The 140119-nt window shown below is 50.0% G+C and overlaps 6 protein-coding genes and 2 non-coding genes across 8 annotated transcripts; 4 read left to right on the forward strand and 4 right to left on the reverse strand.

Moving 5' to 3' along the window:
- The first annotated feature begins 916 nt into the window (after positions 1-916).
- LOC132588524 (testis-expressed protein 2-like) lies at positions 917-26004 on the forward strand. Its single transcript, XM_060260937.1, has 11 exons — positions 917-2251; positions 3204-3404; positions 4873-5173; positions 7004-7236; positions 8272-8418; positions 12645-12744; positions 14298-14430; positions 20361-20498; positions 22257-22469; positions 23902-24022; positions 25740-26004. Exons 1-11 carry the CDS (start codon positions 938-940, stop codon positions 25863-25865), a joined length of 3027 nt encoding a protein of 1008 aa, XP_060116920.1. The 5' UTR covers positions 917-937; the 3' UTR covers positions 25866-26004.
- Positions 26005-28074: 2070 nt separating this feature from the next.
- Positions 28075-47075, reverse strand: RPL3L (ribosomal protein L3 like). Its single transcript, XM_060260621.1, is given in 11 exon segments — positions 28075-28137; positions 29389-29508; positions 31674-31769; positions 36943-37044; positions 38640-38800; positions 39709-39756; positions 39759-39894; positions 40820-40955; positions 43167-43335; positions 44247-44439; positions 46932-47075. Coding segments are annotated over 11 exon segments (1221 nt in total). The 5' UTR covers positions 46935-47075; the 3' UTR covers positions 28075-28080.
- A 3062-nt stretch (positions 47076-50137) lies between these two features.
- On the forward strand, positions 50138-54784 carry NDUFB10 (NADH:ubiquinone oxidoreductase subunit B10). The gene is made up of 4 exons (XM_060260622.1): positions 50138-50413; positions 53234-53372; positions 53635-53774; positions 54513-54784. Exons 1-4 carry the CDS (start codon positions 50263-50265, stop codon positions 54617-54619), a joined length of 537 nt encoding a protein of 178 aa, XP_060116605.1. The 5' UTR covers positions 50138-50262; the 3' UTR covers positions 54620-54784.
- Positions 54785-56684: 1900 nt separating this feature from the next.
- On the reverse strand, positions 56685-64334 carry RPS2 (ribosomal protein S2). Its single transcript, XM_060260504.1, has 8 exons — positions 64162-64334; positions 62594-62770; positions 61443-61532; positions 61201-61308; positions 59445-59618; positions 59180-59339; positions 57406-57497; positions 56685-56809 (listed from the first exon to the last, which is right to left on the reverse strand). The coding sequence occupies exons 2-8, from the start codon at positions 62765-62767 to the stop codon at positions 56726-56728; spliced, it is 882 nt and encodes a 293-aa protein (XP_060116487.1). The 5' UTR covers positions 62768-62770; positions 64162-64334; the 3' UTR covers positions 56685-56725.
- On the reverse strand, positions 57580-57719 carry LOC132588626 (small nucleolar RNA SNORA64/SNORA10 family). The gene has a single exon (XR_009556516.1). It is a non-coding gene; the product is annotated as a small nucleolar RNA SNORA64/SNORA10 family (small nucleolar RNA).
- Positions 64335-65103: 769 nt separating the features above from the next.
- On the forward strand, positions 65104-65232 carry LOC132588631 (small nucleolar RNA ACA64). The gene has a single exon (XR_009556521.1). It is a non-coding gene; the product is annotated as a small nucleolar RNA ACA64 (small nucleolar RNA).
- Positions 65233-68498: 3266 nt separating this feature from the next.
- Positions 68499-105267, forward strand: TBL3 (transducin beta like 3). Its single transcript, XM_060260743.1, has 22 exons — positions 68499-68624; positions 71565-71616; positions 71718-71813; positions 72272-72319; positions 72564-72705; positions 73842-73926; positions 76035-76205; positions 77592-77667; positions 78383-78479; positions 79475-79680; positions 79981-80122; positions 83762-83820; positions 86423-86526; positions 88307-88448; positions 91098-91328; positions 94347-94417; positions 96598-96754; positions 98585-98643; positions 100057-100160; positions 101520-101591; positions 104012-104170; positions 104973-105267. The coding sequence occupies exons 1-22, from the start codon at positions 68587-68589 to the stop codon at positions 105086-105088; spliced, it is 2427 nt and encodes an 808-aa protein (XP_060116726.1). The 5' UTR covers positions 68499-68586; the 3' UTR covers positions 105089-105267.
- Positions 105268-109635: 4368 nt separating this feature from the next.
- On the reverse strand, positions 109636-125075 carry NOXO1 (NADPH oxidase organizer 1). Its single transcript, XM_060260994.1, has 8 exons — positions 124961-125075; positions 118440-118520; positions 118240-118315; positions 116214-116394; positions 115205-115398; positions 113541-113645; positions 112572-112689; positions 109636-110281 (listed from the first exon to the last, which is right to left on the reverse strand). Exons 1-8 carry the CDS (start codon positions 125024-125026, stop codon positions 109636-109638), a joined length of 1467 nt encoding a protein of 488 aa, XP_060116977.1. The 5' UTR covers positions 125027-125075.
- Between the last annotated feature and the right edge of the window lie 15044 nt (positions 125076-140119).

Here is a 140119-nt window from a genome sequence, read left to right on the forward strand (position 1 = left end):
AAAATTGGTTGAAAACAAATATAAATATATACTGTAGGTCGGGGCACCAAGGATTCCTTTTGTAGCAGGAACTCCTTTGCATATTAGGCCACAGCCCCTGATGTAGCCACTTTTCCAGGAGCTTACAGGAGGCTCCATCAGATGAGCCCTGTAAGCTCCAGGAAGATTGGCATAACCTAATATGCAAAGGAGTCCCTGCTACAAAAAAAAAACAAACCCTGGGGTCACCCAGCCTTTTGACCTGGCAGGCACTTTTATAATTCTCACTCATGAAAGAACCCCAAAATGGCTGCCGCAGGGGGCGGATTCAAACAGAGGGAATTTAAGTGCAGCGGAGAAGAGGGGTTATTTATAAATATATCCTGGGAAAGATGAGTGAGAGAGAATAAAACAAACACTGCAGTGGCATCTGCTGCTGAAACAACATTATTTTATCCTGCATAGCATCTTCATTGACCAACTAGAAGCCATATTGGGGCATGATACCCACACAGTCCTTCCCATCTTTTAGGTACCAAGAAGGGTGTTTGCAGGTATCACGTGTAGGTATAGCCATGTACAGCTATTATGGTCTTGTGCAGGGTTTTTTTTTTTTTGTAGCAGGAACTGCTTTGCGTATTAGGCCACACGACCCTGCTGTAGCCAATCCTTCAAGAGCTTACAGTAGGGCCCTGTAAGAAGAACCTTCTAAGCTCTTGGAGGATTGGCTACATCAGGGGTGTGTGGCCTAATATGCAAAGCAGTTCCTGCTACAAAAAGCCCGGGTCTTGTGGATTTAACAGAAAACTCAAAGGAGCATAATCGCTTATGCCATGAGGTTCTACAGAGCTGGAGGTATCTGTCCATTCCATAGGCTTCTGTCTGGTGGTGGGTTCCTCTCTGAACATCTACCTGTTTCCTTACTTTGTAGGTCCAGCATTGGTGAGGATGTGAAACAATGGCTGACAGTTCTCAAACAGCATCGAGTCCTTCTGCAACAAAACCTTCCTCCCAAGTGGGCTCCCAACTTATGACTGTTCCTCTTGGTTCCCAAGAGCTGGCTTTTGCACAAAAAGAAGACTGGGAAGGTGTGGATGGGAACGAACTGATCTTTGCCTTGGATAACGATGAAGAAGCCATCGACGATCCCCCGGAAAGCTTCTCTCTGTGTGAAGACTCCAGTCAAGAGAAATCCCATCATGCAGGGTCCCTCCTCCACGTGCCACTTCCTCTCCCGTCTTCTCCTGACTCGGATTTCTTGCCCGCCGCTCCCCTTTCCAGCTCTCCTAGTTTCCCACCTCAGCGATCGACCGGGTTCATCAACCCGCAAGGCCCCAAACCGCTCATCAACCTCGTGAAGTCCCTTTCGACCGAGATCGAGTCCCGCGACACTTCCTCCCTCAAGCCCCAGCCTCTGCTGAGCCTGGTCAAGTCCATTTCCACCGAGATTTCTCGCCTGGAGCCGGAGGTGACTCAATCGAAATCGGACTCCAAGCTCAACGTCCACCGGTGGCGGCAGATCACCCAACCCAAGAGCAAAAATGGGGACTCCAGGACTGCTCCGTCTTCACCCAGCACGTCCCCTTCAGAGAGCAAAGGCAGCTTCTTCAAGGCCCAGGAAGCCAAGTTCGAAGACACCAAAAGGCGGTTTTCAGAGGCCATGCAAGAACCGCTCAGCAGGCTCAGTAAAATCATAGGAGACGAGAATAACATTTCTCCAAAACAAAAGTCCACCCTTTCTGGCAACGTCCTTGAATCTTCTTCCGGCCTTCGTAGAGATTCCTCCTCCTCTTCGGAGACCAAGAGCGAGGGCCAAAGCAATCCAGGCCAGCCCTGCCGAAGGAACCAAGGAGAGGAACATTCGCCCTCAGAACAGAAATGGGGGCCTTCCTCAAACTGCCGGTACGAGATCTGCTCCTACGGCGACGTCATCGAAGTGGTTGAAGTGGCTCAAGAGGAACGGCCTGGCGAGGGCGACGTGCGGACAATCCGGCCCCTGGAGGTCTTGTGCCCCACCCAGCCGCGTAGCCCCGTGCCCTGCAAAGCCCTCGCCTGCATTGCCCTGCTGGCCTACAATTACTTTGTCCTGCCTCTGCCCCCCTACGTCTCCGGCCTTCTCCTTGGCTTGGCCTGCGGGTTCATGTTGGGCTTCCTGATCATCCTCCTCTTGGTGCCAAAACGCTCCCTGTCTCGGCGGAAAACGCGGCCGCCTTGGGACAAGATCCCGGCAGAGGCGCTGAGTCGGCAGCCCCGAGAACCCAACATGCTTAAGGTAAGCAATGCAGCGCATCTCCCTCTATGAAGGCCAAAGTCTAAAGCAGAGAGCCAGTTTGGTGCAGTGGTTAAGTGTGTGGACTCTTATCTGGGAGAACCAGGTTTGATTCCCCGCTCCTCCGCTTGCACCTGCTGGAATGGCCTTGGGTCAGCCATAGTGGTTAAGTGCACAGACTCTTATCTGAGAGAACCAGGTTTGATTCCCTGCTCCTCCACTTGCACCTGCTGGAATGGCCTTGGGTCAGCCATAGCTCTGGCAGAGGTTGTCCTTGAAAGGGCAGCTGCTGTGAGAGCCTTCTCCAGCCCCACCCACCTCACAGGGTGTCTGTTGTGGGTGAGGAAGGGAAAGGAGATTGTGAGCCCCTCTGAGACTCTTGGGAGTGGAGGGCGGGATATAAATCCAGTATCTTCATCTACCTCATAGGGTGCCTGTTGTGGGGGGGTGGGGAAGGTAAAGGAGATTGTTAGCCGCTCTGAGACTCTTTGGAGTGGAGGGCGGGATATAAATCCAATATCTTCATCTACTTCACAGGGTGGCTGTTGTGGGGGAGGAAGGTAAAGGAGATTGTGAGCCACTCTTAGACTCTTTGGAGTGGAGGGCGGGATATAAATCCAATATCTTCATCTACCTCACGGGGTGTCTGTTGTGGGGGAGGAAGATAAAGGAGATTGTGAGCCACTCTTAGACTCTTTGGAGTGGAGGGCGGGATATAAATCCAATATCTTCATCTACCTCACGGGGTGTCTGTTGTGGGGGAGGAAGGTAAAGGAGATTGTGAGCCTCTCTGAGACTCTTCGGAGTGGAAGGCGGATATAAATCCAATATCTTCTTCTATCTTCTTCTCTCTCCTTCAAATTGCTAAGCATTCTACATGGGCATTCTTATGCCGGCTATGATGAAATGGAGCGGGTAAATCTCCCACTCCTAAGCACAGATTTTTCTTTCCCAGGGATGGATGAACGAGATGTACTTCTACGATCCTGAGATCTATCACCCATCGCTGACCCATTCTGTGTTTGTGACCTTGGAAAACTCCTCCTTGAAGCTCTCCTACCCCAAAAGCAACGTTCCCCGGAGAGCCACCTTTGAAGAAGAGATCCCGGAGGTAGCTTTTGTGAATCACCACAATTACGACTTGAACGGCGCTAAGGTGAGGCTCATGCGAACAACCAATAAAACAGTAACATGTTAAAATGTGAGAATGTCTGCTAATCGCTCTATTGTTTATAAGGTTGGGTCAAAATGAGGGCATTTCTTTCTCAGAAGTTTTTCCCATCCAACTAATCTACTTCTTAACATGTAACATACATATAGTTTGTCATTAGGAGAAAAATACAATATAGTGGAAGATGGGTTTAGTATATGGAATGAGATAAACAGCCAATATTTGAGTATGTTGATACAGCTAAAAGAGAGATACATTGGACAGCGATGTTCTTGTTCAACTAATTTACTTTTTAACATCTAAACATCATTCTAGTGTGTCGTTAGAAAAAAAATACAATAAAATATAGTGAAGATGGGTTAATTATATGTAATTTTATCCAAGAGGGGATTGGATAAAAATATGGAGCAGAGGTCCATCAGTGGCTATTAGCCACTGTGTGTGTGTGTGTGTGTGTATTTTGGCCACTGTGTGCCACAGAGTGTTGGACTGGATGGGACATTGGCCTGATCCAACATGGCTTCTCTGATGTTCTTATGTGACACAGAGCGTTGGACTGGATGGGCCATTGGCCTGATCCAACATGGCTTCTCTTATGTTCTTATGTGACACAGAGCATTGGACTGGAGGGGCCATTGGCCTGATCCAACATGGCTTCTCTTATGTTCTTATGTGACACAGAGTGTTGGACTGGAGGGGCCATTGGCCTGATCCAACATGGCTTCTCTTATGTCCTTATGTGACACAGAGTGTTGGACTGGATGGGCCATTGGCCTGATCCAACAGGGCTTCTCTTATGTTCTTATGTGACACAGAGTGTTGGACTGGATGGGCCATTGGCCTGATCCAACAGGGCTTCTCTTATGTTCTTATGTGACACAGAGTGTTCAACTGGATGGGCCATTGGCCTGATTCAGCATGGCTTCTCTTATGTTCTTATGATGGTGTTTGGGGGGGGGGGCAACAGTGGGAGAGCTTCTGACCCCACTGATGGACCTCCTGATGGCACCTGGGGGTTTTTTTGGCCAGTGTGTGACACAGAGTGTTGGACTGGATGGGCCATTGGCCTGATCCAACATGGTTTCTCTTATGTTCTTATGTAATGAGATAAAAAGCCAATATCCCTTATTTGAGTATGTTAATACAAAAAATTATTCTGATACGCTATTCTAAAAGCCGCATTTGCTCCAATCCTATTGACAGGGATTCTCACCTGAGGGCTCTACAACAAACCTTTTTGGAACCAGCTCTATGTCGCTCTGCTCACTGTACCTGATTCCTCGTCAGAAGAAGTGTGCTTAGAGCACACGAAAGCTTACTTTCTGAATAAAACTTTGTTGGTCTTAAAGGTGCAACTTGACTCCTACTTTGTTCTACTGCTTCAGACCAACACGGCTGCCCATTTGGATCTCTCTACAGACAAGGGGTCTGACATCTCCTGTTTGTATTCCAGGTCTTCCTCTTTCCACCCGGGCTGGCTCGAAAGAGGATGTGGAACAAGAAATACCCCATTTGTGTTCTCTTGCCGGAGCTGGACGACCCGGGGAGCAAGCTTGTGCCAGACCCCCCAAAAGAGAAGAGTGCCAAGAAGAGGCAGCCCCCCGGCCAGGAGACTCCCCCAAAGCCCCCAGACGACCCCCGGGAAAGGACTCTTTACCTCTTTGGCAGAACGGGAAGGGAGAAGGAGGAATGGTTTCAGCATCTCACGACGGTCTCCCAAGCAAAAGACTCCGAGCTGCACAATGCCAGTCAATGTGAAACCTGGGCAGGTAAAGAAGAGCCCCACTTTAAGGGAGGTAGTATTATTCTGTTTAAGAGGCTAAATGTTTTTTAAATGTGCGGTACAGTGGATTCTGGAGGCTGGACTAAACCAGGTGTCCCGAACCTCTTTGAGCCTGTGGGCGAGTTTGGAATTCTGACATAGAACGGCTGCCGCAGGAGGTGGAACCAAACGACGAAATGTCAGAGAGCAAGGTTTTCTATAACTCTTAATAGCAGGGCTTTTTTTGTAGCAGGAACCCCTTTGTATATTAGGCTACACCCCCCTGATGTAGCCAATCTTCCAAGAGCTTCCAGGGCTCTTCTTACAGGGCCTACTGTAAGCTCCAGGGCGGTTGGCTACATCGGGGCAGGGGGTGTAGCCTAATATGCAAAGGAGTTCCTGGAACAAAAAAGTCTAATAGCAAAGAGTGATTAATATGTAGAATTCACTACCAAAGAAAGTGATGGCGGCTACAGGCAAAGACAGTTTCAAGAGGGGGTTGGATAAATATATGGAGCAGAGGTCCATCAGCGGCTATTAGCCACAAGGTATAGATCAGGGGTGGGGAACAGTGGCTCTCCAGATGTTTTTTGCCTACAACTCCCATCAGCCCCAGCCATTGTATAGATGGAACAGTCTGTCTGGGGCAGTGATGCTCTCTTCTTGGTGCTTGGGGGGAACAGTGGGAGGGCTTCTGGAGTTGGCTCCACTGGTGGACCTCCTGATGGTACCAGGATTTTGGCCGCTATGTGACCCTGAGCGTTGGACTGGATGAACCATTGGCCTAATCCAACAAGGCTTCTCTTAGATTCTTATGTCTAGGGCAATGATGCTCTGTCTTCATGGTGTTTGGGGGGGCAAGAGTGGGAGGGCTTCTGGAGTTCTGGCTCCACTGGTGGACCTCCTGATGGTACCCGGATTTTGGCCACAGTGTGACCCAGAGCATTGGACTGGATGGACCATTGGCCTGGTCCAACATGGCTTCTGTTATGTTCTTATGTCTGGGGCAGTGATGCTCTGTATTCTTGGTGCTTGGGGTGTAGCAGTGGGAGGGCTTCTGGAGTTCTGGCTTTGCTGGTGGACCTCCTGATGATACCTGGATTTTGGCCACAGTGTGACCCAGAATGTTGGACTGGATGGGCCATTGGCCTAATCCAACAAGGCTTCTCTTAGATTCTTATGTCTAGGGCAATGATGCTCTGTCTTCATGGTGTTTGGGGGGGCAAGAGTGGGAGGGCTTCTGGAGTTCTGGCTCCACTGGTGGACCTCCTGATGGTATCTGAATTTTGGCCACAGTGTGACCCAGAGCATTGGACTGGATGGACCATTGGCCTGGTCCAACATGGCTTCTGTTATGTTCTTATGTCTGGGGCAGTGATGCTCTGTATTCTTGGTGCTTGGGGTGTAGCAGTGGGAGGGCTTCTGGAGTTCTGGCTTTGCTGGTGGACCTCCTGATGATACCTGGATTTTGGCCACAGTGTGACCCAGAATGTTGGACTGGATGGGCCATTGGCCTGATCCAACATGGCTTCTGTTATGTTCTTATGTCTAGGGCAGAGATGCTCTCTCTTCTTGGTGCTTGGGGGGGGCAGCAGTGGGAGGGCTTCTGGAGTTCTGGCCCTGCTGGTGGCACTCTCTCAAAAAACAAACCCAGTGAGTGGATGCAGCTGAACAGAACGTGCTGGTCTTGTTTTTAAATGAAAGTTTAGATTTTCAGGCAGCCAGAACCGACAGGCGGCCATACTTTCTGCGCTTGTAGAAGACCCAGAGCCCCATGGACTTCAGTCCCTCTCACTGATGGTTCCCCTTCTCTCCGCTGCAGGCACCAACCAGCTGAGCCCATCTGGGAAAGGGTCGCGTAGCAACTGCAGCAGCCCGGGGAGTATGGAAGACCTCCCTTCTTTGGTCAAGCCCAGGGATCTGGTGGGAAACATGCAGGAGAAACTGCTGCTGGATTACAACACCTACATATCCCGCGTCGTCCCAACAGCAAACAGCTCCACCTCCCCCGAGAGCCCCTGCCCCAGCGCGACTGGCAGCCTGACTCCCAAAAAGGTAAGAAACCAGCCAGGCGGCCACAGGGTTGCCAAGTCCAATTGAAGAAATATCTGGAGACTTTGGGGGTGGAGCCAGGAGACACTGGGGGTGGAGCCAGAAGCAAGGTTGTGACAAGCATAATTGAACTCCAAAGGGAGTGCCGGCCATCACATTGAAAGGAACTGTGCACCTTTTAACAGCCTTCCCTCCATTTGGAATGATGAAGGATAGGGGCACCTTCTTTGGGGGCTCATAGAATTGGACCCCCTGGTCCAATCTTTCTGAAACTTGGAGGGTGTTTTGAGGAGAGGCACCAGATGCTACACTGAAAATTTGGTGCCTCTAACTTAAAAAAACACACATACACTGAGCCCCAGATTCCTGCAGATCAATTCACCATTATACCCTATGGCAGGGGTGGCCAACGGTAGCTCTCCAGGTGTTTTTTTGCCTACAACTCCCATCAGGCTCAGCCATCAGCCATGCTGGCTGGGGGTGATGGGAGTTGTAGGCAAAAAACATCTGGAGAGCTACCGTTGGCCACCCCTGCTCTATGGGAATTTAATATTGTTCTTCAACAGTTTGGTGTAGTGGTTAAGTGTGCGGACTCTTATCTGGGAGAACCGGGCTGGATTCCCCACTCCTCCACTTGCAGCTGCTGGAATGGCCTTGGGTCAGCCATAGCTCTGGCAGAGGTTGTCTTTGAAAGGGCAGCTGCTGTGAGAGCCCTCTCCAGCCCCACCCACCTCACAGGGTGTCTGTTGTGGGGGAGGAAGATAAAGGAGATTGTGAGCCGCTCTGAGACTCTTGAGTGGAGGGCGGAATATAAATCCAATGTCGTCTTCTTCTTCTTCTTCTTCTTCTTCTTCTTCTTCTTCTTCTTCTTCTTCTTCTTCTACATCAGACCAACGTGACTACTCTCCTGAAAAAACTGGAGAATTTGTGAGCAGCTGGCAGCTCACCTCTCTGCCCGTGGGTCGTTGTCGTCCTCACACTTTGAGACTTAGCAACGCAGGGCGTGACGAATGATTCTCTCTCGTTTGTTCGGTCCAGGGTCTTGGGGATGAGAATTTCACCAGCGAATCACAGACGGCGTGGGTCAATGCAGTGCTCGGACGGATGTTTTGGGACTTCCTAAGGGAAAAATATTGGGCAGACCAGGTCTCAGACAAGATTCAGAAGAAACTGGGCCGAATCAAGGTGAGGAAGAGGGGCGGCCTCCATTTCTCCTCGAGCATCCTTTCACGCTGAGTCAGGCGAACTCTGTCTCCTAGGGTCAGGGCTGATGGAGATAGCCCCAGCTGAGGTTGCCAGCTCCAAGGGTGGAAATACCTGGAGGTTTGGGGTGCAGCCTGAGGAAGGCGGGGCTTCAGGAGGGGAGGGGCTTCAGTGGGGCATTATAACATACAGTCCAACTTCCAAAACGGCCATTTTCTCCAGCAAAACTGATTTCTGTCACCTGGAGATCCGTTGTAATGGGAGAGCTCCAGCCACCACCTGGAAGTCATGACGAAAGGAAAAAAACTGTACAGAAGGGACGGTGGCTCAGTGGTAGAGCATCTGCTTGGTAAGCAGAAGGTCCCAGGTTCAATCCCCGGCATCTCCAACTCAAAAGGGTCCAAGCAAGTAGGTGTGAAAAACCTCAGCTTGAGACCCTGGAGAGCCATGAATGGGGCTGTGGCTCAGTGGTAGAGCATCTGCATGGTAAGCAGAAGGTCCCAGGTTCAATCCCCAGCATCTCCAACTCAAAAGGGTCCAGGCAAGTAGGCGTGAAAAGCCTCAGCTTGAGACCCTGGAGAGCCATGAATGGGGCTGTGGCTCAGTGGTAGAGCATCTGCTTGGTAAGCAGAAGGTCCCAGGTTCAATCCCCGGCATCTCCAACTCAAAAGGGTCCAAGCAAGTAGCCGTGAAAAACCTCCGCTTGAGACCCTGGAGAACCATGAATGGGGCTGTGGCTCAGTGGTAGAGCATCTGCTTGGTAAGCAGAAGGTCCCAGGTTCAATCCCCGGCATCTCCAACTCAAAAGGGTCCAAGCAAGTAGCCGTGAAAAACCTCTGCTTGAGACCCTGGAGAGGTGCTGCCAGTCTGAGTAGACCAGACTGACTTGGATGGTCCCAGGGGGGTCTGATTCAGCCGAAAGCAGCTTCATAGGTTCATATAAGTAACAATTGTTAATACAAGTCTTGGCTTGCCATTCTATATTTTGAAACAAACAATTTGATCTCAGTATTATTGACAAAAAACTCTCGATGCCAGAATTCAACAACGATTGGCAGAATTATGATAGAAGTTTGATATTAGAGCCACAGCAGCAATGGAGTGCCTGGGTTGGTAACTATCCATTTCATTTGTCTTCTTCAGTCTGCAGTATACTAGGCAAAGCCTTGAATTCGATGATGGAATACCCAGAATTTCTTTCAGATTTGTGCTTAGGGCAAAAGCTGGAGGCAAATGAAATGGATAGTTACCACCCTAGGCAATCCATTGCTGCTGTGGCTGTGATATCAACCTTCTATTGTAATTCTGCCAATTGTTGTTAAATTCTGGCATCGAGTGTTTTTTATTAATAATTTTGTTGTTCAGTCGCACCGCCGAGTCCGACTCTTTGCGACCCCGTGGACAAAGTCACACCAGGCCCTCCCGTCTTCCACCATCCTCCGAAGTCTGCTCAAATTCGTGTTTGTTACATCAGTAACGCTGCCCAGCCGTCTCATCTTTTGCTGTCCCCTTCTTCTTTTGCCTTCTGTCTTTCTCAGCATCAGGGTCTTCTCCAGTGAGGGCTCCCTTCTCATTTGGAGGCCGAAGTATTTGAGTATTTGTTAATACTGCCCCGTGGCGCAGAGGGTTAAAGCTGCAGTACTGCAGTCCTAAACTCTGCTCATGACCTGAGTACAATCCTCGGTGGAAGTTGGGTTTTCAGGTAGCCGGTTTGAGGTTGACTCAGCCTTCCACCCTTCCGAGGTCGGTCAAATGAGTACCCGGCTTGCTGGGGGGAAAGTGTAGATGACTGCGGAAGGCAATGGCAAACCACCCCGTAAAAAGTCTGCCGTGAAAACGTTGTGAAAGCAACGTCACCCCAGAGTCGGAAACTACTGGTGCTTGCGCAGGGGACCTTTCCTTTCCTTCTCCTTCCTAATAATACTGAGATCAAATTGTTTGTTTCCAAATATAGAATAGCAAGCCAAGACTTATATTAACAATTGTTGCTGCTATACAGTTTTTCCCTTTTGTCACAATGCCATTTTTCTATATAGCCATATTGGTGTTTTTTTTATAACCACCTGGAAATTGGTGACCCTCGCCTCAGGCTCCCAGCCCGCTCTTCCTCCTCCAGGATAAGTTATACCTTTTTTTAAAAGGCTGTGACTGAGGATGGGGAGAGGGGAAGAAGGCTTATGGGGTGGGCTTGGTCTTCATCCAAAGTGGAGCGGTCCGAGAAAGAAAGAGAGGGAATGTGGACCACGCTCCCAGCTCCTCCTGGAGAGAAGCTGCTGAGAAGCTGCGCAGAGAAGGGCATTCGCGGTGCTTTCTGGATTGTGGCTACTGCACAGAAAGCAGCAAGCAGAAGGCTGACCGAGCCAGCATGGAAGTCTATTTCTCCCAGTCCTGGCTGGTCCAGAGGCCTCATCCTACCTGCTGACTGCTGGTGTCTCTCATCCTTTTCCTTGCCTTACGTTGGCGCTGAGAGCACACCTGGGGAGCTCTGTCCCTCTTCAAGCCCCAGATTTCCGGGCAGCTAGTTTGCTGCAGAGGCAGTGGAAACAACAGCGGCTGCCAGATTGCTGCTGGGGCTCCCAAAGTGGGAGCACATACAGCCGGGGCTGCGTGAACTGCACTGGCTGCCAGTTATATACCAGATTCGTTACAAAGTGCTGGTCATTACCTTTAAAGCCCTATATGGCCGAGGACCTGCCTACCTTAGGGACCGTCTCTCCCCGTACGAACCCCAGAGAGCACTGAGGTCAGCAGGGAAGAACCTGCTGACTATTCTCGGGCCAAAAGACGTAAAACTCCAGAGCACCCGTACTTGGGCTTTCTCTGCTATGGCCCCACAGCTGTGGAATCAGCTTCCAGAAGAAATGCGGGCCCTGTGGGACTTTGAACAGTTCCGCAGGGCCTGCAAGACCGTTCTCTTTCGAATGGCTTTCACTGAGTAAATTGCTAAGTAAATTCACCATCTGAATAGCACCAACATATCAACATACTAACATTAACTTATTGTTTTTAGAATTTTAATAGTTTTTAATTACCTGTTGGTTTATATCGTTAGTTATAACTTAATGTATTTTAACTCAATGTATAACTCAATGAATTTTGTTGTGAGCCGCCCTGAGCCTGCTCTGGAGGGGAGGGCGGGATATAAATAAAATGTGTTGTTGTTGTTGCTGTTGTAGCACCCTAAATGCTTGCTGACCTTTGCAGAGCCAGTGTGATGTAGTGGTTAAGTGTGCGGACTCTTATCTGGGAGAACCGGGTTTGATTGCCCACTCCTCCACTTGCACCTGCTGGCATGGCCTTGGGTCAGCCAGAGCTCTGGCAGAGGTTGTCCTTGAAAGGACAACTTCTGGGAGAGCTCTCTCAGCCCCACCTACCTCACAGGGTGTCTGTTGTGGGGGAGGAAGGGAAAGGAGATTGTGAGCTGCTCTGAGACTCTTCGGAGTGGAGGGCGGGATATAAATCCAATATCTTCATCTACCTCACAGGGTGTCTGTTGTGGGGGAGGAAGGGAAAGGAGATTGTGAGCTGCTCTGAGACTCTTCGGAGTGGAGGGCGGGATAGAAATCCAATATCTTCATCTACCTCACAGGGTGTCTGTCGTGGGGGAGGAAGGGAAAGGAGATTGTGAGCCGCTCTGAGACTCTTCGGAGTGGAGGGCGGGATATAGATCCAATATCTTCATCTACCTCACAGGGTGTCTGTTGTGGGGGAGGAAGGGAAAGGAGATTGTGAGCCGCTCTGAGACTCTTTAGAGTGGAGGGCAGGATATAAATCCAATATCTTCATCTACCTCACAGGGTGTCTGTTGTGGGGGAGGAAGGGAAAGGAGATTGGGAGCCGCTCTGAGACTCTTCGGAGTGGAGGGCGGGATATAAATCCAATATCTTCATCTACCTCACAGGGGGTCTGTTGTGGGGGAGGAAGGTAAAGGAGATTGCGAGCCACTGTGAGACTCTTCGGAGTGGAGGGCGGGATATAAATCCAATATCTTCATCTACCTCACAGGGTGTCTGTTGTGGGGGAGGAAGGGAAAGGAGATTGTGAGCCGCTCTGAGACTCTTCGGAGTGGAGGGCGGGATATAAATCCAATATCTTCTTCTTCTTGTCTTCCAAGGGACAGGCCTCAGATCCCGCTACTTCTTTTTTGTTTCTAGTGACAGCTTTTGTCTTCTTCCTTCCCCCACCCCCCCTTTTTTGCTCCAATCCAGCTGCCCTATTTTATGAACGAACTCACACTCACTGAGCTGGACATGGGCGCCTCCATCCCGCATATCATCGGTGTTTCCAGTCCAACCGTTGACCATCGTGGTAAGCCCCAAGAGTCCACGCTTCCCCTTTTGAGGCCTGGGATGTCTGTTGAACATGGATGAAATGGCCTTACACCCAAACAGATCATCATTTTGGGGAGGGATGGTGGCTCAGCGGTAGAGCATCTGCTTGGTAAGCAGAAGGTCCCAGGTTCAGTTTCCGGCATCTCCGCTAAAAAAGGGTCCAGGAAAATAGGTGTGAAAAACCTTAGCTTGAGACCCTAGAGAGCCACTGCCAGTCTGAGTAGACAATACTGACTTTGATGGACCAAGGGTCTGATTCAGTATAAGGCAGCTTCATATGATCAATTTGTTTCTCTTTCGGGAAGGGAGGGTGGCTCAGTAGTAGAGCATCTGTGTGGTAAGCAGAAGGTCCCAGGTTCAATCCCCGGCATCTCCAACTCAAAAGGGTCCAGGCAAGTCGGCGTGAAAAACTTCGGCTTGAGACTCTGGAGAGCCGCTGCCAGTCTGAGTAGACAATACTGACTTTGATGGATCGAGGGTCTGTTTCAGTAGAAGGCAGCTTCAGATGTTCATATATATTCATTGTCTGCGTAGCCCACCATGGACTGCTCTGTTCAGTAGCAATGGTCCATCTCTTCCCCAGCTCTGAAACCTGAGAATGTTATGAACCTGGGACTTTATCCACAACAGCCCAAGATGGACATTTCGCCCCTTTCTCTCCTTCCTTCCCCAGTCCCTATGGAATATCATGGCTGAGACACAATCCATTCCTCACGCCAGATCCAGGGGAGAATGTGGGCAAAGGAATTCCATTAATTTGGGAGCGCTGAACTCATTCGTTATGAGGGACGGATCTGACATAAATGCGACCTTGTCGGGCTGGGCCATGTTGGGCCAGGCCATGTGTGTATCTATTTAAGATTAGGTAGCAGAGAAGAGCCCCGTGGCGCAGAGTGGTAAAGCTGCAGTACTGCGGTCCTAAGCTCTGCTCACGACCTGAGTTCGATCCCAGCGGAAGCTGGTTCAGGTAGCCGGCTCCAGGTTGACTCAGCCTTCCATCTTTCCGAGGTCGGTAAAATGAGTCCCCAGCTTGCTGGAGGGAAAGCGTAGATGACTGGGGAAGGCAATGGCAAACCACCCTGTAAAGGTTCTGCCATGAAAACGTTGTGAAAGCAACGTCACCCCAGAGTCGGAAACGACTGGTGCTTGCACAGGGGACTACCTTTTTTTTTTAAAGCAGAGATATAAACTTTATAAAGGACACAGACAAACACAATTAAATATCTTTTAAAAAAAAACATTCTTAAAAGATTAGCACTCATTGGTCTTAAAGGTGCTATCTTTGTATCTCTCCCATGGGATCCAGGGAGCTGGGCAAAGGAAGCTCTGGCTCTTTCCAGCCTTCCCCAGGGGACCAGGAGAGGGAGGAGCCTCAGCCAATAGAAGGAAGAGAGGCTTGGCTCAGTAGCTCTGCTGTGAGATTGAGAGAGCCTGGCAAAGCCAGCTCTGCCCCCACCCTTCCTCCCCAAGGGAGGAGCTTCAGCCAATGGAGAAAACAGAGGTTTAATGCTGGCTCCCTTTGCTCTGCAGGGCTTTGGGTTGACATGGAAGTGACCTACAGTGGTTCCCTGCAGATGACCCTGGAGACAAAGATGAACCTGTGTAAGCTGGGAAAAGAAGCCCTGGCCGAGGAGAGCGGGAAGGCAGACACCAGTGGAGAAGGGTAAGGCTGTTCTGCCCTTCAAGGATCATAGAGTTGGAAGGGACCCCTGGGCCGGGGACCAGTACTGGCCTGCGGCCTGTCTGAAACGGGCCGCGAAGCCTCGCCACTCCCCTCACCCCTGTGGCACCTCCTCTTCCCCCAGTTTTCACCATTTTTAAGGCCGGGGAAGGGAAGGAGGCAAGGGCAGCTCGCTCACTGCTGCTGTGGTGGTTTTCCCGCCCATCAACTGATTGGCGGCGGGGAGGGTGGTTGGCCTGGGAGGCGCTTCATGGCCACTTCCCCGACCTTAAAGTGGTGAAAGCAGGAGGAGGCAGCAAGGCTGCGCGGGGCGGTGGCGAAGGAAGGTGGAGGAAACGGGGGGAGGAGGTGGTGAGGCTACGGGAGGGTGGCAGCAAAGGAGGGAGGAGGAAAACAGGAGGCTGCGGCGAGGCTGCACAGGGGGTGAAGGAGGGAGGAGGAAATGCCGCAGGGGATTATGCTCAGCTTAATGCAACAACTCGGGGGGAGGCCAAATTGGGCGCCCTCATCTTCCCAGCCCTGGGGCTGTGGTCGGCAGGCTGGCCCTGGGGCTGGTCCCCGGGGCCAAAAAGGTTGGGGACCACTGATCTAGTCCAACCCCCTGCACAATGCAGGAGATGCACAAATACCTCATCCTCCATCCCAGCAGCCTCTGCTGCACACCCAGAAGATGGCAAAAAGCAACAAACACCTAACCAACATCCAGGATCTCTGGCCAAAAGGCCTGGAGAAAAATCGCTGCTTGACCCCAAAGTGGTTAACAGAATTTCTCTGGGCATGAAAGAAAGCGCCATGAAAATTAAGCACTGATGCGACCCTTCCTGCCCTCCTTCTCATGATCTGCCTAATTCACAGGATCCTCATTGCTGTCAGATGGCCATCTAGCCTCTAAAAACCTCCCAGGAAGGAGAGCCCACCACCTCCCCAGGAGGAAGCCTGTTCCACTGAGGAACCGCTCTAACGGTCAGGAAGTTCTTCCTAATGTTGAGCCGGAAACTCTTTTGATTTGATTTCAACCCACTGGTTCTGGTCCTACCTTCGGGGGCCACAGAAAACAATTCCACACCATTCCCTATATGACAGCCCTTCAGGGACTTGAAGATGGTGATCCTATCACCTCTCAGCTGCCTCCTCTCCAGGCTAAACATCCCCAGCTCCTTCAACCTTTCAGGAGCTTGGTTTTTTTTGGGGGGGGCTTTGGTGGTGGTGGGGAAGTGTGTGTGTGTTTGCACCTGGAAGTCATGGTGACTTTTGGTTGGCTCAGAACATTAAGCAGGGTCAGCCCTGTTTAGCACTTGGATGGGAGACCACTGAGAAAGCCCAGGGTTGCTACGCGGAGGCAAGCAATGGCCAGCCACCTCTCTTCATTTCTTGCCTTGACTTGGATGGCCCAGGCTAATGTGATGTCATCAGATCTCAGAAGCTCAACAGGGTCAGCCCTGGTTAGTCCTTGGTTGAGACCACCAAGGAAGTCTCGGGTTGCTATGCAGAGGCAGGCAATGGCCACCCACCTCTGAACATCACTTGCATTGACCTAGATGGCCCGTGCTAGTCCGACCTCATCAGATCTCAGAAGCTCAGCAGAGTCAGCTCTGGGAGAGCACCCAGGAAGTCCAGAGATGCAATGCACTGAACATCTCTTGCCTTGCAAAACCCTGCCAGGTCACCACAAGTTGGCAATTTGCACCACCGTTAATGTTACGCTGAGAGCCTCGTGGCGCAGAGTGGTAAAGCTGCAGTCCTTCAGTCCTAAACTCTGCACACGACCTGAGTTCGATCCCCGGCGGAAGCTGGGTTTTCAGGTATTATTATTTATGAATTATTTATTAATTTAATTTATATCCCGCCTTCCTCACCAGAGTCAGCCTCAGGGCGGCTCAGGTAGCCGGCTCCAGGTAGCCGGTAGGTCGACTCCGCCTTCCATCCTTCCGAGGTCAGTCAAATGAGTCCCCAGCTTGCTGCGGGGAAAGTGTAGAGGACTGGGGAAGGCAAGGGCAAACCACCTCGTAAAAAGTCTGCCGTGAAAACGTTGTGAAAGCAGCGTCAGCCCAGAGTCAGAAATGGCTGGTGCTTGCACAGGGGCCTACCTTTATCTTTCTTTTTTTAACTGAACTGTAGAATTCACTGCGAGTGGAGGTAGAGATGCCCACAAGCATAGATGGTTTTAAAAGGGGGCTAGTCAGGTGGCTCCAAGTTGACTCCGGCTTCCATCCTTCCGAGGTCAGACGAAGGAGTCCCCAGCTTGCTGGGGGGAAAGTGTAGATGACTGGGGAAGGCAATGGCAAACCACCCCGTAAAAAGTCTGCCATGAAAACATTGTGAAAGCAGTGTTTCCCCAGAGTCGAAAATGACTGGTGCTTGCACAGGGGACCTTTCCTTTCCTTCCTTTTCCAGAAGAGCCCCGTAACGCAGAGTGGGAAAGCTGCAGTACTGCAGTCCTAAGCTCTGCTCACGACCTGAGTTCAATCCTCAGCAGAAGCGGAGTTCAGGTAGCCAGCTCCAGGTTGACTCAGCCTTCCATCCTCCCGAGGTCGGTAAAATGAGACCCCAGCTCGCTGGGGGGAAAGCGTAGATGACTGGGGAAGGCAATGGCTAAACCACCCCGTAAAAAGTCTGCCATGAAAACGTTGTGAAAGCAACGTCAGCCCAGAGTCGGAAACGACTGGTGCTTGCACAGGGGACTACTTTTACCTTTGCTAATATTACCCTAGCACCACTGCAATCACAAACAATTTTAAAAATTCTGAGCGGTGACTTTAGCTGATTGCAGCTTCAGACGCAATACTTCACGCCTTCTCTTCCTCTCAAACGCACACGCAGGAACAAGATCTGGCAACCGTTGATTCATGAAAGCCGCAGGAGAGCAAGACACAATTAATTAGCAGGAAGAGAAAGGAACATGTGGCATATTGCAGGGGGGAAGTGTGCTTCCAAGGGAGATTTTCCCCACGGGAGCAGATTTCTACGGGGAATAAAGGTCTAGTTTCAATGCCTGTAGAACCACCGTTCCAACTACGCTTGCAATGAAATAAGGGGGGAAAGACATTTCACCTAGCAATACAGAACTCAGAATTCGATATCACAAGTGCCAACCAAAGAAGCTAGGGTTGCCAGGTCAGTGTCGGAAAATACCTGGAGACTTTGGGAATGGATCCAGGAGAGGGCGGGGTTTGGAGAGGGGAGGGGCCTCAGCATGGTCCAATGCCCTTCAAAGGAGCCATTTTCTCCAGGGGAGCTGATCTCTGCCAGTTGGAGATCAGTTGCAAAAGTGGGAGGTCCCACCGGAAGGCTGGCAACCCCAAAAGAAGCACTGGGAGAACTCTTTCAACCACACGTCATGAGCTTGGCGTTACTAGCTTTTCTGAGCAAGGAGGAGGAAGAGCGGAAAAAGCTCTTCACTGCGGCAGACGCACATTTCTTGTCATCTTTAATTCTAGCCTAAGCAGGGATTTCCTTAAGCCTCAAACAAAACTCACAGTCTTGGGTCTAGGGTTACCGGTTCTGGGTTGGAGTCTGCGGAGGGCAGAGTTTGAGGAGGGGAGGGGGTGCACAGAGTCCAATTTCCCAAGCTGCCATTTTGTCCAGATGAATGGATTGCTACAGCCTGGAGAGCATCTGTATTAGCAAGAGATCTCCAGCCACCACCTGGAGACTGGCAACCTGACTTGGGACAGTCCACTGAATCAACCAACCTCTGCTTCGAGTCTCCACCAGAAATGTTTCAAATGTGGGTGGAAATTAGCTAGAAATGTTTTCTGATTGAGCACTTTTTATGTAAAGTACGCAAGCAATATGCCTCCATGATAGGGTTGCCAATCCCCGGGGGGGGGGCAGGGGATCCCCCGGTTTGGAGGCCCTCCCCCCTCTTCAGGGTCATCAGAAAGCGGGGGGAGGGGAGGGAAATGTCTGCTGAGAACTCTGTTATTCCCTATGGAGATTTATTCCCATAGCAAATCATGGAGAATTGATCCGTGGGTATCTGGGGCTCTGGGGGGGCTGTTTTTTGGGGTAGAGGCACCAAATTTTCAGTATAGCATCTAGTGCCTCTCTCCAAAATACCCCCCAATTCTCAACAGGATTGCACCAGGGGGTCCAATTCTATGAGCCCCAAAAGAAGGTGCCCCTATCCTTCATTATTTGCTATGGAAGGAAGGAATTGAAAAGGTTTGCCTTCCCTTTAAATGTGATGGCCAGAACTCCCTTTGGAGTTCAATCATGCTTGTCACAGCCTTGATCTTGGCTCCACCCCTAATGTCTCCTGGCTCCACCCCCAAAGTCTCCTGCCCCTGCCCCCAAAGTCTCCTGGCTCCACCCCCAAAGTCCCCAGATATTTCTTGAATTGGACTGGGCAACCCTACTCCGTGATGTTTTCTTTGAGGGTTTTCTTTTTTTTTGCATTGAATTTGGATGATGGGGGGGGCGTTTGGGGAGGGTGACAACCAAGCCCAAAGGGCCACTGATGACAGCCCTTTAAAACGTCTGCAACGCCTCCCAATTTTGCATCCCTGGCTTCGTTGGCTGGCCCAGCCGTCAGAGAACGCTCTGAGCATCTCTTTCGGCAGCCTACCCACCTGCAGCTTGGAAACGCTTGCCAGTCAGAGCCGTGTCAGTCCCACGTTTTTTTTTAATAAGCGACACCTTTTAATGACAACAGCCTGGGGGTGGGGAATCACGATTTGCTGGAGCAGTCCAGATTAGACTAGTCAGCTAACGGGGCCTGCAGGAGAGCTGGCTCCAGTTGAATTTCAGCCAGATAAGGCAGATCGAGGCATGAGCAGAACAGCCCCCTCCCCATTCCCCCACGCCCCAGTTGCCCTGAGCCATCTGTCGGAGATCATTCCTATTTGTCGGAACAGAAGATGCGACAGCTGGAGTGTTATTCATTCTAGGAAAGAGGCCATAACAGCCCCGCAAAGAGGATCAGGTTCTGTAGGCTGTAGGTTCTTCCTTCGCAGTCTCTGGTTTCCGAGGGGAGCCGTCTTGGTCCGTAGTACAAGAGCTGGGTTCGAGTCCTTAGAGACCAATGACATTTTGGGGGCATGGGCTTTTGAGAGTCAATGATACATATTTGGGAAAGGCAGCTTTGGCTCTCAGAAGCTCACATCCCGAAAGTCTTGGTTTCTAAGGCGTGGCTGGTCTTGAGTTGAGCAAATATCGGGCTTCTGTCTTCAGGAAGGGTTGGAGGGGTTAGAGGGAATACAGTGTTTGTAATGTCATTTTAGGATTTTAAAGGGGGGGGGTTGCATTTTTAATGTGTGTGTGTGTCATGGCGACCTCTGGCAACCTCTACTGGGATATGGAGGGTGTTCAGAGAAGGGGCTTGACAAACCTGCCTCTGTCTCCCGAACCTGGTATTCCTTGGAAGTCTCTCATTCAAGTACTTCCCTCCCATTCAAGCACTTCCATGTTTAGCTCCACCTTCAACAGCAGCCATTTTATGGATGGCTCCACCTTCAACAGCAGCCGTTTTATGGCTGGCTCCACCTTCTACAGCAGCCATTTTGTGGTGGGCTCCACTTTCAACAGCAGCCATTTTGTAACTGGCTCCACCTTCAACAGCAAATGTTTTATGGCTGGCTCCACCTTCAACAGCAGCCGTTTTATGGCTGGCTCCACCTTCAACAGCAGCCATTTTGTGGCAGGCTCCACCTTCGACAGCAGCCATTTTGCAACTGGCTCCACCTTCTACAGCAGCCATTTTGTGGCAGCCAGCTCCTCCCTAAGGAATCGTTCTCACCCTCACCCTGTATACAGGTGACAATCACCCTCCTTAATCCCAGGTTTAAGGACTCCAATAAAGAAGAAAGTTCTTCCCTCAGGAGATGACAATCTGCAGTGGCAAATCTCAGCCTTTGCAGAAGGCTGGCTTGCTGGGGCAGGGCTTTACCTCCCTTTCCTCTCTTTCCTTGCAGCATCAAGCCCCGGTTAGTCCTTCTGGCCGACAGTGACGCCGAATCCTCCAGCGCTGGATCCTCCGACGAGGAAGATCTTCCTACCGTGGAGCCTTCAGGAGCCCCCGGAGATAGAAACATCCCTCCTGGAGCTGAAGGGTACAGAATGGAGTCTCTTCTGGCAACTGCTCAGAGTGTACCTGTAACCCCAACCACAATACCTTCTCTACAGATGCCCCTCAGAGATACAGATCTGTAGGGATTGTCCTGAGGATCTCTAATGGAGAAAGCCAGCGTGGCATAGTGGTTGAGTAGGGTTGCCAGGTTTAATTCAAGAAATATCTGGGGACTTTGGGGGTGGAGTCAGGTGACATTGGGGGCAGGGGCAGGAGACATTGGGGTGAAGCCAGGAGGCTTTGGGGGCGGAGTCAGGAGACGTTGGGGGTGGAGCCAGGAGCAAGGTTGTGACAAGCATCGCTGAACTCCAAAGGGAGTTCTGGCCATTACATTTAAAGGGACCGCACTGTCAAGCATGAGATTTCAAAATGACCAGTCCTTGAATTTTGAAACAAAGTTTGGTTTATTGATAATCCATGTGGCTCAGCCGAGCTAGGTATTGGAACTGATACTTTGTAACTTAAGAGTACATGTTTTAAAATGGCACATCAAAGGTTCTATAAACAATTCTACATTCACATGTGAAATTCACACTCTAAACTTCCTTATCTCTATTGTGGTTGGTGCTTCCCGGCTTCAGGCCTGGCTAGGCCTGGGAACAAGTCCCAGGAGGTCTTATCTTCAAGGAGGACATTCCTGCATCTGTTAGTAAAAGCGAAAAGAGGCATAGGAGAAGGGAGGGGGTTTGCTACTTTGATGGGCCTGAGCTGAATTCATGGTTAGTAACGATTCTATGATCAGACAGTTACAATAAAGAAAGAATATCCAACGCTTGACACGCACACCTTTTCAATGCCTTCCCCTCCATTGGAGATAATGAAGGATAGGGGCACTTAATTTGGGGGCTCATAGAATTGGACCCCCTGGTTCAATCTTTTTGAAACTTGGAGGGTGTTTGGAGGAGAGTCACTGGATGTCATGCTGAAAATTTGGTGCCTCTACCTCAAAAAACCAAAAACACAGTGGCCCCCAGATACCCATAGATCAATTCTCCATTATACCCTATGGGGATTGGTCTCCATTGGGAATAATGAAGTGCCCAGCAGACATTTCTTCCTTTCTGAAGACCTTGGAGCGGGGGGAGGGCCTCCAAACCGGGGGATCCCCTGACCCACCTGGGGATTGAGCAACCAAAGAAGAACACTGTGGATACTAGAGCAGGGAATAAAGGTTACCACGAACCTCCACATAAACCAGCCTCAAAAATAATACACCTTAAACATTGCTCACAGCACTCAGTAATTATGTCAATTATCAAAATTTCATTGAATAAATCAAAAAGTTATAGAAGATAGAACAAGAGTCCACACCCACAGTCTTTTTAAAAAACAAATGAATGTCCGAGTAGTGTGAATCATGGGGTCCAGACAGGAATGCAAGAGGTAGAGCAGTGCTCCGTGTTTGAAGACTCTACCTCTTGAATTCCTGCCTGCACCCCGTGATTCACATTACTTGGACATTAATTTGTTTTTTAAAAAAAGACTGTTGGGGTGGACTTTTGTTTCTTAATATCTTCTATAACTTTTTAATTTATTCAATGAAACGTTGATAATTTACATAATTACTGAGTGCTACGAGTGATGTTTATTGTTTTTGAGGCTGGTTTATGTGGAGGTTCGTGGTAACCTTTATTCCCTGCCCACCTGGAGATTGGCAACCCTACTTAGTGCTCCTGTAGCTTCTTCCCCATTTCTGTTGACTGGACTCACCCCTTCCCCACCTTCATCCCCTCTCTCTCAGCCATGTGGTCGGCAACAGCACGAGCCGGAAAATCCTGCGGCTGGTGGACAAGATCGCCAAGTCCAAGTACTTCCAGAAGGCCACCGAGAATGAATTCATCAAGAAGAAGATCGAGGAAGTCTCCAACACGCCCCTGCTGCTCACCGTGGAGGTCCAGGAGCTGACGGGCACCTTGACGGTGAACATCCCTCCACCCCCAACAGACCGGGTCTGGTAAGAGACAGAGGGGAGAAGGGGAGGCAGAGCCGGCGTGTTTGGGCAGGGCTAGTGAGGCCTCTGATGGGCACGAGGCTAAAGGGAGGCACAACAGCTTGGTCCAGTGATCACACTGCTCCAAAAGCAGCCAGGGACATATTCGTTTATATATTTACTTCATTGATACCCTCCCTTTCTTCCCAAGGGACTCCCTGCAGTTTCCCTTTTCTCCATTAAGACTTTAACAATGGCTGCTAGCCATGGTGGCTGAGGAGAACCTCCACATTCAGAGGCACTAAACCTCTGAATCTCAGAGCCAGGAGGCAACATCAGGGGGAGGCCTCAGCCTCTGTACCCCGTTGGTGGCCCTCCAGAAGAACTGGTTGGCCACTTTGTGTGACAGGAGGCTGGACTGGATGGACCCTCCCTGGTCTGACCCAGCAGGGCTCTTCTGATGTTCTTCTCAGGGGAAGGCTTCAGCCTCTCTGCCCTGTTGTTGGCCCTCCAGAGGAACTGGTTGGCCAATTTGTGTGACAGGAGGTTGGACTGGATGGACCCTCCCTGGTCTGACCCAGCAGGGCTCTTCTGATGTTCTTCTCAGGGGAAGGCCTCAGCCTCTCTGCCCTGTTGTTGGCCCTCCAGAGGAACTGGTTGGCCAATTTGTGTGACAGGAGGCTGGACTGGATGGACCCTCCCTGGTCTGACCCAGCAGGGCTCTTCTGATGTTCTTCTCAGGGGAAGGCCTCAGCCTCTCTGCCCTGTTGTTGGCCCTCCAGAGGAACTGGTTGGCCAATTTGTGTGACAGGAGGTTGGACTGGATGGACCCTCCCTGGTCTGACCCAGCAGGGCTCTTCTGATGTTCTTCTCAGGGGAAGGCCTCAGCCTCTCTGCCCTGTTGTTGGCCCTCCAGAGGAACTGGTTGGCCAATTTGTGTGACAGGAGGTTGGACTGGATGGACCCTCCCTGGTCTGACCCAGCAGGGCTCTTCTGATGTTCTTCTCAGGGGAAGGCTTCAGCCTCTCTGCCCTGTTGTTGGCCCTCCAGAGGAACTGGCTGGTCTCTGTGTGAGGCAGGAGGCTGAAATAGATGGACCCTCACTGGTCTGAACCAGCAGGGCTCTTCTGATGTTCTTCTTAGGGGAAGGCCTCGGCCTCTCTGCCCTGTTGTTGGCCCTCCAGAGGAACTGGTTGGTCCCTGTGTGAGGCAGGAGGCTGGACTAGAGGGACCCTCACTGGTCTGATCCAGCAGGGCTCTTCTGATGTTCTTTTCAAGGGAAGACCTCAGACTCTCTGCCCTGTTGTTGGCCCTCCAGAGGAACTGGTTGGCCTCTGTGTGAGGCAAGATGCTGGACTAGAGGGACCCTATTATAGATGTGGGCCTATTTCAGAAATGTGAGTCATGTTGCACAAAGGGGGAGTCAGCATGGGTTTCTCTTGCCTCCCCTCTGTAGGTACAGCTTTAAGATCCCCCCACAGCTAGATCTGAAGGTCCGCCCAAAGCTCGGAGAACGGGAAGTCACCTTCATCCACGTGACCGAATGGATCGAGAAGAAACTGCAGCACGAGTTCCAGGTACCCGCCCGTTAATCTCGCTTAGAGCGATGTGATGGAACCCAAACCCAGAGCCTGATTGTGAGCAGAACAGTCCTAGCATAATCCGTGTTGGTCAAAGCACAGTCAGTCTTGAGAATTTATCAGTGCAGTTGGGCGGTATTTATTGATTTAAAATATTTATAGATCCATCTTTCTCCTGGAAAACTGAGACCCAAGGCAGGCGATGACGGTAAAACCAGCGTGTTATAAAACTATCGAAAAATAAGCATTAACAGAGCCAAAACAATCTAATTTAAAATTTAGTTTTGGCAAGATGCCATGCGCAGGGTGAAAAATGCAGGAAAGGTGACGAGCTGTTTCCCTTCAGCCTTCCCCAATGTGGCTGCCAACAGGTTCAGAAACTCGGTACAAGTTAGCTGCTTTACTGTTTTTAGCTCTTTTACATTAAATAGAAGTGATGGTATCACTTTGCTCTGCTCTGGTAAGACCTCACCTGGAGTCTTGTGTTCAGTTTTGGGCACCACATTTTAAGAAGGATATAGACAAGCTAGAACGAGTCCAGAGGAGGGCGACGAAGATGGTGAGGGGTCTGGAGACCAAGTCTTATGAGGAAAGGTTGAAGGAGCGAGGCATGTTTAGCCTAGAGAGGAGATGGCTGAGAGGTGATATGATTACTATCTTCAAGTACTTGAAAGGCTGTCCTAGAGAGGATGCTGTGGAATTGTTTTCTGTGGCCCCGAAAGGTAGGACCAGAGCCAGTGGGTTGAAATTAAATCAAAAAAGTTTTCGACTCAACATCAGGAAGAACTTCCCGACCGTTAGAGCGATTCCTCAGCGGAACAGGCTTCCTCGGGAGGTGGTGGGCTCTCCTTCCTTGTTTTTAAACAGAGGCTAGATGGCTATCTGACAGCAATGAAGATCCTGTGAATTTAGGGGGGAGGTGTTTGTGAGCTTCCTGCATTGTGCCGGGGGTTGGACTAGATGACCCTAGAGGTCCCTTCCAGTTCTATGAGTCTACCCTCAATAACCCCTTCCTCAATAGCCCAGTTCTCAATAGCCCCATCTTCAATAGTTCAATCCTCAATAGCCCCGTCCTCAATAGCTCCATCCTCAGTAGCCCTTTCCTCAGTAGTCCCATCCTCAGTAGTCCCATTCTCAATAGCCCTGTCCTCAGAAGCCCAATCCTCAATAGTCCTGTCTTCAATAGCCCAATCCTCAATAGCCCCATCTTCAATAGCCCAATCCTCAATAGCCCCGTCTTCAATAGCCCTGTCCTTAATAGCTCCATCCTCAATAGCCCTTTCCTCAATAGTCCCATCCTCAGTAGTCCAATTCTCAATAGCCCCATCCTCAATAGCCCTGTCTTCAGAAGCCCAGTCCTCAATAGCCCCGTCCTCAATAGCCCTTTCCTCAATAGTCCCATCCTCAGTAGTCCAATTCTCAATAGCCCCATCCTCAATAGCCCTGTCTTCAGAAGCCCAGTCCTCAATAGCCCCGTCCTCAATAGCCCTTTCTTCAATAGTCCCCTCCTCAATAGCCCAATTCTCAATAGCCTCGTCCTCAATAGTCCAATACTCAATAGCCGCGATGTCAATAGCTCCCTTATGCGATCCATCTCTTGCACAGAGATCTCTTTTTGGCACTCAGCTGCAGGAATGGGCACAAACTGCTAGTTTTGAGTCCTACTGGCTTCTAAACTCCATTCTCTCATCTGCCTCTCTTCTTTCCCCACTAGAAAATTTTAGTGATGCCAAATATGGATGACCTCATCTTACCTCTAATGCATTCTGGGTTGGAATCCCCAATGCCTGCGGAGGAACCCCCGAAGGACTGCCTGGGAGAATGCGAGAAGAAATGTTGAGGAGGGGCTTAGCCTGCCCGAAACCCTCGATGGGGTTGGCTGAGATAATCCAGCAGCCAGATAATCGGGACCTGGGACGGCGCATCATCCTAGAGTCAGTCGTGATGCTGGTCTTGGACTTATCGATCCATTTCTTCCACTTTTTCCTCCCACCCTCCCCGAGAGAAAAAAAAGGCTCTTCCTTTGAGATATTCCAGCCCAGGACATATGTCAAAGGCAGCAGATATGTGAGGCAGACAGAAGTCAGCCTTCGAAACAACCAGCCTCAGTGCCACGTTGTTTGACAGCATCACTTTTGCCGAGAGGCTGGTAAGAGAGACTCCAGCTCCGTGGGTCTTGCGGAGTTCTGTCCAGGTCACACTTCAACCTGCACTTTGCAATCCACATCCGACAGAGACAGACGGACGCCAGCTTCTGCCAGCCTGCATCTGGGCAAGAGTCCCTGGTCTGCTGGGAAAGTCAGTTTGGAGACCTGAACACAGAGCCTTCAAGTACCTCCCTTCCTTACCCCAGCCCCAGGGAGGAAAGTGGCCCAAGCTACTACAGGGGTAACATCTCCAACAATACACTGTTCTGCAGCCTCTAAGAACGGTGTCTCCTACTGGGCCTAGCAGAGTAGCAGAAAGTACATTGGGCCAAGGAATAAGAGGGAGCTCAGAGATCTGGAATCTAGGCCGTCTTGACTTGCAGGGACTGCCACGGAAGGCCAAGCTGGGTGTGCCCCAGTCTGACAACAGAGAGAGTCCTCTGAAAACACTGCTTTCCCCTGAGATTGGATGCCATACAAGGAGGAGGAAGAAAACCGTAGATTTATACCCCACCCTTCTCTCTGAATCAGAGTCTCAAAGCGGCTTACAATCACCTTTACTTTCCTCCCCCGCAACACACACCCTGTGAGGTGGGTGGGGCTGAGAGAGCCCTCACAGCAGCTGCCCTTTCAAGGACAGCTCTGCGAGAGCTATGCCTGACCCAAGGCCATACCAGCAGCTGCAAGCGGAGGAGTGGGGAATCAAACTGGGTTCTCCCAGATAAGAGTCTATGCACTTAACCGCTACAACAAATTGGCTCTCACTACGGGGTTTGGGGGCAAAAAGCAGGAGTGGGCAGCGCAAACCAGAACCGTCCATCTGAGGAAGAGCTGGACTGGACATTACATTTAGGGGGGACGGTGGCTCAGTGGTAGAGTATCTGCTTGGTAAGCAGAAGGTCCCAGGTTCAATCCCTGGCATCTCCAACTGAAAAGGGTCCAGGCAAGTAGGCGTGAAAAACCTCAGCTGGAGACCCTGGAGAGCTGCTGCCAGTCTGAGTAGACAATACTGACTTTGATGGACCAAGGGTCTGATTCAGTAGAAGGCAGCTTCATGTGTTCATTACACAAAAAGGGCCTGATTTGAGGTGACCGAGGTATGCTTCTGTGCACATTTCCTGCCCGGCAACCTGTGAGATGGTGCCAGCCCGCTTCCACGTATTGTATCTCTCCTCTGCCTCCCCCCTCTGTTCGCTAAACCCGAGGGGTGGCGTTTCCCGGCTGCCGGCGACGCCAACAGCATCTCGACGCGCAGGGAGCTGAGCCGGCCATTCCGAGAGACAGCTTGCGCTGCAGCATGACGGGCGACTGTTTTAATCTTCCGTGCAATAATTTAAAAAAAGAAACAAGCAATAGCTTTGGGCGAGTTAACGACGGGTCGCGACTAATCAAAGGGCTTTGCAAACCTTGGAGAAATGATTGGCGAGAGGCAGCGAGGCGAGGCGCGGGTAAAATAAAGGAATAAAGGTTTGCATCCATTCCTTGAGGCGTGCTTGCTTTTGTTGTTTTTTTAAACCTGGTCCAGTTTTAAGAGCACTGGCTTGTCCAGGTGGTTGACTGGGGAACTGAGAAGCGGCCGATTTTCTCCTGAGCCACATTGAAACCTGTTTTAATTAGGGCAGCTTTTGCCGAAGAGCTGTGCAGTCTCCTCTAAGGGCCCGTTATGGGAGATCTCCAGCCCAGGTGAAAGAGATCTCTCAGAATCCCCTTGGTGGGAGCACGAACAGGACTGGATCGGTTGCACGCACTAACACTTCAGATCACTTGGGGACGGTCTCAAGTTTCCGAAGGGTCTTTCTACAGATGGTAGAGCCAGCAGCTTCGTGTGCACAAAACTCATCTCAATTCTCAGCCAGGGTGGGGAGCCAATGTTACGGTTGCCAGCCTCCAGGTGGGGCCTGGAGCCTCTTACAACTCCTCCTGGGTTTCTGGCTTCCCTTTCAGCAGGTGTTTCTTCTGGGGGCCCTGGAACAGAAGGGGGAAAGAAACACCTTAGCATGAGAAAAGACCATTCGCAGTCTTTACCTGGGCTGGGGAGGAGAGTTGAAGGAGTCTCAGAGCTGCTTACAATCCCCTTCCCTTCTCCCCACAACGGACACCCAGTGAGGTAGGTGGGGCTGAGAGAGCTCTGAGAGAACTGGGACTGGGCCAAGATCACCCGGCTGGCTGCCAGGGGGAGAAGGAGTGGGGAATCAAACCTGGCTCTTGAGATTATAGTCTTCCGCTCTTCACCACTGCACCAGGCTGGCTCCCGCCTTTAAGTGGCACCGTTAAGACCAGGGGTGGCCAACCTGCATCTCGGGAGTCACAGGTGGCTCTTTCACATATTCTGTGGCTCTCAAAGCCTCCACTGTCCCATTGGCCAGCTTGGAGAAGGCATTTGTCTCTTTAAATCGGGGGTAGCCAATGGTAGCTCTCCAGATGTTTTTTCCTACAACTCCCATCAGCCCCAGCCAGCATGGCCGATGGCTGGGGTTGATGGGAGCTGTAGGCAAAAAACATCTGGAGAGCTACCGTTGGCCACCCCTGCTTTAAATTATTCTCCAAGCCAAGTCAGCCAGCAGCCTGGAGAATGCATTTAGAGTTGCTTTCTTTCCATTTCTCCCTCCCTATTTATTTGCCTTCCTTCCCTCTCCCCCTCCTTCTTTCCTTCCCTCCTTCCCTCCTTCCCTCCTTCCTTCCTTCCTTCCTTCCTTCCTTCCTTCCTTCCTTCCTTCCTTCCTTCCTTCCTTCCTTCCTTCCTTCCTTCCTTCCTCCCTCCCTCCCTCCCTCCCTTCCTTCCTTCCTTCCTTCCTTCCTCCCTCCCTTCCTTCCTTCCTTCCTTCCTTCCTTCCTTCCTTCCTTCCTTCCTTCCTTCCTTCCTTCCTTCCTTCCTTCCTTCCCTCCCTCAGACATCTGACATTTATTCTGTGTGGCTGTTATGTTAAGCAAGTCTGGCCACCCCTGTTTAAGACCACTGAAGAAACCACCTCCTTCTAGAACTCAAGCAACTGAAGCACTTCAGGTTCAGTCAAGTAGTTAATACGCCACTGATCCGGGAAGATACGCTGGCCTCGGGGGGTGGGGAAGACTGAGCGGAAACTGAATCGCCTTGATGACTGTTAGCTCCATTCCGAGCATCAGCTCCATAACCCCAGAGATGGGGGTCGTGGAAGAAGAGAAACCCTTCTCTGAGTGGCTGCTGGGGGGTGGGGTGGGGGGAGCGCCACAACTCACCATGAAAGCCCTCTTCTCTTCGGCTGTCTGGAAGTGGCCGTGGCCAAACTTGGAGGTCGTGTCGATGAATTTCAGCTCAATGGGTTCCAGGGCTTTCCGGCTTGTGTGGACCAAGAGCGACTGGAAGGAGAAAAGGGGGGAAGGAAAGAGGGCGAGAGGCAACGTATTGTGACTGAGCACTTATGAAGCCCTAAGGTTGCCAATGCTGGGTTTAAAAATACCCAGAGTTCTGAGGATAGAGCACAGGAGGGTGAAGTTTAGGGAAAAACGGGATCTCGGTAGCGCATAATGCCATAAAATCCACCTTCCAAAGCAGCCGTCTCCAGGAAGAGCGGAATAAATAATAATCTGTAAATAAATAATAATCCAGTACATAGAACATAAGAGAAGCCATGTTGGATCAGGCCAATGGCCCATCTAGTCCAACACTCTGGTGTCACATAAGATCATAAGGGAAGCCATGTTGGATCAGGCCAATGGCCCCTCCTGTCCAACACTCTGTGTCACATAAGAACATAAGAGAAGCCATGTTGGATCAGGCCAGTGGCCCATCCAGTCCAACACTCTGTGTCACATAAGAACATAAGAGAAGCCATGTTGGATCAGGCCAATGGCCCATCTAGTCCAACACTCTGGTGTCACATAAGAACATAAGAGAAGCCATGTTGGATCAGGCCAATGGCCCATCTAGTCCAACACTCTGGTGTCACACAGTGGCCAAAAACCCAGGTGCCCTCAGGAGGTTCACCAGTGGGGCTAGAAGCCCTCCCACTGTGTCCCCCAAGCACCAAGAAGACAGATATCGCTGTCCCAGACATAAGAACATAAGAGAAGCCATGTTGGATCAGGCCAATGGCCCATCCAGTCCAACACTCTGTGTCACACAGTGGCCAATATATGTGTGTGTGTGTATACACACACACAAACACACACACACATATATATATATATACTGTGGCTAATAGCCACTGATGGACCTCTGCTCCATATTTTTATCCAATCCCCTCTTGAAGCTGGCTATGCTTGTAGCTGCCACCACCTCCTGGGGCAGTGAATTCCACATGTTAATCACCCTTTGGGTGAAGAAGTACTTCCTTTTATCCATTTTAACCTGACTGCTCAGCAATTTCATTGAATGCCCACGAGTTCTTGTATTGTGAGAAAGGGAGAAAAGGACTTCTTTCTCTACTTTCTCCATCCCATGCATAATCTTGTAAACCTCTATCATCACCCCGCAGTCGACGTTTCTCCAAGCTAAAGAGCCCCAAGCATTTTAACCTTTCTTCATAGGGAATGTGTTCCAAACTTTTAATCATTTTAGTTGCCCTTTTCTGGACTTTTTCCAATGCTATAATATCCTTTTTGAGGTGCGGTGACCAGAACTGCACACAGTACTCCAAATGAGACCGCACCATAGATTTATACAGGGGCATTATGATACTGGCTGATTTGTTTTCAATTCCCTTCCTAATAATTCCCAGCATGGCGTTGGCCTTTTTTATTGCAATCGCACACTGTCTTAACATTTTCAGTGAGTTATCTACCACGACCCCAAGATCTCTCTCTTGGTCAGTCTCTGCCAATTCACATCCCATCAACTTGTATTTGCAACTGGGATTCTTGGCCCCAATGTGCATTACTTTGCACTTGGCCACACTGAACTTCATCTGCCACGTTGATGCCCACTCACCCAGCCTCAACAGATCCCTTTGGAGTGCCTCACAATCCTCTCTGGTAAGGATTGGTACAATCGATGTGATTCAGAACAAAGTCTGAGTCCAGTGGCACCTTTAAGACCAACAAAGTTTAATTCTGGGCCGAAGCTTTTGTGTGCACGCAACAGTCTTCAGATACACGAAGTTTGACCACTACACCAAACCAGCAAATTCGGAAAGTAGTTGTGTTGGATTGCAATAGAACAGGTAGAATTCGAATCTAGGACCACCTTAGAGATCAACAAGGTTTTCGGGGTATGAAATCAAAGCTCCCTTTGCCAGACCGACAACAAATGTATGTTTATTTGTGGGAAATAGTTATATCCTGTCCTTCCCCCCGCCTCCACCGATTTACAGGGCTCAACCTGGATTAAGAATTTAAAAACATAATCTGACGTCCAAATTCAGTAATACTCAAAGGGATGTTATCTCATTGCAGTTTCACAGCGCAAACTAGTCTGGCCTGCCAGGACTTTGTGACAAAGGCCAAACATGGGGTCTTCCCAATTCATAGCCTCCCTGCAGCCCCGCAACACTAAACGGTGGAGGTGCCCCAGCCTCCCCTCTCACCTTGCGCAGGGTCAGCACCCGCTTCTTGGTGCCAACCACGCAGCCCTTCAGCATCAAGAAATCGTTTTTGACTTCTCCGTAACGAGGAAACCCGCCCTGCGGGGAAGGAAGGCAAACTTTTATTTTTAGGACAATGTGTTTTAAGCAAAAAAAAAAAATAACAATGGGGGAAGGAAGTAGAGAACATGAAAAGGCACGTGGAAGAACCAAAAAGAGATGTTACATTTGGAGACCCTAATGGTAACAGCAGCCACAGAGGTGGACAGGGGAGGGTTCGTATCAGGTGGTGTTTAAACCTCATAAGTACATAAGAGAAGGCATTTTTGGATCAGGGCAGTGGCCCCTCCAGTCCCACACGCTGTGTCACACAGTGGCCAAAACCCAGGAGCCATCAGGAGGTCCACCGGCAGGACCAGAATTCCAGAAGCCCTCCCACTGTTGGCCCCCAAGCACCAAGGAGACAGAACATCACTGCTCCAAACATAACAGAAGGCATGTTGGATCAGGCCAATGGCCATCCAGTCCAACCCTGTGTCATACAGTGGCCAAAAAACTCAGGTGCCATCAGGAGGTCCACCAGTGGGGCCAGGACACCAGAAGCCCTCCCACCGTGGCTTCCCCTCAGCACCAAGAAGAGATAACATCACTGCCCCAAATATAAGAACATAAGAGTAGCCATGTTGGATCCGGCCAATGGCCCATCCAGTCCAATACTTTGCATCACCCAGTGGCCAAAAAACCAGGTGCCATCAGGAGGTCCACCAGCAGGGCCAGAACTCCAGAAGCCCTCTCACTCTTGCCCCCCAAGCACCAAGAATACAGAGCATCATTGCCCCAGACAGTCTTCCCTCTATACCTTGTGACTAAGAGCCACTCATGGACCCCTCTTGAAGCTGTCTGTGCTTGTAGCTGCCACCACTCCCCCTATGTGATTCACTTCCTCCTCCTCCTCAAAGGTGATGTGTAACTTCTCTATATGTCCCCCCCTCCATGCACAAAAGGCAAACAGCAGCAAGGGAGATCAGGAAAATGGTCCATGGGGCAGAAAGGGTTAACCTCCAGGGCTTTTTTTGTAGCAGGAGCTCCTTTGAGCCAGTTTGGTGTAGTGGTTAAGTGTGTGGACTCTTATCTGGGAGAACCGGGTTTGATTCCCCACTCCTCCACTTGCACCTGCTGGAATGGCCTTGGGTTAGCCATAGCCCTGGCAGAGGTTGTCCTTGAAAGGGCAGCTGCTGTAAGAGCTCTCTTAGCCCCACCCACCTCGCAGGGTGTCTGTTGTGGGGGAGGAAGGGAAAGGAGATTGTGAGCCGCTCTGAGACTCTTCTGAGTGGAGGGCGGGATATAAATCCAATATCTTCTTCTTCATCATCATCATCTTCTTCTTCATCATCTTCTTCTTCTTCTTCTTCTTCTTCTTCTTCTTCTTCTTCTTCTTCCTTTGCATATTAGGCCACACCCCTCTTTTGTAGCCAATGCTCCAAGAGCTTACAGGGCTCTTTTTACAGTGCCTCCTATAAGCTTCACGAGGATTGGCTACATCAGGGGTGTGTGGCCTAATATGCAAAGGAGTTTCCTGCTACAAAAAAAACCCTGATTCCTTCTCTCTCCCTTGGTCTCAGTCTGAATTTAGGGGCTGCTGTCTAGGGATCTCCCAGCAGCAACCGGCCTGCACTGCAGGGAACTTTACGGCTCGGTCTCAAAGAGTGGCAACGAGCACCCTCTAGTGGCCATGCCCTTGGATCATCTGCAGAGACTGAACCCCACATCTGATCTCCTGCAGCCTTGGAGAGCAGCCATAACAAAACAAAATGTCACTGGATGTCGTTTGGAACTTTGATACACACACAAGGCTCCTCTCTTTAAATGCTGTTTGCTGAAAACACTCGTCAGGTCTGGAACGGGAGGGACGGTGGCTCAGTGGTAGAGCATCTGCTTGGTAAGCAGAAGGTCCCAGGTTCAATCCCCAACTAAAAAAGGTCCAGGCAAGTAGGCGTGAAAAACCTCAGCTTGAGACCTTGGAGAGCCGCTGCCAGTCTGAGTAGACAATAGAAGAAGAATTGCAGATTTATACCCCACCCTTCTCTCTGAATCAGAGACTCAGAGCGGCTTACAATCTCCTATGTCTTCTCCCCCCACAACAGACACCCTGTGAGGTGGGGGCGGATTTATACCCCACCCTTCTCCCTGAATCAGAGACTCCAAGCGGCTTACAATCTCCTATATCGTCTCCCCCCACAACTGACACCCTGTGAGGTGGGTGGGGCTGAGAGGGCTCTCACAGCAGCTGCCCTTTCAAGGACAACCTCTGTGACAGCTATGGCTAACCCAAGGCCATTCCTGATTTTGATGGACCGAGGAGGGTCTGATTCAGTAGAAGGCAGCTTCATATATATTCATATATGTTCAACGCCGCTGTGCGTATTTAGTGTCAGAGCTCGGGAGGGCCTGCAGTGTGAAGCCAGGGACTTGAGTGAGAGAAACTGAAGCTCTGGAGACAGAAGACACTGCTCTGGGAACACCCAGCCCAGCCCAACCCATCCAGAGGCTTCCAAGCACGCTCTGGGATCATGGGCTGGTGTCACATAAGAACATAAGAGAAGCCCTGTTGGATCAGGCCAATGGCCCATCCAGTCCAACGCTCTGTGTCACATAAGAGAAGCCATGTTGGATCAGACCAATGGCCCCTCTAGTCCAACACTCTGTGTCACATAAGAACATAAGAGAAGCCCTGTTGGATCAGGCCAATGGCCCCTCCAGTCCAACACTCTGTGTCACATAAGAACATAAGAGAAGCCATGTTGGATCAGGCCAATGACCCCTCCAGTCCAACACTCTGTGTCACATAAGAACATAAGAGAAGCCATGTTGGATCAGTCCCACACTCTGTGTCACATAAGAACATAAGAGAAGCCATGTTGGATCAGACCAATGGCCCATCCAGTCCAACACTCTGTGTCACATAAGAGAAGCCATATTGGATCAGACCAATGGCCCCTCCAGTCCAACACTCTGTGTCACATAAGAACATAAGAGAAGCCATGTTGGATCAGGCCAATGGCCCATCCAGTCCCACACTCTGTGTCACATAAGAACATAAGAGAAGCCATGTTGGATCAGACCAATGGCCCCTCCAGTCCAACACTCTGTATCACATAAGAACATAAGAGAAGCCATGTTGGATCAGGCCAATGGCCCCTGCAGTCCAACACTCTGTGTCACACAGTGGCCAATATATATTTATATATCTATATATATATACATACACACACACACACACACACACACACACATATATACACTGTGGCGAATAGCCACTGATGCACCTCTACTCCATATTTTTATCCAATCTCCTCTTGAAGCTGGCTATGCTTGCAGCCGTCACCACCTCCTGTGGCAGTGAATTCCACATGTTAATCATCCATTGGGTGAAGAAATACTTCCTTTTATCTGTTTTAACCTGACTGCTCAGCAATTTCATTGAATGCCCACGAGTTTTTGTATTGTGAGAAAGGGAGAAAAATACTTCTTTCTCTACTTTCTCCATCCCATGCATAATTTTGTAAACCTCTATCATGTCACCCCGCAGTCAACGTTTCTCCAAGCTAAAAAGCCCCAAGTGTTTTAACCTTTCTTCATAGGGAAAGTGTTCCAAACCTTTAATCATTCTAGTTGCCCTTTTCTGGACTTTTTCCAATGCTATAATGTCCTTTTTGAGGTGCAGTAACCAGAATTGTACACAGTATTCCAAATGAGACCGCACCATCGATTTATACAGGGGCATTATGATACTGGCTGGTTTGCTTTCAGTTCCCTTCCTAATAATTCCCAGCATGGCGTTGGCCTTTTTTATTGCAATCACACACTGTCTTGACATTTTCAGTGAGTTATCTACCACGACCCCCATCTCTCCATCCTCTTCTATGCCTGGGCAGACCGCCCCCAGATCCCGCCCCACTGAACTCCCTGGCAGCTGGCCCCAAACCTCAGTCTGACAGTGACTGTGGGGAGGTGTTACTGCCTCTTCTCGCTGAGGTTTGCTAATGTGCCGATTTAGGAACCGCTTTTGAATTCTGTGAGCCAATATCACTGCCTGTACCTTTTAGCCTTTGGGCCATACTGTATGCGTGCATTTTTATCTCCACCAGTTAGGCTTGCCAATCCCCAGGTCCCAGCGGGGGTTCTTCCACTTTCCCAGTCTCCTTCCCACCCCAATCAGCTGGCCGACGGGGGGAAGCCCCGCCCCCAAAGCCGCCATGTTATTTTTTTCCCCTCCGGAGTCTCCAGTCTCTGATTGGAAAGGCTTCCTCTTGGGATGCGGTGTCTGTGTTACTTGGAAGAAGTTGGCAGCAACTCGTGAGTAGAGAGGCCAATCCCTCACTTCAGAGTCGCCAGAAAACGGCGGGGGGGGGGGGAGGGGAGGAACGTCTGCTGAGCACTTCATTATTCCCTATGTGGGGATCGATTCTCATAGCATATAATGGGGAATTGATCTGGAGGTTTCAGGGGCTCTGGGGGAGCTGTTTTTTGAGGTAGAGGCACCAAATTTTCAGTATAGTGTCAAGTGCCTCTCCCCAAAGTACCCCCCAAGTTTCAAAATTATTGGACCAGGGGGTCCAACCCTATGAGTCCCAAAAGAAAGTGCCCCTATCCTTCATTATTTCCTACGGAAGGAAGACATTTTAAAAGGTGTGCTGTCCCTTTAAATGTGATGGGCAGAACTCCCTTGGAGTTCTATTATGCTTGTCACACCCTTGTTCCTGGCTCCACCCCAATGTCTCCTGGCTCCACCCCCAAAGTCCGCAGATATTTCTTGAATTGGACTTGGCAACCCTACCACCAGGATTTCATGCGCCTAATGGAGTGAGGCTGAAATGCCACCATAAAGCTGTTAGCCTTCAAGGTGCCCCGATAGTAGGGTTGCTAACCTCCAGCGGGTGGCTGGGTATCTCTTGCTATTATACCTGATCTCCAGGCGACAGAGATCGGCTCACCTGGAGACAATGGCCGCTTTGGGAGGTGAGCTCTGTGGCATTAGACCCCACTGAAGTTTCCTCCCTCCGCAAACCCGGCCCCACTCAGGCTCTGCCCCCAAATCTCCAGGTGTTTCCCAACTTGAAGCTGGCAACCCTACCCGATCATCAGTTTCTCTGCAGGGGAGGGCCATGGGAAACCACCTCTGCCTCTCGCTGGCCTTGCGGAGAGTCACCATCAGTGCGTCGTGACTTAAGTGGGGCCCACACCTGAGAGTCCATTCTGTTGCGTTTCTTACCAAGGGAGTGATGGTTTTCTCTGTTGTGTCATAATTGGTGGATGCGTTGTTCTTCACCACTTTGCCATCTTCTACGTGGATCCCACGACCCATGCGATAAATCTAGGAGGCAAGCATGAGACGTCGCTATGCATTTATCACCAGGCAGCCGGCCTTCGTGGTCTGAAGCAACAGGAAAAAGTTTGAGTCCAGGGACATCTTTAAGACCAACAAAGTTGAATCCTGGGTACAAGCTCTTTGGTGCATGCACACGAAAGTTTATACCCGTAATGGAACTTTGTTGGGCTTAAAGGTACCACTAGTCTCAAAAGTCATAAGAAGATGATATTGGATTTATATCCCGCTTTCCACTCTGAATCTCAGAGCGGCTCACAATCTCTTTTTACCTCCCCCCTCCCAACAGATACCCTGTGAGGTGGGTGGGGCTGAGAGAGCTCTTACAGCAGCTGCCCTTTTAAGGACAACTCTTGCAAGAGCTATGGCTGACCCAAGGCTATTCCAGCAGGTGCAAGTGGAGGAGTGGGGAATCCAACCCGGTTCTCCCAGATAAGAGACCGTGCGCTTCACCACTACACCAAACTGGCTCTCAGGAGACAGACACCCTGTGAGGTGGGTGGGGCTGAGAGAGCTCTTACAGCAGCTGCCCTTTCAAGGACAACTCCCCCAAGAGCTATGGTTAACCCAACACAATTCCAGCAGGTGCAAGTGGAGGAGTGGGGAGTCAAACCCAGTTCTCCCAGATAAGAGTCCGCGCGCTTCACCACGACACCAAACTGGCTCAGGAGCACCTGAAAGACTCACAACATCTATGGTAGAGGAGGAGCTGTCGTGAGTCAGGCACTGAGCTGTGACCCGTGAAAGCTCTTACCCTGCCACAAGTGTTGTTAGTTTTTAAGGTGCTCCTGGACCCTTGCCCCCTTCTCTCCACTCCACTTTGGGCACTGGATCTAATGCAGCATCTGTGTGAATATGTGTGTCTCCTTCTTTACTGGGTGGCCCCGTGGTGCAGAGCGGTAAAACAGAAGTACAGTACTGCAGTACTGTGATCTGAATTCTCTGCTCACGACCTGAATTCTATCCCAGCGAAAGCTGGTTCAGGTAGCCGGCCCGAGGTTGACTTAGCCTTTCATCCTTCCGAGGTCGGTCAAATGAGTCCCCAGCTTGCAGTGGGGAAAGCATAGAGGACTGGGGAAGGCAATGGCAAAACACCCCGCAAAAAGTCTGCCATGAAAACGTTGTGAAAGCAGCGTCACTCCAGAGTCGAAAATGACTGGTGCTTGCACAGGGGACCTTTCCTTTCCTTCCTTTTCCAGAAGAGCCCCGTGGCGCAGAGTGAGAAAGCTGCAGTACTGCAGTCCTAAGCTCTGCTCACGACCTGAGTTTGATCCCCGGAGGAAGCTGGGTTTTCAGGTAGCCAGCTCGAGGTTGACCCAGCCCCCCATCCTTCCGAAGTTGGTCAAATGAGTCCCCAGCTTGCTGGGGGGGAAAGTGTAGATGACTGGGGAAGGCAATGGCAAACCACCCTGTAAAAAGCCTGCTGTGAAAACCTTGTGAAAGCAACGTCACCCCAGAGTCGGAAATGACTGGTGCTTGCACAGGACCTTTCCTTTCTTTACTGGGGACGGTGGCGTGCAGGGTTACTGCTCTGGTTCGCCGGGACAGAAGGTGAAGGCGTCCTCATTGGGTGGGCTCCGTACCTTCTTGTTGAGCTCTGTGCGGTGATGATACCCCTTCTGGCCGGCTCGAGCGATGGAGTAGCCCACCCGGGCAGGGTGCCAGGCTCCAATGCACGCCACTTTGCGCAGCCCCTTGTGGGTCTTCCTGGGCAGCTTCTTGGTGTGCCAGCGGCTCGTCACCCCTGTGTGAAGAAGGGCCAAGTGGCCGTGGGGAAGGAGCTCAGCAGAAAATCCATCTCGCGCCTCAGATACGAGCAACTCTCTAAACCAGGGGTGTCAAACTCATTTGTTATGAGGGCCGGATCTGACATAAACGAGACCTTGTCAGGCCGGCCCATGCGTGTACCTATTTCAGATTAGGCCGCAGAGATATAAACTTTATAAAGGACACAGGCAAACACAATTAAAGGGTTTTTTTTTTTTTTAAAAACCCTCTAAAATAAAAACATGCTTAAAATATTAGCACTCGTTGGTCTTAAAGGTGCTGTCTTTGTATTTCTCCCATGGGATTCCAGGGAACTAGCTCTTTCCTTCCTTTCCCAGGGGGCCAGGACGGGGAGGAGCCTCATCCAATAGAAAGAAGAAAGACTCGGCTCGGTAGCTCTGCTGTGGGATTGAGAGAGCCTGGCAAAGCAAGCTCTGCTTCCCCGCATTCCTCCCCAAAGGAGAAGACTCGGCCAGTGGAGAAAAAGGCTTTGCTCTGTAGCTCCTGTGTGATTGAGCAAGCCTCACAAAGCAAGCTGTGATGCAGAGGGAAGTAAAGGAGAGGGAGAAGGAAGCAGATGACAGCCAGTTGTTCAGAGGCCTGATTTGGCCCCCAAGCCACGTGTTTGACACCCCTGCTCTAAACCTTTAAAAGCACAGACCGCCTAGAGGGGCTCACGCACAGTGAGGAGGAAAGCAGCAACTGGCTTTAATTTAATTTAATTTATCGATTTATACCCCGCCCTATCCTGCAAGCTCTTGGTCTTTCTGGAAGCTCTGGGGTCAATGAGACAGCTGCCCAATCCTGCCCCGACGTGGGCCCCCCTCCCCCATCAGTGGCGAGCCTGAAACAGCAGCCTGGAGCCAACCCAGCCTCGATTCCCACCTTTCATCCCGTGCCCTTTGGTGACACCGATAACATCGATCATCTCATCTGGCCGAAGACAGAATGCACGGAGACCTGCTTCTCCAGCTTCTCGTGGGCCCAGTCCACTTTGTCGGCCACCGTCCCTCCGTTCAGCTGGATCTCCATCACGTGGGCCTTCTTCTGACGCAGCGGCAGGAGCCTCATCTGCAACCAGGGGAGGTCAAAATTCGGTGACAGAAACAAGGGGGATTTTTAAAAATGGCAAAATGCCCCGTACTAAGCAGGTCGCCTGGGAAGAGCGGGGTGGGGAGAGGCTCAAAGGCATCAAAAGCTCCACCTCCTGGCCCCAAGAGAAAGGAACCTGGTCGCAGCAAGTGCTAGAACTCTGTATGCGCTCAGGGACTCTAGTGCAGGGGTGCCAAACATGCAGCCCAGGGACCGAATCGGGCTCCGATCAGGCCCTTGAACAACTGGCTGTCATCTGCTCCCTTCTTCCTCTCTCTTGCCTCCTTCCTCTCTCTTGCTTCCTTCTTCCTCTCTCTTGCCTCCTTCCTCTCTCTTGCTTCCTTTCCTCTCTCTTGCCTCCTTCCTCTCTCTTGCTTCCTTCTGCATCACAGCTTGTTTTGCCAGGCTGACTCAATCGCACAGAAGCTACAGAGCAAAGCCTCTATTTTCTCCATTGGCTGAGGCGCCTCTCTTGGGAAGGAAGGGGGGGAGGCAGGGCTTGCTTTGCCAAGCTCTCTCAGCAGAGCTACTGAGCCAAGCCTCTCTTCCTTCTATTGGCTGCGACTCCTCCCCCTCTTGGTCCCCCTGGGGAAGGCAGGAAAGAGCCAGAGCTTCCTTTGCCCAGTTCCCTGGATCCCACGAGAGAAATACAAAGAAAGCCCCTTTAAGAGCAATGAGTGCTAATGTTTTAAGCATGTTTTATTTTTAAGGGTTTTTTTTTCCCTTTAAATCTTTAATTATGTTTGCCTGTGTCTTTTATAAAGTTTATATCTCTGCTAGCTAATCTTAAATAGGAACATGGCCCGGCCTGGCAAGGTCTCATTTATGTCAGCTCCAGTCCCCCTCACAAATAAATTTGGCGTCCCTGCTCTAGCGCTTCCAGCCGACATGGAGAAGGGCCCACCTGAGTGTGCACAATGACGCGGATGACCTTGCAGTATTTCTTCATGGCTGCAAAGTCCTTCTCCAGCTGCTTCTTCCCTGCCTCGTCCTGCCACTTTTTGCAGTACTTGGTAAAGGCCTTCTTCTTGCTCTTGTGCCTGGAGAGGAGAAATGACGACGGGTGTGTGTGTGTGTGACATGATAGAGGTTGAGAAGATGATGCATGGGACAGAGAAGCAGAGAGAGAAGTACTTTCCTCCCTTTCTCACAATGCAAGAAACTCGTGGGGAGGGACGGTGCTCAGTGGTAGAGCATCTGCTTGGTAAGCAGAAGGTCCCAGGTTCAATCCCCGGCATCTCCAACTAAGAAGGGTCCAGGTAAGTAGGCGTGAAAAACCTCAGCTTGAGACTCTGGAGAGCCACTGCCATTCTGAGCAGACAATACTGACTTTGATGGACCCAGGGTCTGATTCAGTATAAGGCAGCTTCATATGTTCATATGTGGGCACTCCATGAAATTACTGAGCAATCGGGTCAGAAGAGATAAAAAGAAGTACTTCTTCACCCAAAGGGTGATGAACACATGGAATTCACTGCCACGGGAGGTGGCGGAGGCTACAAGCATAGACAGCTTCAAGAGGGGGTTGGATGTATATGTGGAGCAGAGGTCCATCACTGGCTATTAGCCACAAGGTATAGATGGAACTCTCTTTCTGGGGCAAGTGATGCTCTCTGTTCTTGGTGCTTGGGCGGGCACAGTGGGAGGGCTTTCTGGCCCCACTGATGGACCTCCTGATGGCATCTGGGCTTTTTGGCCACTGTGTGACACAGAGTTTTGGCCTGGATGGACCATTGGCCTGATCCAACATGGCTTCTCTTATGTTCTTATGTGACACAGAGTTTTGGCCTGGATAGACCATTGGCTTGATCCAACATAACTTCTCTTATGTTTCTTATGTGACACAGAGCGTTGGACTGGATGGGCCATTGGCCTGATCCAACATGGCTTCTCTTATGTTCTTCTGTGACACAGAGTGCTGGACTGGATGAGCCACTGGCCTGATCCAACATGGCTTCTCTTATGTTCTTCTGTGACACAGAGTGCTGGACTGGATGAGCCATTGGCCTGATCCAACATGGCTTCTCTTATGTTTTTTTGTGACACAGAATGTTGGACTGGAGGGGCCATTGACCTGATCCAACATGGCTTCTCTTATGTTCTTATGTGACACAAAGTTTTGGCCTGGATGGACCATTGGCCTGATCCAACATGGCATCATGTTCTTATGGAAGCGCATCCGCTGAGATCTGGTGGCACAAAGTCCTGACATGGAAGTTGCAAGCAAGCCATTGTGCGAGCAACTAAATTTTATTTTTTTTAATTTTGTCTATTTGTATTCCGCCCTTTCCCAAGAACGGGCTCAGGGCCGATAACATCATTTTTAAAATAACAATTTCAATTATACAGTTAAAACAAATAAAATAGCAGCATGTCAAGCAAGACACAAGTTATAAACCAAATTGTATATGGTGGCATCTGCTAATGGCCCCTGAAAACCACCCCCCCTCTGTCTCTGTGGACTCTCTCAGCCCCACCCACCTCACAAGGTGACTGTTGTGGGGGAAGGAGATAATGGAGATTGTGAGCCACTCTGAGTCTCTGATTCGGAGAGGAGGATGGGGTATACATCTGCAGTCTTCTTCCTCACAGCACTTGGCCTTTTCCTAGTCCCCAGTCCTCTCCATGCCTTGGCCCCTTGATTTGCCTCGGAATCTCTAGCTATCAGACTCCTCTCACAGAAGGGCTCCTTAGACCACAAAACCACCAAAGCTGTTGCAAACCTAGCTGCCATCAGGAGGTTCACCAGCGGGGTCGGAAAGCTCTCCCACCGAAAGCTCTCCAGAAGCTCCCCCACTGATACTCCCCAAGCACCAAGAAGACAGAGCATCACTTGCCCAGACAGAGTGTTCCATCCATACCTTATGGCTAATAGCCACTGATGGACTTCTGCTCCATATGTTTATCCAGGGCTATTTTTGTAGGGAAAAGCCCAGCAGGAACTCATTTGTATATTAAGCCACACCCTCTGGCATCACCATTGTTTCCGCGCAGGCTTTACTGTAGAAAAGGCCCAGCAGGAACTCATTTGCATATTAGGCCACACCTCCTGGTGCCAAGCCAGCCGGAACTGTGTTCCTGTGCGTCCCTGCTCAAAAAAAGCCCCGTGTTCATCCAATCCCTTCTTGAAGCCGTCTGTGCTTGTAGCCACCACCACCCCTTGCTGCAGCAGTGAATTCCATAAGCTCGTAACATTCCTAAAGCAACAGCTACAGATAGCTTTTCCTCCAGCACCCTTAGAAAACACTCACCAGTTCTTGTAGAAACGCCTCCTGCATTCGTCGCTAATGTGCTCGGCAAAGATGGTCTTCAAATTCCGCAGTCCCCGGGGCGTCTCGATGTAGCCCACCACTCCGACCACCACCAGAGGTGGGGTCTCTATTATGGTCACTGCTTCCACCTCCTCCCTTTTAGACACCTCTGAAAATTAGAGAACGGGAAAAGGCACCAAATGAACACCAAATTCATGGTGCAACGCTTATTTAGTGGTGTGAGACACTGCTGCATTTCAAAAATTCCAGGACATAATGCTTCTTAGACCAGCCTAATAAATCAGAAGATGTCCTGACCTACTGCCCAAGCTAGTGCGATTCCATCAGATTCCAGAAGCTTCAGAGGCCATGGTTATTATTTAGAAGGGAGACCACCAAGGAGGACCAGAGTCCTTACGCAGAGGTAGAAGAAGATATTGGATTTAAATCCTGCCCTATTCTCTGAATCTCAGAGTCTCAGAGCTGTCACAATCTTCTTTACCTTCCCCACCCCCCAACAGACACCCTGTGAGGCTCTCACAGCAGCTGCCCTTTCAAGGACAACTCCTGTGAAAGCTACGGCTGACCCAAGGCCATTCTAGCAGCTGCAAGTGGAGGAGTGGGGAATCAAACCCGGTTCTCCCATATAAGAGTCCGCACACTTAACCACTACACCAAACTGGCTCTCAGAAGCTCAGCTTTTTAGACCAGCCTAATCAGAAGATATCCAGGCTAGCTTGATCAGATCCCAGAAGCTTTGGAGGGTCATCCGTGGTTATTATTTGGAAGGGAGGCCACCAAGGAAGACCAGAGTCCCTACACAGAGGTAGGCAATGGCCAACCACCTCTGAACTTCTCTCGATCTGAAAACCCTACAAGGTCACCATATGTTGGCTGCGCGTATGACAGCATTTTCCTCCACAACCCGAAGATAACAGAACAAGAAACCGGAGTGTTGCCCGACTACAGTAAAGAAAGTTAAACTATTTTGCCCTAAGCTGGGATAGCCCAGGCGAGCCTGATCTTGTCATATCTCAGAAGCTAAGGAGGGTTGACTCTGGCAAGGATCAAGCAACTTACTCAGCCCCGGCCGGTGAATCTCCCGCAAGATGTGAGTCATGCCGGCCTTATAGCCCAGGAAGGCAGTCAGGTGGACGGGCTTGCTAGGGTCATCTTTGGGCCAGGTCTTCACCTTCCCACGGTGACGCCGGCTCCTCTTGTGAGGGAGGAAGCCCAGGTGTCCATGTCTGGGAGCCGAAAACTTCCTGTGGGACTAGAGAGGGGAGGCAAAAGACAGGCCCTCTGAACCTTCTGAGCTTCCCAAGCCAGTGAGGCTATCAAAAACCGTTCTCAGTGGGACCCGCTTGGCATCTAGAAGGGTCAGTCCTCCTGTAAGAAAACATCTCACAGAATGGCAGAGAGCCTTTGCCTATGTCCAGCACGATATTCATGAGACAAAAGCCCTGACAGTATAAGACAAGGGTGGCCAAACGTGCTTGATGTAAGAGCCACATAGAATAAATGTCAGAAGTTTGAGAGCTGCAAGACATGAGCATGAGCTGTTTGAGAGCAACAAGACAAAGGAAGGAAGGGTGGAAAGAAAGCAAATAGATGGGGGAGGGGGAGGGGGATAGAAAGCAGCTTTAACTTTAAATGCATTCTCCAAGCTGCTGGCTGGCTTGACTTGGAGAACTGATTTAAAGACACGAATGCCTTCTCCATGTCGGCCGATGGGGACTTTGAGAGCCACACAATACGTGTGAAAGAGCCACATGTGGCTCCCGAGCCACAATTCGGCCACCCCTGGTCTAACACAACTGAATATATTCATATTGCAGAGAGGACTCACAGTTTAATGGTGAAGTATGAGCTTTGGATGCAAACGGTCCCAAGTTCCTTTCTTCAGTAAAAAGGATCTCAGTACTAAGAAAACCGTGTTCCCTTGTCATCTTGGACTAGGCTTGCGAGATTCCCAGTGGGGGCGGTGTGTGTGTGTGTGCCAGATCCAGGCTGGGAAACTCCTAAAGATTTGGGAATCAAGCTAGATAGGGCAGGGACCTCAGTGGCATACACTAACACAGAGCCTATATTGGACAGCCCCAACATTTCCTACATGAAATCCTTTAAGGGGAGCTGTCAGGACTCCAGAAGCAAATGTGTGAAGGGGGAAGAAAGAGAGGATTCTTTTCTCCAATTGACAAGCAGGCAAATGGTCAGGTTCCTGAGTTTGCCCTGAGCAACCGGTATGGCTCGCTCTGCTCGTTTATGGTCACGTTTTCCCTGGGATTTCTAATTTGGCAAAAGAACAAACCCTCTCTTGGTTTCTAAATCAGGGCAAATCACAAGAGCAGAGCATCAGAGTAGTGCTCAGACAGCCACTTGTGGCTTGCAGCTAATCTGTAGATAAAACTGGATTCACACGTTAGAAAGGTAAAAGTAGTCCCCTGTGCAAGCACCAGTCGTTTCCGACTCTTAATTATCTTGTTAGTTTTGTGCTTTTTGATTCCTGACAAGTTTATAACTTTCATTGGTTGCTGGACTGGTAAAATCTGTTTCTACATTCTTCTGTTTAAAAATGTAATGCGGTATTATGGAATTTGAAAGTCGCTGTTAGAACTTTGATGGTCAGGGGCTTGTAGATTTTAGAATCCCATGCTAATGAACAGACTGCCTATGCGCAAACATTTGTTGGGAGGGGAAGATATTTAGAAAAGAAGTTTGCACACCAATGGCAGCCCATTTTTATAAGCTAGCTTATGCGGACTGCTGAATAGGGTTGTTAATTAAGGGATCCGCCAATATGGTCCTGTCTAAGGACCTGTGTCATCATGTAAATTATGTAATCTGACAGGAATTAGCGTCAAAATACCATCGTCACTGTCAGACTACGTTATAAATTTTAATTATATACCGACTGGTTTTTAAATAATGTTAATTCTAAAGTTTTTTATTCACTATATTGTATGTTTATGAAATGTTGTTAGCCGCCCTGAGCCTGCCTAGGCGGGGAGGGCGGGATATAAATAAAATTTTATTATTATTATTATTATTATTAATTATTTTTGTATTGATTTACATGGTGTAATCTGCCTTCAGTCTTGTAAGAATGGTGGTCCACAATGCAAACGTTAAATTTTTTTTTAAATGCCGGAACAAAGTTAGAAATTAGAGAATGCCAAATCGGGTTACCACTTTTTTGAAACTTCCTTGTAACATTGTGACCTTTTTGTATATTATTTTAATAATCTGTAGGGTTATAATTGCTATCGAGTGCATGTATTTGATGAACGGGAGACTCAAGAGATATTTATCAATTTTCCTAATTCTTATTACTACTTATGTAGGTTTCTTGCATTGGGTAAACTTTTGACTCTATTGGAAAAGGGGTAAAGTTGCCAACCTCAAGATGGGGGCTGGAGATTTCCCAGGATTACATCTGATCTCCCCTGGAGAAAATGGGTGCATTGGAAGGTGGAAAATAATCTGTAGCAATATGTTCCAAACTCCTCCCTTCATAGGCTCCACCCCTCAAAATCTCCAGGTAGTCCCCAACTGGAACTTGGCAACCTGAGGGAGGGAAGGGAAGTCAATCAGGGTGCTTCAGTTCTGATTTGTAAAAGGCTTGCACAGTAAATTGCCAGCCCAGAAATGAGTAGCTGAGACTGTCCCCAGTTAGAGAGCTTCTTTGCCATTCCTAAACTACTGCCCCCCACCTCCAGCTATCCCCCCAAATACCCACGCGGCCCATGGCCATGCAGTACAGACCATGATTAGGCGTCTTCTTCAACCCGGGCGAAGGCAGAGAAAGAGGCCACCAGCGAGGGCTTCCCTTCTCTAATACCGAAGATGTTTCTCGGCCCCCAAGACATAAATTTAGCAGCTGGCTTCATGCTGATGCTATATTCATTTCATACTCGGGCAAGCTGACAGTGGTCAGATACCACCAGCCGTTGGGTGGAAAGGTCATTTGAGAAGTGGAGGGGTGGGGTGGGGTGGGAAAAGAGGTGTCACTTTACCACCTAGGGTTGCCAACTCCAGCCTAGAAATTTGGGGGCTGTGCCTACAAAGGGGGGAATTTGGGGAGGTAGGCCACCACCGAGAATAGAATTTGAATTCTGAAGTTGCTGCCATTTTATCCAAGGGGAGTGATCTCCGTAGTCTGGAAACGAGTTCTAATTCCAGGAGAACTCCAGGTCTTGCCTGGAGGATGGCAAACGAACCCCTCTAGGGCCCCCGACCACGCACAGATGATGGAGACAGGGCGAAACTTTGCCCAGATTGCCCACCGATCCAATGAATCACTCAGGGACATGCAAAGTCAGCATAAAGGATGTCTCTGGGCATACGCAGAGTGGAGCTTGGGCCACTGGCTCCCTCTTGCTCTCTCAGCCTCGCGTAGGGTTGCCAAGTCCAATTCAAAAAATATCTGGGGACTTTGGGGGTGGAGCCAGGAGACTTTGGGGGTGGAGCCAGGAGACATTAGGGGTGGAGCCAAGATCAAGGCTGTGATGAGCATAATTGAACTCCAAAGGGAGTTCTGGCCATCACATTTAAAGGGACAGCACACCTTTTCAATTCCTTCCTTCCATATGAAATAATGAAGGATAGGGGCACCTTCTTTTGGGGCTCATAGAAGTGGACCCCCTGGTCCAAACTTTTTGAAACTTGGGGGGTATTTTGGGGAGAGTCATTAGATGCTATACTAAAAATTTGGTGCCTCTACCCAAAAAACAGCCCCCCCAGAGCCCCAGATACCTGCGGATCAATTCTCCATGATTTTCTATGGGAATAAATCTCCATAGGGAATAACAGAGTTCCCAGCAGACATTTCCCTCCCCTCCCCCCACTTTCTGACGACCCTGAAGCGGGGGGAGGGTCTCCAAACCGGGGGATCCCCTGCCCCCACCTGGGGATTGGCAACCCTAACCTCGCGTGCCCTGCAGGGTGGTTGTGAGACTGACTCAAGGGAGGGAGAACTGCTCTGAGCCCTGGAGAAGGAATATAAACGTAACAGATTATAATTCAGATGGTAACAGAACAAACTCCAATTCAAGAAATATCTGGGGACTCTGGGGATGAAGCCTGGAGACATTGGGGGTGGAGCCAGGAGCAAGGGTGTGACAAGCATAATTGAACTCCAAAGGGAGTTCTGGCCATCACATTTAGTGGGACCGCACACTTTTTAAATGCCTTCCCTCCATTGGAAATAATGAAGGATAGGAGCACCTTCTTTTGGGGCTCCTAGAACTGGACCCCCTGGAGGAAACTTGGAGGGTCTTTTGAGGAGAGGCATTGGATGCTCTGCTGAAAATTTGGTGCCTCTACCTTAAAAAACAGCCCCCCCCTTCAGATAACCGCGGAGCAATTCTCCATTCTGCCGAATGGGAATCAATCTCCATAGGGAATAATGGAGTGCCCAGTAGACATTTCCCTCCCTCCCTCCCCCGATTTCTGATGACCCTGAAGCGGAGGGGGGAGGGAGAGCCTCCAAACAGGGGGATACCCTGCCCCCACCTGGGGATTAGTAATAGGGTTGCCAATCCCCAGGTGGGGGCAGGGGATCCCCCGGTTTGGAGACCCTCCCCCCGCTTCAGGGTCGTCAGAAAGCGGGGGGGGAGGGGAAGGAAATGTCTGCTGGGAACTCTGTTATTCCCTATGAAGATTTATTCCCATAGAAAATCATGGAGAATTGATCCGCGGGTATCTGGGGCTCTGGGGGGGCTGTTTTTTTAGGTAGAGGCACTAAATTTTCAGTACAGCATCTAGTGCCTCTCCCCAAAATATCCCCCAAGTTTCAAAACGATTGGACCAGGGGGTCCAATTCTATGAGCCCCAAAAGAAGGTGCCCCTATCCTTCATTATTTCCTATGGAAGGAAGGCATTGAAGAGGTGTCCCTTTAAATGTGATGGCCAGAACTCCCTTTGGAGTTAAATGATGCTTGTCACAGCCTTGATCTTGGCTCCGCCCCTGTCTCCTGGCTCCACCCCCAAAGTCCCCAGCTATTTCTTAAATTGGACTTGGCAACCCTAATTAGTAACCTATCTGGCACTGTAAAAAAACAAGCTATGAGAAGTGCCTTGTCATGATCGGAGCTTAGAGAAAGCTTGGAAGGCGAAAACGGGTTCTGAATTCCGGATTCCTCACTTAGCTCGTATGCAGTAAAAATAGAAATTTTCTGCACGTCTAAGAATCTACATTGACCAGCTGACGTTCATGCGTTCTTAAGGCGGCCCTTCGTTCTCTTTGCTTCCCAGGAGACCGAACCTGCACCTTCTATGAAATTGACTTAAGAAAAAAGGAAATTGCCTCTGTGGACTTATATACACACATCCTTAGGCATTTGGCTCTTCTCCTGCTGATGTTTTGTTTGCCATGAATATATTTTGATAATGCCAGTTATATTTTTGTGTTAGAGTCCCTTTATTTGTGTTAGCTTTCAGAAGCACATTTGAGACTAATTTATACACGGAAGCGTTGCTTTGTATCTCTGCCCACCTGTGGATTGGGAACCCTACTATACGGTGAAAAACAGTTAAGTGCAGGCTAGCACATAAAAATGCACAAGTGGAACAGAGATGTTCCACTTGTCCCTCGGCGCAGCATATTTTTAGTCCACCCTTCCTCTGCCTCTGCCCCTCCCTGCCTCCATTTTGTCCTTAAACACAACAACCCTGCAAGGTAAGCAAGGCGCAGAAAATTAGGACTGGCCCCCAAACACCGAGTGAACCCAATTCTTCCATATCCTAGGCCAGATCTCAAGCCACGACATTGCATTGGTGGGAGTGGGAGCCAAAATAGTCCCCTCATGTTTCACCGAGACTACTCAAAGGGGTCCAAGACAACAATAGCGCCATGACAGCAGGCAAGAACTACAACCCCCAGAATTCCAAGCGCCGGCCCTATCCTTTTTGCGCACGCGCATTTGCCCTCCCGGGAAGATAGGAAACTCGGCCTCCGCTTCCCATCATGCAGCGCGACAGCCCATCTGCTCTTCCGCCGCCGGGAGCTGCGCATGCGCACTTGCATTGTGCATCCTCTCGTTGAGGGCGGAGGCCGCCATTTTGTTCACCTGGCCGAGCAGGACGTGCCGCCGAGATGCCGCCGGAGCCGCCGGACCGGGACGTGTACCGAGAGCCGCCGCGCCGCACGCCGGCCGCCAACCCTCAGTCGGCCATCCCCAACCCCATCGACCTGATCGAGAAGATATTCACCTACACGGTTGACGCGCCCGTCACGGCATGGAGGAGTGAGCGGAGGGGCGGGGCCTGAGGCCGGGGGCGGGGCCAAAGGTGCAGGGCACTGAATGGGCGAGCTTAGCCTTGCCAGGTCCAATCCAAGAAATCTCTGGGGACTTTGGGGGTGGAGCCGGGAGACTTTGTGGGTGGAGCCGGGAGCAAGTTTGTGACAAGCATCGTTGAACTGCAAAAGGGAGTTCTGGCCATCACACTTAAAGGGACCGCACACCTTTTAAACGCCTTCCCTCTATTTGGAAAGAATGAAGGATAGGGGATCCTTCTTTGGGGGCTGATAGAATTCGACCCGCCTGGTCCAATCTTTTTGAAACTTGGAGGGTCTTTTGAGGAGAGGCACCGGATGCTATGCTGAAAATGTGGTGCCTCTATCTCAAAAACAGACACGCACACACACGAGCTTCAGGTACCAACAGATCAATTTCCATTATACCCCTTGGGAATTGGTTTCCATAGGGAATAATGGAGTGCCCAGAGGACATTTCCCTCCCTCCCCCCCTTTCTGATGACCCTAAAGCGGGGAGAGGAACCTCCAAACCGGGGATCACCTGTCCCCAACTGGGGATTGGCAACCCTAGGTGAGCTAGAAACCTTTTTTGCAAAGCATGGGCATGTGTGCAGCTTTATATTATTTATCCTCTCCTTTTTTATCCACACGACAGCCCTATGAGGTAGGCTAGTTAAGCTGAGAGCATGCAACTGGGGTAGGACTGTGGTTGACATGCAGAAGTGTGTGTGTATATATACACACGCACACATATATTGGCCATTGTGTGACACAGAGTGTTGGACTGGATGGGCCATTGGCCTGATCCAACAGGGCTTCTCTTATGTGACACAGAGTGTTGGACTGGATGGGCCATTGGCCTGATCCAACAGGGCTTCTCTTATGTGACACAGAGTGTTGGACTGGAGGGGCCATTGGCCTGATCCAACAGGGCTTCTCTTATGTGACACAGAGTGTTGGACTGGAGGGGCCAGTGGCCTGAGCCAACAGCGCTTCTCTTATGTGACACAGAGTGTTGGACTGGATGGGCCATTGGCCTGATCCAAAAGGGCTTCTCTTATGTTCTGATGTTCTTAAGGTCCCAGGTTCAATCCCTGATATCTCCCAATGAAAAGGATCAGGTCGGAGGTGATGGGAAGGACCTCTGCCTGAGATCCTACAGAGTTGCTGCCAGCCTGAGTAGACAAGACTGACCTGGATGGGCCAAGGGTCTGGTTCAGTAGAATCATAGCGTTGGAAGGGATCTCCAAGGTGATGTAGTCCAGCCCCTTGCACAAGGCAAGAAATTCACAAATACCTCCCCTACACACCCCCAGTGACCCCCCCTACTCCATTCCCAGAAGATGGCAAAAACCCCTCCAGGATCCCTGGTCAAACTGGCCTGGAGAAAAATTGTTGCTTGACCCCAGAGAGGCGATCAGCATTTCCCTGGGCGTGGAAGAAGGGGCCAGGAGAACAGAGCACTGATGCAGCCCTTCCTGCCCTCCTTCTCAGGATCTGCCCAAGTTCACAGAATCAGCATTGCTGTCAGATGGCCATCTAGCCTCTGTTACAAAAAAAACACCAAAGAAAGAGAGCCCAAGGAAGGCTGTTCCACTGAGGAACCACTGTCAGGAAGTTCTTCCTAATGTTAAGCCAGAAACTCTTGATTTAAAGCCACCTTAAATCCAAGCCAGTAGAAGCCAGCTTCATATGTGACTGGCCTGTCCCTCAGCAAGAATCCGCAGTACAGTTTGAGGATTCGAACCTGGGCCTCTCATATCCTAGTCCGACGTTCTAACTGCACTGCCTCTGTATTATATTGGGCTTGTTTCTTTGCGGGATAGGCGGGGGAATCCAATTGAAGGCTAAAACTTTTTTCAAGCTCGGAACATGCTATTTTAGCACTTAATGCAGGGGTGTCAAAACTCATTTGTTATGAGGGCAGATCTGAAATAAATGAGACCTTGTCGGGCTGGGCCAGGTGTGTCACAAAAAGTAATGCCAGGTAGCAGAGGTGTAAACTTTATCAAGGATGCTGACAAACGCAAATATTTTTAAAAAACTTAAAATGGAAAGGTCCCCTGTGCAAGCACCAGTCATTTCCGACTCTGAGGTGACGTTGCTTTCACAACGTTTTCATGGCAGACTTTTTACAGGGTGGTTTGCCCTTGCCTTCCCCAGTCATTTACGCTTTTCCCCCCCAGCAAGCTGGAGACTCATTTGACCGACCTCAGAAGGATGGAAGGCTGAGCGAGCCTCGAACTGGCTACCTGAAAACCCAGCTTCCACCAGCGATCGAACTCAGGTCATGAGCGGAGCTTAGGACTGCAGTACTGCAGCTTTAACACTCTGTGCCATGGGGCTCAACTAAAAAAACCTTAAAACAGAACATGATTAATACATTGGCACTTGTTGGTCTTAATGGTGCTCTCTTTGTATTCTCCCACGGGATCCAGGGAACTGGGCAAAAGAAGCTGGCTCTTTCCGGTAGGAAGGGGCGGATCATCAGCCAATGGAAGGAAGAGGGGCTTGGCTCAGTATGTGAAAGAACAGAAGGAAGCAAGAGAGGGGGAGAACGAAGTAAATGACAGCCAGTTACTGGGGCGCTCGATTCGGCCCCCGGGGCACGTTTGACACCCCTGACTTAATGTGTAGTGCTTCCCCCCCCCCTCCAGAATACTTCCTACAATTGTAGTAGAATGTCACACCAACTCTGTAAGGTAGGCCAGGGTAATTAATACTCTCTACTCACCCTTTCTCCCTGAGGCAGGATTCCGAAACTCGGGCATGTTTCTGAATGCCACCTGAATGTTTGTTTCACTTCTAGATTTTATGGAGCGCCAGCATGCAAAACGCAAGTTCTACTATTACCACCGGGAGTTCCGCCGTGTCCCGGACCTTACGGAGTGCCTGGAGGACGACTACGTGTGCTTCTTTGAAGCGGAAATGCAGTGGGACAGAGACAAGTGTGTATTTTGGCAATTCTGTTCTCTTGACAAATTATATTTGGAGGGGCGGGGCAGGGAGAACGATTTGTTAAAGCTGGAATGTTCTGCCAAGAATATTTTTGCCATTTTTGTTACCGTGGGAAGAGCTGTTTTATCAAACCAATTTGTATTTTTTGCAGCCTATTTTCTTGGCACAGGGGTTGTTTCCTCCACGTATAGATGTTAATTGTATTTCTTGTGGCTTTATTCCCCCCCCCCCCCAAAAAAAAACAACAACCAGGAAAGTTGATGAAGAAATTGTGAAAATTGTTCAGGAAAGATTAGGAGCTTGTACGATGCAGGAAGGATCAAGCCACATCCAGAAATGTGCACGGGAGATGCAGCAACTCAAAGATGTAACCAAGGCCTACCAGACTAAATGTGAGTAATTTTTTTTGGGGGGGGGCGGGGTTTCTCCTTCCAAGTGCAGAGGAATTGTAACATAGGAAGCTGCCTTATACTGAATCAGACCCTTGATCCATCAAAGTCAGTATTGTCTACTCAGACTGGCAGCGGCTCTCCAGGGTCCGATGCTGAGGTTTTTCACACCTATTTGCCTGGACCCTTTTTTGGAGATGCCAGGGATTGAACCTGGGAGCTCCTGCTTACCAAGCAGATGCTCTACCACTGAGCCACTGTCCCTCCCTCCAGAACTGTCTCCTCAGACTGGCAGCGGCTCTCCAGGGTCTCAAGCTGAGGTTTTTCACACCTACTTGCCTGGACCCTTTTGAGTTGGAGATGCCGGGGATTGAACCTGGGACCTTCTGCTTCCCAAGCAGATGCTCTACCACTGAGCCACCGTCCCTCCCTCCAGAACTGTCTCCTCAGACTGGCAGCGGCTCTCCAGGGTCTCAAGCTGAGGTTTTTCACGCCTACTTGCCTGGACCCTTTTGAGTTGGAGATGCCGGGGATTGAAACTGGGACCTTCTGCTTCCCAAGCAGATGCTCTATCACTGAGCCACCGTCCCTCCCCAACTTAGACCATGATGGCTTACTAGCTCTAACGGGTCTCTGAAGATCCTCAAAGATTCTGGGATATTATGGAGATTTTTCAGAGAGCCTTGAGAAGGAGAAATCCGTGGAGTGCTCTCCAGCTGCCCGTAACTCTCTTCTTCATAGATGGAGATATAGGTTACCATGGAAATGCTCGGACATGCTTAATGAAGCAAAAGCATCGCATGATCGCAGAAAGGAAAGTTCAGGCAGCTGCCCAGGCGGACCACTAAAAGACCCTCACGTGTGGGGGGGCAAGATCGATACTCAGCGTGCACGCTCAGTATAACCACAGTACCATACTGAGCTCTTGAACACGTTTTCAAACTTACTGAAGAATCTGCAAAGCAGACTGAAGTGTGACAGTTGCTGGAAAGGAAATAAATTATGTAACAAGATCAAGGCTTTTGCTTTTGCTCCACATAGGGGAATGAAGTGGGAAAAGACAAAAAACCCTGCATCTTTTAAGAGCGAAGAGTGTGGCATGATACAAGCTTTCATGCAAACTCAACACCCTGCCACAAATTTCGTTAAGACTTTCGGGTGCTCTTGGCCTCCTGCTACCGGCAGAGTAACACAGCTGTCAGGATTTATCTACATAACTGTAGCAACGGGGTAGCACTTGTTGTCAGGGTAACATATATGCAAGTGGTACTTAAAAGCTCTAACTAGCCCCTCAGCAGATCTCCGATGAGGTTTCTACCTCGCACCCATCAGTTTCAGAGCAGCTTACAATCTTCTTTCGCTGCCCCTCCTTACAACAGACATCCTGTGGGACAGGTGGTACACACGGAGGAGTGGAGAATCAAACCTGGATTGCCCAGATTGGAGGTCGCACACTAATCTGGTACCACATTGGTTAGTTCTTGGATGGGAGACGACCAAGAAAGTCCAGGGTTGCCACGCAGGGGCAGGCAATGGCCAGCCACCTCTGAACAATCTTGCCTCCCAAACCCCGAGTTGGCTGCAACATGCCAGCAAAAACAAAAAAACTAAACTTTAAAGGATTTGAGAAAAGAATGCGTGTCTTGAGAAAAGTATACCCCCTGCAGAATCCGTTTCCCTGTTTAACTTTTATACCCATCAAATATTTAGTAGGGATAATACAGCGACTGCAGTCTACTGTTCTCTGCATATCATCTTTGCAGGGTGTCATACGGCCCAGGGGCCGGAACCACGGACTGTCAGCCAGCCAGCAAGCCACTAGTGAAAGGGAGGGCGCATGAGCAGGGGCAAGCAGTCATACCACTGCCTTCCCCCTCGGCCCCATGGCTTCTGTGGGAAATGCAGGAAGGATAAGAACTGGAGGTGGGGGTGAGTCAGACTCAGGACCCTGCCCTCTGAAGCCACCTCGCAGAGTTGTTCGGGGAGCTCCTCAGAGGAAAGAAATGCAGAGGGGAGATGAAGTGAGAGATTATAGGTAGCCCTGCCTGGCTGCAGAGGATTGGTGTATGGGGAGTGGTGCTGCTGATAAACTACCTTTACTTGCTGAAAAGATAGCGCTATGTCTATAGAAATATTCGACACCCCCCCTCCCTTGATGGTACCCCTTAAAAAACCTGCTTATTAAATACATTTGGGGGCTCGTGTGTGCTCCCCAGTAGAACAATTGCTTTCATAGCTTTATATTTTGAGTAAAAAAACCCAGTATTGGTAATTCAGTTTGCCCGTGTCATTTATACAGTTTGTGTCTCTAGCAGTGCTCCCTCTAGCTGTGGAGTCTTGCAAAAATTCTACTTCATGAGCTACCGGCATTAAAATTGTGAGCGAACCATCTGGCTACTGCATGAATTCGTTTGCTCTGAGGCTGTCCTCCCCTGAGCCAAGACAAAAAGGTGTGAGCCAGAGGCTAAGAAACTGTGAGCTAAGCTCACACTTAACTCGGCACAGAGGGAACGCTGATACCTGGCGTTACGTTTTACGGCACATATGACCCAGCCCACCAAAGTGTCATTTAGGTCAGATCCAGCCCTTCCAAAAAAAAAAACGTGTCTGAAAGCCGTAAGGGGTACAATCCAGGTGGGCAGCTGTGTTGGTTTGAAGCAGAACCAAGTTTGAGTCCAGTGGCACCTCCAAGACCAACAAAGTTTTACTCAAGGTATAAACTTTCAAAAGCTCGCACCTTGAATAAAACTTGGTAGGCTTGAAAGGGGCCCCTGGACTAAAAAAATCTGCTCTGGGGATGTTTGCCCCACATGGATTTCAAATGACTGTGTAGACAGATGCATTGATTTTATTAGCCACTCCCTCTGTCGGCAACCAACCATGTACTCAACTGTTTCAGGAATCACACTGACGGTCATTCATCAGTTTTTTTATTTCTTGTACAAAAAAGGCCGTTAGGTGGTTGCCACGGCAGCCGCCTGGGTCCTCTGCACGGAGACTCTGGTGGTGTGGGTCTTGGCCAGGTGGTCGGTGAACTCCTGTGGATGCAGCGGAAAAAACTGTGAGCGCTCTCTGCTATTGGCTCCGTGTTCTCACAGGCACACAACCTGAAAGCTCGAGCTAGACTGTGTACACAACGGTGTAACTATGAGCCGAGAAAAGCATCAAATCAGCACAAAAAGGAGGTTTAAGATGAAGATGATGCTCCAAATAAGCCCTCTACCCTTCCTTCTAAGCCCAAGGTGACAGCTGCGCTTCTTTCTTCTAACTTATAATTAGTGAGTAGCTCTCCCGATTGCCAGCCTCCAGGTGCTGGCTGGAAATCTGGGATTAAAAACTGATCTCTAAACCACAAGGGTTCCGTTCCCCTGGAGAAAATGGCTGCTTTTGAAAGGTGGCCTCTTAACACACTGAGGTCCCTTCTCCTCCCCAGGCCCCACCCCCAAAATCTCCAGATATTTCCCAAACTGGAGTGGGCAACCCTATCTAGTGAGCTTCACATCTGGTGCTCCCTAGCTCCGCACTCAACAACACACCCTAAAGCCTTGAGAGGTAAGCTCAAAATGAAAAAGCTACCTCCCTACCCCAGGTATATGCCCCCCCTCCCTCATAGGTATTTCTTTAGGTTCTGTACCTGGTAAGGAGACTTGGTGAACACGGTCTCCTTCCAAAGGTCAGGGGTCAGGTAACTGTAGGTCTTGGAGATGGCATCAAAGGTGGCCTTGGCTACGGAAAGGGTAAGTAAAAATTACTGCAACCACCCACACGCTTCCTTCACTCACGTGTCCTGATAAAGACATGCATATCGAAATGTCGGCTCTCAAAAGGAACAGGGAGGCCACTTGCGAAGCCTCCCTGCCGTGCATTCAGCAAGCCGGTTTGCTTTCCCTCTCGAAAACGACGGTCGCCCCACCGAGGTCAGGAGCAACCGGGCAGAGCTGAGAGAGTTTCAACAGAACGCGTCTGCTCGGGCAGCATTATGGGTCAGGATGCAGCCGCAATCACAGCAAGCTTTGTTAACTGCCTGACAAAACTATTTTGTCGCTCTACGTTTTTGCCAGGCTGGATCGCATAACCCGCAGCCCGCTTGCTCAACAAAGTTACAGGGAAAACAAATGTAACAGAAAGGAAACAGAAAGTCAAATGGTTGTGGAGACAGGTGCCCCTAAATTAAAAAAACAAATCTAAGGGTGCTGCTAGAACACTTGATTTTGGAACCGGCAGAAACCGAAGCCCAATCAGTGCTCAGGAACTTCCAGTTCTTCACTGCAAGCATCAATTTTCCCACTTTCTAGCTCAAAGATCTAAACTTTGTCCCTCGCCCAGAACAGCATCCAAGTAGAAGAGATTGGATTTATATCCTGCCTCCACTCCGAAGTGTCTCAGAGTGGCTCACAATCTCCTTTCCCTTCCTCCCACCCAACAGACACCCTGTGAGGTAGATGAAGATATTGGATTTATATCCCGCCCTTCACTCCGAAGAGTCTCAGAGCGGCTCACAATCTCCTTTCCCTTCCTCCCCCACAACAGACACCCTGTGAGGTGGGTGGAGCTGAGAGGGCTCTCACAGCAGCTGCCCTTTCAAGGACAACCTCTGCCAGAGCTATGGCTGACTCAAGGCCATCCCAGCAGGTGCAAAGTGGAGGAATGGGGAATCAAACCTAGTTCTCCCAGATAAAAAGTTTGCACACTTAAGCACTATGGCTGACCCAAGGCCATTCCAGCAGCTGCAGGTGGAGGAGTGGGGAATCAAACCCGGTTCTCCCAGATAAGAGAGCTCTGGCTGACCCAAGGCCATTCCAGCAGCTGCAAGTGGAGGAGTGGGGAATCAAACCCGGTTCTCCCAGATAAGAGAGCTCTGGCTGACCCAAGGCCATTCCAGCAGCTGCAAGTGGAGGAGTGGGGAATCAAACCCGGTTCTCCCAGATAAGAGAGCTCTGGCTGACCCAAGGCCATTCCAGCAGCTGCAAGTGGAAGAGTGGGGAATCAAACCCGGTTCTCCCAGATAAGAGTCTGCACACTTCACCACTTCACCAAACTGGCTCTCCAAGAAGCAAGTACCCCAAGATCATTTGATGGTTTCACAAGCCAACATTAAAGAATCCAGACAACCCTTTTATGATACAATAATGCCATGCACACCTCTGGCTTTAGTCCCCCTCCTAATACTGCAGGAATGCTGGCTTGAAGACTAGGGAAAAAGCTGGTGCTTTCACAGGTTATGGCCACAGAAACCGCACCTGGGGTTCTTCTCTAAGCTTGCTTAATCGACCTCTACTGTCTCTATTTGGGCAGGCTCCCCCAGGGTGTGACAGGCAAGAAAGGAATTATTTGATACTGCAGTTCCTGGCATTCTAGTCCCTCGGATCCAACTAAGTCCCACTCCAGCTCCAAGAGGGGTAACTTACCGAAGTTGCCCAAGGTGGCAGTACAGCCTCTGGCCGAGGTGTAGCAGTCGTCAATTCCGGCCATCATCAGCAGTTTCTTGGGAACCGGGGCAGACACGATGCCAGTACCACGTGGCGCAGGGATGAGGCGCACCAGGACAGACCCACACCGGCCCGTCACCTAAACAGAAACCCGTCCTCAGATGCCAGGCAACTCACACCAGAACCCCATTCTGCATCTACTTGAGAGACCCCGAGCGCTGCTTTCCCTGAACAGTGGCGTTACCTTGCAGGGCACGGTGTGGGGCTTGCCGATCTTGTTACCCCAATAGCCACGCCTCACCGGCACGATGGACAGCTTAGCCAAGATGATGGCCCCACGAATCGCTGTGGCGACTTCCTTGGAGCATTTGACTCCAAGGCCAACGTGGCCGTTGTAGTCGCCGATAGCAACGAAGGCCTGAAAGGAAGAAGCAAGGAAAGAAGCGTTTGGCTCCGCGCTAACATGGCAAAGGTCCCCTTGCCCCAATGTATAAGCAATCCTGAGTATGCTTTACTGGCGTTGCAGGCAGCATTCAAGCCCAAACCTATACTGCCCCCAGAACAAAAAAGACATCATGTAAGAGCAGAGAGTAACAGATTCTGTAAGCCTAGAATTTAGAGGAGTAATGCACTAGAGCAGGGGTGTCTGACAGTAGCTCTCCAGATGTTTTTTTTTGCCTACAACTCTCATCAGCCCCAGCCATTGGTCATGCTGGCTGGGGCTGATGGGAGTTGTAGGCAAAAGAAACATCTAGAGAGCTACCGTATCCAGGAGGTCTCAGGAGAAATCACCAGTTCAAGGTGATTCAAGATGGGCAGCCGTGTTAGTCTGTTTGTAGCAGGAGTCCCGAAGCACCTTGAAGGCTAACAAAATTTGTGGCAGGGGGAGGAGCTTCCGTGAGCCACCGCTCGCCTCTTCAGATACCCCAGATTCTTCACAACTGCAGATGGACTTCAGTGCGGTGCCTTTCCTCTTGGTTCAAGACCAAAGACGGGCAGCTGTGCGAGTCTGTGTACTTATGGAAAGCGTTCGAGCTTTTGAGTCACTGCTCGCTTCTCAGTGGCTCACAAAAGCTCACGGCCTGCCACAAATTCTGTCAGTCTTTAAGGTGCTACTGGTCTTTTATATTTTTTTTCTATTGCAAGGTGATTCACGTTAGCCAAGTTCTTGGGAAGAGACCTTGGTTAAGACCCCGCCAGACAGATACGTCAACACAGGCTAGAAAAGACCAACTCGGTATGAAGTAGTTTCATATTCAGACCCATTCGTAGTTGTATGCGTACGTATTTGTACTCATGCAAAATATAAGCTTGTTGGATCTTACGGGACCTAACTGCCCTGGGAAAGGAGAAACTCCGGATAAAGCTTTTCCAAAGTTGTGAACTCCCCACGCATATGCTAACAGCAAGCCATTTTGGGATTGCACCTCTTCCAATACAAGAGAACATCTCACAGACCTGGAGAAGCAGGCTACAAAACAGGGGTGTCAAACATGCGGCCTGAGGGCTGGATCAGGCCCCCAGAGGGGTCCAATCAGGCCCGTGAGCAACTGGCTGTTATCTACTTCCTTCTGCATTGCCACCTTTGCCAGGCTTGCTCAATCACACAGGAGCTATGGAGCCAAGCCTCCATTTTTCTCCATTGGCTGAGGCTCCCCCCCCAGGGGAGGAAGAGCTTGCTTTGTCAGGCTCTCTCAATTGCACAGCAGAGCTACTGAGCCAAGCCTCTCTTCCTTCTATTGGCCGAGGCGCCTCAGAGCAAGAGTTGTCAGTTACCAGAAACTGTTAAATAAGCAAAATATTGCAAGAGTGGTAATGTTTTAAGCATGTTGGCATTTTTAAAAAAAATTAATTGTGTTTGTCTATGTCCTTTATAAAGTTTATATCTCCACTATCCGGCATTACATTCTTTGACCCACATGGCCTGGCCCCACGAAGTCCCATTTATGTCAGATCTGGCCCTCGTAGCAAATGAGCTTGACACCCCAGCCAGGAAGTACCTTGAACCTGGTGCGCTGCCCAGCCCGGGTTTGCTTCTGGACGGGCATGATCTTCAGAACTTCATCCTTCAGTGAAGGGCCCAAGAAGAAGTCAATGATTTCGGACTCCTGCAAGGCCAAGGTGAGGTGGTCAGCTACGGCAGATCTCCAGCTCAAACCCCACTTGAGTTCTTAAGAGTCGATTGGTATTATCACATTAACAGGAGGCAGCGCAAAGCCCCACGGAGGTCCTACAGCAGTACCTTGATTGGAAGGGAAAAGAGGTAGATCTCTTCTAGAGACTTGATTTTCATGTCCTTGACCAGGCGGCCGAGCTTGGTGACTGGAACCCACTGCGGAAAGGAAACCAACCAGTTAAAGCCGTTCTCAACGGCACAGTACCTCCTACCCACAGGCAAAAAGCATTACTGGCTAATCTGCACTGTCAGAAGGGCACGGAATGGTGCATGTTGAGGTGCAGTTTCTGAACTGTTCAGCCAGATAAAGCGACAGTTGCAGCCTATGCATGCTCTGCCTTTTTTAAGCCACAAGAAGCATTTGAACACAACATCCTTCTACCCAAGACAGCCTCGACGTCTGCAGTTGGTGTGGATTTTTGCAGCCTTTACGTCTTACATAATCCAACCCTTATGTCTTGGATTACACATCTCCTGTTATAGAATAGCATATGGTAATCCACAGCTGCTGCAGAATCCCAGAGTGGCGTTACATCACTCCCAGATTCACGCCAGAAATGATGTCACACTGTCAATGCAACGGCACCCACCATGTGTTACCACAGAAAGGCGGGAGCAGCGGTGGGTAGGAAGGATTTCTTTGAAATAACATATTACAAAAGGGAACAACAGCAAATGGGAAGCCTTCTCTGGCTGAAACGGCTTCTTTGGAGAAGACTTCTCTGGCTGAAATGTAGCATTTGCCTGCCAGAAGATTGATATGGTGGGGGGGAGAAGATACTGGATTTATATCCCACCCTTTACTCCGAAGAGTCTCAGAGCAGCTCACAATCTCCTTTCCCTTCCTCCCCCACAAGACACCCCGTGAGGTGGGTGGGGCTGAGAGGGCTCTCACAGCAGCTGCCCTTTCAAGGACAATCTCTGCCAAAGCTCTGGCTGACCCAAGGCCATTCCAGCAGGTGCAAGTGGAGGAGTGGGGAATCCAGCCCGGTTCTCCCAGATAAGAGAGCTATGGCTGACCCAAGGCCATTCCAGCAGGTGCAAGTGGAGGAGTGGGGAATCAAACCCGGTTCTCCCAGATAAGAGTCCACGAACTTAACCACTACACCAAACTGGCTCTCCATTTTACAGGACCCCTTTTGCTGCTTCCACAATAAACTCAGGTTGGGAACACAATAAAACCTGAAGGAGGCAAAGACCACAAGCGTTCAACTTACTTCCTTGTCTTCAGCTTTTCCACCACGGGCCCCACGGCCCCGTCCACGACCTCTCCCACGGCCCCGTCCACGGCCTCTTCCACCGCTGCCAAAGCCTCCTCGGAAACCCCCCCTGGCAGGTCCGCCAGCACCGGCTCCTGCCGCCCCTCCTGATGCACCGGCGTCATCCGCCATTTGCTGTGGGGAGGGAAAGCAACTGGTGAGTAACTCTGTAGGACTGTTAAAATCTGCTAAGTCACCAGCCAAAAGTGGTGTCCTACACATGAAACTCAATTCAGATGACAGCTATGGAGAAAAAAGGGTTTTGAAATCATTTCGGTATTCAAAATCCTATTTAAGGAACAAGAATTGAAATGTCAGAGACATCCAGCTTGGACGAAAAAAATGATTTGAATTTCTGAGGTATAAGCACCGAATACTTAAGGGAGTTTGATTCCTCTTCTGCTATTTGCTAGTGACCAGATTGCCTGGTTTATGCAATTTGTGCCCCAATTTTCTGCCCTTGCAAGAGCTGTGCAAAAGTGCCCTTAAAAATGTTGTGTACGAAAGGTTATTGGTCATAACTGCAACTTGCATGCAAACATAAAACAGCCCCCCTCTTCTTTTGAAAGCACACTATTAAGGAAAAAAACCCAGATTGAGCAAATACTTTATAAATCCATCCCATTTTATCTCACATTCCCTGAGAAGCAATCCAGGTGCTATACACATTATTCTGTTTTTGTTTAATTCCCACAGTAAATGGGGGGAAGGATTTGAATTCAGGGACGCCCCATATCTACGGAGTGCCTTTCTCCCCAAAGCAATGAGAAAAATAAACTCATCTCCAAAACCTCTCATCAATCCCACCCCCGAGACATGATCTCTGTTCCTCCAAGATCTGCCAGTTTCCCCTAAAATAGCTAGGGTTGCCAATCTTCCAGCTTGTGGCTGGAGATATCCCAGGACTACACGTGATCAAAATCATTTCCCGAGAAGAAAAAAGCCACTTATAAAGGTGGGCTCTATGGCATTATACCACACTGGCATCCTTTTCTCCAAACCCCACCCTTTCCAGACTCTCCCCTCTCTAGGAATATCCTACCCCAGAGTTGGCAACCCTTTAAATAGCCCTAGAGGCAAGGCAACTAATAGAGACAAAAGAACCGGGAGACACCATTTGAGGTTGCGGGGGGGGGGGGTTGCTGCACTCAAGTGATAGACAGAAAGCACCTTAACTGACACAAAGAGACAGCTAAGCAAGTCTTCCTCCCCTGATAGACTACCTTTCTAGATGCAGGGAATTTAAGCGGCTGCATTGGCGAGGGGAGTCCCCTAACACGCTAACCTCCCCCATTCCAAAATGGAACAGCCCGGAAGAAGCCTCTTCCATGGCCGCCTGTCTTAAAAATCAGGCCTGCAACCGGTCCCCGCGCTCCACCAAACTCAGGCGCGGACCCCACGGGAAATAGCCCGCTCTCTAGAAGCCCAGAGCCGGCCGCAACCCTCCGAGGCCGGCCTCAGCCGTCAGAACGCCCCGCCGCCCCCCGGATGGCGACCGATTCCATCCCCACGATCCCCTCACTTACGTGTTCGATAGACTAGAAGGCCGCGATTTCGCGGCGAGGCCTATTTATGCGCCGCGGGAAATCTCGCGAGATACAGCTCGCGAGACGGTGAGCGCGAGGCATGGGCGTTCCACCCGCGAACCAGGCTTTGCGAATGCGCGAGCGCAGAAAGGCTGCTTATGCAATATGCTTGTGCCGGGGAACCCCGGAGCGAGCATGCGTCAAAACCAGCCCTATAAAATATGGTGCGCGTGCGCGTGCAGTATTTTGTCTTCCGGAAGAAACGTGGTAGGTGGAGGGGTCGATGTAGGGAGGGCGAAAGCCGCGTGCAGCGTGGGTGCAAGGGATGCATGCTGGAAAGCCCGGGGGGGGGGGCCGGGGAGAAATTAAGTATTACTGTTTTGCAAAAATCTAATTCCAGTGCACATGTCTTTTGAATGCGCACGTTAGTGTTTCTTTTTATAAGCAATGCACATCTCAGAATGTGCCTTTCACTGGCGGCTTTTAGGTGGCGGCTGGACGAACACTAAATAGGGATGCTCTAAGTCAGCGCCGGCCAGACTTTCTTAACGTAAGAGCCCCCACAGAATAAACGTCAGATGTTTGAGAGCTGGAAGGAAGGAAAACATATAGATGGGGGAGGGAGAGATGGAAAGAAAGCAACTTTAAATGCCTTCTTCCCAGCTGGCCTATGGAATGGGGGGAGCTTTAACAGCCACAATATAAAATATGGAGCAGAGGTCCATCAGTGGCTATTAGCCACAGTGTGTATATATATGTATATATATGTGTGTGTATATATATATATATATATATATATATATATATATATATATATATATATTGGCCACTGTGTGTGACACAATAAACGAAGTGAAGTGGATGCAGTTTTACTTTGGGATGCTGGGAAGATGTGTCGTGCATTACACACTGCAATTGTGTGCTCCTGAACAATTTGAAGGCACTGTCTGAAAATCGCCTCTGGCCTCTTCAGTGGTCTTGGGTGAGATAATGGTGCCCACAGTAAAGGCAGCATTAAGCTTATTGTCTTGAGAACAATCTCGGGGCAATAAAACCCATGCTTCTATATATCCCATTTGGGAAAGGACTAGGTCAACCTGTAATGTTGCCTGCACTTGGTGTTAAGAAATGAGACTTGGGCCTCTGGGAGCTTGGAGTCCCTGTGAGAAAGGCATGCTGTCAATAACAGGCAGTCCAATCCAGAGAACCACCATGTAGCTGCACTCGAGTACAGAGCTAGCTTTGGCGGCCGCAGTCAGCTTCCAAAGGGGAGACGTTACGCCACTCTTGGAGGGGGAAGAGCAGCCCGACCATCATGATACCGCCTAGGTGCATGCCATTGGCCCGCTGCCGGGGTGGGGGAGGCGCAGGCTCACGTGGGACCACAGGATTGGCCAGCCCGTTGCACGTGACCGGGCGAGAGGGCGGACAGCCCGCGCCTGAGAGGCCGTCAATCCCCCCACTCCCTCCCGCTGTCAGAGACTCTGCCAATGGCAGGCAGGCGAGCAGAGGCATGCACGGACAAGCAGGAAGTGCCAAGTGCAGGAGAATGTGTCTGGGAGCAGCCAGACCAAGTTTGAAAGACACCCTCTGGGGGCTGCAGAACTCAAGAGTGCAAGCTGCTGGGCATTCATCCACTTCAGCAGCCCCCCCTCCAAGTGCCCAGCACACAACAGCCCTGTGTGGTTGGGTAGGCTGTCAGCACTGGCAGGCCTAACGCGGGGAGGGTGGGCATGTCATGGCCCAAACTGCTCAGAACGCCGCCTAAGCCTACACACGCCCCCAACTCCTCCACCCTCTCCGCCTGAATGCCGCGCTCCGCCTCACTTCCACCCACACTCGGGCGCAGCCCTCAGGCGCCACTGCCTTCAGGTGGAGCAGCGCTCGGGCGGCCCCCCGCCCACGTAGCTCCCCTCCACTGTGGCAACGCCAGTCGTAGGTCAGCACAAACCCTTCCTGCACCCATATAGCGGCTTGTCGGCTCCCAAAAGACTCAAAAACACCCCCCCACACACACCTTCCCCTGTATTGTGCTGTTAAGTTGCTGGACTTAGGTTGCTGATGTTTCTGTTTCAGTATCACCCAATGAAAAAGCACCTTGAAGACCCCGCAGACAGAAGTGGAAAAGTTGATGCACCTCGTGCTGTGAAAGAGGAGTGCGCCAAACAGGCAGCGATCCCAGTGTTTGTCCGCAAACTGAAGACAATCTCACCTCTTGTTGCTTTTGCATGTTATCTTTCGTTTGTTTCTTCTGTATCCCAGTTGGGACCCAAAGTGGCTTGTATTGTTCTCCATTCCTCCACTTTATCCTCACAACAACCCTCTGAAGTAGGCTAGACTTGAGAGAGTGTGACTGACCCAAAGTCACCCAGGAAGTTTTCACAGCTGAATGGGCAATTGAATCTGGGTCTCCCAGATCCTAGTTTAATCACTCCGTCACACTGGCTTTCCCTCATAGATCCAGCTGAGATGAATGTAGGAATACATGTGATTTTGTATTCCCCACCCTGACCTGGAAAGCCCAGGCAAGGCCAAAGATCTCATCAGATCTTGGAAGCCTAGCATGGTTGACTATGGCAAGAACTGCATGGGAGACCTCCTTAGAATACCAGCAGTTGGGAGCACAAGGACAGGCTCTCCACTCAACCACTTCTCTGAATATCCTCCAGGCTCCCAGTACAGGTCAGTCACCAGAGGTTGCCATGGTTTCCAGGTGCAGACACACTAACAAAGAATGATTTTAGAGCAAAGCAGTAGACAAGTAGTACCTTTAAGACCAACTAAGTTTTATTCAGAATGTAAGCTCTAGTATGCTCTAAGCAGACTTCATCAGACAAAAATGGAATGGCAAGCAGTCCTTAATACAGAGAAAGTGGGTGTTTCCCACTTTTGCACTTTTTAATTGCTTTTGCATTTCCCAAAGTTCTCAAATGGAGAACATGAATGAACCACTGCTTGGAGAGCACAGTTAAGTAGCTTTAAGTCATAAGGCTTTGTAAGGTACTTATTTAATTAGCTGGCATATGTGGGTGTTAAGGAACGATAGCACATTATTTTTGCAAATAAAAGGAAACTGATAACTTGACTATGCTTCTTGAGTTTGTATGATGGTAATTATGATGGTAGAGTGTAGGCTTATGGCCTGAAGGGTGTGTGGGAGATGCGGTTGGCTCTTGTGGTCCAGGATGAGGTGGTCACTACTGTGTCAAGTGCAGTCAACTACACATTGTTATACCAAAATAGGAGTTGATTGCACCTTTAAGACCAGCTTAGTTTTATTCAGAACGTAAGCTTTCGTGTGCATGCACACATCTGTGTGCTCAGGAGAACAAGCTCCTGCTGGGGTTTTCTTGTTTTTGGTGTCCTCTGTTGGGTTCTTTTGGGGTTGAGAGGTTAGGAATATACCTAGTTAGCTGCAATGGTCACAGTTTAGATAGTTTTTTGTTGTTCAGTCGCACAGTCGAGTCCGACTCTTTGCGACCCCATTGACCGAGTCACGCCAGGCCCTCCTGTCTTCCACCATCCGTCGAAGTCTGCTCAAATTCGTGTTTGTTACATCAGTAACGCTGTCCCGCCATCTCATCTTTTGCTGTCCCCTTCTTCTTTGGCCTTCTGTCTTTCCCAGCATCAGGGTCTTCTGCAGTGAGGGCTCCCTTCTCATTTGGGGGCCAAAGTATTTGAGCTTCAGCATCTGACCTTCCAGGGAACAGTCAGGGTTGATTTCCCATAGGACTGACTGATTGGATCTTGCACCACATCTCCAGCACCACATCTCAAAAGCATCTATTGTTCTGCGCTCGGCCTTCCTTATGGTCCAGCTCTCACAGCCATACATTACTACTGGGTATATCATCGCTTTGACTATACAACTTTTGTTGGCAGGGTGGTGTCTCTACTTTTTATTCTACTGCCCAGGTTCACCAAAGCTGTCCTCCCAAGGAGCAAATGTCTTTTTAATTTCATGGCTACAGTCAGTAGGGATATTTAAAATGAGATTTGTCAGGGTGATCAGTTGGGAGAATTTGGGAAACATCCTCTTTTTTTTGCTTTTTCAAAATACGGCCCCCTAGCTATGTCATGGTAGGTTTGTGCCATTAAATCTCGCTCTGATAAAGTGGACGTGAGCCCACAGCGGATCATAAGGGAATAAATAACTTTTAACTTGGGCTCTATCCTCTGGGGCGTTCTTCCGCTCCCTTTTGCGCGGGCGCTGTATCTTTAAGGGACTGCAGCGGAAACAGGAAGTCCCGCCTCCCGGGACGAAGTACCCAGCCTATGTGTGGTCTCTGTTTACGCCTTGTGGCCTCTGACGTCATCTTGATGTGCCCGATGACGTCAATCTTGCGCGTCGGAAGTCAAGCGTTGTGACCGGAAGCATGCTTTTCGTCGCTAGGATAGCGAGCGGAACCGGCGAGGGGTAGCAATATGGCGGCGCCGAGCCCCCCGGTGCGCTTCAAAACCAAGTGAGGAAAAAGCGGCGGGAATACAGATGGGGGTGGTGGTTGCTATGGGAACCGGTTCTTGTTGCTGGGGGGGGGGAGGAGGTGCGCGTTTGTCATGGCGACGGGCTCATCGGGAGGGGAAGCTGCTGCTGCTGGCCGGTGCTTTGGAAGCCGGACGAGGAGAGGCCGCCTCTGAGCATGCGCAGAGTGCTTCTCTCCCCCTCACCTGTCAAGTGCTTTTACAGGACGCGCCTGCCAAGGCTTTTCTGTGGACGGGCTATACCAGGGGTGGCCCAGCTTGCTTAACAAAATGTCAGATGTTTTGAGAGCTGCAAGAGGTGAACATCAGATGTTTGAGGAAGAGAAGGAAGGGAGGAATGAAATAAATAGATGGGTGATAGAGAGGTGGGAAGGAAGCAACTTTCAATGATTTCAAGAGACAAATGCCTCCTTCAAGCTGGCCAGAGGCTCCGAGAGCCGCACAATATGTGTGAAAGGGCCACGTGTGTCTCCCGAGCCACAGTTTGGCCACTTCTGGTCTATACTATGTATCCTAGAGAGTCATTGGGGAGGGACGGTGGCTCAGAGGTAGAGCACCTGCTTGGTAAGCAGCAGGTCCCAGGTTCAATCCCCGGCATCTCCAACTAAAAAGGGTCCAGGCAAGTAGATGTGCAAAACCTCAGCTGGAGACCATGGAGAGCCACTGCCAGTCTGAGTAGACAATACTGACTTTGATGGACCCAGGGGGGTCTGATTCAGTAGAAGGCAGCTTCACAGGTTCATATATGTTGAGGAGGGATGGTGGCTCAGTGGTAGAGCATCTGCTTGGTAAGCAGAAGGTCCCAGGTTCAATCCCCGGCATCTCCAACTCAAAAGGGTCCAGGCAAGGAAAAACTCAGCTTGAGACCCTGGAGAGCCACTGCCAGTCTGAGTGGACAGTTCTGGAGGGAGGGACGGTGGCTCAGGGGTAGAGCATCTGCTTGGTAAGCAGAAGGTCCTAGGTTCAATCCCCGGCATCTCCAACTAAAAAGGGTCCAGGCAAGTAGGCGTGAAAAACCTCAGCTTGAGACCCTGGAGAGCAGGGAGGGACGGTGGCTCAGTGATAGAGCATCTGCTTCGTAAGCAGAAGGTCCCAGGTTCAATCCCTGACATCTCCAACTAAAAAGGATCCAGGCAAGTAGGCGTGAAAATCCTCAGCTTGAGACCCTGGAAAGCCGCTGCCAGGCTGAGAAGACAATACTGACTTTGATGGACCCAGGGGGGTCTGATTCAGTAGAAGGCAGCTTCAGATGTTCATATGTCACATCTGAAAGCTTACTTTTGCTGTTGTTTGTGGTGCTGTCTGTTCCACCAAGGATGTCGCTGAGGGCAGCAATGTTTTTTTAACAGCCGTAGGTGTCATTGCTTCCCCCTCCCCGTTAATGGGGATAAAAATTTACATATTGCAGAGCTGTATTGGTCTTATGACGTAACGTTATTTCTGTATTTTAGTAGGTTGTACTTGAATATATCCCTTGTTTTTAAACTGTTTTACACTGATCTGAACCTCCCTTGTGTGGAGGGCTGTATAGAAGACAAAGAAATAAATAAGTGCATTGTTATTCTCCATGAGGCTCAGGCCAATGGACCTTTCTATGTTTTTATCCTCACAACAGCTCTGAGAGGTAGGCTAGGCTGGGCTGAGAAAACAGAGGCACTGATTGAGCCAGTGCTATGGTGTGAGTTTCAGGGCTGAATAAAGATTTTCTTCATATCCCAGCAGGAACTCTTTTGGGGCTGTAAGGGGACAGAGAATACCACATAATGCTGTCCAAATGCACTAAAGAAATGGTTTAAGTTAAAAGTAACACATAGGAAAAAGCAGAGAGGGGCTCAAGGTAGCCCAGGATGCTACATGATGAAGCTGAGGATTTGAATGTCACATTTTCCAAGTCCTGATTTGATGCTATCAATTTACCTGAAGAAAAATGAGGGAATGGGAGGAAGAATATCTGAGAATGTGTGCATACTGGAAAAATTATGCAGGGCTTGTTTATTTGGGGCCAAGTCCTATAAGGAAAGGCTGAGGGATCTGGAAATTTGGTCTGGAAAAGAGGTTGGGGGGGGGGACAGGATTGCTCTCTTGAAATATTTGAAGGGCTGTCCCTTAGAGGAGGGCAGGGAGCTGTTCCTGTTAGCAGCAGAGGAGAGGACTTGCAAGAATAGTTTTAAATTAAGGGCAGGAAGGTACCGGCTGGATATTAGGAAGAACTTCTTTACCATAAGAGTTGTTTGACAGTGTAATCAGCTATCTAGGGAGGCGGGGTGCTCCACCTCACTGGCAGTCTTTAAGCAACAGCTGGAAAAATACTTGTCAGGGATGCTTTAGGCTGACCCTACATTGAAGAGGGGGCTGGACAAGACAGCCTGCATGGCCCCTTCTGATTCTAGGATTATATTTATTTCAATTTGTATCCTGCCTTACCCCGCAAGCCAGCTCAGAGCAGCTCGTGACATATGGTAAGGCAAAATAAATAAGAGGGAGAGCAAAATAAAAATCAAATACATAAATACAACAGCCTGTTCCTCTAAACAGATAAGTTAAAATATCCAGCAGTTTAATTATTCTAACTGCAGTGCTTGCTGCAACAATGTCAGGGAGGGCACATCTCTCTCAAAAGAGAGCAGAGTCAGCTGGATTCTGGTGACAGGTTGATATAGGCCGTGCCCTGAGGCAGATGCCCTTCTGGATTGGTAGCTGTGGATCCCAGGCAGGCTTAAGTTCTGTGCATCTCCCTTTAGCGTTTAAGATTTGAGATGAAACCTCAGAGGGGGAGGGAGAAGGAGATGACCTAACGCTGCTATCGTGTCTGAGGTTTTTGCTGTTGTAGAACGCCTTTGGAAGCCCTTGATGTAGCAGAGCCGGAGCCAATGACATCTCTGGGCTCTCACTGAGTCGGTGTTTCTTTTATGCTCTTTCAGCTACACCGTGTCCAGGAAAATCGAGCCTTTCTACAAAGGAGGGCGAGTTCAGGTAAGGCCAAAGTGAAGTCTCTTTTATTACCAGCTGTTTTTGCCAGACAGAAGTGCAATGACTTGAAGCTTACAAAGGTGACTCATCTGCTTCTTTTCTAGATAAGCCAAAATGGAGAATATATGTTTTGTTCTTGTGGGATCAAAGTCCACGTGCTGTGCATAGCAACGGGGGCTCTCGTTCACAGTATCGAACAGGTAATGTAGTACAGATTCCTTAATTTCCCGATCGAGGTCTTAGCTTTTGCTAAAAGTCTTAGTTGTGGCACAGGAAGCTCCTGTCTCTGCCTTAAACTCTTCGGGCACTCATAAGTGAGTTGCTATCAGCAGTACATTTGTAATAACAATGGTGTGCTTTACAGGCTTGCTGCGGTAGTTGTTGGGCAAATATTTGTGAAGTGCTTTGGATGATGAAAGTCATCCTATGAGCTTTTACTGTTATTCATACTACGCCTTTGAAAAGTGCTCGAGTTCATTATTGGCAAGGGAGGGAGATCAACTGAGGAATACTATTGAACAAGTATTGGGTCAGAGATGGAAAACTGCCATTCAAGGAAATTCTCAGTGTTTCTTCTGTGATCTGGGAAGTCGTGTTAAACCAAGATACTCACCTGTTTAAGGGCAACAAGAAACTGAAGGGCTCTCCTGTTTTCTAGGACGATCAAGAAGACATCACAACGTTTGTTCTCAGCGACGACGATGAGGTGGGTGAACATAAGGGTGGCAGAAGGTAAATTCTGCGGTGGGGACGGTGGGAGAGGAGGGTCATGCTAAGGCCAAGCAAATAACGAATATCATGTGATCAGTCTGTCAGCTGCAGATATCAAGCCTAGCTCTCCATTAGTATTTCTTGTAATAAACTGAAAAAAAAATTAACATGTCGCTTGGACAGTAGTGCTATCCTAAGTGCCACACATGTGACCTTTTCTTAACTTTTCCTTGTGTTAGATCCTTATGACAGCCAGTCGGGCGTTGCTGCTGAAGCAGTGGGAATGGCGAGAGAACAAGTGCACCCGCACATGGAAGGCGGTCCACGTCGCTCCCGTGGCCAGCATGGCATTCGACCCAACGTCCACTTTGTTAGCCACAGGTGCAGCCTCGTTCCTTCTTCCTGGGCCCTCGGAGGGAGTCTCTGAAGTGGCTTAGATCCAAGCATGCTGCTGTCACGGGCACCATCTCTGCAGTGGGTGTAGGAAACCTCATGTGGTCTGGCTAGGCTTCCCAATCCCCAGGTCCCAGCGGGGGATGCTCTGGTTTTACAGGCTTCCCCCCTCCCCCAGCCAGCTGGCCGGCGGGGGAAGCCCCACCCCCACAGCCATTATGCACCTCCATGAACAATTCCCATAGGGAATGATGGGGAATTGATCCGCGGGTATCGGGGGCTCTGGGGGGGGGCTGTTTTTTGAGGTAGAGGTGCCAAATTTTCAGTATAGCATCTAGTGCATCTCCCCAAAATACCCCCCAAGTTTCAAAAGTATTGGACCAGGGGGTCCAATTCTACGAGCCCCAAAAGAAGGTGCCCTTATCCTTCGTTATTTCCTATGGAAGGAAGGCATTTTAAAAGGTGTGCCGTCCCTTTAAATGTGATGGCCAGAACTCCCTTTGGAGTTCAATTCTGCTTGTCACACCCTTGCTCCTGGCTCCGCCCCAATATCTCCTGGCTCCACCCCCAAAGTCTCCTGGCCCCACCCCCAAAGTCCAGAGATATTTCTTAAATTAAACTTGGCAACCCTAGGTCTGGCCCACCAGAAATGCACAAACTTCTTTAAATGTGCTCCCAAACACTTAAAAGCCCCAGAGAGCACGAAGATCAAGTTTCCAAAATTTCCTTGTGATTCCCGGGCCAAAAGACGCTCGGCTGGCTACCATCAGAGCTAGAGCTTTATAGGTAGCAGCCCCTGCCCTGCGGAATGCTCTCCCCGAAAATATCAGGGCCCTGTGGGACTCGCCACAGTTCTGCAGGGCCTGTAAAACAGAATTGTTTAAACTGACCTTTAATAACTAATGGAGAAGCGACCACTAGACCACAGCATGGGTATCTAAACCCACCCCAGTATGAACACAGAGTGCCTAACAATATTTAACGATAGGGGAGGTGGGATATAAATATAATAAATAAATAAATGAGGGCCTGTAGGCTTGGGATTCTTAGAACTCAAATAGTATTGCAAACTTCCTTTTCATGATGCAGCTTGTTTCCTTCCTCTTATTTTTCCCTCTGTCCAGGTGGCTGTGATAGCACCATTAAGGTCTGGGATGTTATCAAGCACTACTGTACCCACAACCTGAAAGGCTCGTCAGGAGTGGTCCAGTAAGTCCCTTCACATTTGCTCTTTTACAAGAAATTGAGTCTAGAAGGGTATATCACAGGATGACCTTTCTACACTGCTTGTTGGTTTCAGAGCTCTGACCCAGAAGGGGTTGCGAGGTGATTTGGAGCATAAGCCTCTCTCCTTGCGCTTTTAAAAGAAACTGAATGGTCTGGAATTCCTGCCCCTCAACCCCATGGGATCATTTCAAATAGACCTCTGCTTTGTCATGCACTTACGAGACCAGAAAAAACAGCCTCAGTATTTAGATCTGTACCTGAGAAAGAATCTGTTTGTTTAGGGCTGCAGAAGGATAGCGCTGGGTTACTTTTATTTGTGCTCCGCCCTGAAAGAACAGCCTGTTTTGCAGAACTGCATAGTCAAAGATCAAGATGGGTAGCTGTGTTAGTCCATATGCAGCAGTGGGGGGGGGGGAGAACAAGAGTCCAGTAGTGGACTTAAAGACTCACACAATTTGTGGCTGGGGACAAGAAGAAAAAGGGATTGGATTTATACCCAGTAGAGCAGCTTACAATCTTCTTTCCCATCCTCTCCCCACAAAAGACATCCTGTGAGCTCTACGCTCTCTAAGCTGTGGAGTCTTATGAGCAAAAATTCTACTTGGTGAGCGACTGGCATTAAAGTTGTGAGGTCCTGCATCGATTAGTTTGCTCTGGGGCCATTTTTCCTGAGCTAAGATAAAAATGTATGCACCAGAGGGTGAAAAACAGTGAACACTGCCTGCATGGTCTGTGGGCCTGAGAGAGCCACTTTTGAGAGAACAGCTCTGCAAGAACTGTGGCTGACCCAAGGTCACCCAGCAGGTGTATGAGGAGGAGCGGGGAATCGATCTCAGTTCTCCCTCTTAACCACTACACCAAACTGAGCTATCATGAGAAGAAGAAGATGATGATATTGGATTTATATCCCGCCCTCCACTCCGAAGAATCTCAGAGCGGCTCACAATCTCCTTTACCTTCCTTCCCCACAACAGACACCCTGTGAGGTAGATGAAGATACTGGATTTATATCCCGCCCTCCACTCCGAAGAGTCTCAGAGCGGCTCACAATCTCCTCTACCTTCCTCCCCCACAACAGACACCCTGTGAGGTAGATGAAGATATTGGATTTATATCCCGCCCTCCACTCCGAAGAGTCTCAGAGCGGCTCACAATCTCCTTTACCTTCCTCCCCCACAACAGACACCCTGTGAGGTGGGTGGGACTGAGAGGGCTCTCACAGCAGCTGCCCTTTCAAGGACAACCTCTGCCAGAACTATGGCTGACCCAAGGCCATTCCAGCAGGTGCAGGTGGAGGAGTGGGGAATCAAACCCGGTTCTCCCAGATAAGAGAGCTCTGGCTGACCCAAGGCCATTCCAGCAGGTGTAAGTGGAGGAGTGGGGAATCAAACCCGGTTCTCCCAGATAAGAGTCTACACACTTAACCACTACACCAAACTGGCTCTCCCAGAAGCTGCCCTTTCAAGGACAATGTGAGGGCTATGGCTGACCCAAGGCCATTCCAGCAGCTGCGAGTGGAGTGTGGAATCGAACCCGGTTCTCCCAGATAAGAGTCCACGCACTTAACCACTACACCAAACTGGCTCTCATGAGTCACTGATTACTTCTTCAGATACTGCTAGAATGTGAATCCAGTCTGTCCTGTAAATTCGGAATCCTTCATGAATCTCTCTCATCCTCTTTTCAAGCTATTTATTCCTGCGGGACATCGTTCCATCCTCTAGCAGTGAATCCTGCATTTTAATCGCTCTCTGTGTAAAGTAGTATTTCCTTCTGTCCATCCTGAGCCTCCTGCCCGTCAGCTTTGTTGGATGCTCCCTTTGTCAGATACATCATTTTTCACTGAAAGCTGCTTCAACTCCAGAAAGCTCATGCCCCCAAAGAACTTCTGGGTCTCTTAAGGCGCTGCCAACCGGGATACCTTCTACCTCCACTTCATGTACCTCCCTCTCCCTTCAGAAATGGCCCAAGAGTGAAATGGCACAAGAGTTCCTTTCTAGGTGTAACTGCAGCAAGGCTTCCCAGTGTGGGATGCTGGGAGGTTTGTGTTGCCTTTTAACATACCTCCCGTGTGTGCTCCTTTTCCTCAGCCTGGTCAAGTTCCATCCCGACGCTTCTCAGCTGCAGCTCTTCTCCTCTTCTATGGACTACAAAATCCGCCTTTGGGACTTGAAGTCCAGCAAATGCGTCGCCCTCCTTGAGAGCCATTACAGTGCCGTCACCTGCCTGGCCTTCTCTGCAGACAGGGAGACACTCGTCAGGTAAGACCTTGCAAGAGATTCCCCACACGTTCTCTCTGATCCCTGCTGGTTCTGCATGATCTTTTTATGCATGCCTAAATGCGAAGGTATTGGGATGTTGGGTTAGTAGCAGAGTTTTGCCCAGTCATAGGCTGTAGTGATGACCACAGGAATAAACAGCTTTAAAAGGGGATTAGATAAATTCATGGAGGATAAGTCTATCAGTGGCTACTTGCCATGGTGCCTGAGGGAAACCTCCACATTCAGAGGCAGTCAACCTCTGAATCCCAGAGACAGGAAGCAGCAGCAGGGGAAGGCCTCGGCCTCTCTGCCCTGTTGATGGCCCTCCAGAGGAACTGGTTGGCCCCTGTGTGAGACAGGAGGCTGGACTAGATGGACCCTCCCTGGTCTGATCCAGCAGGGCTCTCCTGATGTTCTTCTCAGGGGAAGGCCTCGGCCTCTCTGCCCTGTTGATGGTCCTCCAGAGGAACTGGTTGGCCACTGTGTGAGACAGGAGGCTGGACTAGGTGGACCCTCCCTGGTCTGACCCAGCAGGGCTCTTCTGACGTTCTTGTCAGGAGAAGTCCTCAGCCTCTCTGCCCTGTTGTTGGCCCTCCAGAGGAACTGGCTGGCCACTGTGTGAGACAGGAGGTTGGACTGGATGGACCCTCACTGGTCTGACCCAGCAGGGCTCTTCTGATGCTCTTCTCAGGGGAAGGCCTCAGCCTCTCTGCCCTGTTGTTGGCCCTCCAGAGGAACTGGCTGGCCACTGTGTGAGACAGGAGGCTGGACTGGATGGACCCTCACTGGTCTGACCCAGCAGGGCTCTTCTGATGCTCTTCTCAGGGGAAGGCCTCGGCCTCTCTGCCCTGTTGTTGGCCCTCCAGAGGAACTGGCTGGCCACTGTGTGAGACAGGAGGCTGGGCTAGATGGACCCTCACTGGTCTGATCCAGCAGGGCTCTTCTGATGTTCTTCTCAGGGGAAGGCCTCGGCCTCTGCCCTGTTGTTGGCCCTCAAGAGGAACTGGTTGACTACTGTGTGAGACAGGAGGCTGGACTAGATGGACCATCCCTGGTCTGACCCAGCAGGGCTCTTCTGATGTTCTCCTCAGGGGAAGGCCTCGGCCTCTGCCCTGTTGTTGGCCCTCCAGAGGAACTGGTTGGCCACTGTGTGAGACAGGAGGCTGGACTAGGTGGACCCTCCCTGGTCTGACCCAGCAGGGCTCTTCTGATGTTCTTCTCAGGGGAAGGCCTCAGCCTCTCTGCCCTGTTGTTGGCCCTCCAGAGGAACTGGCTGGCCACCGTGTGAGACAGGAGGCTGGACTAGATGGTCCCTCACTGTTCTGATCCAGCAGGGCTCTTCTGATGTTCTTAAGAGACTGACAGTGATGTTATGTTTGGTTGCAGCTCTGGTCGTGATAAAATCTGCACAGTGTGGGATCTGAATACAAGAGCAGTCAAGAGAACCGTCCCCATCTACGAGGTAAAGTGACTTTGAGTGTCTTCCTGGTTTGGTGGAATATTGAGAGATGGGGGCTTCCCACAACTTCCTTGCATGCAATGGTGGTTGACCTGCTGGAGGAAGATGGCATCTCCCGGGCATGTCCCTTGTTAGATAGAAAGTGTGCTAGATATTTTTTAAAATTTGCCTCTACCTGCCCACTTAAGTGCTGGCCACCGTGTGGGACAGGATGCTGGACTGATCCAACAGGGCTCTTCTGACATTCTTATCAGAGGAAGGGCTCAGCCTCTCTGCCCTGTTGTTGGGTCTCCAAAAGAACTGCTTGGTCATTGTGTGAGGCAAGAGACTGGACTAAATGGACCCTCACTGGTCTGAGCATCAGGACTCTTCTGATGTTCTGTGCCATCTTTGCAGTACATTCTGACACCCGCCACCCTAACCAAATGATCATCCCTCACAGAAGTTCTTAACACATCATGTCTCTGTGTGCAAATGCAGCCATGAATAAGTCTTATGCTCCCAACGTTTCCTTCATTGCGCTTGCTGAATTTTCTAATTTTGGCCACTGCTTCACGAGGCTGAAAAATTACATCTGCTATACGTTTCTTTGGAAACACATCTGCTACATATTTCTTTCTATATGCAGAAACAGATGGTTTCTTTCCATATGCAGAAACAGATGCTGAAGATAGTCTTTTGCTGTCTTCCAACTCTCTCTTCTCTCTTTCGTCTTAAGAGTGTTGAATCCGTCATCCTGTTACCTGAAGGAGTAGATTTCTCACCCCTGGGTGTGAAGAAGTCAGGTCTTCATTTTGTCACTGCAGGCAGCAAAGGTGAGGAAAATACTTCTGAATGTGCTCCCATCCACTGTCAGAGATTGAAAACCTGGAGGGGAACGGGGATTCTTAACCCTTCTTCGATCTTGTGCCTGTAGAAAGACAGAAATCAAAAGCAATTGCTAAGAATGCAATTTGGGCAATAGCCTACTTTACTCTGTTGTCCTTGGTGGTATCAGGAACCTCTGGGGCTTGATAAATCCGGCCCTCCTTGTATTCACCTAACAGTGGTGTCTCCCATGTGGATGAGAGATGAGGACAGAAAGTCCCTGTATTATTCTGCTCTGGCTCCTGAACCTGAAAGCATTCGCATTGTTGTGATCCACATATATTATGCTCTTATGTCAATTGGGAGTAAGAGCTTTTACTCATTTGTAAGTTCCTGGGGGTTTTTTTTGGTGGGGGGGGGGGGTTCCTTCTCTTCTGTACATGCTTTGCTTCCCCTTGTGGCTGATTCGATATTTCTGGCAGATCTTTCTGCAGATTTAAATTGCAGGTTTGTACGGTGGACATAAACTGGTGTAATATTTAATTGACTTCTAGAGGGAGCGAAGCACATGTAGAACAGGAAAATAAGCCCAAAGAAACAGAAATTTACAAATCAGGAAAATGAGAATGAGGAAAAGCCCTGTTAGGAGCAGCGTTCCCTCTAAGCTGAGTTAGTGTGAGCTAGCTCACAGATTTTTAGCCTCCAGCTCACACATTTTTGTCTTCGTTCAGGAGGGGTGGCCTCAGAGCAAACTAATTTATGCAGTCGCTCACACCTTTAATGCCAGTATCTCACAAAGTAGAATCTTTGCTCACAAGACTCCACAGCTTAGAGGGAGCACTGGTTAAGAGTGACTGAGAGCCAGGGTTGGGGCTGGTTATTCTCTTCACCTGCCAAGTTTGTCAGTGGTTTTGGAAACAGAAGAGTCTCAATTCCTGAAGGTCTAGTCTCCTCGCCCTGCCCACTCTGGTGACCCTGTCTGGCAATCTGTGCTGCCCCTTAGGGATCCTCCAGGTCTGGAACGCGTCCACAGCAGCCTGCATACACAGCCAGCCCCTGCCCCACCATCGGGACGCTTCCGAGGAAGAGGCTGGTGAGCACAGCTTGGTCCACTGTGCACTGGTGCCCGTGAAAGATGAGATCGTCACCGTCAACGCAGAGCACAACATCGTCTTTTACGACGCACGGACGCTTCAGCTCAGGAAGCAGGTAACTACTCCGTGCCTTTGTATCAAGCAGCTGGGCACTGGGATACCCCATGGGGAGGGGCAGAGTTCCAGAACACTCTAGGCCCACCTGGGTTATGAAGTTGCAACCGGGTCCACAGTAGCCTCTTGACTTCAATTGTCCTGCCAGGTTGCCCCTCTGCAGGTGTGCAACATTCCTTCCCTTCCCATCCCCAAAGCGTATCTCTGCACAAGAGCAATTTGGAAGCATTTCTGTAGCCCTTCTTCAGCAGGCGGCTTTCCTTACCCTACAACCTTGGTTTGTCCCCTTCTTTGCCCTCAGTTTGTAGGTTACAACGCGGAAGTGTTGGACGTCAGATTCCTGGGGCCAGGGGACTCCCATATTATCGTGGCCACCAACAGCCCCCAACTCAAAGTCTTCGAGCTGGCGACATCTGACTGTCAGATCCTGCACGGCCACACAGGTAGGCAGCAGGAAAGTGCTCGGGTGGTCATGGAAAGTGTGCTGAGCGGAACGCAGCATGTTTTTAAATCTGGGTCGTCGAGCAGGGAAAGGGGTTGAATAGCAAGTAGCTGCTAATTTGGAAAATTGCAAAGATTCTTCTCTCGATCGGGGCACTTCCTTTTTTTAAAAAACAAGCTTGAAAATTCTGTTTGGGCGAGCTGTGCACGGGGTGATACTTTGAGGGCAATATCTGGCACTTTACCTCATCTGATAATGCGAAAAGTACATAGTTTCCTCATAAGCGGTGGTGGAGGAACAAGAACGTTTAATAACATGAGAACAAAAAAAGTACCTTAAATGCAGAATATACAAAGATATAAGAACAGAAGAGAAGCCCTGTTGGATCAGGCCAATGGCCCCTCCAGTCCAACACTCTGTGTCACATAAGAGAAGCCATGTTGGATCAGGCCAATGGCCCCTCCAGTCCAACACTCTGTGTCACATAAGAACATAAGAGAAGCCCTGTTAAATCAGGCCAATGGCCCACCCAGTCCAACACTCTGTGTCGCATAAGAACATAAGAGAAGCCCTGTTGGATCAGGCCAATGGCCCATCCAGTCCAACACTCTGTGTCACATAAGAACATAAGAGAAGCCCTGTTGGATCAGGCCAATGGCCCATCCAGTGCAACACCCTGTGTCACATAAGAACATAAGAGAAGCCATGTTGGATCAGGCCAATGGCCCATCCAGTCCAACACTCTGTGTCACATAAGAACATAAGAGAAGCCATGTTGGATCTGGCCAATGGCCCATCCAGTCCAACACTCTGTGTCACATAAGAACATAAGAGAAGCCATGTTGGATCAGGCCAATAGCCCATCCAGTCCAACACCCTGTGTCACATAAGAACATAAGAGAAGCTATGTTGGATCAGGCCAATGGCCCACCCAATCCAACACTCTGTGTCACATAAGAACATAAGAGAAGCCATGCTGGATCAGGCCAATGGCCCATCCAGGCCAACACTCTGCGTCACATAAGAACATAAGAGAAGCCCTGTTGGATCAGGCCAATGACCCACCCAGTCCAACACCCTGTGTCACATAAGAACATCAGAGAAGCCATGTTGGATCAGGCCAATGGCCCACCCAATCCAACACTCTGTGTCACATAAGAACATAAGAGAAGCCATGGTGGATCAGGCCAATGGCCCATCCAGGCCAACACTCTGCATCACATAAGAACATAAGAGAAGCCCTGTTGGATCAGGCCAATGACCCACCCAGTCCAACACCCTGTGTCACATAAGAACATCAGAGAAGCCATGTTGGATCAGGCCAATGGCCCACCCAGTCCAACACTCTGTGTCACATAAAAACATAAGAGAAGCCATGTTGGATCAGGCCAATGGCCCATCCGGTCCAACACTGTGTCACATAAGAACATAAGAGAAGCCATGTTGGATCAGGCCAGTGGCCCCTCCAGTCCAACACTCTGTGTCACATAAGAACAGAAGAGAAGCCATGTTGGATCAGGCCAATGGCCCATCCGGTCCAACACTGTGTCACATAAGAACATAAGAGAAGCCATGTTGGATTAGGCCAATGGCCCCTCCAGTCCAACACTCTGTGTCACATAAAAACATAAGAGAAGCCATGTTGGATCAGGCCAATGGCCCCTCCAGTCCAACACTCTGTGTCACATAAGAACATAAGAGAAGCCATGTTGGATCAGGCCAGTGGCCCCTCCAGTCCAACACTATGTGTCACATAAAAACATAAGAGAAGCCATGTTGGATCAGGCCAATGGCCCATCCGGTCCAACACTGTGTCACATAAGAACATAAGAGAAGCCATGTTGGATCAGGCCAATGGCCCATCCGGTCCAACACTCTGTGTCACATAAGAGAAGCCATGTTGGATCAGGCCAACGGTCCATCCAATCCAACACTCTGTGTCACACAGTGGCCAATATATATATACACACACACACACACACACTATGGCTAATAGCCACTGATGGACCTCTGATCCATATTTTTATCCAATCCCTTCTTGAAGCTGGCTATGCTTGCAGCCGCCACCACCTCCTGTGGCAGTAAATTCCACGTGTTAATCACCCTTTGGGTGAAGAAGTACCACCTTTTATCCGTTTTAACCCGACTGCTCAGCAATTTCATCGAATGCCCACGAGTTCTTGTATTGTGAGAAAGGGAGAAAAGTACTTCTTTCTCTACTTTCTCTATCCCGTGCATAATCTTGTAAACCTCTATCATGTCACCCCGGAGTCAACGTTTCTCCAAGCTAAAGAGCCCCACATATGAATACATATGAAACTGCCTTATACCAAATCAGACCCTGGGTCAAGTCAGTATTGTCCAGTCAGACCTGCAGTCACTCTCTAGGGTTATAGGCAGAAGTCCTTCACAGCAGCCACAGCCTGGTCCTTTTAACTGGACAAGCTGGGGATTGAACCTGGGACCTTCTGCACGCAAAGCAGATGCCCTGCCACTGAGCCATGGCCCCTCCCTTAGACCTGTAGAGTCAGCTGGCTGCGCCATCTTATGTGTGAATTCAGCCTTATGCTGTTTTTTTTCCTTTGGCTATCTAGTCCTGTAGCTGTTCTGTTACTGAAGCTGCATTGCTTATTCCCTTCCTTCTGCAGACAGGCGGGCTTTTCACTTCCCTCCCCAAATCCTTGTCAGTGTACTATTACTGACCCATTTCCCCATAGCACTTAGGGACTGTTGGTGGGTCTTCCATGCCTTCGCCTGTGACTAGGGCATGCTCTTACGGCCACAGGAGTCTGTGAGCCAGCGTGATGCTTTGGTTAGTGTCAGACTAGGGTCTGGGAGAACCTGGTTCGAAGCTCCACTCGTGCCGTGGAAGCTTGCTGTGCGACTTTGGGCCGGTCATTTGCACTACCTACCTCACAGGGTTGTTGTGAGGATAAAATAGCAGAGAGGAGATGGCTTTGTCTTTTGCTAGCTCTGTGTGGAAAATCACAACGCAACACAGAAAGTAGAGAAAGAAGTCCTTTTCTCCCTTTCTCACAATATAAGAACTCGTGGACATTCAGTGAAATGGCTGAGCAGGCAGGTTAGAACGGATAAAAGGAAGTCCTTCTTCTCCCAAAGGGTGATTAAACACATGCAATTCACTTCCACAGGAGGTGGTGGCGGCTACAAGCATAGCCAGCTTCAAGAGCGGGTTAGATAAAAATATGGAGCAGAGGTCCATCAGTGGCTATTAGCCACAGTGTGTATATATATATTGGCCACTGTGACACAGAGTGTTGGACTGGATGGGCCATTGGCCTGATCCAACATGGCTTCTCTTATGTTCTTATGTGACACAGAGTGTTGGACTGGATGAGCCATTGGCCTGATCCAATATGGCTTCTCTTATGTTCTTATGTGACACAGAGTGTTGGACTGGATGAGCCATTGGCCTGATCCAACATGGCTTCTCTTATGTTCTTATGTGACACAGAGTGTTGGACTGGAGGGGCCATTGGCCTGATCCAACATGGCTTCTCTTATGTTCTTATGTGCCACAGAGTGTTGGACTGGAGGGGCCATTGGCCTGATCCAACATGGCTTCTCTTATGTTCTTATGTTCTTAACATAATGCTTGTTTGTCCTTCCCTCTTTGCAGACACTGTTCTTGCCCTGGATGTCTTCCGGAAGGGGACGCTGTTTGTTAGCTGTTCTAAGGTAAATACCTTCCATCACTAGTCCCCAGCCTTTTGTGATCCCGCAAGCACCTTTGAGATTCTTAGGTTAAAACAATTTTATTTGCGATTCTGACACAGGCTGGTGGGCACAACCACAAAATAGCTGCCTGAAAGACAGAGCCACCAGTAAACACAGAGGAAGCCTGGGTATACGGAGAAGAGGGATAGTTTTTAAAATACACCAGGAAAGAGAAGCAAGAAAATAAAACTGACACTGCTGCGGCACCTGCAGCTGAAATAATGTCGTCGTTATTTATTTACTTATTTGATTTGCTTAAATCACCCTCATCCCAGCCTAGGCCAGCCTCTGAGTGATGTACATCAGTAATTCTGTGCCCAGCCAATCAGAAGCCCTACTGCACGTGAGCCCCACAAGCCCCACCCACTTTCTAAAGATCATTGGTTGGGTACCAGGAAAGGAGCTGCCAGGTTTTCATTGGGGATTCCAGGGCTTCACTTGGGAGCCAGTTTGGTGTCGTGGTGAAGTGTGCGGACTTTTATCTGGGAGAACCGGGTTTGATTCCCCACTCCTCCACTTGCATCTGCTGGAATGGCCTTGGGTCAGCCAGAGCTCTCTTATCTGGGAGAACCGGGTTTGATTCCCCACTCCTCCACTTGCAGCTGCTGGAATGACCTTGGGTCAGCCAGAGCTCTTTTATCTGGGTGAACCGGGTTTGATTCTCCACTCCTCCACTTGCAGCTGCTGGAATGGCCTTGGGTCAGCCAGAGCCCTTTTATCTGGGAGAACCAGGTTTGATTCTCCACTCCTCCACTTGCAGCTGCTAGAATGGCCTGGGGTCAGCCAGAGCTCTCTTATCTGGGAGAACCGGGTTTGATTCTCCACTCCTCCACTTGCAGCTGCTAGAATTGCCTTGGGTCAGCCGCAGCTCTCTCTGCCCTCTTGAAAGGGCAGTTGCTGTCAGAGCTCTCTCAGCCCAAGCCACCTCGCAGGGTGTCTGTTGGGTGGGGGGGAAGGTAAAGGAGATTGTGAGCCGCTCTGAGATTCGAAGTGGAAGGTGGAATATAAATCCCATCTCTTATTATTCCCTGAGGACCGGGCGTACTATAACAGACTGTGTCTCCCCCAGCTTCCCAGGTGCCCACAGGCATACAAGGGAATCCAGTGATGCGGCCTCAGCTTTTGTGATGGGTACACAACCTCTGAAGCAGGGGGGTGGAGCGTGAGAAGAAATCTCACAGCTGTGGAGGGGAAGGCCCTCTTTAGTGGGAGCCTGGCTTTCCCTGCTGCTTTGCTCTGTAATCGCCGCGGAAGTTAATTGCCTGTCCCTCTGCTCTGTAATCAAGGTCACCGTGTCGGCTTTCACTCAGGTTCTCCGAGAACACCTGGGCACGTCGGATCAATGGGAGCATTGTGAAGGGGAGATGAGCAACCGAGGCAGCCTGGCAGGGGGCACCTCGGGGTGGGGTGATTCAACAGATGTTCTCCCCAGCCCTGTGGTTTTGGCATGTTTTCCCCGAGGCGCTGTACACAAAGTGTCCTTAATCTCGTCTCTGCTGTTGTTCTGTGTTCTCGGTACTTGGAGGGCAACCGTGGGAGGGTTTTTGGAATTCTGGCCGCACTGGTGGGACCTCCTGATGACCCCTGGGTTTTGGCCACTGTGTGACACAGAGCGTTGGACTGGAGTAGCTATTGGCCTGATCCAACAGGGCTTCTCTTCTGTTCTTATGTGACACAGAGTGTTGGACTGGATGGGCCATTGGCCTGATCCAACATGGCTTCTCTTAAGTTCTTATGTGACACAGAGTGTTGGACTGGAGGGGCCACTGGCCTGATCCAACAGGGCTTCTCTTCTGTTCTTATGTGACACAGAGTGTTGGACTGGATGGGCCACTAGCCTGATTCAACATGGCTTCTCTTATGTTCTTATGTGACAAAGAGTGTTGGACTGGATGGGCCACTAGCCTGATTCAACATGGCTTCTCTTATGTTCTTATGTGACACAGAGTGTTGGACTGGAGGGGCCACTAGCCTGATTCAACATGGCTTCTCTTATGTTCTTATGTGACTCAGAGTGTTGGACTGGATGGGCCATTGGACTGATCCAGCATGGCTTCTCTTATGTTCTTATGTGACTCAGAGTGTTGGACTGGATGGGCCGTTGGCCTGATCCAACAGGGCTTTTCTTCTGTTCTGGGGCAGTGATGCTCTGTCTTTTGGTGCTGGGGGGCAACAGTGTGTGGGGTTCTGGAGTTCTTGGTGGTGGGGAGGTTCTGGAGTTCTGGCCCTGCTAGTCGATCTTTTGATGACCCCTGGGTTTCGGCCACTGTGTGACACAGAGTGTTGGACTGGATGGGCCATTGGCCTGATCCAACATGGCTTCTCTTATGTTCTTATGTCTGGGGCAGTGATGCTGTCTTTTTGGTGCTGGGGGGGGCAACAGTGTGTGGGGTTCTGGAGTTCTTGGGGGGGAAGTTCTGAAGTTCTGGCCCTGCTAGTGGATCTCCTGATGGCCCCTGCGTTTTGGCCACTGGCCTGACCTAACATGGCTTCACTTATGTTCTTATTGGGACCTCATTGTGCTTTGTTCTAAAAAATCTCACTGAACCTTTTTTGCTTCCAGGACAAAAGCTTCCGAGTTTGGCGGATGAAAAAAAGTGGCCAGGTGGTCTGTGTAGCACAAGGACTGGGACACGCAAACGGAGTGGGTGCGATCTCTTGCTCCAGGTAATGGGAGCCCCTCCTTCTCCCCCTGTGCTTGGTTAGCAGGCAGAAGAACGTGGGCAGTGTGGCTGCTTTCCCCTTTCAGCCCTCTTTGCTGATGTGGCAGGAGGGCTCGGAACTGGGGCGCTTCCTCCTCCAGTTTGTTGTGGCTGAAGAGCTCTCTTCAGGAACTGGACCCCCTTTCTTGGACCCCTTACACTTTCTGTTGATACCCTTTACCTCTTCCTTTGAACAGTTCCCTGCCAGTTTGGTGTATTCGTTAAGTGCGTGGACTCTTATCTGGGAGAACCGGGTTGGGTTCCCCACTCCCCCACTTGCAGCTGCTGGAATGGCTTTGGGTCAGCCAGAGCTCTTTTATCTGGGAGAACCGGGTTGGATTCCCCCCTCCTCCACTTGCAGCTGCTGGAATGGCCTTGGGTCAGCCAGAGCTCTCTTATCTGGGAGAACCGGGTTGGATTCTCCACTCCACTTGCAGCTGCTGGAATGGCCTTGGGTCAGCCAGAGCTCTCTTATCTGGGAGAACCAGGTTTGATTCCCCACTCCTCCACTTGCAGCTGCTGGAACGGCCTTGGGTCAGCCATAGCTCTCTTATCTGGGAGAACCGGGTTTGATTCCCCACTCCTCCACTTGCAGCTGCTGGAACGGCCTTGGGTCAGCCATAGCTCTCTTATCTGGGAGAACCGGGTTTGATTCCCCACACCTCCACTTGCAGCTTTTGGAATGGCCTGGGGTCAGCCCGAGCTCTGGCAGAGGTTGTCCTTGAAAGGGCAGCTGCTGTGAGAGCCCTCTCAGCCCCACCCACCTCACAGAGTCTGTTGTGGGGCGAGAAGATACAGGAGATTGTGAGCCGCTCTGAGTCTCTGATTCAGAGAGAAGGGCGGGGTATAAATGTGCAATTCTTCTTCTTACCTGGGAGAACCAGGTCTGATTCCCCACTCCTCCACTTGCAGCTGCTAGCATGGCCTTGGGTCAGCCATAGCTCTGGCAGAGTTGTCCTTGAAAGGGCAGCTGCTGGGAGAGCTCTTTCAGCCCCACCTGCCCCACAGGGAGTCTGTGGTGGGGAGGAAAATATAGGCGATTGTGTGCCACTCAGAGATTCAGATTGGAGGGCAGGATATAGATCCAATATCTTATTATTATTATTACATTGTAATATATAATGAAATAATTATCCAATTCACGGCCGGGGAGGGGTCATAAGCAGCGCTGGGCCCCTGTTCTGCATCAGGTGGGTGCCTTCGAAATGCTCCTTTGTCGTGCCTCCCCCCCCCACCCACAGGGCAGGGCTCTTTGTTCTGCTGAGTTTGACAGTGGGGAGCGGGGGGGTGGGCAGGGAAGGAAGGACGGCCGGATTGCTTTGCCTCCCTGTGATGCGTCCTGAACTGGTTCCAGATCACAGATCATGATGGACGCTGGAGAAAACATGGACATTCTTTGCATTTTCTTGGTGCCCTCTTTTGAAGTCCAGGATCTGTGTGAAACAAGATTTGGGTGGCTTTTTGTAAAGAACCAAAGAAGTACAGGTGGAAATGACTCAGTGATGACAGCGAGGACATTGTTTCACTGTCTTTCAGATTCTTCCGTGTTTCTTAGAACTCAGCAAGGGCAGGGAGGGAGAACATCTGCTCAGTGCTTTTTTTGGGTCAAAGAAGACGCAGTCCCAGTGCAGGTGGAACCCTTATCTTTGTGTGTGTCCCCCTCCCTTTCGGCTCCCTCCCTTCTGACCTTTGTTCCATCTTCCTCTGCCTTCCCTCTCCTCTTCTCCACCCCCTCTTCTCTCTAGAATGAAAGAGAGCTTTGTGGTCACGGCCAGCCAGGACTGCACCATCAAAGTGTGGCATCTTCCCGAGTCCCTCTCTGCCAAGGCGAAAGCAGCTGGCTTCGAAACCCTTCGCGCCCATCTCACGGAGAAAGCTCACGACAAGGTACCACGGAGGCAGGATTCGGAAGGGACGGGGCTAGTGATGCCTGCCTGGTTCCAACAAGGCTTGGGAGAAACACACATGCAGCAGGCAGCAGGAATTCATAAGAACATAAGAGAAGCCCTGTTGGATCAGGCCAGTGGCCCATCCAGTCCAACACTCTGTGTCACATAAGAATATAAGGGAAGCCATGTTAGATCAGGCCAATGGCCCATCCAGTCCAACACTCTGTGTCACATAAGAACATAAGAGAAGCCCTGTTGGATCAGGCCAATGGCCCATCCAGTCCAACACTCTGTGTCACACAGTAGCCAATATATATATATACTGTGGCTAATATCCACTGATGGACCTCTGCTCCATATTTTTATCCAATCCCCTCTTGAAGCTGGCTATGCTTGCAGCCGCCACCACCTCCTGTGGCAGTGAATTCCACATGTTAATCACCCTTTGGGTGAAGAAGGACTTCCTTTTATCCGTTTTAACCTGACTGCTCAGCAATTTCATTGAATGCCCACCAGTTCTCGTATTGTGAGAAAGGGAGAAAAGGACTTCTTTCTCTACCTTCTCCATCCCATGCATAATCTTGTAAACCTCTATCATGTCACCCCACAGTCGACGTTTCTCCAAGCTAAAGAGCCCCAAGCGTTTTAACCTTTCTTCATAGGGAAAGTGTTCCAAACCATTAATCATTCTAAATCTTTTCTGGACTTTTTCCAATGCTATAATATCCTTTTTGAGGTGCGGCGACCAGAACTGCACACAGTACTCCAAATGAGACAGCACCATCGATTTATACAGGGGCATTATGATACTGGCTGATTTGTTTTCAATTCCCTTCCTAATAATTCCCAGCATGGTGTTGGCCTTTTTTATTGCAATCACACACTGTCTTGACATTTTCAGTGAGTTATCTACCACGACCCCAAGATCTCTCTCTTGGTCAGTCTCTGCCAGTTCACACCCCATCAGCTTGTATTTGTAGCTGGGATTCTTGGCCCCAATATGCATTACTTTGCACTTGGCCACATTGAACCTCATCTGCCATGTTGACGCCCACTCACCCAGCCTCAACAGATCCCTTTGGAGTGCCTCACAATCCTCTCTGGTTCTCACCACCCTGAACAATTCAGTGTCATCTGCAGACTTGGCCACTTCACTACTTACTCCCAACTCCAGATCATTAATGAACAAGTTAAAGAGCATGGGACCCAGTACTGAGCCCTGCGGCACCCCACTGTGAAGAATTCCTCTGCGAAGAATTCAGCCTTTGATTAGGCCAGGGTGGTTTTCCAGCAAAACAAATTCTAGTCTTCTGTTTTCCTGATTGCTACAGATGTCACTCACAAGGAGGGCGGAGCTGATGTTTATGCCCAGAGCAGATATATTGAGAGCCAGTTTGGTGTAGTGGATAAGAGCGGCGGACTCTAATCTGGAGAACCGGCCTTGATTCCTCATTCTTCCAAATGAAGGCAAACTGGTTGACCTTGGGTCAGTCACAAGTTCTCAGCAGAGCTGTTCTGCTCAAGAGCAGTTTCTGTCAGAGCTCTCTTAGTCCCACCTGCCTCACAGGGTGTCTCTTGTGGGGAGGGGAAGGGAAGGAGATTGAAAGCTGCTCTGAGACTCCTTTGGGTAGAGAAAAATGGGGCATAAAAACCACTCATCTTGTTTCCAGTTTCATAACCAGGGCCTGAAGTTTAAAAGCAAGGTGTAGAATTCCTCCCCTTGGGCATACAATTCCCTTCTCTTCTCATTCTTGGGACTAACCATTGTGCAGTGTTATACCCGGAACCATGCGACCACCAACCATCATTCGCTTCAGACCAGAATTTTGTTTCAGAAGGTCTGGAGGGGTAAACCAGAATTTGCAACCCGTGTTAGAAGCGAACCCTGTGTTTAAAACCAACTGGGGGGTTAGCAGTCTGATTTCAGAACAGTCATAATGCTGACTAGCCATAGTAGCTGATTTCCCTGTGAGTAAGAGATCAACAACACAAGCAGTGTGTTCACACACACTAAATAATGCACTTTGCAACTGAATTTTTACTGTGTAAAAATAGCAAAATTGACTTGGAACCAGTTGTCATATGAACACACACAGTGCTGGGCTTCCGTGCCAATATTGTTGTTGCAGATTGGAGAAGACCTGTATAACAACAGAAGAAGACACTGTATAACATTTTTAGAGCGTTATTACGGTGTAGTGGTTCAAAGCCTTGCTCACCATGAAACTCATTGAGTGTCCTTGAATAAATCGTTCTCCCTGCCTCTCTCACTCACTCAACTGAAATATACCTTACGGGGTTGTTGTGACTGTGAGAATAGTCGGCCTGCCACACTGAGCTTATTGCTGAAAGCATGATGTAACAGTGTCCCAAAATACACAGCTGTTTCTTCTTGGAAGCATCAAAAACGGGTAATAAAACAGGTTATTCCCTTTCCCCTTCCTTTCCTTCTTCCCCTTCCTTGACCAAAACCAATAAACGTTGTTTAAAATAGAAAAGCAGGTAATAAAACAGGAACGTTTCTCTAAATGCTGTGATTAAAAAGTCATTTTAAAAAAAAATAGCTTCCTTTATACGTCGCCCTTGTTTGTGGCTTGCAGAAGAACATGATAGCTGGAGCGTTCTCTTCTCCCCTGCTTTGTTTCAGGACGTGAACAGTGTGGCGGTTTCCCCCAACGACCGGCTGATTGCCACAGGATCCCAAGACAAGATGGCCAAGCTGTGGGCCTCGCAGGATTGCTCGCTGCTGGGGGTCTTCTCGGGACACAAACGGGGGGTCTGGTGCGTGCAGTTCTCACCTGTGGACCAGGTCTTGGCTACCTCCTCGGCGGACGGCTCTGTGAAACTCTGGGGACTCCAGGATTTCAGCTGTTTGAAGGTGACTTCTGGCATGGGCTTAATTCCCAGGGACTGAGATCCAGTGCGGTAGAGCAGTCGGAGAACTCAGCTGCAGACACCCAGATTCGAATTCTCACTCGCAGAGAGACAGTTTCAAATTCTCACTGCGTCCTTGAAGTTCACTGCACAGCTTTGGGCCTGCCACTCTTTTTCAGTCTGTGTGCCTCACTGGGTTGTTGTGAGAGTAAAGGAGGGAAAGGATTATTTTGCCACCTGGAGCACCTTGGAAGAAAGGAGGGAGAAATACGTTTGGGCGAGACAGAGGCTGTTACGAGTTCCATTTGTGCAATCAGGGTGCGCTTTTGTTACTGAGGAATTTAAGGAGCGTATTTTTTCAAGATTTCAGGGTCTGCCAAGACCGAATATCTTTTAAGATTAACAGCCCAACCGTTGGCAGAGAATTAGGCTGGGGAGAAGGATGAAAGAGATGTGCAGACCAAAGAGGCCCAGGCCTGACAGTTTTAAAATTTTAGCTGTTTTCTGCAATGGCCCATTCATATTCAGGTATTTCTCCTAGTTTCCATAAGGATTAGAAAGATAACATTATAAACAGAACAGCAGCCCTGCTGACAGCTGGAGAATTTCTAGTTACAAATGCACAGGAGAGCATTTGAGTTTTAAATCACAGTTAAGGGTTCTTGATATGGGTATTTCAGAATCTTCAGATCCTGGCAGTTTCGAGACTCAAGTGACAACAGGGCAGAGAGGCTGAAGCCATCACTTGATAGGAACATAAGAGCCCTGCTGAATCAGACCAGTAGTCCATCTAGTCCAGCCTCCTGTCTCACACAGTGGCCAGCCAGTTCCTCTGGAGGGCCAACAACAGGACAGAGAGGCTGAGGCCTTCATAAGAACATCAGAAGAGCCCTGCTGGATCAAACCAGTGAGGGTCCATCTAGTCCAGCCTCCTGCCTCACACAGGGGCCACCCAGTTCCTCTGGAGGGCCAACACAGGCCAGAGAGGCCGAGGCCTTCATAAGAACATCAGAAGAGCCCTGCTGGATCAGACCAGTGAGGGTCCATCTAGTCCAGCCTCCTGTCTCACACAGTGGCCAACCAGTTCCTCTGGAGGGCCAACACAGGCCAGAGAGGCTGAGGCCTTCCCCTTAGAAGACATCAGAAGAGCCCTGATGGGTCAGACCAGTGAGGGTCCATCTAGTCCAGCATCCTGTCTCACACAGTGGCCAGCCAGTTCCTCTGGAGGGCCAACAACAGGGCAGAGAGGCTGAGGCCTTCCCCTGAGAAGAGCATCAGAAGAGCCCTGCTGGGTCAGACCAGTGAGGGTCCATCTAGTCCAGCCTCCTGCCTCACACAGGGGCCAACCAGTTCCTCTGGAGGGCCAACACAGGCCAGAGAGGCCGAGGCCTTCATAAGAACATCAGAAGAGCCCTGCTGGATCAGACCAGTGAGGGTCCATCTAGTCCAGCCTCCTGTCTCACACAGTGGCCAACCAGTTCCTCTGGAGGGCCAACACAGGCCAGAGAGGCTGAGGCCTTCCCCTTAGAAGACATCAGAAGAGCCCTGATGGGTCAGACCAGTGAGGGTCCATCTAGTCCAGCATCCTGTCTCACACAGTGGCCAGCCAGTTCCTCTGGAGGGCCAACAACAGGGCAGAGAGGCTGAGGCCTTCCCCTGAGAAGAGCATCAGAAGAGCCCTGCTGGGTCAGACCAGTGAGGGTCCATCTAGTCCAGCCTCCTGCCTCACACAGGGGCCAACCAGTTCCTCTGGAGGGCCAACACAGGCCAGAGAGGCTGAGGCCTTCCCCTTAGAAGACATCAGAAGAGCCCTGATGGGTCAGACCAGTGAGGGTCCATCTAGTCCAGCATCCTGTCTCACACAGTGGCCAGCCAGTTCCTCTGGAGGGCCAACAACAGGGCAGAGAGGCTGAGGCCTTCCCCTGAGAAGAGCATCAGAAGAGCCCTGCTGGGTCAGACCAGTGAGGGTCCATCTAGTCCAGCCTCCTGCCTCACACAGGGGCCAACCAGTTCCTCTGGAGGGCCAACACAGGCCAGAGAGGCCGAGGCCTTCATAAGAACATCAGAAGAGCCCTGCTGGATCAGACCAGTGAGGGTCCATCTAGTCCAGCCTCCTGTCTCACACAGTGGCCAAACTGTTCCTCTGGAAGGCCAACAACAGGGCAGAGAGGCTGAGGCCTTCCCCTGAGAAGAACCTCAGAAGAGCCCTGTTGGGTCAGACCAGGGAGGGTCCATCTAGTCCAGCCTCCTGTCTCACACAGTGGCCAGCCAGTTCCTCTGCAGGGCCAACAACAGGCCAGAGAGGCTGAGGCCTCTCCCTGATGTTGCCTCCTGGCTCTGGAATCCAGAGGTTGACTGCCTCTGAACGTGGAGGTTCCTCTCAGCCGCCATGGCTAGTGTCCACTGGCAGATTTATCCTCCGTGAATCATCTAATATCCTTTTAAAGCCGTCTATTTCTGTGGCCCTCACCGCATCCTCTGGCATAGAATCCCACATTTTAATCCCTCTTCGTGTGAAGAGGAAGCCATGAAAAATTTCATGAATTCCAACAGCGAGTTCAGTTTGCATGGCGAGCTGAACTTTTCAGCCTAATTAATAGCTGAGACAGTGAGCATGGTGCTTTTCATCCCACTGTTTCCCAAAGGTTCAGGATCAGTTGTTCATTGTTTTCAGAAGTTAACCATTTTTTTTTTCCAGCCAAGGTGTCTGGATTGGCACACGCAGCTCTATGCTGCAGCACCAAAGTACTTTTGGGCCTGTTGTGACCAGTGTTCCCTCTAAGCTGAGTTAGTGTGAGCAAACTCACAGGGTTTTTTAGCCTCCGGGTCACACCTTTTTGTCTTAGCTCAGGGAAAATGCCCCCAAAGCAAACTAATTTATTCCGTAGCTCACAGCTTTAACACCAGAAGCTCACAAAGTAGAATTCCTGTTCGCAAGACAACGCGACTTAGCGGGAGGCTTGGCGGTGACACCTTTTCCCCTCTGTTCACGCAGGCCTCTCTCTCTCCTTCCCCTCCCTAGACTTTTGAAGGTCACGATGCCTCCGTCCTGAAGGTCATCTTTGTGAGCCGGGGAACACAGGTGCTTAGCAGGTACGCCCTCCGTCAAACAACATCCTCCACTCAGGCGGATAGCCAGACGGGTTACACTGGGGCTCCCCAACACTGTGCCCGTGGTCACCACGTCGCCTGCCACCACGTCGCCTGCCACCACATTCCTTGGTGCTGGCTGAGCTTTTCAGAAAGCGGGCAGGTCCATTTTAAGCCACGTTACTGGCTTCTCTAACTCAAAGGGCAGGATTTCCCTCCAGAAGAAGAGGAGGGCCAGTGCGCATCTGGGCTTTCCCTTGTCATTGTGTATGGTTCCATCCCCCTTTCAGGATTTCCTTCTTCCTAGGAAGTTGGAGGGGAGAGATTTCTTTTGGCGGATTCCTTGAGGCAGCCATTTTGGGTTTGGCTCCACCTCTTGTGGCAGCCATTTTGGGTTTGGCTCCACCTCTTGTGGCAGCCATCTTGGGGGTGGCACTCACCGCCCCTCTTTCAGAATTCCAGAAGCACTCACAGACTCGAAATGATCGGGGACCCAGGGGTTACATTCTGATACATCCCCCTCCCCCCATTGCCTGTTGCAGGGACTTCGTAGAAGACTCCACCCCTCACCTCACCCCAGCTTTTCTTTACTGAAGGATTCTTTCCCTGGTTTGGTGTAGTGGTGAAGTGCTTGGACTCCTATCTGGGAGAACCCCGTTTGATTTTCCACTCCTCCACTTGCACCTGCCGGAATGGCCTTGGGTCAGCCATTGCTCTGACAGAGTTGTCCTTGAAAGGGCAGCTGCTGTGAGAGCCCTCTCCAGCCCCACCCACCTCACAGGGTGTCTGTTGTGGGGGGAGAAGATAAAGGAGATTGTGAGCTGCTCTGAGACCCTGTCCTTGAAAGGGCAGCTGCTGTGAGAGCCTTCTCAGCCCCACCCACCTCACAAGGTGTCTGTTGTGGGGGGAGAAAATAAAGGAGATTGTGAGCTGCTCTGAGACTCTGTCCTTGAAAGGGCAGCTGCTGTGAGAGCCCTCTCAGCCCCACCCACCTCACAGGGTGTCTGTGGTGGGGGAGGAAGGGAAAGGAGATTGTAGGCCATTCTGAGATGCTGTCCTTGAAAGGGCAGCTGCTGAGAGAGCCCTCCCAGTCCCACCCAGCTCACAGGGTGCCTGTTGTGGTGGTGGGAGAAGAGATAGGAGATTGTAAGCCGCTCTGAGTCTCTGATCCAGAGAGAAAGGCGGGGTATAAATCTGCAGTTTTCTTCTGGTTGTGGCGCAGCTGTGGTCATTGCAACATGAGCCCAGAGAGTGGCGCTGTCCTCAGCTGGGTCTATCAGCTGCTGCAAAAGGGCAGGCTTTGAGAACTTACAAGACTTTGCAGCAGGCGTTGGCAGTTCAGAGCCAAAGAATGACCCGGAACCAGATCTTGCACCCCCCTCCCATCCAGGTGACGGGGGCATGCAGCGATACATCCCCCCGCCGCCAATTGCCCGTTGCGGGGACTTTGTAGCAGACTCCACCCCTCACCTCACCCAACTTTTCTTTTCCGAGGAAACCTTTCCTTGGTTGCGGCCCAGCTGTGGGCATTGCAATACGAGCCCAGAGAGTAGCACTGTCCTCAACGGCTGCAAAAGGACAGAGATGATACCCTTTCCCTCTTCCTTTGAACTGTTCCCTGCAGACTTTGAGAACTTAGAAGATTTTGCAGCAGGCGCTGGGAGTTCAGAGCCAAAGAATGATCTGGAAGCGGCTCTTGTAGCCTCCCAGCTAGGTGACGGGGGCATGCAGCGATCGTGACGCCACTGCCCTTGGGTTGTCTATCCAACATGAGAAGGAAACTTGCCCTTCGCAATTAGAGTTTGCGATCTAGGCGGGGGCGGGGAAAACCCTTGGTTGCTTGAAGCTTTACAATGCTGCCGAAGAATCTTGCCTTGACTCTTTGCGGGACAAGCCCCTAACTCCTCCCCCTCCCCCATTTCTAGCTCAGAAGCCCGCTGCCCATAAACATTCCCGCCTGTACTGTATCCTCTGTGGACTAGAAACTTGCTGCCGTTGGTTTGAAATGAAACGAAAGGTTCTTGCAGTCCTTCGAGAAGGGAATCTATCCCTCTGTGCAAGGGAACTGAGTGGAATCTTTGCCATGATGGGCAGACCCTCTCTTCCTCCTCATGCTTTGCCCTTTATTGCCCGTTAGTACGTTAGATCGCAAGGCCTTTTGATCTTGTTCCCTTTCCTCCCAGTGGCTCGGATGGCCTCCTGAAGCTCTGGACGATAAAAACCAACGAGTGCGTGAAGACCTTAGATGGCCACGAGGACAAAGTTTGGGGCCTGCATGCCAACAGGAAGGACGATTGGTTGGTGACCGGCTCCAGCGATTCTTGCATCCTCCTTTGGAAGGTACAGGATTCAAGGGGTCTGGCCTGGCTCCCTTCTTCACAAAAGGGCTCGGATAAATGATTAGGGACTGTGATCTATACTGCTGTCTAGTTGGGGAGGGACGGTGGCTCAGTGGCAGAGCATCTGCTTGGTAAGCAGAAGGTCCCAGGTTCAATCCCCGGCCTCTCCAACTCAAAAGGGTCCAGGCAAGGAGGCGTGAAAAACCTCAGCTGGAGACCCTGGAGAGCCATGAATGGGGCTGTGGCTCAGTGGTAGAGCATCTGCTTGGTAAGCAGAAGGTCCCAGGTTCAATCCCCGGCATCTCCAACTCAAAAGGGTCCAGGCAAATAGGCGTGAAAAACCTCAGCTTGAGACCCTGGAGAGCCATGAATGGGGCTGTGGCTCAGTGGTAGAGCATCTGCTTGGTAAGCAGAAGGTCCCAGGTTCAATCCCCGGTATCTCCAACTCAAAAGGGTCCAGGCAAGTAGGCATGAAAAACCTCAGCTTGAGACCCTGGAGAGCCGCTGCCAGTCTGAGTAGACAGTTCTGGAGGGAGGGACGGTGGCTCAGTGGCAGAGCATCTGCTTGGTAAGCAGAAGGTCCTAGGTTCAATCCCCGGCATCTCCAACTAAAAGGGTCCAGGCAAATAGGCGTGAAAAACCTCAGCTTGAGACCCTGGAGAGCCATGAATGGGGCTGTGGCTCAGTGGCAGAGCATCTGCTTGGGAAGGAGAAGGTCCCAGGTTCAATCCCCGGTATCTCCCAACTATAAAAGGGTCCAGGCCAGTAGGCATGAAAAACCTCAGCTTGAAACCCTGGAGAGCTGCTGCCAGTCTGAGTAGACAGTTCTGGAGGGAGGGATGGTGGCTCAGTGGCAGAGCATCTGTTTGGTAAGCAGAAGGTCCCAGGTTCCATCCCCAGCATCTCCAACTCAAAAGGGTCCAGGCAAATAGGTGTGAAAAACAGCCGCTGCCAGTCTGAGTAGACGATACTGACTTTGATGTACCGACGGTCTGATTCAGTATAAGGCAGCTTCATATGTTCATAGTGCTGTTATAAGTTGGAGCCTATTGTGGTATTTCTGTACTGCCTAATGTGCCACTTGCATCCATATGCTCTGCTTCTGTTCTGTCTGGTGCTTCCAATCCTTGTGCATGGGTTATTTAACGCCCCCTTTTGTTGGCTGTACTGGCTCAGTGTGTGTAATAGTGAGAGGGAAGGGCAGTGGCTCAGTGGTAGAGCATCTGCTTTGCATGCCAAAGGTCTCAGGTGCAATCCCTGGCATCTCCAATTGAAAGGGCCGAGTGGAAGTGAAAAGGCCTAAGACCCTGGAGAGCCGCTGCCAGTCCGAGTAGACAGTACTGACTATGGTGGACTGTAGCGGTCCGATCCGGTATAATGCAGCTTCATGTGTTCAGTTCGCCGAGTGTCCTTATGAGAACAGCAGACTAAAAATAATGAAAATAAATAAAAGCAAATGAATAGCAGACAAAGCCCTCATGTCAAATGCGTGTCAGGTCTATAAAATTCTCTCTGAAATCTTCCAAAACATTTCCCTCTCCAATCTCTCTGAATTCTGTCTTGGGCAAATTCTTGCATTCAATGAAATCTACACATTCTGATTGTTTTCTTTTTTCGTGCTGATATCTGGAAATCGATGCAGTTGTGTAGGGTTTTTTTTTTTGTCATGGAGAAGACCAGGGTTGTCTGCTGCAGTACGACTGCAGTTTCTATCCTTGGTGCCCACCTCTCCCAAGCACAGACAGCTTGGAAAAAGCTGCCTGTTCGGTTTGGCTATTTTCCCCCCTCCCTTAAATTTAGCTTCCTTTTTAATGTTTTTTGCACATTGCAGGACGTCACGGAAGCTGAACTCGAAGAGGAGCAGGCAAAGCAGGAAGAGCAGATCCTGAAGTGAGCTTCCCTGGGTGACTTCCTTCTTGAGGGGATGAGGGGCGGGGAGCAGAGACTTGGACGGAATACATAATTCCCACCACCAATGACCTGATTCTGGCTTGCCTTCTTTGCTCTGACAAAGAGAATTGTACATGCTGACATGAATGTCGCCATTGTAACCTTGTTAACAAGGCTTGCACAAATGACTCTTTGAGAAGCCTGTGCGCATGCAACACGACAGATACATGCACTACACCCTCCAAGCAGAAAAGGAGACATCCTATCAACCAAGTAGGCACAGGAGATGGTTAAGAACGTAAGACAACGGTAGCTCTTCAGATAGCTCTTCAGATTTTTTTTTGCCTACAACTCCCATCAGCCCCAGCTAGCATGGCCAGTGGTTGGGGCTGATGGGAGTTGTAGGCAAAAAAAAACACCTGGAGAGCTACCGTTGGCCACCCCTGACGTAGAGAAGCCATGATGGATCTGGCCAGTGGTCCATCCAGTCCAACACTCAGGTGTTTCACAGTGGCCAAAATCCAGATGCCATCGGAAGGTCCACCAGCAGGGCCAGAACTCCAGGAGACCTCCCATTGTTGCCCCCCCCCCGAAGGACCAAAAAGACAGAGCTTCCCTGCCCCAGTCATAAGAACATAAGAGGAGCCATGTCTGACCAGGCCAATGGCCCATCCAGTCCAACACTCTGTGTCACACAGTGGACACAACCCAAGTGCCATCAAGAGAGGTCCACCAGCAGGAACAGAACTCCAGAAGTCCTCCCACTGTTGCCCCCAAGCACCAAGAAGACAGAGCATCACTGTCCCAGACATAAGAACATAACAGAAGCCGTGTTCAATCAAGCCAGTGGCCCATCCAGTCCAACACTCTGTGTCACACACCAAAACCCAGGGGCAATCAGGAGGTCCACTAGCAGGGCCAGAACTCCGGGAGTACTCCCATTGTCCCCCCCATCACTACCAAGCACCAAGAAAACAGAGCATCCCTGCCCCAGCCATAAGAACATAAGAGGAGCCATATTCAATCAAACCAGTGGCCCATCCAGTCCAACACTCAGTGTCACACAGTGGCCAAAACCCAGGGGCCATCAGGAGGTCCACCAGTGGGGCCAGAACTCCAGGAGCCCTCCCACTGTTGCCCCCCCACAGGCACCAAGAATACAGGGAGCATCGAAAAACAAAGGGTGAGAGGGTGCCAACCATGCAAACTGCAGAAGAGGGAAGCGACAGAGAATCAAAACATCTGAGGGAAGTGGGTAGGGGTGTTAATGAGGGGAGAACGGGCACTTCTCCTGACCTCCCTCTAGCAGGCCCAGCATTTACCAGTTTAGATCGGCCTTGGCAATTGCAGGGGTCAGAAGTGCTGTATTTGCTGCCCAGCCCATCCCCTCTTATCCTTCTGCTGTGCTTTCAGAGAGCAGGAGTTGTCCAACCTGCTGCACGAGAAGCGGTACCTCAGAGCCCTAGCCATGGCGATCTCCTTGGACAGGCCACACACCACACTGACGGTGATCAAGGGTAAGTAAGGTCTTGTCCAGCAGGAAGAGAAGGCCCCTCTGTTTTGGGGGAGCCCCGGTGAAGCCCACCACCGCACATTCCCATGGGTCTTGCAGCCTGATCCTGTACGCACTGGTGTGACAGAGGATACCGATGCCGTGGGGCTTTCTCCCACCCGTCTGCCTAGCCTTAGCAGTTTCAGGAAGGTTTAGCTGGATTTCGGGGGACAGAAATTGAACGTTTTGAAACATCGTATTAGCTGAGATGATTTTTTTTTTAAGTTCAGTATGCACACACATCCCCCCAAATCTGTGATTGGCCCCGTTGAATAGGTCATAGCAAAATTGAATTTGAGGCAATAAAAGAAGCGACCCGGCTTTGTGGAAATTTCTCTCCTTCTCTCTGACGGCTGCAACACGTTAGTTTGTTGTGACCGAATGAAACAGAAGTCCGGGGCTCCGTGAAAGGCTAACAGCATTTAACATACTAGTATAAATGATGGAGATGCAGCGTCATCCCAGAGTCGAAAACGACTGGCGCTTGCACAGGGGACCGCCTTTACTTTATAAATGAATAAATAAGCTTAAACATATAGAAATAAAAACTGTTAGTCCTGGACAAGAGGTAATTAACATTTTATTGGCGATCTCCTTGGCTCCAAAGAGAGCCGGTTTGGTATAGTGGTTAAGTGTGCAGACTCTTATCTGGGAGAACCGGGTTTGATTCCCCACTCCTCCACTTGCAGCTGCTGGAATGGCCTTGGGTCAGCCAGAGCTCTCTTATCTGGGAGAACCGGGTTTGATTCCCCACTCCTCCACTTGCACCTGCTGGAATGTACTTGGGTCAGCCATAGCTCTTGTAGGAGTTGTCCTTGAAAGGGCAGCTGCTGTGAGAGTCCTCTCAGCAACCACCCACCTCACAGGGTGTCTGTTGTGGGGGAGGAAGATAAAGGAGATTGTGAGCCACTCTTGAGATTCAGAGTGGAGGGCAGGATATAAATCCAATATCTTCTTATTATTGGAGTTTTCCAGTACAAAACACAAGCATGCAAAGGATTGGAACAAGGATGTAAATAGCATAGTAAATAACATTGCAATACAGTAAATAATATTGACTATACCTAAGTAAGAAATATGTGTAAACAAGCTGTAAACCGTATTGGACAAGAACATAACAGTCGCATTACGTATAAAAAAGAAAATAAAAGATAGGAAACATAGCAAATAGATTAACGTTAAGTTATGTAAGATGCCAACCAGCTCAAGAGGCCAGGTCAGGGCCAGCTTTTATGAACTGCCTGTTTTATTTTACATTTTTTTTTGGGGGGGGGAGGGAGAGGAGGGAACTTAAAATTGATTGGCCATCTTGATTTTCTTGTAGCGATTCTCAAGGAAACCAACGGAAAGGAGGACTTGGAAACAAATTTGCTGAAGCTCCGGAAAGACCAGAAAGGTTGGTTGGCGTCTTGGTTGAGGGTGGCCCCCAAAGATGTCCGGCTCAGCAGCACAGCATCCGTTTGGCCAGGCTCTTTCCCTCTCCAGCGAAAAGGGACCAGGCAGGAGGTGATGTGACGGACCACTCCGTGCCTGAGACTCCAGAGAGATGCTGGCAGTCTGAGTAGGCGCTCCTGAGCGTCTGATTCAGCAGAAGGCGGCTTTGTGTGCTCCTATCTACGCTTGTGCCGTGGAATCGGCAGACTTCGCTGCCGTATCCCCTTTTGCTCCATTATTAGGCCACCCCCCCCCCGATGTAGCCAGTCCTCCAACAGCTCACAAGGCTGTTTTTTGTAAACTCTCGGAGGATTGGCTACATCAGGGGGGTTTGGCCTAATATGCAAAGCGTCTGCCTCCTTTGGTGGTCCTAGAAAAGGGATGTTGTACACGAATGGCAACCCAACAGACCCCTGAGGCAAACAACCCACAAAGGAACGCCAGCCATTGATGACTGACTCTTTGTAAGCTGTACGACTGAGGTGTCTGGTTCATCAGTCCCTGCAGCACGCCTGCGCTGGATGAAGCGTTTGAGAAACAGATACCTACCGGTGTACTGTAGCGCTGGTCCGTCCAAGGTCGGACTCGGGACTTCTTGTTGACTGTTTTGAAACAACGCACACTCCACCGGGATAATTTGATGGACTTGATACGTTTTCAGTGAGCTTTTTTTAAACATTCGAAGCTCGGGCTCCATATACAGTGCTCAGTCGAAGGCGGTCAGTGAGTCATCCCATGTTAATAACTTTCTAGTTTTTGTTAATAACGATGTCATGTGTCAATAAGTGTGTGTAACGCTGTGCAGCTCCTTTTGCAGGTGGTTTGCCTTAGGGGTCTGTTGGGTTTCCTCTGGTGGTTCCAGCAGTTCCCAGAGGAGGTGAGATTAAAATGGTGAAATTCACTGCCAGAGGATGTGGTGATGGCCACAGGACTAAACAGCTTTAGAAAGGAAATTAGGAGAATCGTGAAGGAGAAGGCTCAATTTCTACCAGCTGTGGTGACTAAAGGAAACCTCCACATTTAGAGGCATTAAGCCTCTGAATCCCAGAGCCAGGAGGCAACATCGGGGGAAGGCCTTGGCCTCTGTGTCCTGTTGTTTGCCCTCCAGAGGAACTGGCTGGTCACTGTGTGAGACAGGAGGCTGGACTAGATGGACCCTCACTGGTCTGACCCAGCAGGGCTCTTCTGATGTTCTTCTCAGGGGAAGGCCTCGGCCTCTCTGCCCTGTTGCTGGCCCATAGGAACTGGCTGGCCATTGTGTGAGACAGGAGGCTGGACTAGATGGACCCTCACTGGTCTGACCCAGCAGGGCTCTTCTGATGTTCTTCTCAGGGGAAGGCCTCAGCCTCTCTGCCCTGTTGTTGGCCCTCTGGAGGAACTGGCTGGCCACTGTGTGAGACACAGATGGAGGCTGGACTAGATGGACCACCGGTCTGATCCATTGCGACTGTCCTGAGCAGGGGTGGAATTCTAGCAGGAGCTCCTTTGCATATTAGGCCACACTCACCCTGATGTAGCCAATCCTCCAAGAGCTTACAAGGTTGTTTTTTGTAAGCTCTTGGAAGATTGGCTACATCAGGAGGGGTGTGGCCTAATATGCAAAGGAGCTCCTGTTACAATTCCACCCTTGGGCCACACCTCCCTGATGTAGCCAGTCCTCCAAGAGCTCACAAGGCTGTTTTTGTAAGCTCTTGGAGAATTGGCTACATCAGGGGGGTTTGGCCTAATATGCAAAGGAGCCCCTGCTAGAATCCCACTCCTGGTTCTGATATCCTTATGAGAGGGAGTGAATGGGCCAGAGCCACCCACTGGGTTCCATCGTCAGCCAGGTATCAGACCCGTGTCTCTCCGAGATACGAGCTTTTGAGAGCCAAAGTTCCCTTCCTCTGAGAGGCAGGGTTGTGTAGCACTTCAGAGTGTCAGACTGTGGGCTGCTCGGGGTCAAACGCCGGCTGTGCCATGGAAGCTTCCTGGGTGATCTCGGGCCAGCCACACCCCTCCTCAGCCGCTCCTACCTTGGAGGGTTGTTGTGAGGACAAAAAGGAAGGGGAGGAAAACAATGTAAGCAACTTTGTGTCCCTGTGGGGGTAGAAAGGCGGGGTGGAGATGAAGTAAGTAAAATAAATAATATCCCAAATATCTCCTTGGTCTCTTAAAGTGCTGCTGAACTGGAGAATCTACCTGTTCTGCTGTAGACAAATACGGCTGCCTATGAGATTGTGTTTCTCCAAGCCTCACGCTTAGAAAGGTGTGGGCATGACTGTTTCCCCGAGTGTGGCCGCCCTTAACAAAAGCGGCTTCATCTCGCCTGCGCCTCGAACGCTTTTCTGATGCGTCGTTTGTCATCCCGTCCTCTCCCCCCACCCCCCGACACTGCTCCAGAGGCCGTGCTGAAATACACCGTCACGTGGAACACGAATTCGCGGAACTGCCATGAGGCGCAGGCAGTGGTCCAGACGCTCCTGAAGCACGAGCCACCGGAGTCCCTCCTGAAGCTTGCAGGGATCAAAGCGGCCGTGGAGTCCCTCCTACCCTACACAGGTAAGCGGTGCCTCCCCTACAACAGCCTGCTGGGTGGGGAAACATGTGCGGAAGCCCTCCAGAGAACCTCTTCAGGACAGGGTCCTTCCAGGTTTGTTGGGAGAGCTGATGGGGGCTGGGAGCTCCATAAAGCAGCCTTCCGAAAGCACAGCAGAAGGAAGAATTGTTTTCTGTAGGCCTGGCTGAGAGCTCCCTGCTCCCTGGCCTGTAGGGTTGCCAAGTCCAATTCAAGAAATATCTGGGGACTTGGGGGGTGGAGCCAGGAGACTTTGGGGGTGGAGCCAGGAGACATTAGGGGTGGGGCCAAGATCAAGGCTGTGACAAGCATAATTGAACTCCAAAGGGAGTTCCGGCCATCACATTTAAAGGGACCATTGCACACCTTTTCAATGCCTTCCTTCCATAGGAAAGAATGAAGGATAGGGGCACCTTCTTTTGGGGCTCATAGAATTGGACCCCCTGGTCCAATCTTTTTGAAACTTGGGGGGTATTTTGGGGAGAGGCACTAGATGCCATACTGAAAATTTGGTGCCTCTACCCCAAAAAACAGCCCCCCAGAGCCCCAGATACCTGCAGATCAATTCTCCATGATTTTCTATGGGAATAAATCTCCATAGGGAATAATAGAGTTCCCAGCAGACATTTCCCTCCCCTCCCCCCGCTTTCTGACGACCCTGAAGCGGGGGGAGGGCCTCCAAACCGGGGGATCCCCTGCCCCCACCTGGGGATTGGCATCCCTACCGGCCCGGGATCTCGGGCTGCCCGCGCTGACTTCCCCCTCTTGGGCTTCTCTTTTTCGTAGAGCGCCACTTCCAGAGGCTGAGCCGACTGCTGCAGGCCGCCACCTTCCTCGATTTCATGTGGCAGAGCATGAGGCTGGCCGAGGCCTCCCAGCAGGACGAGGACATGAGCACGTGACCGGGGCGGGGGGAGCCCATCAAGGTCGGCTGTCGTCTACCCAGCCCCCCCCCCCTCACCAGCTGCCCTTCCAGCTGTGCTTCTTGGCTGGCATTCTTGCCTGCCACGGATTTCTAAATGTTTTTATAAATACGTGTGATTTTTTAAAAAAAAAAATTATATAAAGAAACGTTCCTATATCTCGTACAGGTCAAGATTATTCCTGGGATAGTGGAGGTAGAGAAAGAAGGACTTTTCTCCCACTTGCACAATGCAAGAACTCGTGGGCATTCAATGAAATTGCTGAGCAGTTGGGTTAGAACCGGTGTTTCCTCTAAGCTGAGTTAGCGTGAGCTAGCTCACTGATTTTTAGCCTCCAGCTCACACATTTTTGTCTTAGCTCGGGGAAGGTGACCCCAGAACCCAATAATTGATGCAGCAGCTCACAGCTTTAATGCCAGTAACTCTCTCAAAGTGGAATTTTTGCTCACAAGACTCTGTAGCTTAGAGGGAACATTGGTTGGAACTTATAAAAGGAAGTCCTTCTTCACCCAAAGGGTGATTAACACATGGAATTCACCGCCACAGGAGGTGGTGCGGCTACAAGCATAGCCAGCTTCAAGAGGGGATTGGATAGCATATGGAGCAGAGGTCCATCAGCGGCTATTAGCCACGGAGTATTGATGGAACTCTCTGTCTGGGGCAGTGATGCTCTGTATTCTTGGTGCTTGGGGTGGGGGGCAACAGTGGGAGGGCTTCTAGTGTCCTGGCTCCACTGGTGGACCTCCTGATGCCCCTTGGGTTTTGGCCACTGTGGGACACAGGGTGTTGACCTGGATGGGCCACTGGCCTGATCCAAGATGGCTTCTCTTATGTTCTTTATTCAGACCTATTCTGCCTTTCTTCATGGTCCAAGGCAGCTTGATAACAGTTAAAGCATCCCCAGCTAAAACCAAAGATCCATGAGCAAACTCCAAATCCCACCCAACCCCGCTTTAAAAGATGGCTGCCATTCACACACATCCCCAAAACCCTGGCCAAGAGGCAGGCTGTGCAGCCCCTCCTGAAGGTCTCCAAGGAGAGGTCCCCTCTTGCCTTGTCAGGGAGTGCCTTCCACAGAGCTGGAGCCATGATGCCAAACATCCAGGCTCTGGTCAATGCCAGGCAGGCCACCCTAAGAAGTGGGAGAGCCCACAGGGGGCTGCCTGACAGTTGTAGTTGGCACCCAGGGACATCAGGAAGGACACAGTCATAGAATCATAGAGTTGGAAGGGACCTTCACGGTCATCTAGTCCAACCCCCATGTCCAATGCAGGAAACCCATAAATACCTCCCTGCAAATTCACAGGCTCTTCATTGCTGTCAGATGGCCATCTAGCCTCCAAGGAAGGAGAGCCCACCACCTCCCGAGGAAGCCTGTTCCACTGAGGAATCACTCTAACGGTCAGGAAGTTCTTCCTTATGTTGAGCCGGAAACTCTTCTGATTTAATTTCAACCCATTGGTTCTGGTCCTACCTTCTGGGGCCACAGAAAACAATTCCCACCATCCTCTATAGGACAGCCCTTCAAGGACTTGATGGTGATCCTATCACCTCTCAGCCACCTCCTCTCTAGGCTAAACGTCCCCAGCTCCTTCAACTTTTCCTCATAGGACTTGTTCTCCAGACCCCTCAAAACCTTCGTCTCCCTCCTCTGGACCTGTTCCAGCTTGTCTAGATCCTTCTTAAAATGTGGTGCCCAAAACTGAACACAAGACTCCAGGTGAGGTCTTACCAGAGCAGAGTAAAGCGATGCCATCACTTCACGTGATCTGGACACTATAACTCTGTCGATACAGCCCAAAATTGCATTTGCCTTTTTAGCCACTGCATCACACTGTTGACTCATGGTCCACAAAGTCTCACTCAGGTTCTTCCCTTTCTAATGTCTCCACGTGTCTCCCTAGATCTGAAAACTCCTGATGGCCTCCAGAGATGTTCCTTTTGAGTCACGGGAAGGGGTTTGTTTTGTGTGTGCTTTGGCAGAAGCGGAGAGCCGCTTAGGCGAGGCCCCCACGCCCATCCCCCGTGCAGGTGTTCCATGAGTCACATCTCATTGATCTCTGCCCTCCGCCCCTCCTATTCCAGGAATCCTGCTGCGATCTCCGGGAAACAGCATCTCACTGATGTGGGTGGGACCCCCGCAAGCAGCTGCAGGAAGCGAACATAGGGCGGAAAGTGGGGCCGATGTGCAGTCCTGCCCCTCTAAGCTGTGGCGTCTTGTGAGCAAAAAAAGTCTGCTTCACGAGCACCTGGCATTGAAGTTGCGAGGTGCTGCATACGTCGGTGTGCGCCGAGGCCATCCTTCCCGAGCTAAGACAAAAAGGTGTGAGCTGGAGGCTAAAAATCTGTGAGCTAGCCCACACTCACTCAGCTGAGAGGGAACACCGGTTATGCTTGATGCCGGAGGGGAGGCAAGCTAGAGGCGCTTGGAAGAGCTGAGCCCCATTTGGCTTTAGAGCTGGGGCCCCTGGGGTGGCAGTAAGACTGTGGGGTTTTGCATGTTCAGCCCTGAAGAAGGCAGCGAATCCAGGGCTTCCTTAAGGTGATCCTCCCCATGCCTTGGAAAGACAAGGCAGGACCCCGCCCACCCTGCATCGCAGGAAAGCTCCCCTGCCCAGCTTCTCTGGGCTCAAGTCACCCCCACCGACGGGCTTCTTTGGCCAGGAGGAGTCTAAAAGGGAAGGGATGGTGGCTCAGTGGTAGAGCATCTGCTTGGTAAGCAGAAGGTCCCAGGTTCAATCCCTGGTATCTCCAACTCAAAAGGGTCCAGGCAAGTAGGCATGAAAAACCTCAGCTTGAGACCCTGGAGAGCCGCTGCCAGTCTGAGTAGACGACATTAGAGAGGGATGGTGGCTCAGTGGTAGAGCATCTGCTTGGTAAGCAAAAGGTCCCAGGTTCCATTCCCAGCATCTCCAACTCAAAAGGGTCCAGGCAAGTAGACATGAAAAACCTCAGCTTAAGACCCTGGAAAGCCACTGCAAGTCTGAGTAGACGACGTTAGAGAGGGATGGTGGCTCAGTGGTAGAGCATCTGCTTGGTAAGCAGAAGGTCCCAGGTTCAATCCCTGGCATCTCCCAACTATAAAAGGGTCCAGGCAAGTAGGCATGAAAAACCTCAGCTTGAAACCCTGGAGAGCTGCTGCCAGTCTGAGTAGACAGTTCTGGAGGGAGGGATGGTGGCTCAGTGGCAGAGCATCTGCTTGGTAAGCAGAAGGTCCCAGGTTCCATCCCCAGCATCTCCAACTCAAAAGGGTCCAGGCAAGTAGGCGTGAAAAACCTCAGCTTGAGACCCTGGAGAGCCGCTGCCAGTCTGAGTAGACAAGACTGACTTTAGAGAGGAACGGTGGCTCAGTGGTAGAGCATCTGCTTGGTAAGCAAAAGGTCCCAGGTTCCATCCCCAGCATTTCCAACTCAAAAGGGTCCAGGCAAGTAGGCGTGAAAAACCTTAGCTTGAGACCCTGGAGAGCCTCTGCCAGTCTGAGGAGACAAGACTGACTTTGATGGACTGAAGGGGGTCTGATTCAGTAGAAGGCAGCTTTGTATGTTCATATGTCTGTAGACTCATGCTGAAAAGGCTTGGATGGTAAACTTTATTCAGCTGCACATGATTTATCCATCATACATTTAAGTTCAAACACAACACCTTTAAATAGAACTAGCAGTTTCTTGCATTGCCACAAAGGGGGAGGGAATAGCTGTGATAGGAAAGAGAGGGGTTTCTTCAAAATTATATGTTAGGGGTGGCCAACGGTAGCGCTCCAGATGGGTTTTTTTTGCCTACAACTTCCATCAGCCCCAGCCAGCATGGCCGACGGCTGGGGCTGATGGGAGTTGTAGGCAAAAAAAATATCTGGAGAGCTACCGTTGGCCACCCCGATGTATGTTACAAAAGAGAACAACAGCCAACCGAAGCCATCTCTGGCTGAAATTTATTTTATTTTGATTTGATTTGATTTCTATCCCACCCTCCCCGCCTAAGCAGCCTCAGGGCGGCTCACAATGTAAAAACATCGCAGTAGTTAAAAGGGTACATATCTTAAAAATAGTGCATTCCATAAAAATTATACACTCAATAATTAAAATCAACATTTCATTTCATTTGGCATCAGGCTCTAGGTATTACGTCTTACTCAGTTTTTCAGTGAAATGAAGCATTTGCCTTCCAAAAGAACATAAGAAGCCATGTTGGATCAGGCCATTGGCCCCTCCAGTCCAACACTCTGTGTCACAGATAAGAACATAAGAGAAACCCTGTTGGATAAGGCCAATGGCCCATCCAGTTCAACACTCTGTGTCACATAAGAACATAAGAGAAGCCCTGTTGGATCAGGCCAATGGCCCATGCAGTCCAACACTCTGTGTCACACAGTGGCCAAAAAAATTATATATATACACACACACACACACATATATATACACACACACTGTGGCTAATAGCCACTGACATAAATTTGGGAAGGGGAGAGCGTTTTGCAGGACTCCTTTTGCTGTTTGCACAGTAAACGCAGAATGTGGGACGGGGCCCAGTCAGTGGTGGCTCTGAGAGCAGGTGGGCAGAGTGGGTCGGGGCCGGGCCCTCTGCACGGCCCTTTTGGTTATGGTGCTGCATTTCTGGAGGATTTCATGGTCTGAGGGTCTCGTGGGCACCGTGGGGCCACCGGGAGAGCCCTCGGAGTCACAGGAGGAGCAGAGGGAATCATCCGCACAGGCAAATGGCTCCTCACCGAAGCCGGAGTCGCTCCACTTCTTGCTGTCGAGAAGTGTGGAAGGCCTGTCTTGGGTCCCTGAGGCGGGCTGGTAGATGACCCCCTGAGGCGGGCTGGTAGATGTCTGGGCTTCTATTTTCCGGGCCCAGTACAATCCCTGCTCACTACCGCTTCCGGAGCTTTCCGACAAGCTGTCCTGGTCAACCCCATTGAGAGATCGAGACCTGATTCGACTCAGGGGGCTGTCTTTCTCTCCTTCCGCGTCGCTTGTCGAGCGAGGCTGGGGTGCGTCCAGGTGATCGCCTTTCCGCTGGTTTGGGGCATTCCTTCTGAAGGGGGTGGTGACATCAGAGAGGTTTGGGGTGGAGACGCATAGGTTGCTGTGGGCGAGAGCCAGGAATTTGCTGTGCGGGTTTTTGTACGGCCGGAGGAACATGGACGGGACGTAGCCAGCTCTCCCGTTGTACCTGGAAGGCAAAGATTGCAGAGTGAAAAAGATACCATGTGAAGGCCAAAGAAAATCCAAGACTGGTGGAGTTTGGTGAGGCGTCTGGAAAGCCCCTTGGCTCAGAGTGTTAAAGCTGCAGTACTGCAGTCCTAAGCTCTGCTCACGACCTGCGTTTGATCCCCGGTGGAAGCTGGGTTTTCAGGTAGCTGGCTCGAGGTTTACTCAGCCTTCCAGCCTTCTGAGGTCGGTAAAAAGAGTCCCCAGCTTGCTGGGGGGAAAGTGTAGAGGACTGGGGAAGGCAATGGCAAACCGCCCCGTAAAAAGTCTGTCGTGAAAATGTTGTGAAAGCAACATCACTCCAGAGTCAGAAACGACTGGTGCTTGCACAGGGGACCTTTCCTTTCCAGGAGACCAAGTCCTATGAAGAAAAGTTGAAGGAGGTGGGGATGTTTAGCCTGGAGAGGAGGCGGCTGAGAGGTGATAGGATCACCATCTTCAAGTACTTGAAGGGCTGTCATATAGAGGATGGTGTGGAATTGTTTGCTGTGGCCCCAAAAGGTAGGACCAGAACCAACGGATTGAAATTAAATCAAAAGATTTTTCCGGCTCAACATTAGGAAGTTCTTTCAAAGGCAGGAAATAATTCCGGTTCATTCAAGCAACAGCCTAGAACTTTATACACTTTTGTATCTCGAGGGGCAAAAATAATTGCCTTGAATTCTGTGCCAAGACAAAACTAATTTTGTGAAGGCTGTGCATAGTGCCAATGAGGCACTGGCGAGGAGAGAGAGAGAGAGAGAGCTTTCCTGAGCCATTTTTGGCAGACGGCCTTTCCTGTTCCTTCTCCCACCAAAGGCAGCCAGAGCCTCATGAAGAAACCCTTTAGCAAAGGAGCGGGTTGATTTCAGGCTTGCTGTGTCAACTTTATTGAATCTAAGTGACCTCTCATTGGGTCTTCAATTCTCTAAGCCAGAGCAGTCTCTCTGAGTATTAATGTGGAGTCCTCAGCATGGTGCCCATGGACGTCTTTTCTGGTCTCCACTGAATGTTTTAAGGAAGTGGGAGGAGCCAGGGTAGGGCTTTTGCCCAACAAGGCTTCTGATTGGCTATTGGAGATTTGATTGGCTGTGCAAACTTTTTAAACTGTAGGTACCACAGTACAAGGATTTCCCCCCAGGGTGGCCAAACTGTGGCTCTGGAGTCACATGTGGCTCTTTCACACACCTTGCGTGGTTCTCGAAGCCCCACCGCCCCATCGGCCAGCTTGGAGAAGGCATTTCTCTCTTTAAGTCACTTCTCTAAGCCAGGCCACCTTGACTTTATTTTAAAGTTAAAGTTGCTTTCTTTCCACCTCTCTTCCCCATCTATATCCCTCCCTCCCTCTAACATCTAATCTTTACGTCTTCCGACTCTCAAATATCTGACATTTATTCTATGTGGCTCTTACGTCGAGCAGGTTTGGCCACCCTGATCTATACTGCGTTACTTAAGTTAAGCAGTTGCAGCCATTTTGTGGCAGAGTCCACTTCCTGTGGTGGCCATTTGGTTGCTTTGCCTACCATGCCATTGTCAGAATGCCCATAGGCTCAAAATGTTTGCGGACCCCTGAAGTATGCATAGCTGATCTTGTGTTAAGATCTACCTAGTCCCTTGTTATTAGAAGAATCTGAACAAGAAGATGAAGAAGAAGAAGAAGATATTGGATTTATATCCCGCCCTCCACTCTGGAGAGTCTTAGAGTGGCTCACGATCTCCTCTACCTTCCTCCCCCACAACAGACACCCTGTGAGGTGGGTGGGGCTGGAGAAGGCTCTCACAGCAGCTGCCCTTTCAAGGACAGAGTCTCAGAGCGGCTCACAATCTCCTCTACCTTCCTCCCCCACAACAGACACCCTGTGAGGTGGGTGGGGCTGGAGAAGGCTCTCACAGCAGCTGCCCTTTCAAGGACAACCTCTGCCAGAGCTACGGCTGACCCAAGGCCATTCCAGCAGCTGCAAGTGGAGGAGTGGGGAATCAAACCCGGTTCTCCCAGATAAGAGAGCTCTGGCTGACCCAAGGCCATTCCAGCAGCTGCAAGTGGAGGAGTGGGGAATCAAACCTGGTTCTCCCAGATAAGAGAGCTCTGGCTGACCCAAGGCCATTCCAGCAGCTGCAAGTGGAGGAGTGGGGAATCAAGCCCGGTTCTCCCAGATAAGAGTCCACACACTTAACCATTACACCATACTGGCTCGCCTAACAAGCAGCTAGCTGGTGTTAGATGATGTACCAGGAAGCAGCCAGACTTATATCTGCCCCCTTCCCCACTGTACCAGACGAGCCACCAGCCGTTGTCTGTCTTCTCCAGCACTTCCACAACTACCCCTATGTTCACAGAAAGTTCATCCTGGTTCCTCGCCTTGTAGGACCGTTTGATGTAATACAGGAACTCTGAAAGAAAAGGAGGAAGACTTTTGCTACAGCCTGGCTCAGAGCTCGAGCTTCCAACCAGTGTGCCGTATAGGCAAGAAATTACTACAGATGGGAAACCTTGACAGCCCATCCTGCCTGAGCACCCAAAGGCTGAGTGAGAAAATTAAAAAAAAAAAAACACCAATAACATATGTACTTATTACAAGTGCACCAAAGCTATTCTTTAAAAACATTAACGCAGTCTTTCCTTGAAGTGGCAGATATTTGAACGAAGAAGTCCTGAATCTATATAACTGGATATTTCTATATTTGGATATTTGTAGGTTAAAAGTCTTGTACCAATAAAGCAGGACCAATAATTCTGTATATCTTGGCTGATAACCTTTAACCACATGAAAACAAGACCAAACACTTTTCAGCTTCCAAGGCCACCTTCAGTGGTCAAATTTTGGCTTAACGTGTGTCAGTGCCATGGCGGGTTGATTATAAGCAGTGCTTCTTTTTTTTAGCTGGAACAGTTCTGGCTGACTCGGTGTCAGGGGATGTGGCCTAATATGCAAATGAGTCCCTCCTGGACTTTTTCTACCTAAAATCCCTGATTATAAGGCATTCCAGATATCCTTTGTGTTATGTGAGGGCTGCTATTGCCCTTTGCCTGTTTTTGTTGTTCAGCATCTGAAATCCCTCCACTCTCCAAGATATAAGGACAGATGAACTCTCATTCTAACTGCATCTGAAGAAGCAAGCAGTGACGCCGGAAAGCTGCCACAAATTGTGTTAGGTGTTCCTGGACTCTTGCTTTTTTCCTACCAGACAAGGCAGCATTCGACATTTTTCATGTAAAAGAAAGCCACGTCAGGTAGAACTACCTTCTTCGTTGGTTTCTCTGACGACAGATGCTTCCTCCGTCTCCTCCAGATACGGGGCAGGGAACCAGGCAATTTGCTTCTGGTCATTTTCCACTAGCCACCATCCTGCAAAGAAACGGCTTAAGTCAGATGTCCCCAAGTAGCTCTTTTCTCTCTTTCCATTCGCCACGAGGGCTTTCTTTCTGAAACGATGCACTGTGAATACGCCCATAGGCAGGTTTCCCACGCTTCAAGCAGCCATGGCGTTCCAAAGTGGTTTAGAAACCAGACTCCTAACAGCCCACATGCTGGGAGTGGAGAATAGTGATTCTATCTAGTACTTATAGGTCTTTTAAGCTATTCAGACCACATTCTTCCAATACTGCCAGGACAACCTTTCATATTGCAGGTTTGGGGTGAGAATGCTTAATGCCACCGTGTGAGTTCCAGGCATGCTCAACCCATGAATTAGCCAGTTCGTAATTTGGTGTATTAATTTAGGGCTCAAACAAACAAAAAAGAGACAGAGCTGAAGATCACGCATCTCATTACAGCTGTGAAATGCAAATTGCAGGCTGACGCAAAAGAGAAGATTGGATTTATACCCTGCCCTTCATTCAGAGTCTCAGGTCGGTTTACAATGTCTTTCCCCTTCCCATCTCCACAGTACACACCCTGTGGGGCTGAGAGGGCTCTGAGAGAACCGCTCTTGAGCAGAACAGTTCTCTGACCCAAGTTCACTCCAGTAGTTGCATGAGGAGGAGTGGGGAATCAAACCCAGTTCTCCCAGATAAGAGAGCATGCACTTAACCACTGCACCAAATGGACCACGCCAAACCGTCATAAATGCAGCTTAAATTTCAACCTCGGCTTGGTTTTGATATTGCAAAATTTTTAAGAATGTCGATAAGAAAGCAAGGCCCTTGTTCTGCATAGCAAAACTGAAACGCTAAAGAGTTCAACTTCTTTTTGCTTCCCCACACGGACCCTGAGGCAAATTGAGATTGCTCATTTGCATGTCATGGACAGAATGAGAGATGTAAGCTGCTTTTAAAAAAAAAACACCTTTGCTTCTTCTCTCAGCCATTTAAGTCCTTTGCTCTCACGCTATGCCAGCCCTTCTCGGCGCGAAGGACTTCCATGATCTATGTCCGATTTAGGGTGGCCAAGTCCAATTTGAGAAATATCTGGGGACTTTCGGGGTGGAGCCAGGAGATTTTGGAGGTGAAGCCCAGGGGCAAACATAACTGAGCTCAAAAGGGAGTGCTGGCCATCACATTTCAACGGACCATTGGACACCTTTTAAATGCTTTCCCTCCACTGGGTATAAGGAAGGATAAGGGCACCTTCTTTAGGGGCTTACAGAATTGGACCCCCTGGTCCAATCTTTTTGAAACTTGGAGGGCATTTTGAGAATAGGCACCAGATGCTATGCTGAAAATTTGGTGCCTCTAGCTCAAAAAATAGCCCCGCCCCTGAGCCCCAGAAACCCATGGATCAATTTTCCATCATACCCTATGGGATTCAGTCTCCACAGGGAACGATGGAGTGCCCAGCAGACATTTCCTCCCCCCCCCCCAGCTTTCTGATGACCCTGAAGCAGGGAGAGGGCCTCCAAACCGGGGGATCCCCTGCCCCCACCTGGAGATTGGCAACCCTAGTGCGATTGCGTCTGAGCTCCATACCTGTTCTGTCTTTCAGCAGCACTTCGAGGTTCTCCCCCTTGGTGGCGTGGAAGGGCCTGTTCTTCGTGTCTTTGGTTTCGAAGGCTTCGATGCAGCTGTAACTTTGGGAGATGACTGGCTGCGTGATGGTTGGGGTGGAGGGCTTGGGTGTGTCCTCTTTCCTCTCTCTCGTTTCAGAAGGCAAGATTATGACGCTGGAGGGAAAAACAGACATAAAAGCTGAGTGGGATTGGCCTTAAAAAATGATCCCATCTGAGTCTCCCTTTTCAATTAGTAGCCTTATGGTAAGGGTCTTCCGGGAGCTGATGAAAAACTGCTGGATCTCACAACAAGTCAGAGACCATGAACTAACTCCTTCATCTGCCGGGGAAATTATTTTCCGTACAATCGGGTGGAATTCTAGCAGGAACTCCTTCGCATATTAGGCCACACACCCTTGATGCAGCCAATCTTCCTGGAGCTTACAGAAGACCCTGTACGAAGAGCTTTGTAAGCTTGTGGAGATTGACTACATCAGGAGGGTGTGGCCTAATATGCAAAGGAGCACCTGCTACGAAAAAGCCCTGGATATAACCCAGGCAATTTAAAATCTGGCTCCCTTCAAAACAAGGCTCCCTTCCAGCAGCACACCAAATATTCTGCTCAGGGAGCTTGGTTATATAAAAGGCAGCATTGGAAGAGGTGAGCAGGCAAACAAAATCAGAAGCCATGGTATGGACCTGGTTTGTAAATCTGGCTTGTGCTAACTGGAGTTTCGGATGGTGTCTAAGCAGATAGGAAATTAAGACTCCTGGCCACGGTTTGCCCGGAGGAGAGATTTTGGAGATGAATATTTTTTTTTTGGTTTTAACAGATTTTGTCAAAACAAAACAAAACACCTATTATTGTAAACTGTACTACAAGGAAAAGTGGAACAGACCTGTTTTAATAGCATTTGACAGGGACTGAACGGAGGTTAAGGAGTTTGATTTACATCCTGGTCCCTCAACACTACAGTAGGTTTAAGTACCTGTTTTCTGGGAAGGAAGGGTCTAAGTCTTGGCTCTGTGCTTCAAGGAAACGGGTCACGTCTTCCCCTTGGGAGATTTTGGCCTTCACTTTCAGGAGCTCCGTGCAGTAAATCTCCAGCAGCTTCAGTCTCTCCAAACTCTGTCTCCGATTCCGATCCATTCTCTGCCTCAGGTGTGCAGCTGTGAAGGGGAAACAGGAGGACAAAAGATCAAGGAGCTGCAACCAACTGGAAGCACCTCCCCAAAGCCCCCAAAACTGCCTTCTGTTTTGCAGGTCCCCTCTGAGGTTGTCAACCTTCAGGCAGCAACTGGAGATCTCCCACTGTTACCACTGATCTTAGGGTTGCCGAGTCCAATTCAAGAAATGTCAGGAGACTTTGGGGGTGGAGCCAGGAGACTTTGGGGGTGGAGCCAGGAGACTTTGGGGGGGGTGACACGCATCATTGCACTCCAAAGGGAGTTCTGGCCATCACATTTGAAGGGACTGCACATTTTTTAAATGTCTTCCCTCCATTGGAAATAATGAAGGATAGGGACATTTTGGGGCTCATAGAATTTTACCCCCTGATCCGATCCTTCTGAAACTTGGAAGGTATTTTGGGGAGAGGCACTGGATGCTATGCTGCAAATTCAGTGCCTCTAGCTCCAAAAACAGCCTGCCCAGATACCCATGGATCAATTCTCCATTATACCCTATGGGAATCGATCTTCATAGGGAATAATGGAGTGCCCAGAAGACATTCCCCCTCCGAATAGAATACAATCCAAAAGTGGTCACTATAATAGATAACGCAACAAAAAATGTAAGCTAGTGACCAGTTTACTAAGAAATATATAGAAATCAGTCCAAATGTCCAAAACATGTATATTCAAGTCCCAAAGTGGTGTGGTGACAAGCCAATTGATTAAGTACTTGTTTCTTTCCAGTCTTCATCAGACCTGGGACCGGTATTGATTCAATTATATAGATTCTTTACACAATTTTCAAAAAAGAGGGACGCGGAGCGTCTCTGGCAGCAATTTCACATCGGCTGCAGCTCAGTACGGCACAAGAAGCCACACACTGAGCTGTAGCCGATGTGAAATTGCTGCCGGAGACACTCCGCGTCCCTCTTTTTTGAAAATTGTGTAAAGAATCTATATAATTGAATCAACATCGGTCCCAGGTCTGATGAAGACTGGAAAGAAACAAGTACTTAAGTGATTGGCTTGTCACCACACTACTTTGAATATACATGTTTTGGACATTTGGACTGATTTCTATATACTTCTTAGTAAATTGGTCACTAGCTTGCATTTTTTGTTGTGTTACCCACCTGGGGATTCGCAGCTGAACTGATCCCCAGGTGACAGCGACCAGTTCCCCTGGAGAAAATGGCTGCTTTGGGAGGTGGGCTCTCTACGGCATTCTACTGGAGACTCTACCTCTAAAATATCCGAGAATTTCCCAACACTGGACTAGCACCCCTACCCATTGTTTCCCCGTGTTGTAAGATCGTGAAATTCCTAGGGTCTGGGAGTTCTGGAGAGCCAGTTTGGTGTAGTGGTTAAGTGCGTGGACTCTTATCTGGGAGAACTGGGTTTGATTCCCCACTCCTCCGCTTGCACCTGCTGGGGTGGCCTTGGCTCAGACATAGCTCTGGCAGAGGTTGTCCTTGAAATGGCAGCTGCTGTGAGAGCCCTCTCCAGCCCCACCCACCTTACGGGGGGTCTGTTGTGGGGGAGGAAGGTAAAGGAGATTGTGAGCCGCTCTGAGACTCTTTGGAGCGGAGGGCGGGATATAAATCCAATATCTTCATCTACCTCACAGGGTGTCTGTTGTGGGGGAGGAAGGTAAAGGAGATTGTGAGCCGCTCTGAGACTCTTCGGAGTGGAGGGCGGGATATAAATCCAATATCATCTTCTTCTTCTCTGCAAAACTTCGGGTTTGTTGTTAGGAACCACAAGGGTAGCAATAGCAAACATCCAAATTTATCCTCATCCATTTCAATGATCAAGAGCCCTCCCTCTCCTGGCCCCTTTTACCTTGAAACTTCGGGATGGTGCGTTCTGATTTCTTCAGCAGGCCGCTTTCAATGGGGAATTTCCTCTTCAGTTCTTTCTAAACCGTGGGCAAAACAAGCAAGGGCAAAATTAGTGAGGTCACACGGGCAAAGATGGGAAACCATTGTACATGAAGAGATACAACAACCAAAGGATGCCTCTTGATCCAGAAGCAAACTCACGTGGAGCTTCTTAAACTCTTCAAACGTCCTGTAGATGAGGATATTGGTGTGATCTGACCAGGACACAGAAAGCATGTAGGCCTGGAAAAGTTGAACAGAATACAGATTTTGAGAACATGGCGTGTCCCCAGAGTTTCCTGTAAGGGGAAGGGATTTCACAGGTCTGTAGGACTTCCTGCATTTTGACCGGCGTGTAGCAGAACCCAGTGGTTTAAAAACAGAGCCACAATGCATTTTATAAGCAATGGGGATCTTAGATACATTCAGTATGTATTTTACACACAAAAATAGTTACGTTGACCATGCTGAGGCCAAATTAAGGTTGCCAGCTCCAATTGGGAAATTCCTGGAGAATTTGGGGGTGGAGTCTGGAGGGTGTAGGATTGCCAGGTCTATGTTGAAAAATTTCTGGAGGCTTTGAGGGTGGATCTGGGAGAGGGTGGGGTTTGGGGAGGGAAGGGAAGGGAAGGTACAGCATGGTACAATGCCATAGAAACCCTTCAAATCAGCAATTTACTCCAGGGGAGCTGAGCTCTGCCAACTGGAGATCAGTTGTAAAAGCAGGAGATCTCCAGGCCCCACCTGGAGGCTGGCAACCCTAGGTGCTCAGCAAAGATGTGATATCACATAGAGTCCTCCCTCTGAAGTGGGCATTTTCTCCAGGGAAACGGATCTCTTTCATCTGGAGATCCGTCATAAGTCCGAGAGCAATTCAAGCTGGCATTTGAGAGACATATAAGAAACTGCTTGAAAACTGCCAACTTTGTTCTCTATGGAAACTTGAAATTTTTTTGTTTTCAGAGAATTTTGTACTTAATTTTGGCATTCGATAGAAAGTATTTTAATATCATTTAAAGGGGATATTCATGTGTGTTTAAGGTACTTTTTGTGTCCTGGAAATTATATATTGAATGAATTTATAAAACACTGGATTATATAAGAATTTTCAAATAGTGGTTCGTTATTTGAAGAAGACCGTAAATTTATACTCTGCCCTTCTCTCTGAATCAGAGGCTCAGAGTGGCTTACAATCTCCTTTATCTTCTTCCCCCACAACGGAAACCCCGTAAGGTGGGTGGGGCTGAGAGAGCTCTGACAGAAGTTGCCTTTTCAAGGTCAACTCCTACGAGAGCTATCGCTGACCCAAGGCCATTCCAGCAGCTGCACGTAGAGGAGTGGGAAATCAAACCTGGTTCTCCCAGATAAGAGTCCGCACACTTAACCACTACACCAAACTGGGATTGTGATCTTTTGTGCATTCTTGATATTACTTTTTGCGCAACCCTCTCCCATTATTTTTGTGTACTCACTTGGAGTCTGTCAATCCTGGGTTCAAACACATGAAATGGAGCATAATTCAAGCTGTCTCAAAGTGCACAAATCAGGTCTTTCCCCCTCTTTAGAGATACTACATTTTGCTATGCTGATCTTTTTCTCTCCTTAATGTCAAATTAGCCATTTAAAATTTAATTTAAATTAAAAAATTACTTATGGAGTGACCCAGGAGTCCATTTTTAACATTTGGTTTTCACCCCCTCCTCTGGCAATTAATTAGGAGGAGACGATTTCAGTGGGGCTGATTTTTTAAAAAACCAAAATCCCGTCCAGCTGCTGCAGATGAGGCTGGCCAGGAGTTGCTTTGGTCAGCCTCAGATTTGCAGTGACCCTCAGAGAAATCTGTAATGCCCAGCCAGCCTAACACGTCCTTTAAGCTACCCGTTCCAGTTTCTGCGGAAACAGGGCTCTGCCTAGCAAGTCTTCAGCTTTTAGGTCTGAACCGAACCCTACATTTTAAAAACCTCTACGTTACAAAGACAGTGGTCACATTGGGACTGATCCTCAATTAGATGCACAACAACACTTGCCTCCGACAAACAAAGGGAGCTTGACTCTCAAAACTCTGAACTCGCGTTGGTTTCTAACGTGCTAATGGACTTGATTCCAACTTTTCTGACGCAGACCAACATGTAGGGTCACATAAGAACATAAGAGAAGCCATGTTGGATCAGGCCAGTGGCCCCTCCAGTCCAACACTCTGTGTCACATAAGAACATAAGAGAAGCCATGTTGGATCAGGCCAATAGCCCCTCCAGTCCAACACTCTGTGTCACATAAGAACATAAGAGAAGCCATGTTGGATCAGGCCAATAGCCCCTCCAGTCCAACACTCTGTGTCACATAAGAACATAAGAGAAGCCCTGTTGGATCAGGCCAATGGCCCATCCAGTCCAACACTCTGTGTCACATAAGAACATAAGAGAAGCCCTGTTGGATCAGGCCAGTGGCCCCTCCAGTCCAACACTCTGTGTCACAGAAGAACATAAGAGAAGCCCTATTGGATCAGGCCAGTGGCCCCTCCAGTCCAACACTCTGTGTCACAGAAGAACATAAGAGAAGCCATGTTGGATCAGGCCAATGGCCCCTCCAGCCCAACACTCTGTGTCACATAAGAACATAAGAGAAGCCCTGTTGGATCAGGCCCATGGCCCATCCAGTCCAACACTCTGTGTCACATAAGAACATAAGAGAAGCCCTGTTGGATCAGGCCAATGGCCCATCCAGTCCAACACTCTGTGTCACATAAGAACATAAGAGAAGCCATGTTGGATCAGGCCAGTGGCCCCTCCAGTCCAACACTCTGTGTCACAGAAGAACATAAGAGAAGCCATGTTGGATCAGGCCAGTGGCCCCTCCAGTCCAACACTCTGTGTCACAGAAGAACATAAGAGAAGCCATGTTGGATCAGGCCAGTGGCCCCTCCAGTCCAACACTCTGTGTCACAGAAGAACATAAGAGAAGCCATGTTGGATCAGGCCAGTGGCCCCTCCAGTCCAACACTCTGTGTCACAGAAGAACATAAGAGAAGCCATGTTGGATCAGACCAGTGGCCCATCCAGTCCAACACTGTGTCACAGAAGAACATAAGAGAAGTCCTGTTGGATCAGGCCAATGGCCCATCCAGTCCAACACTCTGTGTCACAGAAGAACATAAGAGAAGCCATGTTGGATCAGGCCGGTGGCCCATCCAGTCCAACACTCTGTGTCACAGAAGAACATAAGAGAAGCCATGTTGGATCAGGCCAGTGGCCCCTCCAGTCCAACACTCTGTGTCACAGAAGAACATAAGAGAAGCCATGTTGGATCAGGCCAGTGGCCCCTCCAGTCCAACACTCTGTGTCACAGAAGAACATAAGAGAAGCCATGTTGGATCAGGCCAGTGGCCCCTCCAGTCCAACACTCTGTGTCACAGAAGAACATAAGAGAAGCCATGTTGGATCAGACCAGTGGCCCATCCAGTCCAACACTGTGTCACAGAAGAACATAAGAGAAGTCCTGTTGGATCAGGCCAATGGCCCATCCAGTCCAACACTCTGTGTCACAGAAGAACATAAGAGAAGCCATGTTGGATCAGGCCGGTGGCCCATCCAGTCCAACACTCTGTGTCACAGAAGAACATAAGAGAAGTCCTGTTGGATCAGGCCGGTGGCCCATCCAGTCCAACACTCTGTGTCACAGAAGAACATAAGAGAAGCCATGTTGGATCAGGCCGGTGGCCCATCCAGTCCAACACTCTGTGTCACAGAAGAACATAAGAGAAGTCCTGTTGGATCAGGCCAGTGGCCCATCCAGTCCAACACTCTGTGTCACAGAAGAACATAAGAGAAGTCCTGTTGGATCAGACCAGTGGCCCATCCAGTCCAACACTCTGTGTCACATAAGAACATAAGAGAAGTCCTGTTGGATCAGACCAGTGGCCCATCCAGTCCAACACTCTGTGTCACAGAAGAACATAAGAGAAGTCCTGTTGGATCAGGCCAGTGGCCCATCCAGTCCAACACTCTGTGTCACAGAAGAACATAAGAGAAGTCCTGTTGGATCAGACCAGTGGCCCATCCAGTCCAACACTCTGTGTCACATAAGAACATAAGAGAAGTCCTGTTGGATCAGGCCGGTGGCCCATCCAGTCCAACACTCTGTGTCACAGAAGAACATAAGAGAAGCCATGTTGGATCAGGCCGGTGGCCCATCCAGTCCAACACTCTGTGTCACAGAAGAACATAAGAGAAGTCCTGTTGGATCAGGCCAGTGGCCCATCCAGTCCAACACTCTGTGTCACATAAGAACATAAGAGAAGTCCTGTTGGATCAGGCCGGTGGCCCATCCAGTCCAACACTCTGTGTCACAGAAGAACATAAGAGAAGCCATGTTGGATCAGACCAGTGGCCCATCCAGTCCAACACTCTGTGTCACAGAAGAACATAAGAGAAGTCCTGTTGGATCAGACCAGTGGCCCATCCAGTCCAACACTCTGTGTCACATAAGAACATAAGAGAAGCCATGTTGGATCAGGCCAATGGCCCCTCCAGTCCAACACTCTGTGTCACAGAAGAACATAAGAGAAGCCATGTTGGATCAGGCCAATGGCCCATCCAGTCCAACACTCTGTGTCACAGAAGAACATAAGAGAAGCCATGTTGGATCAGACCAGTGGCCCATCCAGTCCAACACTCTGTGTCACAGAAGAACATAAGAGAAGTCCTGTTGGATCAGACCAGTGGCCCATCCAGTCCAACACTCTGTGTCACATAAGAACATAAGAGAAGTCCTGTTGGATCAGGCCAGTGGCCCATCCAGTCCAACACTCTGTGTCACATAAGAACATAAGAGAAGTCCTGTTGGATCAGACCAGTGGCCCATCCAGTCCAACACTCTGTGTCACATAAGAACATAAGAGAAGTCCTGTTGGATCAGGCCGGTGGCCCATCCAGTCCAACACTCTGTGTCACATAAGAACATAAGAGAAGTCCTGTTGGATCAGGCCAGTGGCCCATCCAGTCCAACACTCTGTGTCACATAAGAACATAAGAGAAGTCCTGTTGGATCAGGCCAGTGGCCCATCCAGTCCAACACTCTGTGTCACATAAGAACATAAGAGAAGTCCTGTTGGATCAGGCCAGTGGACCCTCCAGTCCAGCACTCTGTGTCACATAAGAACATAAGAGAAGTCCTGTTGGATCAGACCAGTGGCCCATCCAGTCCAACACTCTGTGTCACAGAAGAACATAAGAGAAGTCCTGTTGGATCAGACCAGTGGCCCATCCAGTCCAACACTCTGTGTCACATAAGAACATAAGAGAAGTCCTGTTGGATCAGGCCGGTGGCCCATCCAGTCCAACACTCTGTGTCACATAAGAACATAAGAGAAGTCCTGTTGGATCAGGCCAGTGGCCCATCCAGTCCAACACTCTGTGTCACATAAGAACATAAGAGAAGTCCTGTTGGATCAGGCCAGTGGCCCATCCAGTCCAACACTCTGTGTCACATAAGAACATAAGAGAAGTCCTGTTGGATCAGGCCAGTGGACCCTCCAGTCCAGCACTCTGTGTCACATAAGAACATAAGAGAAGTCCTGTTGGATCAGGCCAGTGGCCCCTCCAGTCCAGCACTCTGTGTCACATAAGAACATAAGAGAAGCCCTGTTGGATCAGGCCAATGGCCCATCCAGTCCAACGCTCTGTGTCACATAAGAACATAAGAGAAGCCATGTTGGATCAGGCCAATGGCCCCTCCAGTCCAGCACTCTGTGTCACATAAGAACATAAGAGAAGCCCTGTTGGATCAGGCCAGTGGCCCCTCCAGTCCAGCACTCTGTGTCACATAAGAACATAAGAGAAGCCATGTTGGATCAGGCCAGTGGCCCATCCAGTCCAACACTCTGTGTCACACAGTGGCCAAAAATATATATATATATATACACACACACTCACACACATATATACACACTGTGGCTAATAGCCACTGATGGACCTCTGCTCCATATTTTTATCTAACCCCCTCTTGAAGCTGTCTATGCTTGTAGCCGCCACCACCTCCTGTGGCAGTGAATTCCACATGTTAATCACCTCCTGTGGCAGTGAATTCCACATGTTAATTCCACATGTTAATCACTTTGGTTGTCCGGTCCCCCCGACTACCAACAGGGGCTAGGAGGGGGTAGAATTGCCAATTCCAGGTTAGGAAACTACTGGAGATTTGGGGATGGCGTCTGGGGAGCACAGCGACCTCAGTGGAGTACAATGCCCTAGAATCCGTCCTCCAAAACATCCACTTTCTCCAGGGGAGCTGATCTCTGTAGTCTGGAATTCCAGGGGATCCCCAGGTCGCACCTGGAGGCTGGCATCCCCATGTCCCACACGGCTGCTCTCTGAAGCAATGGAAGAATCATAGAATCATAGAGCTGGAAGGGACCCCTAGGGTCATTTAGTCCAACCCCCTGCACAATGCAGGAAACTCGCCTCCCCCTAAATTAAGAATTAAGGTGAAGGTTTCTTTCTGTTCACAATATCATCGTGGCTCATTTTCATTTTCGTTGCTTTTATGTTTGTTTTTTTGGTAATAATTCTAAATGGCAGGGTCATATAACTATATAATTTAAAACATCCGAAATGTCCCCTGCTGCAGCAGGCAATAAACGGAGCATGCCAAAAAAAGGGGGGGGGGAAAGAGTGGAGGTGAAATACCTTCTGTTTCCCATGCTTCAGCAAGCCTAGGGCTTTCACCTCCACGGGGAACCGGTCGCCGCTCATCTCTTCCCGTGCAGGTGCTCCCAGCTGTCTTTTCGAAATCTGTTTGAAGCTCCTGCCTCCTGTGGGATAAGAATTTAAAGAGCTCAGAGGGAGGGGTTTGGCTCTTCCCAAACACACCAGCCTGCCAGAGATCGCTTTGTTTCTTCTTCCACTTCAGAACAGGGCAAGGGCCAGAAATTCCACATTCTGTTTCCTGCAGTCATGAGTCACGGGTGGGGGGGGGGGGGGGTTTGAAGATGTTCCATCCTCACACTTCTTGGTGGCCACACCTTCGCTTCTTCCTTCTTGAAAAACCTCTGCAGGTAACAGGAAAACATTCTGTTAGTTCTGGTACACATAGCGATGCTAAGTCCACCCGGACCACTGGTATGGGGTAAGCTTGCCATCCCCCAGGTGGTAGCTGGAGAATCTCCCGGAATTGCAACTGATCTACACTGAGCCACAGCATATTGATGGAACTCTCTGTCTGGGGCCGGGATACTCTGTCTTTTTGGTGCTTGGAAGGAGGGCAACAGTGGGAGGGCTTCTAGTGTTTTGGCCCCACTGATGGACCTCCTGATGGCACCTGGTTTTTTGGTCACTGTGTGACACAGTGTTGGACTGGAGGGGCCATTGACCTGATCCAATATGGCTTCTCTTATGTTCTTATGTGACAGAGTGTTGGAATGAATGGGCCATTGGCCTGATCCAACATGGCTTCTCTTATGTTCTTATGTGACACAGAGTGTTGGACTGCGTGGGCCATTGGCCTGATCCAACAGGGCTTCTCTTATGTTCTTATGTGACTCAGAGTGTTGGACTGAATGGGCCATTGGCCTGATCCAACATGGCTTCTCTTATGTTCTTATGTGACACAGAGTGTTGGACTGCGTGGGCCGTTGGCCTGATCCAACAGGGCTTCTCTTATGTTCTTATGTGACTCAAAGTGTTGGACTGAATGGGCCATTAGACTGATCCAACATGGCTTCTCTTAAGTTCTCATGTCTGGGGCAGTGATGCTCTTTCTTCTTGGTGCTTTGGGGGGAGGCACAGTGGGAGGGCTTTTAGTGTCCTTGTCCCACTGATGGACCTCCTGATGGCACCTGGTTTTTTGGCAGCTGTGTGACACAGAGTGTTGGACTGGATGGGCCGTTGACCTGATCCAACATGGCTTCCCTTATGTTTTTATGATCTCCAGGCAATAGAGATCAGCTCACCTGGAGAAAATGGCCGCTTCAGAAGGCATTCTATCCAATTAAAGTCCCTCCCTCTCCCAACCCTGCCCCCCTCAGTCTCCACCCCCAGAATCTCTAGGTATTTTCCAAGCTGCAGGTGGCAACCCAAGGGCGGGGGAGTTCTCAGAGTTGCCACCTCCAGGCAGGGAAACTCCTGGAGATTTGGGGATATAGACTGGGGAGGACCGGCACCTCAGAGGGATACGGTGCCATGCAGTCCCCCCTCCAAAGCATCCCTGTTCTCCTAGGGAACTGATCTCCGTAGTCTGGAGATGAACTGTAATTCCAGGAGATCCCCAGGCCCCACCTGGGGACTTGGCATCCCCACCCACACAGCTACCCTCTGAAGCGATACAATGGGGGAAGAATTAAGGTGGGAGCTTCCTTCTGATCACAGTATCATCATGGCTTATTTTTCATTCTTGACATTGCTTTAATGTTTGGGTTTGGGTAGAAATTCCAAATGCCGGGGCCATAACTGTATAATCTAAAACATCTACGACGTCCCTGCTGCAGCAGTCAATGAACAGAGGAAGCCAAAAAAAGTGAAGGAGCGCATGCGAGATACCTTCTGTCTCCCATACTTCAGCATAGGGTTGCCAGTCTCCAGGTGGGGCAGGAAAAAAGCCCCAAAGGCATCCACGAACAAACGCACCTTACTATGAAAAACTTTATATAAATCAACACTTGTTAAAGAGACTATAGTTGTAATACATCATTCCAAAACAATAAACAAAGGCGAAAATATAATCCCCCATAGACAAAGTCTTATCTTTCAAACAAAAATTCCTTGCTTGTTGATAGAAGTCCGGGGAAAACCTTGAAAAGCCGTGAAGTACAATTCCAGGAGGAGAACAATCCTTCCAGCCTGGCGCCACTGATGGACCTCCTGATGGCACCTGGTTTTTTGGCCCCTTTGTGACACAGAGTGTTGGACTGGATGGGCCGTTGACCTGATCCAACATGGCTTCCCTTATGTTCTTATGATCTCCAGGCAATAGAGATCAGCTCACCTGGAGAAAATGGCCACTTCAGAAGGTGGACTTTCTAAGGCATTCTATCCAATTAAAGTCCCTCCCTCCCCCAACCCTGCCCCCCTCAGTCTCCACCCCCAGAATCTCTAGGTATTTTCCAAGCTGTGGGTGGAAGGAGTGAAGGAGGTCCCCGTCCTCTCTAGTCTCTATCCCAAAATTTCAAGGAGTTTCCCAGTCTGCAACTTCGCAATTTTCCAAAGCTTTGTATGAAAGATTCAGGATTTGCGAAGCTTGTTAAAGCCTCAGGTGAAACAGGGCTATAAGCACTTCCCTGTTGCTCAATTGCGCTCTGCTGCTCTTGCAAAATAGCGTTTCACCGCTTTTTGCTTGTACATCTTCCTGGCTTGCGAAGTTGCGCTGTGTCGCCTTAGCGGAATAACGCTCTGAATTTTTCTACACACACCTTCCTGACTGGAAGGATTGTTCTCCTCCTGGAATTGTACTGCACGGCTTTTCAAGGCTTTCCCCGGACTTCTATCAACAAGCAAGGAACTTTTGTTTGAAAGATAAGACTTTGTCTATGGGGGATTATATTTTTGCCTTTGTTTAAGGTTTTGGAATTATGTATTACAACTATTAACTATGTTAATTTTAATTGTAAATGGTGGTTTTAATTATGACGGTTTTATTTCATTTGATGTGCTGTATTGTACTGATGTTTTTATATTGCAAATTGTAATTTTTATATGTTGTAAGCCGCCCTGAGCCTGCTTCGGTGGGGAGGGCGGGATATAAATAAAATATATTATTATTATAACAAGTATTTATTTATATAAAGGTTTTCATAGTAAGGTGCGTTGTTTGTGGATGCCTTTGGGCTTTTTTCCTACTTTACTTTGCCACGTTGCTCTTTGGGCTACTCAGAAGAAGAAGAAGAAGATATTGGATTTATATCCCGCCCTCCACTCTGAAGAGTCTCAGAGCGGCTCACAATCTCTTTTCCCTTCCTCCCCCACAACAGACACCCTGTGAGGTAGATGAAGATATTGGATTTATATCCCACCCTACACTCCAAAGAGTCTCACAGCGGCTCACAATCTCCTCTACCTTCCTCCCCCACAACAGACACCCTGTGAGGTAGATGAAGATATTGGATTTATATCCCACCCTCCACTCCGAAGAGTCTCAGAGCGGCTCACAATCTCCTTTCCCTTCCTCCCCCACAACAGACACCCTGTGAGGTTGATGAAGATATGGGATTTATATCCCACCTTCCACTCCAAAGAGTCTCACAGCGGCTCACAATCTCCTTTCCCTTCCTCCCCCACAACAGACACCCTGTGAGGTAGATGAAGATATTGGATTTATATCCCACCCTCCACTCCGAAGAGTCTCAGAGCGGCTCACAATCTCCTTTCCCTTCCTCCCCCACAACAGACACCCTGTGAGGTTGATGAAGATATTGGATTTAAATCCCACCCTCGACTCCAAAGAGTCTCACAGCGGCTCACAATCTCCTCTACCTTCCTCCCCCACAACAGACACCCTGTGAGGTAGATGAAGATATTGGATTTATATCCCATCCTCCACTCCAAAGAGTCTCACAGCGGCTCACAATCTCCTCTACCTTCCTCCCCCACAACAGACACCCTGTGAGGTAGATGAAGATACTGGATTTATATCCCACCCTCCACTCCGAAGACTCTCAGAGCGGCTCACAATCTCCTTTCCCTTCCTTCCCCACAACAGACACCCTGTGAGGTTGATGAAGATATTGGATTTATATCCCACCCTCCACTCCAAAGAGTCTCACAGCGGCTCACAATCTCCTCTACCTTCCTCCCCCACAACAGACACCCTGTGAGGTAGATGAAGATATTGGATTTATATCCCACCCTCCACTCCGAAGAGTCTCAGAGTGGCTCACAATCTCCTTTCCCTTCCTCCCCCACAACAGACACCCTGTGAGGTAGATGAAGATATTGGATTTATATCCCACTCTCCACTCCGAAGAGTCTCAGAGCGGCTCACAATATCCTTTCCCTTCCTCCCCCACAACAGACACCCTGTGAGGTTGATGAAGATATTGGATTTATATCCCACCCTCGACTCCAAAGAGTCTCATAGCGGCTCACAATCTCCTCTACCTTCCTCCCCCACAACAGACACCCTGTGAGGTAGATGAAGATATTGGATTTATATCCCATCCTCCACTCCAAAGAGTCTCACAGCGGCTCACAATCTCCTCTACCTTCCTCCCCCACAACAGACACCCTGTGAGGTAGATGAAGATATTGGATTTATATCCCACCCTCCACTCCAAAGACTCTCAGAGCGGCTCACAATCTCCTTTACCTTCCTCCCCCACAACAGACACCCTGTGAGGTTGATGAAGATATTGGATTTATATCCCACCCTCCACTCCAAAGAGTCTCACAGCGGCTCACAATCTCCTCTACCTTCCTCCCCCACAACAGACACCCTGTGAGGTAGATGAAGATATTGGATTTATATCCCATCCTCCACTCCAAAGAGTCTCACAGCGGCTCACAATCTCCTCTACCTTCCTCCCCCACAACAGACACCCTGTGAGGTAGATGAAGATATTGGATTTATATCCCGCCCTCCACTCCGAAGAGTCTCATAGCGGCTCACATCTCCTCTACCTTCCTCCCCCACAACAGACACCCTGTGAGGTGGGTGGGGCTGGAGAGGGCTCTCCCAGCAGCTGCCCTTTCAAGGACAACCTCTGCCAGAGCTATGGCTGACCCAATGCTATGCCAGCAGGTGCAAGTGGAGGAGTGGGGAATCAAACCCGGTTCTCCCAGATAAGAGTCCACACACTTAACCACTACTTCAAACTGGCTCTCCTGGCTCTCAGGTGGATGCAGGGGATCCCCTGGTTTGGAGGCCCTCCCGCCCTCCCCACCCCCCGCTTCAGGGTCATCACAAAGCAGGGGGGGGGGAAATGTCTGCTGGGCATGCCATTATTCCCTAGGGAGACTGATTCCCATAGGGTATAATGAAGAATTGATCTGCGGGTGTATGGGGCTGTTTTTGGAGGTAGAGGCACCATATTTTCAGCCTAGCATCCGGTGCCTCTCCCCAAAATACTCTCCAAGTTTCAAGAGGATTGGACCAGGTTGGTCCAATTCTATGAGCCCCCAAAGAAGGTGCCCCTATCCTTCATTATTTCCAATGGATGGAAGGCATTTCAAAGGTGTGCAGTCCCTTTCAATGCGATGGCCAGAACTCCCTTTGGAGTTCAATGGTGCTTGTCCCAACCTTGCCCCGGCTCTACCTCCAAAGTCTCCTGGCTCCACCCCCAAAGTCTCCTGGCTCCACCCCCCAAAGTCTCCTGGCTCCACCCCCAAAGTCTCCTGGCTCCACCCTCCATGTTCCCAGATATTTTTTGAATTGGACTCGGCAACCCTGCTTCAACAAGCCCAGGGTTTTCACCTCCAAGGGGAATCTGTCGCCGCTCATCTCTTCCCCGTACAGGTGCTCGCAGGTGTCTGTTTGAAGCACTTACCTCCCATGAGGACAGTGTTACCAGCTCCAGGCTGGGAAACTCCTGGAAATTTTGGGATAGAGACTGGAGAGGGCGGGGACCTCAGTGAGGTACAATGCCATAGAATCAGCCTTCCAACGCATCTCTTTTCTCTGCGGGAACTGATCTCTGTCGTCTGAAGATGAGCCGTAATTCTGGAGCTCCCCAGGTCCTATTGGGAAGTTGGTATCTTTGCTTTAGTGACTTGATGGCATGTACATTCATACAAGCTTTTTTCCCATTAAGGTCTTTCTCTGTCAGAAGAAAACTTGATCTCTCAGAGCAGGGGTCCTCATTAACCTTCTCGAGCCCGAGGGCACCTTTGGAATTCTGGCACTGGTGAGTGCAACCACAAAATGGTGGTGAGCGCAACCACAAAATGGCCACCACATGAGAGGGATCCAACCACAAAATGGCCACCACATGAGAGGGTTCCAACCACAAAATGGCTGACACTGGAGGTGGAGCTACACATGCAAAGGATGCCTAAGGAGAGGGGGAGAAAAGGGGTAATTAAAAATACGCTGGGAAAGAAATTTGTATGATAGCATCAAGACCAGCGGTGTCTGCTGCTGAAGCAAAGTTCCTTTTCATCTGAACAGCCAGTTTGTCAATCGCCATTCAGAAGTCTTTCTGGAGAACATCCCCTCTTGCCCCATCCATTTTCTAAAAATACGCGTATGCCAGGGGTGGCCAACGGTAGCTCTCCAGATGTTTTTTGCCTACAACTCCCGTCAGTCCCAGCCATTGGCCATGCTGGCTGGGGCTGATGGGAGTTGTAGGCAAAAAACATCTGGAGAGCTATCGTTGGCTGCCCCTGGTGTATGCCATGGTGCCCACGGGCCTCTGCCTTAGAGAGATTCTCTCCAGCCACTGGAAGTAGACTTGTCAGAAAGCAGTTGTAGGTTCCAACCTTCTCTGATTCCCTCTGTTCTCACATAACCCTACACCAGATGTCACTTGATTGAACATTTCCAAGGATGAACATTTGAGAACGGAAGCCGTACATGATTCCTTAATAGGATTAAGTCCAGGATGTATTGAGTTGGGCTCTATCAGCACATCCCAGAATTTGTTTCCTTGTCTTAGCTGCAGCTTCAGTTTTGGATGCCTTCCCAGAGCTCTCTGGCTCCTCTGATCCAGAAACCATAACACATCCTAAGCAGAACGCAGCACAGATAAGCAGAAACCCCACAACAGGAGACAAAATGGAGCTAAGTCTGGATAGAGGCTGCTAGGGAAAATAGTGGGGAGAAGAAGCAAAGAAGAATCACTGGCTTAACTATGAACTTGCCACTTTGTAGAAACATTAATGATTGTAGTGACAATTAGCTAATATCTAATATAAAACTTGGTTGGTCTTGAGGGTGTCCCTGGACTCAAATGTTGTTCAATGAGACCACCAATAACACACATCGAAATGGTTTTTCCATGTTCTTTTGAACTTTGTTTTTTTCTTTCATAAATAGAGATTTTGGTTGGGGCTGGAATTAAATGTTAGAAGATTGGATGCTGCGAATCTGTCGCACTATCAATAGTAAAAAGGTAAAGGTGGTCCCCTGTGCAAGCACTGGGTGGTTACTGACCCATGAGATGATGCCACATTACGACATTTTCTTGGCAAACTTTTTATGGGGTGGTTTGCCATTGGCTTCCCCAGTGATTTACACTTTAAAGATAAAGGTAGTCCCCTGTGCAAGCACCAGTCGTTTCTGACTGGGGTGACATCGCATTACAATGTTTTCACAGCAGACTTTTTACGGGGTGGTTTGCTACTGCCTTCCCCAGTCGTCTACACTCCACCCCCCCCCCCAACAAGCTGGGGACTCATTTTACCGAGGGATGGAAGGCTGAGTCACCTTGAGTTGGCTACCTGAACCCAGCTTCCACCGGGATCGAACTCAGGTGGTGAGCAGAGAGCTTGGACTGCAGCACTGCAGCTTTACCACTCTGTGCTATGGGGCTGCTTATCTACACTTTATCCCCAGCAAGCTGGGTACTCTTGCCCCAGGAAGGAAGGATGGAAGGGCTGAGTCAATCTTGAGCCGGCTACCTGAACCCAGCTTCCGCCGGGATCAAACTCAGGTCATCAGCAGAGCTTGGACTGTAGTACTGCAGTTGACCACTCTGCGCCACTGGACTCCTTACTAACAATAGTAGTTCCCCCAAAACTGAAAAGTCTTCTGCTGACACAAGAGAGTGGAGGGAAGCTCAGCCATCTTGTGACACCAAAGACTGATGGGTTTATGGTGACGGAAGCTTTTCAGCATATGGACTTTGTGCCATCTTCCCTCTCCAACAGCATGGCTGTATTTCAGCCCTTAGCTTCCCCATTCCTGACACTGTGGACCTGGAATCGTAGAATCATAGAGTTGGATGGTACCTCTAGGGTCATCTAGTCCAACCTCCTGCACAATGCAGGAAACTCACAAACACCTCCCCCTAGATTCACAAGATTTTCATTGCTGTCAGATGGCCATCTAGCCGCTGTTTAAAAACCTCCAATGAGGGAGAGCCCACCACCTCCCGAGGAGGAAGCCTGTTCCACTGAGGAACTGCTCTAACAGTCAGGAAGTTCTTCCTAATGTTGAGCCGGAAACTCTTTTGATTTAATTTCAACCCATTTGTTCTGGTTCTACCTTCCGGGGCAACAGAAAACAATTCCACACCATCCTCTATATGACAGCCCTTCAAGAGCTCTGGCAAAACCTCACCTGGAGTCTTGTGTTCAGTTTTGGGCACCACATTTTAAGAAGGGTATAGCAAGCTAGAATGAGTCCAGAGGAGGGCGACGAAGATGGTGAAGGGTCTGGAGACCAAGTCCTATGAGGAAAGGTTGAAGGAGCTGGGGATGTTTAGCCTGGAGGAGACGGCTGAGAAGTGATATGATCACCATCTTCAAGTACTTGAAGGGCTGTCCTATAGAGGATTCTTTGATTCTATCTGTGATTCTATGATTCTAAGTCCTTGAAGATGGTGATCCTATCACCTCTCAGCCGCCTCCTCTCCAGGCTAAACAGGCCCAGCTCCTTCAACCTTTCCTCATAGGACTTGGTCTCCAGACCCCTCACCATCTTTGTCGCCCTTCTCTGGACCTGTTCCAGCTTGTCTGCATTGAGAAATTCTCCCCTGCATTGAAAACCTCTCTGCACTGAGCAATTCTCCCCTGCGTGTTTGTGTTGTGATGTCTGATGGCAACAGCTTGGAATCTTTCAACACCACGTTTTGACAACAGAGCCGCGGCTGGGAAGGAGAGAGTAAATACTTGTCGAAGCATATGCAAATGAGCGTCGCTTTGGAAGTAAATAGAACAAACGAATGCGTGCCAAGCTTCTCTCCTCTTCAGTGCATTCGTGCGATACCTGGGAAACTCCTGATTTATGGACAGAGCACAAGGAAGTCGCAGGGACCATAAAACAAACTTTTAAAGAGTGTAGCTAGGCTAAGAGTCAATCAAAGCTCATGCAAAAGGCCTTCTTAAGGTTAATATGCTATGCTAGGTGGGACCTGAGGATCCCCTGGAATTGCAGCTCATTTCTAGATGGCAGAGAGCAGTTTCTATGGAGAAAAGGCTGTTTTGGAGGGTAGACACTATGACAGGGGTGTCAAACTCATGAGGGCCAGATCTGGCATAAGTGAGACCTTGTTGGGCCTGGTTATGTGTGCCATAAAACGTGATGCCAGGTAGCAGAGAGATAAACTTTATAAAGGACACAGACAGCAGAATTAAAGATTTTATATCTCTCCCATGTGATCGAGGGAACTGGGCAAAGGAAGCGCTGGTTCTTTCCCTCCCTCCTCAGGGGATGAGGAGGGGACGGAGCCTCAGCCAATAGAAGGGAAAGAGGCTTGGCTCAGTAGCGCTGCTGTGCAATTGAGAGAGCCTGGTCAAGCAAGCTCTCCCTCCTCCCCAAGGGAGGAGCCTCAGCCAATGGAGAAAATAGAGGCTTTGCTCTGCAGCTCCTGTGCAACTGAGCAAGCCTGGCAAAACAAGCTGTGATGCAGAAGGAAGCAAGAGAGAGGGAGAAGGAAGCAGATGCCAGATAGGAGCCCTCTGCTCACGACCTGAGTTCGATCCCCGGTGGAAGCTGGGTTTTCAGGTAGCCGGCTCGAGATTGACTCAGCTTTCCATCCTTCTGAGGTGGGTCAAATGAGTACCCAGCTTGCTGTGGGGAAAGCGGAGATGACTGGGGAAGGCAATGGCAAACCACCCCGTAAAAAGTCTGCCGTGAAAATGTTGTTAAAGCAATGTCACCCCAGAGTCGGAAACGACTGGTGCTTGCACAGGGGACCTTTCCTTTCCTTTTTCCTCAGGCTCAGTTGCTGGCATTAAATGGTAGGTGCTGGGAAAGACATTTTTCATTCCAGTACTCTGGAGACCCCCTCTGCTGGTCCCAAAGAGAGAATTCTGGGCTAGATCGACCCCTACCACCACCACCACACTCAGAATTGCAAAGGTGCCCGCAGGTCAAAAAAGTTGGGGGGCCCTGGCCCGAAGTGCGTGTTGGCATCCACAAAGCCAGCTTTGCAAAAGTTAATGATTGCATGACAGGCTAGCGGGAGAGGAAATTGAATGGGAAAAGATGAAGTTGAAAATTAACACAGAACAAACGTCAGAGCGAGAGAACACTACGTGCAATGTTTTCACGCGAGCTCTACGCCCAAGAGTTTCAAGGTGGCTCACGGAATAAAAATAATGTCACAGCCCAATGATACAACCAACCAAAGCCTTTTGGAATTACAGTATCAGACTTGCGACTGGGAAGAGCTGGGTTAGGATTCCTGCTTCACGGTGGAATTTACGGGTGTGACCTTGGGCTGTTCCGTTTCGCTTAGTTCATCTTGCCTCTTGTGAGGTAGCAGCTGTGAGGATTAAAATGGAGGGAAATAATACAAAAGGAAATACCGCTTCACATGAAGAGTAATGAAAATGTGGGATTCGCTGGCAGAGGATGTAGTGATGGCCGCAGGAATATGCAGCTTTAATAAGGGGCTTAGAGAGATTAATGGAGAAGAGCTCTATCAGTGGCTCCTAGCCATGGTGACTGAGGGGAAGCTCCACATTCAGAGGCACTCATCCTCTGAATCCCATTGCCAAGGCAACCTCAGTGAGGACTTGATGTCCTGTTGTTGGCATTGTTGTGGGCCTTGTTGGTTGCCCACTGTGTGAGACAGGAGGCTGGACTAGATGGACCCTCCCTGGTCTGATCCGGCAGGGCTCTTCTGAGGTTCTTCTCAGGGGAAGGCCTTGGCCCCTCTGCCCTGTTGCTGGCCCTCCAGAGGAACTGGCTGGTCACTGTGTGAGACAGGAGGCTGGGCTAGATGGACCCTCACTGGTCTGACCCAGCAGGGCTCTTCTGATGTTCTTCTCAGGAGAAGGCCTCAGCCTCAATGCCCTGTTGTTGGCCCTCCAGAGGAACTGGTTGGCCCCTGTGTGAGGCAGGACTAGATGGACCCTCCCTGGTCTGATCCAGCAGGGCTCTTCTGAGGTTCTTCCTAGGGGATAGCCTCGGCCTCTCTGCCCTGTTGTTGGCCCTCCAGAGGAACTGGTTGGCCCCTGTGTGAGGCAGGAGGCTGGACTAGATGGACCCTCCCTGGTCTGATCCAGCAGGGCTCTTCTGAGGTTCTTCCTAGGGGATAGCCTCGGCCTCTCTGCCCTGTTGTTGGCCCTCCAGAGGAAGTGGCTGGCCAATGTGTGAAACAGGAGGCTGGACTAGATGGACCCTCCCTGGCCTGACCTAGCAGGGCTCTTCTGATGTTCTTCTCAGGGGAAGGCCTCGGCCTCTCTGCCCTGTTGCTGGCCCTCCAGAGGAACTGGTTGGCCCCTGTGTGAGGCAGGAGGCTGGACTAGATGGACCCTCCCTGGTCTGATCCAGCAGGGCTCTTCTGAGGTCCTTCCTAGGCGATGGCCTCGGCCTCTCTGCCCTGTTGTTGGCCCTCCAGAGGAACTGGCTGGCCAATGTGTGATACAGGAGGCTGGACTAGATGGACCCTCCCTGGCCTGACCCAGCAGAGCTCTTCTGATGTTCTTTTCAGAGGAAGGCCTCTGCCTGTTGTTGGCCCTCCAGAGGAAATGGCTGGCCGCTGTGTGAGACAGGAGGCTGGACTGGATGGACCCTCCCTGGTCTGATCCAGCAGGGCTCTTCTGAGGTTCTTCTCAGGGGAAGGCCTTGGCCCCTGTGCCCTGTTGCTGGCCCTCCAGAGGAACTGGCTGTTCACTGTGTGAGACAGGAGGCTGTACTGGATGGACCCTCACTGGTCTGATCCAACAAAGCTCTTCTGAGGTTCTTCTCAGGGGAAGACCTCGGCCTCTCTGCCCTGTTGTTGGCCCTCCAGAGGAACTGGCTGGCCACTGTGTGAGGCAGGAGGCTGGACTAGATGGACCCTCTCTGGTCTGATCCAGCAGGGCTTTTCTGATGTTCTTCTCAGGGGAAGGCCTCTGCCCTGTTGTTGGCCCTCCAGAGGAACTGGCTGGCCAATATGTGAAACAGGAGTCTCGACTAGATGGACCCTCCCTGGTCTGATCCAGCAGGGCTCTTCTGATGTCCTCAGGGGAAGGCCTCAGCCTTTCTGCCCTGTTGTTGGCCCTCCAAAGGGACTGGCTGGCCACTGTGTGGGGCAGGAGGCTGGAGTAGATGGACCCTCCCTGGTCTGATCCAGCAGGGCTCTTCTGATGTCCTCAGGGGAAGGCCTCAGCCTTTCTGCCCTGTTGTTGGCCCTCCAAAGGGACTGGCTGGCCACTGTGTGGGGCAGGAGGCTGGAGTAGATGGACCCACACTGGGCTGATCCAGCAGGGCTCTTCTGATGTTCTTCTCAGGGGAAGGCCTCAGCCTCTCTGCCCTGTTGTTGGCACTCCAGAGGAACTGGCTGGCCACTGTGTGAGACAGGAGGCTGGACGAGATGAACCCTCCCTGGTCTGATCCAGCATGGCTTTTCTGATGTTCTTTTATAAGGGAGAATTATCTATTCCTCCCTGAGTTCCTTGGAGGAAGTATGAGATTTTAAAAAAATGTGTTAGAGTAGTATTTAAGGAAAAATAGAAATTCTGCATGTGAAAGAAAATTGACCACAGCCACACCTGTGTTGTAAAATGGAAGCCTGCACAATTTAGAAAATTTATAACATGAATTTAAAAAAAGGGTGGTGTGCAAAGAATGAACTGTATACAGAATATGTCACCGAACTGCCCACGAAATGAACCCATCTTTTTTTTTAAAGGCGGGGGGGGGGGAAGTCACCCAAGTTTGAGTCTCCTCTTGTGCCATGGAAGCTTGCTGGGTGACCTTGCGCCAGTCCCACTCTCGTGGCCTACCCTACCTCACAGGATTGTGGTGAGGATAAAATGGAGGAGAGGAGAAAGACGTGAGCTGGTTTGAGCCCCCGCTGGGGAGACAGCCAGAGTAGAAATACATAAATTTACAACACATTGATAAGAATGACTATGAAAGTAGGAAAATAAATTGGGTTTTTTTTTTAGATTAATACAAATAGACTAAAATATACAGTTGGAAATATTTTACCAAACTGAGTAATATACCAATAGCAAACAGAAATATATATATATATATATATACACACACACACACACACACACACACACACACACACACAGGGCTTTCTTTGTAGAAAAAGCCATTGTTTCACACAGGGATTTTTGTAGAAAAAGCCCAGCAAGGACTCATTTGCATATTAGGCCACACACCCTGATGCCAAGCCAGCCGGAACTGTGTTCCTGTGCGTTCCTGCTGAAAAAAAGCCCTGCATACACACATACACACACACACACACACACAGAGGAAGGAAAGCACTGTGGAAATATGTCACAAAAAAGGCGGGAGCAGTCTTGAGACAAAGGAAAAGTTGTTTTTATGATTGTGTTTTCTAGAACTGTTTATGTTGTACAACAGCTAGATTTCAGCTACAGACCTGGGTTTGGGAATCCCAGTCACGTGTTTTAAGAGCCATAAAGGTGTTTTCCCAAGGAAATAAGAAAAAAAGAATGATCACATCAGAAAAAAAAATAGATTTGTGTTGATACAGAAGTGAATCAGAGTGTGAAAATTCACGTGCGGGAATATTTTTGTCAATATTTTGACATCTTTGTCCTGCATAGGCTCAGGTTGCTTGAACACTGGGCCACGAGGAGGCATTCGACAAGTCTCGAGGTTTTTTTGCTATCAAGTGGACTTAGTCAATCTAGCCACGCTCATCCATGCACCAATGGCTTGACTACTGTAAAGGTGTTTACCTGCAGCTGCCCTTGGAGATACCCTGTAAACATCAAAAATATGACACCTCCGTTGCTGTAGCCAAGCATTACACCTGTCTTAAGATCCAGGTATTGGCTGCCTATTTGTTCGGCGTTCAGTTCAAGGTCCTGATCTATCAAGTCCTTCCCAAGACGCATCACATGTCCTTGAAGGATCTTCTATCCCAGTAAAGGGTTTCCAAGTCTTGGAAGGCAAAATTTGGCCAAGGCAGGTATGGAGTGGTAGTGGTCAAATGGCAAGAGATGGAGCTGAGGGGTCAAAAAACAGGTCCAACAGAAAACACTAATTCATGAGAGCCATTTTAGTGTAGTGGTGAAGTGCACGGACTCTTATCTGGGAGAACCGGGTTGGATTCCCCACTCCTCCACTTGCACCTGCTGGAATGGCCTCGGGTCAGCCAGAACTCTCTTATCTGGGAGAACCGGGTTGGATTCCCCACTCCTCCCCTTGCACCTGCTGAAATGGCCTTGGGTCAGCCAGAGCTCTCTTATCTGGGAGAACCGGGTTGGATTCCCCACTCCTCCACTTGCACCTGCTGGAATGGCCTTGGGTCAGCCGTAGCTCTCTTATCTGGGAGAACCGGGTTGGATTCCCCACTCCTCCACTTGAACCTGCTGGAATGGCCTCGGGTCAGCTAGAGCTCTCTTATCTGGGAGAACCGGGTTTGATTCCCCACTCCTCCGCTTGCAGCTGCTGGAATGGCCTTGGGTCAGCCGTAGCTCTCTTATCTGGGAGAACCGGGTTGGATTCCCCACTCCTCCACTTGCACCTGCTGGAATGGCCTTGGGTCAGCCGTAGCTCTCTTATCTGGGAGAACCGGGTTGGATTCCCCACTCCTCCACTTGCACCTGCTGGAATGGCCTCGGGTCAGCCAGAGCTCTCTTATCTGGGATAACCGGGTTTGATTCCCCACTCCTCCACTTGCACCTGCTGGAATGGCCTCGGGTCAGCTAGAGCTCTCTTATCTGGGAGAACCGGGTTTGATTCCCCACTCCTCCACTTGCACCTGCTGGAATGGCCTTGGGTCAGCCAGAGCTCTCTTATCTGGGAGAACCGAGTTTGATTCCCCACTCCTTCACTTGCAC

This window comes from Heteronotia binoei, chromosome 20 (assembly GCF_032191835.1).
Source record: "Heteronotia binoei isolate CCM8104 ecotype False Entrance Well chromosome 20, APGP_CSIRO_Hbin_v1, whole genome shotgun sequence".
Classification (NCBI taxonomy): Eukaryota; Metazoa; Chordata; class Lepidosauria; order Squamata; family Gekkonidae; genus Heteronotia; species Heteronotia binoei.

Bases quoted from the DNA above. Each gene is read 5' to 3' on its own strand.
- LOC132588524 (XM_060260937.1), top strand. From the start codon at position 938: ATGGCTGACAGTTCTCAAACAGCATCGAGTCCTTCTGCAACAAAACCT. The intron at 2,252-3,203 runs GTAAGCAATGCA...TTTCTTTCCCAG, and splicing joins GAGAACCCAACATGCTTAAG to GGATGGATGAACGAGATGTA. The intron at 20,499-22,256 runs GTACAGAATGGA...CCTCTCTCTCAG, and splicing joins ATCCCTCCTGGAGCTGAAGG to CCATGTGGTCGGCAACAGCA.
- NDUFB10 (XM_060260622.1), top strand. From the start codon at position 50,263: ATGCCGCCGGAGCCGCCGGACCGGGACGTGTACCGAGAGCCGCCGCGC. The intron at 50,414-53,233 runs GTGAGCGGAGGG...TTTCACTTCTAG, and splicing joins GCCCGTCACGGCATGGAGGA to ATTTTATGGAGCGCCAGCAT. The intron at 53,373-53,634 runs GTGTGTATTTTG...AACAACAACCAG, and splicing joins ATGCAGTGGGACAGAGACAA to GAAAGTTGATGAAGAAATTG.
- RPS2 (XM_060260504.1), bottom strand. From the start codon at position 62,767: ATGGCGGATGACGCCGGTGCATCAGGAGGGGCGGCAGGAGCCGGTGCT. The intron at 61,533-62,593 runs GTAAGTTGAACG...TCCTTTCCGCAG, and splicing joins GAAAAGCTGAAGACAAGGAA to TGGGTTCCAGTCACCAAGCT. The intron at 57,498-59,179 runs GTAAGTTACCCC...CCCTTTCCGTAG, and splicing joins TGCCACCTTGGGCAACTTCG to CCAAGGCCACCTTTGATGCC.
- TBL3 (XM_060260743.1), top strand. From the start codon at position 68,587: ATGGCGGCGCCGAGCCCCCCGGTGCGCTTCAAAACCAA. The intron at 71,814-72,271 runs GTAATGTAGTAC...CCTGTTTTCTAG, and splicing joins TCGTTCACAGTATCGAACAG to GACGATCAAGAAGACATCAC. The intron at 83,821-86,422 runs GTAAATACCTTC...TTTTGCTTCCAG, and splicing joins TGTTTGTTAGCTGTTCTAAG to GACAAAAGCTTCCGAGTTTG.
- NOXO1 (XM_060260994.1), bottom strand. From the start codon at position 125,026: ATGAGCGGCGACCGGTTCCCCGTGGAGGTGAAAGCCCTAGGCTTGCTG. The intron at 116,395-118,239 runs GTAAAAGGGGCC...TCCCCTTCACAG, and splicing joins CACCATCCCGAAGTTTCAAG to CTGCACACCTGAGGCAGAGA. The intron at 115,399-116,213 runs GTACTTAAACCT...TTTTCCCTCCAG, and splicing joins CCTTCCTTCCCAGAAAACAG to CGTCATAATCTTGCCTTCTG.